This window comes from Mustela nivalis (assembly GCF_964662115.1).
Source record: "Mustela nivalis genome assembly, chromosome: 15".
Classification (NCBI taxonomy): Eukaryota; Metazoa; Chordata; class Mammalia; order Carnivora; family Mustelidae; genus Mustela; species Mustela nivalis.
This window is the reverse complement of record NC_139034.1, coordinates 77,961,725-78,083,620: the sequence shown is the minus strand read 5'-3', so window position 1 is coordinate 78,083,620 and position 121,896 is coordinate 77,961,725. Positions and strand designations below refer to the sequence as shown.

The window sequence follows — 121,896 nt, the reverse complement described above, 5'->3', positions numbered from 1 at the left end:
CAGAGAGCCCGATGTGGGGCTCGATCCCAGAACCATGGAATCATGACCTGAGCCGAAGGCAGAGGCTTTAACCCACTGCGCCACTCAGGCGCCCCTCCTTTGATAGCTTTATTTTTCTAATTGCCTGACCATTATTTAAATGTAAATGTGCTTACTGACAGGGGCGCCTGGGTGGCTCAGTGGGTTAAGCAGCTGCCTTCGGCTCAGGTCATGATCTCGGGGTCCTGGGATCGAGTCCCACATCGGGCTCTCTGCTCAGCAGGGAGCCTGCTTCCCTCTCTCTCTCTCTCTCTGCCTGCCTCTCCATCTATTTGTGATTTCTCTCTGTCAAATAAATAAATAAAATCTTAAAAAAAAAATGTGCTTACTGAGAAGTATAAAGAAAACTGGAATTTCTATAAAAAAAAAAAATTCGAGGGGCGCCTCGAATGGGTGGCTCAGTCAGTTGAGCGAATGCCTTTGGTTCAGGTCATGATCCCAGAGTTCTGGAATTGAGTCCTGCATCGGGCTCCCTGCTTGGTGGGGAGTCTGCTTCTCCCACTGACCTCTCTCCTCTCATGGTCTCTCTCTCAAATAAATAAAATCTTAGAAAAAAATTCTATCAAAACAGGAAGCTGACTGCTTTAGTCACTAAGCTGTTTACAGAAGGAAACAAAATTTAAACTTACCTCTAATCAACAAAACTAGTCTACCTCTGAATCCAACTTTTTATAAAACCTTTTGTTTAGTCAAGCAGCTTACCTCAACTGTACTTTAATAGTATTATATATAAAAAATTAAATATACTTCAACAGATGTAGAAAATACATTTGAAAGGAACTTCTCTGTCTTAATCTCTGTGTGAGAAGTTAAAAATAACTAGAGCTCCTTCACACTTCAAAACAAACAGGTTAGTTTTTTAAAAAAGGAAATCAACAGAATAATTGGGTAAGAGCCCAGCAAACTCACTATTCTATTTGTTCTCTCCTAAGCAGCAAGCACTGAGTCCCTAAAATACAAGATGAACATTCTTATAGGTATAAACAGACTAACGTTTCTGAAATCATCCCAAACTTCTCTTCACATATAAATGGACTTCAATTAGATGAATATGAAAGAGAAATAGCTATCTTTTCTTTAAAAGATCTTTTTTTTATTTAACTAGAGCATATTATGCTAAGTGAAATAAGTCAGAGAAAGACAATTATCACATGATCTCACTAGTATGTGGAATTTGAGAAACAAAACAGAGGATCATAGGGGTAGAGAGGAAAATATGAAACAAGATGAAACGAGAGAGGGAGACAAATCATAGGAGACTCTTAATCTCAGGAAACAAACTGAGGGTTGCTGGACTGGAGCAGGGTGGGAGGGAGGGGGTGGCGGGGTGATGGGCACTGGGGAGGGTATGTGCTATGGGGAGTGCTGTGAATTGTGTAAGACTGATGATTCACAGACCTGTACCCCTGAAACAAATAATACATGTTAATAAAAATTAATTTTAAAAATTGAGGCAATTCCCCATGACCAATTTGCTAATGAACTGTGGTTTCAAATTAAAAAAAAAAAAAAAGATTCACTTATTAGAGAGAGAGAAAGCACGAGTGGGAGAGAGGGGCAGATGGAGAAGTGGGCTCCCCGCTGAGCAGGGAGCCTGACATGGGGCTTGATCCCAGGACCCCGAGCCAAACCCAGCCGCTTAACTGAGCCACTCAGGCACCCCAGAAAGCTATTTAACTTTTAAGAAATAAAACTGTGAAATCCAAGCGAAGACAATGTAATCATAAAGAGGGAGATTTGCTAGTCATTGTTAATGTATAAACAAATACTGACTTAAAAAAATTAAAAATGGGGTGCCCAGATGACTCAGTCCATTGGGCATCCGACTCTTGATTTCAGCTCAGGTCATGATCTCAGGGTTGTGAGACTGAGTCTTGTGCCAGGATCCCCACTGAGCCTGAAGCCTGCTTAAAATTCACTCTCTCTCTCCCTCTCCTTCTGCCTCTCTCCCACTCCCTGCTCATGCTCTCTCTTTAAAATATTAATAAAGTAAACAAAATGATTGAGATTTTTATTAAAAAATAAATGAAAAATACTGTTTTGAAAAACAGGTAAAAATATAAATTCCTTAATGAAATGTAGCGAGGCCCATATTAACTGCTAGACTTACATCATTTATCTGGCCAGATACGCAAAACTAAAATTTCTATTACTGCCTAAGAGTGAAAAGTCTGATTTGTCACAAAGCCCAAGAGACTGGAATTTCCTTTAGATCAAGCAAGAAAGTGTTGCATGAACAGAAATCAGTAAGATTTGATAAAACAGTATAAACCATTTTAAAATAACACTGGTAAATAGATTGCTGTTTATAGGCTCTCCTTGAATATACAATAGGTAATGATGCAATGAAGACGTTTTTACAATATTTATTAAGATAACAAATTTATAAATTGAAAGACTCAGAGGCACATAGTTTAAAAGGCCAATACCATGGGAATAATGAAGTCAACACAGAAAAGAAGATATGAACAGTTACAACCAATACAAGATTTTTTTAAAAGCCACATCCCCCCAATAAACACATCATATGAATCATCCTTCAAAATTACCATGATAAAAAGTTATTTCCTTCAAAGAAAAATAATTCTTTCCACCTACCGAGCCTAGAAAATCCTATTTACAATGAGCTGTCCTGCATTTCATCAGTACTGTTTCATATGGCCTCCTCTATTCTGCCATTAGAAGTATTGAAAAATTTATAGCTATTGTATTTACAAATGCACATAATATTTAAATTTGCTCTTCACTGAGAACAACTGAATATATACTTAATCAAATCACGATACAAATGTTTTAGTGTTGAAAACACATTTTGTGGAGACAGGTGTATGGGAAGAAGTGTATTTAGAATTATGTTGTTTCTGAAGGATTACTAGGCCAATAAGTCTGATAAAACTCAAGGTAGTCACAAAAACAGGTCTTTGTTGATGAAGAATTTAATTTATTTCTGTTTTAACTGGACACACTGGCTTCTTCAGTCAACTTTCACCACACTGTATATTTTGGTAACAAACCAAAAGCATGCAAAGAAGCCAATTGTTCCTATAAAAGAAAAAAACAAAAATCAACACTTTTCCAGAGGAAAATTCATAATTTACACAAAAACACAGACTTAAAATGATTGATTCCTTACAAAAAGCCACAAAACTATAAACTATTACTTACCAGGCATAGATCCACAAGCTTTTTTGAAAAACATACAAGTAGTTCATATCAAATTTTTTACAGAATAGGACTTTTTAAACTTTAAGATTACCTAAGCTTTCTATAATATATTCTTCTCCTTATTACATGTAAGAAACCTGAAATTAAAAGATGAATAGGAAACCAATTTTCCTTTCCTATTTAAGAATATTTCATACAAAATGGAAAACTGCTATTAAAATTAATTCAAGGTATGATATGAACAGTTTAAAGGGATTATCAGATTTACAGAATAATTAAATGGGAATATTATCTAAACATAGTTATTGGGAATTGTCAGTTTCCAAAGAACTACAATAAAACTAAACTCAGAAAGTTTTTACGAAGTGTTAAAAGTGATAAATTAGAATAATAACAAAGATGCATCCCACTGTATAGGAGAGGTGGCCTGGCCTCAGAGAACAGAGCAGCTCTGTCAGCCCATTTCTTATTAAAACAGAGATAATTTGGGGGTGACTGGGTAGCTCAGTCAATTAAGTGTCTCCCTCGGCTCAGGTCATGATCTCAGCGTCCTGAGATTGAGCCCTGCATCGGCATTTCCTGCTCAGTGCGGAGCCTGCTTCTCCCTCTCTTTTTGCCCCTCCCCCTGCTTGTGCTCACTCTCTCTCAAATAAATAAAATATAATAAAACAGATAATTCGATCTGCCCTAGATAGAGTAAATGAGATGATTCATAAAAAAAAAATAATAAAATACATGTTTTGGTTTTCAAGTATCTTCCTCAGTCTAGATTCCAAAATATTTGAATTCTAGACAGATGACAAAAATGACACTCAGTTAAGTAAATGTCTAATGGGTACATGGCTGGCCGGTCAGCAGGATCAGAATGCAAACTCACTTTCTCTGACTTCAAGTATAGTGCCATTTTAAACCTCACCATACTTAGATTTGCTAAACATATATTCAGAGACTCTGTTTTGCAAAGAGTATTTACTTAATTGTGAACTGCCTACCGTATTTTCAAAAGCCAGAATTTTTCTCCCAGAATTACCCTCTGAGAATAATAAGTCTAAGTGCTGAAGAACACAGAAGGGGCTATACATATCCTTGCGTAAGCTTTACATTTAAAGTTCCAATGTGTTCACCGTTGTTTTAAATGTAATACAAAGAAAAAGTATAAGAGGACATTTTCTAAGTCAAGAGACTATATATGGGACATTAGTAAGGGATATTAAAAAATTATTGTACTCATTCATATAACTCATGTCCCTACAATGTGCCCGTCACTATGTCTGTTTTAGAAGACATAAAAATACATCTTTTGGATATTCAAAAGATCATTATTAAGGTTTGATAAGAGGCTGGGGCTAATTTTAGAAAAGCAATAGTGAAAACATAAATGTATTTAAACAACCTTATGCTTAGCAAGAACTTCTTCCCTTAGGTTCGGTTCCTTCAGCTTTGGTGTTACTGACAGACACCTCGCAGCAGGGCCTACCAAGCAACACTTAGCTGCACGGAGGGCTAAATACAGGAGTGCTGAGTAGCAGAAGCCTTCATTGATTTTATAAAAGGAAAATATAAATAAAATGCCTACCAACTTATTGACTAAAACTAATCATCTTAGGTCTTACCTGTAAAAAGAAAGAAGATCAAAACCATTATCATGGTATAGCCAAAGTACAGAATTGTACTTGCTGTTCCTGTGATCTGCAGTTTTGAGAAGAAGTAGTGCACTGCATATATTAAGAAATACACTGCAGTAAAGCCACTGGTAAGGAACGAACGCCACTGCCAGTGATAATCCTAGGTGGAGGAGAAAAAAAGAATAAGAATTAGTTTCCAATTAATAGACAATATGGAGCTGAGCAGAGTTACAAAGCAAACACAGCTAAGGGAAACAGCCCCCAAATCTAATTTCTGCTAACATTTCCAATCTTTTTCCCCTACTGAATTTTGCCCATTTTACTCCTCACTAAAGATGCTAAGAACCATCCCCTACTTTTGGAGGTGCTACTGGCTAAAAACATGCTGAAAACTCTTTTTTTTTTTTTTTTTTAAAGATTTTATTTATTGGACAGAGAGAGAGAGCAAGCAATACAAGTAAGGGGAGGCAGGCAGTGGGAAAGGGAGAAGCAAGCTCCCTGCCAAACAGAGAGCCTGATGAGGGGCTCAATCCCAGCACTCTGGGATAATGACCCGAGCTGAAGACAGAAGATTTTTTCTTTTTTGAAAGATTTTATTTATTTATTTGACAGAGAGAGACAAAGTGGGAGAGGGAACAAAAGCAGGGGAATGGGAGAGGGAGATGCAGGCTTCCCACCGAGCGGGATGCAGGGCTCAATCCCAGCACCCTGGGATCACGACCTGAGCCAAAGGCAGACGCTTAACCTACTGAGCCACTGAGGGGCCCCTGAGAAATCTTAAACGTACTTAAATGTACTTAAAGTACTTAACTGTACTTAAAATGTACTCTTCCCCCAAAAAAGCAATGTATAAGAGCTTACTTACATAGCTCAAAATGAATATTACTTATCTTACAATCTGGTCAGCTCTATATTAGGAAAATTATCCTATCAAGGCCTGGTTGAAATCTACTTTCAGTTACTACTAACAAAATTTAAACAAGGTCGATTTTTAAAACAGGTCTTCTTACTTTGACATAAAGTAGCTGGTAGCTTAGCAGGAGATCTTAAAAAAAAAAATTCACTTTTTCCTTACCCCTTGAAATATGTGAAAAATAAATATACTTAAAAAGTATACCAGCACAAATGAGAAAATCTTAAGGAATCCACACACAGAAACTATTATAGCAAATAAATTCAGCAAAGTTAAAGGGTCCGAGACTGAAATGAAAATCAGCTGTGTTTTTATATACTAACAATGGGCACTATGAAAAGGAAATTTAGAAAATAATTTCATGGGGTGCCTGGGTGCCTCGGTTGGTTAGGCAGCTGCCTTTGGCTAGGGTTGTGATCCCAGGATCCTGGGATCAAGCCCCGCATCAGGCCCTTGCTCAGTGGGAAGCCTGCTTCTCCCTCTCTCTCTGTCTGCCTCTCTGCCTACTTGTGATCTCTTTTTCTCTCTGTCAAGTAAATAAATAAAATCTTTAAAAATAATAATAGTAACAATAATAATTTCATTTACAACAGCATCCAAAAAGATACAACATCTAGTAAGAAATTCAACCAAGGATGTGAAAGACTTATATACTGAAAACTATAAAATAGGTTAAAAAAATAAATAAACAAAGACAACTGAAATCAATGAAAGACAGCCCATGTTCATGGACTGGCCGAGTCAATACTGTTAAGACGGCAATGCCCCCTAAAAATCTCAGAGTCAATGCCACTCTTATCGGAATTCCAATGACCTTTTTTGCAAAAAAGGAAAAGCTGATCCCAAATTCATATGAAATTTCAAAGGGTCCTAAATAGTCAAAATAATCTTCACAAAGGAACAAAGTTGGACGATTTACCCTTTCCAATTCCAGAATTTACTACAAAACTATGGTAATCAAAACAGTGTGGTACTAGCATAAGGACAGCAATATATACCACTGGAATAGAATTGTGAATCCAGATACAAATCCCCATATCTATGGGCAATGGGTTTTCCACAGGGTTACAAGACCACTCAATGAAGAAAGAATAGTCTCTTTAACAAATGGTACTGGAGGAGTGCCTGGGTGGCTTAGTCGTTAAGCATCTGCCTTTGGGTCATGATCCTATGGTCCTGGGATTGAGCCCCGCATTGGGCTCCCCATTCCCCCTGCTAGTGTTCCTGCTCTCGCTATCTCTCTCTCTGTCAAATAAATAAATAAAATCTTCAAAAAAGCAAAACAAAACAAAAAAAAAAGCAAGTGGTACTGGAAAAACTATATATACACATGCAAAGGCATGAGGAATTCCTAATTACCATAATCAAAAAAATTAACTCAAAGTGGATCGATGACCCAAATATATAAGCTAAAACTAGACACTCAGGAAAAAACAAAGAGGTAAATTTTCATTGCCTTGGATTTAGCAATTAGTTCTTAGATATGACAACAAAAGAAAAGAAAAGATAAATCAGACTTTATCAAAATTAAAAACTTTTGTGTTAAGGCCATTATCCAGTAAAAAGACAACCTAAAGAATGAGGGAGAAATATCTGCAAAAATATTCTTTCATTTATCTGACAAAGGTCTAGTATTTGTATTCGGAATATATACAGAACTCTTCTTGTTCAACAAAAAGATAAACTACCCAGTTTATAAATGGGCAAAGGATCTGAACAAACATTTCTCTGAACAAGATACACAGATGGTCAACAAGCACAAAAAAAGGATGCTCAACATCATTAGTCACTGGGAAATGAAAATCACAATCATAGTAAGATACCACTTCACACCTACTAGGATGGCTAGAGCTTTTTTTTTAAATAAAAAAGGGGGGGGGCAGCAACTGTAGGACGGGATGTGGAGAATGAGAACCCTTGTGCATTGCTGGTAAGAACGCAAAACAGTACAGCCACTGTGAAAAACAGTTTGGTGGTTCTGCAAAAAATTAAACGAAGAATTATCTATCATATGACTCAGCGATTCTGCTCCTATATACATACCCAAAAGAACTGAAAACTGGTACTCAAAACAAATATTTGTAAATGAATGGTCACAGCAGCACTATTCACAATAGCTGAAAGGTGGAAATAAACGTAATTTACATCAACAGGTCAATGGAAATAAGGAAATTGGGATACATCCATATAATGGGGTATTATTCGGCTATAAAAAGGAACAAAGTACTGAATCTTGAAAAGATTCTCCTAAAGCGAAAGAAACCAGACGTGAAAGGCCACATATTGTAGGATTCCATTCATATGAAATGCCCAGAATAGATAAATCTGTAGACAGAAAGCAGATTGGTGACTGCCAGGTCTTACATGGGGAGGAGGGTGGGAAATAACTGCTTAACAGGTATGAGGTTTTACTTAAGGGTGATGAAAATATTTTGGAACTAGAAAGAGGTGGTAGTTACACAACACTGTAAATGAATGTAGTAACTAGCACCCTGAATTGTTCACTTTTTAAAATGGTTAATTTTAAGTTAAGTGAATTTAACCTTAACTTTAAAAGAAAAGCATCTCAAGTTTAACAAAGTTAGATTTAATCTGCTGTATAGAAAACAATGATAAAAGAATAATTTAATACAACCCAGACCTTTAAAAATTAATTCTACATAAGAATGCCACCACATTGCCATGGATATAATTCATTATAATGTAATGTTATAGTTATAGTTATAACTATAACTAAATGTTTTAGTGAATTTTCCCACAAAGATGTTTACTAAATTTCCAGTCTAGAAATATCTATGCTTCATAAAGAGTATTAATTTTTAATTTAGATATTAAAAACTCAAAAATGAAAATTCAGCATAATGTGGTATTCTCAGAAAATTAACATTTGTAACCTGTAGCTCTAAATAAATATACTGAACTGAGATACTAAATCTTAATCCATTCCTAAAGAGGGCTACATCTGATTCAGAAATACAGGTTAATTTCTACCTTAATAAACACATATTTACAGAAATTATTTCAATTAATAGTTCAAAGTCACTTTATGCCAAAATTATAAATACTGTCTACAAATTAATGTAAAGTGGACATTGCCGACACATACCTCCGCACATAGGTGGAAATAGCAAAGCAGTATAGTTGCTTCTGAACATGTAATCACCAAAATGATAAACACCAGAAACAGGAAGCCAAACATGTAATACATCTGGTGTGACCTATAACAAACACATCAAGATTAAACTATAAACATTTTCTCTTTGATACAATAAATGACACAATCTCATGTTCCCTGAACTGGGAAATGTTTGCCTTTTATCCCAACTAGTCCAAGACAACAGATTCCCAGAGGTGTAGACAGTGACGGAGTAGGGGTTGGGCAGGGAGAGGAAAGGAAGCGGCCGTGTCATGAGATCACGCCTTCTCACGCCGGCAGAACCTGAAACTCTTACTCAAATACGCTTAGTCTAATTGTCTACCAGTGAGTCAGAGAAATTCAATAAAAAAATTACTGGACAGGCAGAGCCAAAGTAAAAAAGGGTTCCACTTGGTATATACTATTTCTTACTGTGTATGACAGAATCAGCTGAACTGTGAAAATGCTGTGACGATGGGGAAGGAAATGTGTTCTAATCGCCAAAAAGCTCAAATTCAGTTCTGACTTTCTGCTACTGCAAACCCTGGCATCTGCTGTAATGTGGCAACGCGATCAAATGATGAGGCAATACCACAGTGCACACCCCCTAATAACAGATTGGCTCCAAATGAGCACTACGAGTTCCTCCATGTAAATAAGAAACCATAGAATGAAAGAATCGGGGGTGAGTAAGACCTCCGAAGGTCATCTACCTCCACCCTTCTCCCAAGGCTTGCTCGACTCCCCTTCATCATGGGCTCAGAGTAGTCTCCCTCTGAAGCAGTACCGATTACTACCAAAGAACACAGGTTTGGAAAGACAGATCAATTTTCCATTACATGGTAGCTGTGTGACACCGACAGATCACTTAACATCCAAAGCTTCACCTCTCTTTCTCTAAAATGGAGATAACACCTACCTCACAGAGATCCAAGAATTCATAAGCACTCAATTAATAATAGGTGTTAACACTATTATTCCTTTTCTCACATGGAAAAGGTAACCTTTCGGCTCGTAAGATTTTTGATTACTAGAGAACAGTTCACATTTATAAGATACAAAGAGTCATCCAGAGAAAGAAAAGGAGAAAGCTAATACTACATATAATGGTCATGGGAATAAGAAGACTTCTTCCCGGCTTACCAGATACTGTTCAGGATAAAGAACAGTTGTATGAAGATGCAGCCGAAGGGCAGAATCCCTCCCATGATGATGCCCGGCAGTGGCTTGGTGTAGAAGGACTGCTCCGGAATCTGACGTGGGATCTGATTGGTTCGAACTGGGTGTTCAATGGCCTTTAGTAAAATGAAGAAAGCATTCACAGTTATGTGTCTGTTTTAAAAATTCTTCTCTATGTTAGTATTTGCCTGCTTTTTTTCTCAGCTTCCAATCTGACACTATCGCCAATACAAGTCTACTTAAGATCATCAAACTGAAATGTGTATTGAGAAGCAATGACCCAAACACGATCAGTACGATATTCAGTCTGTCCGCTGAAGCAAGCCACCACTGTTCCAGTAGCTATCCACAAATGGTTTTAGATGAAACAAATACACAGAAGGAGATAATAGAGTAAAAATAATACTTAAAACAAAGGTAGAGTTAGGTTTTCCTTTTTAATTACATACTTGGAAGGAATCAGCTAGTTCTCAAACTATTGTCCAGGTATACCTATTTGGCAATGTCATCTTTATCAAAATAGCTGAATTCTACTAAGACTTCAGAACATAAAGGCAAAAATGAACGGCTACATGAAGCTTTATGACCATAAGCTATTGAAAATACTCTCCCTTTCCTAACACCTGACACGGCAGTATAAAAATAAGTGAAACCTAAAGTACCTAAAACATAGCTGGGGGGAAAAAACGAGTACATAGGTAGAAATGAATTTTCTTGCAAAAACTGCAAAAACACACTTCCATAGTTTTTGTGACGATACAGGAAAAACTTAAAACTTGGTATTCTCACTGAGCTCACACTTCTGTGGACCAAATGATCTTCTAGCTATTCATGTGTACAGGTAGGGAATCAGCATGTCCTCCTCCTTCAGTGTTTGTATTTTTAACAGGCATATTTGCAGAATTTCAAGTACTTATTTATCCATGTAATCAAAAAAATTTTAAATCATGGTAGGTTACTATTTATGCTATAGAGATTTAAAGTAATAAATTAAATAAAATGCCAAAGAATTGAAAAATCTTAGAGAAGGCTGGCACGGTAGGTGCAGTGGAGACAATGAAGCCCTGACAGTTTCTTCCAGGCTGTTCTGGGCCCCCTTTACGAAGTGCACGAGAGTAATACATTATGATCCTTTTAACCTTGTGGACCAGATGAGTAAGGACAGTGAAGTGAGAAGGACAGTGACGACTAAATTCTCATTTTCCTGTTAGCCTGAGGGCAGAAGAGGGCAGCAGAGGCAGAGAAAGACTAGGGGGAAGGGTGGGGCGGAGCTCTGATGAGAATCTTCCATAAAATCAAGCACTAGCAGGAAAGCCATATAAAATTTATTGCAAAGCTACATGTTTAAAAAATGGCTACCGTCTCTTTCCAGTCACTTTCCCACAGCTTTCCTCCTAACCCATATTCTTGGTTTACTTCATTTTAAGTAATATAGAAACACCTAATGCTAAAGAAAAAATGCCATACTTTTAGGTTAGAAAAAAAAGTAATACAATTATTTTTAATGTTAAAAAGTTAAAGTTTTCATCAGTTTTAATTAGCATTTCATTTCCTATTGATCTACAGTTTACATTTACTTAGAAAAATTTGAAATCTAAGTTTACATATGTGACTTCTCCACCACAGCCCCAAAATACTATTTTAAGAATGACTGCAAGTCAGGGGAAAGGGGTAGGGAAGAGAGGTTGGTTGGGTTATGGATGTTGGGGAAGGTATGTGCAATGGTGAGTGCTGTGAAGTATGTAAATCTGGTGATTCACAGACCTGTACCCCTGGGGCTAATAATACATTATATGTTAATAAAAAAATAATAATTAAAAAAAAAAGAATGCAATCAAACTAAGAGGTCATCTATTTTCTATAAAATCCAGATCACACAGGATAAGTTCATATCTTTTAGATGCCTTTTTTTAAAGACACTTTTCTATCTTTTAAGGTGGGATATGCTAATTTCCATAGCTGAAATTTGTTTGAATAAATTAACACCTATAAACTTACATTCTTCTTAAAACCGAAGTATGCACCGATAAACGTTAGAGGCACAGATATGCAGAACCAAAGAGCCAAAATGGCAACCAGCGTTCCAAAAGGAATAGCTGCTGAAGATCCTTCTCCCCAGAGAATCAGATTCATTATAAAGAAGTCAGCAAATACAATCCTAAAAGACACAATAGGCTTTTGGGTAAAACCTGAGTCAGAAGCAAATGATACAATCCCAATCATATGTAATTAATATTATAATTTCTGTGTTATACACAAAGAAAATGAAATTGCTCAGTAATGGGGTATATGAATTTAAAACTTCACTAGAAATTGCCAAATTGCTTTACAGATTTTTCCGCCTGACTTAAACTCCCACTGGCAGTTTATGAAAGTTACCTCTTTACATATTTCATCATGCTTTGGATTGTCAATTTATTGTTTTCATTTGCATTTCCTGTTGACAACAGCCACTCGTGCTAATTGGCTTTATAGATATTATTTCTGTGACTTGCCAGTTACATCTATTGCTCATTTTTCATTTGGGTTGTACATCTTTTCCAAAGTTATAGATGTGAGTTATTATATATTCAAGCTACTAGTAATTCCTTGTTAAATATCTTATTCTCCAGTTTATAGCTTTTCTATGAACCCAAACCAGTGAACACATGTACTCAATTTTCGTTCAGTCTTTCTTCTGTGAGTACCTTTTATTTTTATTTATTTTTTAAAAAAGATTTTATTTATTTATTTGACAGACATAGATCACAAGTAGGCAGAGAGGCAGGCAGAGAGAGAATGAGAGAGAGAGGCAGAAGCAGGCTCCACGCCGAGCAGAAAGCCTGATGCGGGGCTCGATCCCAGGACCCTGGGATCAGACCCGAGCCGAAGGCAGGGGCTTTAACCCACTGAGCCACCCATGCGCACCTGTGAGTACCTTTAAAAAAACATGTCTGTAACATATCGTAATTGTTACTACACTCCCCACACAGAGTTTTTTTTTTTTTAAAGATTTTATTTATTTATTTGACAGAGAAATCACAAGTAGACGGAGAGGCAGGTAAAGAGAGAGGAAGGGAAGCAGGCTCCCTGCTGAGCAGAGAGCCCGATGCGGGACTCGATCCCAGGACCCTGAGATCATGACCTGAGCCGAAGGCAGCGGCTTAACCCACTGAGCCACCCAGGCGCCCCCCACACAGAGTTTTTAATGTGATTAGTCATCAACTTTTCCCTTTATCTTTGTGTACTTTAAGACAATCCTTCCTAACCTAGGATCATGATGATAACCTCTATATTTTCTTCTAATCATAATTTAGATTGTACCTGAACTGATCTTGTGTGTGACTAGTAACAGAGTTTCTCCCTTCATAGAGACAATTTTATCGGCATCATCTAATACTTCCTCTGGTTTGTGATGCCACAACCAGCATGCTTCCATGAATATCTGGTCTGTTTCCATGTTTCCTGTGCTAGCAGCCACAGCACATTGCCAACCCCCCCCTCCACTTGGTCTTCTCAGCAAGTAACATAGTGAATTTGTATCTCCTACTAGTTAATTAGTTTTGTAAGCCTGTCACCTGGATGGTCATGTTTTGACAAGTTTTTTCAGATACTGTGAAGGTTTTCTGTGACTAATACTCCTGTGAGTACAGTCCTCTTCCCAAACAACTACAACTACCAATAAAACAGTTAATTTGCGGGGAGGGTATGTGCTTTGGTGAGTGCTGTGACGTGTGTTCACAGACCTGTACCCCTGGGGATAAAAATATATGTTTATAAAAAATAAAAAAATAAAAATTAAAAAAAAAAAAACAGTTAATTTGCTATTGGTAGTGTTCAGTATCTTGGAATATCAGCGACATCTAGCCATACTGCCAAACCCAGCCATACCGTCAACCACTTATTAATTCTCTGCTTTTTGGCTGAAATTTGTTAATGTTCTCTGTATATAAATTACATCACAAATAAACTGAGATTTTTATTAATATAAGGAAGCATTTCTTTCCCCATTAACTTCTTTTCAAATATGAAAACAATGTTTACTAACTTCAAATGTCATTTTGTATCTACTGTAATAATTATATGCAGGTGTTTACATAAAATTATATAAAAAGTGGTACTTTTTAAAATTAAATATTTACTTTTGAGAGAGAGTGAGCGAGCGAGGGAGAGGGAGAACAGAAGCAGCAGGGGAATGGCAGAGGGAGAAGCAGACTCCCCACTGAGCAGGGAAAATGATGTAGGACTTAATCCCAGGATGCTGAGATCATGACCTGAGCCGACTGAGCCACCCAGGCAGCCCATTAAATGGTACGTCTTTTCCTAGGCGAACACCAATTCTCCCTGCCCCCTTGGGTTCTTAGTGCACTCCTGTGTGCTTTTCCTCTCTCTCCCTCTCGCACTACCTCACCATCCTTCTGATGAACACCTACTTCTAAGGGTGGGATGAAGAAGATAAATCAAGGAAGGGCTGATGAGATTTAAATGAATTGGCTTAGGATAACTTGTATAAAGCCAAAAATGATGGGTGTTTCAAAAAGAAAGTATCCCAATATTAGATAATGCAGAGACACAGAGTGAAGAGAAGAAAATGATTTCTAGATTTAAAAATGGGAATGTTGTTAGTAACCCTTAAAAAAAGTTTTCATTAAGGTGATGAGGAAGACAGACAGATGACATGGCTTTACAAGAAAAAAGGAATGCAGAACATTTTTTCAAGGCAGTTTGGTGGGAACATAAAAGAAATGATAGTAGAGGGAAAGATGCTTATGAGAAAAAGCTCTTTTTAGGATCTGGGAGGCCTTAGTATATTTGTAGGAGAGGAGATGAAACACACAAACAGAACACAGGGAAGGGGAGAAATAGAAGATGCCAGAGATTAAGAGGAATGTCTGAAAGGCAAGATTCTGAAGGAAATCACAGCTGACTTGTCCTGGAAAGAGACACTTCTTTAGTTGACAGGATGCAGTTTGAGAAAAGCATCGAAAAATCTGAATACAACATGAATGGCTGAGAAGCGCCATTCTTCACTGGAGGTAATTACCAAAAGAATCTTTATCCCAAACACGTAAAGCAATGCAACTGTGGTCACTCTTTCATTTCTGGCCTGCAAACGGAAGTACAGGTTTCTAAATTTAACCTTTGGCTTTCTTTGTTGCTGCTGATTGCTCAGAGGCTGGTTCCTGCCCACCAGAAATCGAGAGATGGGAAGATGGTAGGTTCTATTTCTAGGACCAGACATCAATCAGATTCTCTATATCAAAAGCTATCCTCCAAAGGGTCACAGTTATTGCTTGTTTTTTTACGTGATTGTTGGTTTTTTTAAATGCTTCCTACATATTACTCTACTTAATGGAATACATTCTAAATAAAGTGGTAATAGCTTCCAACATTTTCTTATCCTTGAATTATAGTTGACATGCTATATTAATTTCAGGTGTACAACAGTGATTTGACAATGTCTATCCATTGCTCAGTGCTCACCACGATAAAGTCACGATCTGTTATCATATAATGTTAGCACAACATTACTATGTTCCTTATGCTGTACTTTTCACCTCTGTTGCTTATTTATTTTACAACTGGATGTTTGTACCTCTTAATCCTCTTCCCCTATTTTGCCCATCCCCCTTCCCTCTCCGTTCCAGCAATCATCAATTTGTCCTCTGTATTTATGAGTCTACTTCTGTTTTGCTTGTTTATTTTCAGGTTCCACATATAAGTGAAATCTTATGGTATCTGACTTTCTCTGACTTATTTCACTTAGCATACTACCCTCTAGGCCCATCCATGTTGTCACTGATGGCGAGATCCCATTTTTTTTTTAAATGGGTAATTTTTTAAAAATTTGAGTAATATTCCATTGTGTGTACATGTGTGTATATATATTCATACACACACCACATCTTCTTTACCCCATTCATCTATCGATGAACACTTAGGTGGCTTAAAGGTGGCAATACTTTTGATAGAAATCTGAAAATGTTCACTTGTCTAAATTATGTTTAGGTGAAAACCTCTTTTTGTGACTTACATGGGCTATGAAACAGACTTTTAAGAAAAGGAATGTAACAGGGGTGCCTGGGTGTCTCAGTGGGTTAGGCCTCTGCCTTTGGCTCAGGTCATGATCTCAGTGTCCTGGGATCGAGTCCCGTGTTGGATTCTCTGCTCAGCAGGGAGCCTACTTCCCTCTCTCTCTTTGCCTGCCTCTCTGCCTACTTGTGATCGCTCTCTGTCAAATAAATAAATAAATAAAATCTTCAAAAAAAGAGAAAGAAACAAAGAAAGAAAAAAAAATGTAACAATTTCTCATATCCAAAGATACTTTTTCCAGGGATGCCTGGGTGGCTCAGTCAGTTAAGCGTCTGTCTTTGGCTCAGATCATGATCCCAGGGTCCTGGGACCAAGTTCCACATCAGCCTCCTTCCTAGGCAGGGAACCTGCTTCTCCCCCTGCTTGTGCACGCTCTCTCTGACCAATAAATTAAATCTTTAAAGAGAGAAAGAGAGATACTTTTTCCAGATATGGCAATGTACTAGTCCATGTGCAAATGTTTATCAAATATTCAATTTTTATCCCTTTCTAAAAAATTAAATTCATTTTCTAGGGTACGTGGTTTAGAGACAGAGAAGATTTAAGACTTAAGAGATCAAAAATTTGGGAACTAAATTTTATGACTATGTAAGAAAGTAAGCATTGAAAAGTTACTATTACTTACCCAGGACAAAGAAATGATGTCAATAAAACATTTGTTTTCCACTTCTCACCTCCAAAGGCTGTAGAAGAAAACACACAGACTTATCTTCAAAGCAAACCAAATGGCCATATATGTCTAGCATTAAACAAATTTTCAGACAGCACTGGGCACCCACTCGTAGAAAATCCCACTAGCAGATGACACACTAGCCCCTCCTCAGGTGATCTGATCAGAGATGCGTGTCACAGCACTGCCCTGGCTAAGCCCTGCTCTCAACATGTCTGCTTCAGCATCATAAATCTAACATTCAAAGGAAGGTTGTCAAGACCAGTTCTCTTTTAATTTTTTTTTTTTTTTTTTAATTTCAAAATAAGACAAACCTTTAAGCTCTAGGCCAGTTTCAATCCATGGGACTAGGTAGAGAAAGGACATACTGGGGATTCTCATTGACCTTGCAGCCAGTTTCAGAACTGGTTATGAAACTAGGAACCCTCTCTTAAACAAAGAAACAAACAAACAAACAAAAGAAATGCATTAAAACTAGGAACCCTCAGGCCTAAAGCGCAGTGCATTTAAATTTCTACAGCAGGTCTACATCTTTAGGAATCCTCTTGCACTGCACCTCCTGGTAGGCAGGCGTGGGAGATCAGTGGGTCAGATCAGGTGACTAAGAAGAGTGGAAGGGTTTTGGCCACTTCATAGAATTTGCTTATGCACTTTTTAATCTTTGTTCCTAATTTCGTTTCCCCACTTAAAATTTTTTTAAAAAAGTATATAGAGTAAAAAAAAAAAAGAAAGTACTCCTCCTTCTTCCAGTCTAAAAGTTCAAGATGAAAATAAATAAATAAATAAATAAATAAATAAATAAATAAATAAATAAATGTTGGAGATGAAACTGGCTGAGATATGACAACAGCTTTGATTTTTTAAGAAAAGTTTTAATAGTTTATAAGCAAGTGTAAGTACCACTTCCCCTACAATGAAATGACAAATTATATATGATTTGAATTCACAGCATTACCTACTGATAAACTACTGTGAAAGTATTAATTCTGGGTTTAACACAATTCCAATAAAAAGTCAAATAATATTTATTGAAACATAAGAAATGATGCTATAAAATGTAGTATTTTGCGACTGGGGCCACATGACAGCACCTCTCGGCAGGTTCTGCCTGACTCCTGTGCAGCTGGGAGATCTGAAAGACGGGGAGGAGTTAAAGAGGGCCGCGTCTGGGCCGAGCAGGAGAATAAGCTAGAACTCCCAGCACAGGGAAGAGCATGGGGTGAGGTCCTCAGTCAGATGTGAAGGTACACAGTCTGATGGAGGAACTGAAAAAAAGCCAGCAGAGTTGAGAGAGAGAGTGCTGCACAGGAGGCAGGGGTCCAATTGTATCTCATATGCGTTAAAACACACGTTGACACCTCCAATTCTCTGTCCTTTAGTGACAGATGAAAAGAAAGAAGAAAAAAAAACCACTGACAAATCCACCAAGAGTAAAACACAGACACACATACGTATAGGACTTCATGTTTTCAGGAGAGCATTATATCTGGCAAGTCTAACTAATACTTCTATTTGGGGTTGGGTTTAGCCAACATCACTTTAAGGATGTTTATGTAACCCAACCGTGTTCTATCTCAAACCTTATTCACGTCAACCTTAGCTCTGTCTCATCTTCCATCTTTTTTTTTTTTTGGTGAGTACTTTCTCCCCCTCCAGTTTATTATTGAAGTATAGTTAACCTAGTGTTTCATTCGTTCCAGGTGTAGAACATACTGATTCCACAATTCTACACATTACTCAGTGTTCACCATTATATAGTCACTGTCCCCCTACAACAGTATTACCAGCTACATTTCAGATGCTGTACTTTTCACCTCCATGACTTATTTTACAACTGAAAGTCTGTACATCTTAATTCATCTATTTTGCCCAAATCCCACCCACCTCCTAACAATAACCAGTTTGTTCTCTGTATTTAAGAGTCTACTTTTCTCCTCTGCTTTTTAGATTCCACATATAAATGAAATCATATAAAATATTTGTCATTTACTCTGCAAAGGGACAATACTATTTATTTTGGTGTAGTTCCAATTGTTTATTTTCGCTTTTGTGTGCCTTGCCTGAGGAAACATATACATAAATATGCCACTAAGGCTGATGTAAAAGAAGATTACACACGTTTTCTCTCTCCTAGGGGTTTACAGTTTCAGATCTCACATTCAGGCCTTTAATCCATTTTAAATTTATATTTGCATATGACTTAAGACAGTGGCCCTGTTTTCCCAGCACCATTTTAAAGACACTATCTTTTCCCCACTGAATACGCTTGCCTCCTTTGTCATAGATAAATTAACCATATAAATGTAAGTTTCTGGGCTTTCTATTCCGTTCTACAGATCTAGGTCTACTTTTGTGACAGTATCGCATTGTTTTAATTACTACAGTTTTGTAGCATTATCTGAAATCCTGGATTGTGATACTTTCAGTTTTGCTTGTTCTCCAGATTGCTTTGGCTATTCAGGGTCTTTTTTGACTCCATATACTTTAGGTGTCTTTGTTCTAGTTCTGTGAAAAATACTATCAGTATTTTGATAAGGACTGCACTGAATCAGTAGACTGCTTTGGGTCATATGGACATTTTAATGATATTAATTCTTCTAATCCATGAGTATGGTATATATCTTTCCATTTGTTTGTGTCTTCAATTTCTTTCATTAATGTCTTACAGTTTTCAGAGCATGAGTTTTTTACCTCCTCTCTGTCATTTTAAATTACAGATTACCTAGGAGATCATCTCAACAGACTCAGGATTCCATGGCAAATGCTGGCATTCACTGACCCTGGCAAAATTGCTTTCCAAGTCATCTAGTTATATCCCATCCTTACCCTGTGGTCCTGATGCTTTTTCCATTGAACTTTATTTTACGTTTAGAAAGCAAGAATACAAGAGGTTGCAACTAATTATAAAAGCAAATTAAATTATGTCAGGGTTCTTTAGCATGACCTCTCTTAAGAAAGTTATTACTATATACATTACTTATTTTAGCTAATAAACCAGTGATACTCTGCAAAGGGACAATACTATTTATTTTGGTGTAGTTCCAATGGTTTATTTTCGCTTTTGTGTGCCTTGCCTGAGGAAACATATACATAAATATGCCACTAAGGCTGTGGCCCTGTTTTCCCAGCACCATTTTAAAGACACTATCTTTTCCCCACTGAATACGCTTGCCTCCTTTGTCATAGATAAATTAACCATATAAATGTAAGTTTCTGGGCTTTCTATTCCGTTCTACTGATCTAGGTCTACTTTTGCCTAGTAAGTATATTATCTTCCTTTATTAGTCTATATACATTTCTATGTATGTAGCAAATCTAAGTTGTTCAAACGTCTTTATGTCAAAACTTAAACGTAAAAGAACAGAAGAGATGATGGATAAGCAGCGCCTAAATTTGCTTACCTCATTGTATAAACATTTTTTAACAAATAAAATCTAGGGATGGTCATCCATACCACAAGCTTCTTTTACATAAAGATATGTACCTATAATACATATTATTTTAAGAAAATCACCTACTGGACACCTAGGCTCAGGTATAGTGACGGCACAGGTAAGATTCCTGACCCAACAGTCAGGGTGGCTCTTACTTACACTTATAAAATCTGGCAGCGACATAGCCTGCAGGAGTGCCCAGAAGCACCCACAGGACCACAGCACAAGTCATCAGTGCTCCTCTGTTGGCAGGTGACAAAAATCCCAGGCAAGCAAAAACTGAAAAATAAGTGATTTTAAGTTATGCATTTTATTACTGTTTCCTTTCTGAAGTGATAGGAGACCCCTTTCTTTTTTAAACAAGAAACCAAATACAATTTCATGAATACACTGTCTTACCATATGGCCACACTAAAGTGTAGCAATATTTTAAGGTACTTTATTAACGGGATAATAAAGAAAGCAAACTCTACTTTGGATATTTCTTGTTAAGGTCCGTAAGACCCCAACTTTCCTATTATCAGGGAAGGCTGACTGGATACCCATGAGTGCTTTCAGCTCTTCCGAGTCAAGTATAGCTTGCTTTTTTTTTTTTAAGATTTATTTTTTTAGAGAGAGAGAGAAGGGGTGGGGGGAGAGAGCATGAGTTAGGGAGGGCCAGAAGGAGATGAGGGGAGAGAAGCTGGGGGTGGGGGAGAGTCTCAAGCAGACCCCGTGCTGAGCAGAGTTGATCTGGGGCTCGATTCCATTACCCTGAGATCATGCCCTGAGTTGAAACCAGGAGTTGGATGCCTAACCCAACTGAGTTACCCAAGTGCCCTGTCAAATATAGCTTTTAAAAATTGATATGAATAAAGATGGTCTCACCATGAAATAGTCCCAATTTGTTCCCTTTAAAATAATACTGGGAGTGTCAGTGCCTGGGTAGCTCAGTTGGTTAAGTGTCTGCCTTTGGCTCAGATCCTGGAGTCCCAGGATCAAGCCCCAAATATGGCTCCCTACTCAGCAAGGAGTCTGCTTCTCCCTCTCCCTCTGCTTGAGCTCGCTCTCTCGCTCACTCTCTCAAATAAATAAAATCTAAAATAATAATACTGGGTCCTCTGGGGTGAAAAATACCTTGTAACATTCAGACACAAAAGACCGAATCTAATCAATGAATAAAACAAGAGAACAAAGATTTCATAGTACCATTAGCTTTCTGAACACAAGTTAATAAAGGACTTGGTCAATGATCTGGGGGAAATTCTGGTTTCTACCTTTCTTTAGTTGGTTGGTTTTATTTGTTCTTCCTTATATAACCCACCTGACTAATAAGAATAAAAATGCTATCTTATTATTTGTAGTGATTCCTGGCTTTAAGCTGGGATTCAGAAGTTATGACTTTGCTCAGAAAGAAATCTAAGTGGCATTCTAATCCCAGGACCAAGGAAGTTCCCAGTGTTTCCGAGGTGTACACAATCAAGCACATACCCACGCACACCTGATCGGCACCAACTGAGGGGCGAGAAAGAACCTCAGAAGTAGGAAACCAACCAGGGTAACTTTAGAAGACCTATCAGAATTTCAACCAAACTGTATCCCTTTATTCTCCCCAGAACTGAGAACTGGACTGCACTGAAGGAGAAAGTTCATATTTGAGCATTTAGAGAAAATGATCCCTAGGCTCTCTGAAACCTTCCTTCCTCATGAATTCACTTTCTAGCAGACCCCAACAAGAACCAGATGATGACAGAAGGCAGCTCCCAACAAAATCTTCAAGCAGAATTTCATCCTGAAGCATCCACTCTGCTCCAGCTCTACCCGGGTCTCTGGGGATCTAATGCCTTCATGCCATCCTCCTGCTGTGTCCAAACCTCTGTCATGATGCCTTCTCCCAGCCTACCTGGTTCCGCATAATACTTAAGAATTCTAGGCCTACTCACCACAGCTGCATCTTCCTACCTAAGCAGATAAAGATACATATTCCAGTTAATTGTCAGATTAGTCTTTAAAGTAAGCCTAGAAGTGTAACTCAGTGGTTCTCAAACTTATTCAGGTGCCGAACATTTGGAAGTGAGAAGCCTCTTTATAAAGCATTTATATAGTTCCATCATAAAAATGTGGAAAATTTTACTAATGTAAAATGACTTTAGTATTACATATTTAATATGCAATCAAACATAAGAACAAATGTTCATTAAAAAATTATTAAAGGGTCAGGGATTTCTGAATTCTTCCAGCAATAATTCATTCATTACTGTTCATCAGAAGGCACCAACTAAGGAAACATAAGAAAAATCAAAGCAAATTTCAGAAAACCCTATTCATAAACCTTTTTTTCTCTTACAATTAGGAAAACTGCAGAAATAGTGTATTCCCATACAGCAGCCTCAGAACCACCCCTGTGGCTGATCTATAACTCTAAGGGCGGAGGAGGGGCTATTAAAAAAAAGTTGTCTTAACTGACAAAAATTTAATTAACAGCATTTCTGAAGATTTTCAGGGGGCACAGAGAGGAGAGGTGTGTGTGTGGCGCGCACATGTGTGTGTGTGGGAAGATCTCTCCTGACCCCTGTGTGTGTGTGTAGGAAGATCTCTCCTGACCCTTGCTAGTGAAAGAAAGGTCTTGCTTCCTAAATCCTTCCATGATGAGGAAGGTCTACAAAAAGCTTCCTGTCCCATTCCCTCTTCTCCTTTTTTTCTCAGTGGAAGCCAAAAACACCTTGGAATTCTAATCATACTGCTCCTGGTGGGGTGGCAGAGTCAACCTGCATGAGCTTGGTTGCAAGCCACCCAGACTCAGACCCAGATGGCCTTCAGGTACCTCATCATCTTTGGCTCCAAATCCATGATAAAGGCTTGGTCTCTATGTAGCCGTAAGGGTGATATGAAGTCCGTTTACTGGCACAGCCAACCCTGCCTCCAAGTAACGTATAGCCAAAGCACTCTTAAAAGTGCTTTAAAAGCCAAAAGGACTCTTAGAAACAATCTGGCCTAGTTATACTTAGGAAAACTGGCTTCTGTGTTTTTTGTTTTTTTAAGATTTTACCTATTTATTTTAGAGAGAGAATGCTTGAGTGCGCAAGCAGGGGGAGGGACAGAGGGAGACCATGACCTGAGCTGAAATCAAGAGTTGGATGCTTAACCAAATGAGTCACCCAGGTGTCCCAGAAAACTGGTTCTCAAATATTATTTAGAAAAAGTATTTTCTACTTTTTAATTCTCACTGAATACTTACATAGAGTCACAAAAGTCATAATTAAAATCTGTGTTCCCGATCCAAGAAAGACTGAGAGCAGCATCCCTTTCCTTGGAGGACGGAATATATCACCATGAACTAGTTTCCAGCCAAATTCTTCCTGGGCATCCTCCTAAAAAGGGAATGAAGTTGTTTAATTGACATGTGGTATCACCAGGACAGCTAGACAGTTTGTTCACTGGTGAATATGGTGATACAGAATTTTTTTAAAAACTTAACAAATGTTAGTATTGATTCCAAATCCAAAGTTTTATGAAGTTTGCCTCCTAGAGGTATAGTATAGTTTTTCTGAATTGCTTTTAAAAAAATGTTGTATGTTAAGGTCTATAAGAATATATCGAGAAACCTCAAAAAGATAAACAAAACCATGTGATACTTAGTTCTAGTCAAGTTTTATGATCCAACTCGACTTAATTTTTACTCATACCCTACCCTTCTTAGTCTACATTTACTAATCTCCAAAATGAGTGAACGGTATTAGGTTTCACAGCTACTTTGCTGGGTAGAGTAGACTTAGCTATGAGCATATGAGTAAGTCTGCCACCAGCCCTAACTGCTCCCCGGATCTCTAGACACACATACACAATTCCATCTGGTTGTGTAATAAGCATCCCGAACTGAATTATCCACAACTAAATGGATTCCATCTCCCTACCTATACTCCTTCTGCAGCAACAGCCCCTACCCCTGGTCACCTAGTGGTAAAAGCTCCATCTTGCCAGCCCTTCGGTTCCCCAAACCTTGGAATCCTGCTTCATTCCTTCCTTTTTTTCACACCTTGAATATAGTCCTTAAACAAATCTTCAGCTCTGCCTCCAAAATATTTCAGCAAAACCCAACACTAGCCCTCGGTTCAGGTCATCACCTCTTAGCTGGCTACTGCAATATATGCCACACTGACCTCTTGAGTTCCTGCCCTTGCTTCTATTCAGCTACTTCTCAATACGGCATCCAGCAGGATCCCTTAACCAACTGGGTGTTTTGGACCAAAACACTGGGTCATTTGTTCTCTTTCCCTCTTCCACCTTCTCCACAGTCAACCAGGCCATCAGTATTTCATCCCACCTTCTAAACTACCCACTGTATCTGTCTGTCCAGCTCCTTTTTTCTTTCCTGCCACCATCCTATCTCTGGGAATCCCATAACCACCTCTGGACTGGTTTCTGTACCTTCAATCTTGCCCCGCTCTGAATGATTTTCACATAACATTCAAAGTGATTTTCTACATCACAAACGTGGCTATGCGGTGCTGTTTCAAATTCTTTAGGAGTTTCCCTGTGACCTTCAAATGCTGCTTACAAGTCCTTCAAACTCTGGGCCCTGTTACTTTTTCAGCCTCATTTCTCAACATTTCCTCAGGATGCATCTCTACCCCAAGTTCCCAAACTTCTATCTTTGTGAGCAGCAGACAATGCTATTGATAATGTATTTTTTAGTAAATATAAATCAACTGAAATTTGAAACATGGAAACTTTTATACAGGTACTTATCCTGTTCTTACAATGGTAATATAAGACAACAGTAAAAATCAAAATACTTCCATATACACCAGAGAATTATACTCTACTTGGTCATTTTTGAGGAATGTACAAAATTGAAATTTTATTTAAAGTTTTTTTTTTTTTAATTTATCAGAGCGGGTGGGGGGAGAGCGAGCACAGGCAGACAGAATGGCAGGCAGAGGCAGAGGGAGAAGCAGGCTCCCTGCTGCGCAAGAAGCCCGATGTGGGACTCGATCCCAGGACGCTGGGATCATGACCTGAGCCGAAGGCAGCTGCTTAACCAACTGAGCCACCCAGGTGTCCCAAAATTGAAATTTTATTAAAAGTACATGGGTTCTCCTCTTACACTGTTGGTGGGAATGCAAGTTGGTACAGCCACTTTGGAGAACGGTGTGGAGATTCCTCAAGAAATTAAAAATAGAGCTTCCCTATGACCCTGCAATTGCATTACTGGGTATTTACCCCAAAGATACAGATGTAATGAAAAGAAGGGCCAACTGTACCCCAATGTTTATAGCAGCAATGGCCACGGTCGCCAAACTGTGGAAAGAACCAAGATGCCCTTCAATGGACGAATGGATAAGGAAGATGTGGTCCATATACACTACGGAGTATTATGCCTCCATCAGAAAAGATGAATACTCAACTTTTGTAGTAACATGGACGGGACTGGAAGAGATTATGCGGAGTGAAATAAGTCAAGCAGGGAGAGTCAATTATCATATGGTTTCACTTATTTGTGGAGCATAATAAATAGCATGGAGGACATGGGGAGATGGAGAGGAGAATGGAGTTGAGGGAAATTGGAAGGGGAGGTGAACCATAAGAGACTATGGACTCTGAAAAACAATCTGAGGATTTTGAAGGGGTTGGAGGGTGGGAGGTTGGGGGAACGAGGTGGTGCGTATTAGAAAGGGCACGGATTGCATGGAGCACTGGGTGTGGTGCAAAAATAATGAATACTGTTACGCTGAAAAGGAATTAAAAAAAAAAAAAAGTACATGGGTTCTGAGGGGCTTGGGTGGCTCAGCTGGTTAAGTGACTGCCTTCAGCTCAGGTCATGATCCCAGGGTCCTGGGATCAAACCCTGCATCGGGCTCCCTGCTCAGTGGGAAGCATGCTTCTCCCTCTCCCACTCCTCTGCTTGTGTTCCCTCTCTTGCTATATCTCTCTGTCAAATAAATAAAATCTTAAAAAAAAAAAAAGTACATGGGCTCTAAATGGATAAAATAAAATTATATTAGGGCCTGGCTTCAAAATAAGTGAAAGAGAGGAGCTGGTGGGATTCTAAAAAAGACTAAACATGAGCTGAGAACTGTTTGATCACAGTGATAGGTATACTAATCTCTGTGCTTCTGTGAATGTTTACATAAAAAGTATGAGGGGGAAAAAGTACATTCACCTCTTCTTTTAGGTGGCATAGTATTACAGACGAGAGACATTTCTGATTACTTTTTTTTTTTTTTTTTTTACTGAAAAAGCAGTAAAAATTTCAGAGTTAAGTGAAAACCAAGTTTCCCATAAAGGGCCAAGTCCCCCTTCTTTGGAGAAAACAAATGTGACTAGTTTCTTATTATCCTTGCAGAGATACTCTACTTATACATAAGGAAATGCATGAACACCTTTTCTCATTTTGCATGAATGGTAGCATATTATATGCATTATTTCACACCTTGCTGTTTTAGTCTAATAGTATCATGGAACTGCTTCCACTTTTGTCGATATAGAATTACCTCATTCTTTTTAATGATTACACAGTATTCTACTGCAAGGACATTCTATAATTGATAAAATCAGTCCCCTATTAATGAGTATTTGTGTTTCTTTAAAATCTTTAGTTATTATAAGGAATAATATCGTTTTAAAATAAAAAATAGCAATAGTAATAAAAACCTTTGCATCCAAGTTAGTTTCTAAGAATTGAATTGTTGGGTCAAACTATTTATATTGTAAATGAATACTCCCAAAGTGGCTTTCCTAAGTTACACCAATTTACGTTCTCATAAACTATGTATCAAAGTGCTCATGTCCTCAATCCCCAACACATGATCAAACATTTTAATTTCTGCCAGGGTGCCAGAGGAGCAAACGACCTTGCACTGCAGTTTTATTTTGCATTTCTCTTATTATGAATGATGCTACATCTTTTCCTATGTTTAAGAACCATCTGTGTGGTGTTTCTTTGTTTTTTTTTTTTTTTTTTTGAAGATTTTATTTATTTGTCAGAGAGAGTGAGAGAGAGAGCACAGGTGCACACAAGAGGCAGAGCTGCAGGAAGAGGGAAAAGCAGGCCCCCCGCCAAGCAAGCAGCCTGATGCGGGACTCGATCCTGGATCCCAAGACCCTGAGATCATGACCTGAGAAAAAGGCAGATGCTTAACTGTCTGAGCCACCCAGGTGTCCCTTGTGTTTACTTTTAATGGACTCTCTTTTCATGTGCCATGCCTCGCTTCTTACGGGGCTGCTGATTGTTTTCATGATTTTAGACTTCTTTATTTATGAGGAATTAACTTTTTGTCTGTGACATGTGTTAAGTATTTTCCTATTTGACTTTTTAATGGTATTTCTTCCTATTCAAATTTTTTAAACATGTAATCCTAGAGCAATCATTTCTTTTATAACTTCTGGCTCTCTGTGGTACTTAAAAAATTCTAGCCTTCTCCAAGATTTAAAAATAACTTCTCATGTGTTCCAGTATTTTATAGTTTTACATTTTCATTTAACATAAGGAATAAGGTTGGAATCTACTTTATTTTTTAACCAGATGGCCACCCACTTCATCCAATACTATACATCAAATTTGTTTTTTCTCTGCTGACACACTTTCGCTGTCTCCAAATTTAGACTATTATTATAAACAGAAAATGTTTACTTGGAATCTTTTTGTTCACCCATCTTGCTAAGTATCTCTTTAGGATTGGTTTTTATTTATTTATTTTCTGCTGAAGTACTTCTATAAAAATTTCTTCAGGTCTGATCGATCAATGGATTGACTGATTCGCTGCTCACGTTTACTTCTACGGCTATTCCTTCAGTAATGGTCTGTGGTGCACTACTTCTGTGCACCTGAAAAAGGTCTTTCACCCTTATTCTTGAAAGATACCTTCTCTGGGTACATGATTCCATGTAAACAGTTAGTACCTCTGACTGATTAAAGATGTTTTATCTCTGAGCTTCCATTTCCAATTTAATTGCTTTTCTTTTAATTGTTTCCCCCTGCCTCTGGCTGATTCTAAGATCTTTTTTCCTCTGGTGTTCTATGGTTTTGTCACGGTTGATTTAGATGTGGATTTCTTTTTATTTCTTCTGCTTGGGGCATACTGTGTTTCCTTTGTCTAAATATTTCTCTTATTTTTTCAAACACTTTATACTCATTTATACTCTGTAGTTAAGAGTTGGTAGTATCTGAAATCTTCGGGCTGGGGGGTTCTAAACTTGTTGTTTAATGTAGATTTTTGTGCATTTCTAATAGATCACTTTTTAAGATTGATTTATTTATTATAGAGAAGGGGGGTGGTTTGAGGGAAGAGGAAGAAACAGACTTGGGAAAGCAGACTCCCCGCCAAGCACAGAGCCCAACATGAGGCTCGACCTCATGACCCTGAGATCATGACCCGAACCAAAATCAAGAGTCAGATGCTCAACCGACTGGGCCACCCAGGCGCCAACTGGGGGAATTCTACAAACCTAAATTTGGGAGACTTTACCTCAAAGGATTTTCTACTTGATTCTGACAAGAATCAGAAGGCACTTACTAACCTAGAATCATTTTTCTCCCCTTCAAGAATCCATGCTTAAGGGCGCCTGGGTGGCTCAGTGGGTTAAGCCGCTGCCTTTGGCTCAGGTCATGATCTCAGGGTCCTGGGATCGAGTCCCGCATCGGGCTCTCTGCTCAGCAGGAAGCCTGCTTCCTCCTCTCCTCTCTCTGCCTGCCTCTCTGCCTACTTGTGATCTCTCTCTGTCAAATAAATAAATAAATAATCTTAAAAAAAAAAAAAAAAGAATCCATGCTTAATACAGGAGGAGACAGGTTAATTCCCTTGTACTGACCCAAGGTTTAGTCTCCCCGTTGGTTAGACACTTTATGTAAGGACTGACTCAAAGGAAAACTCCATCCTCTTGTGCCTGCATTGCTTCCTGCTCTGGTCTCAGCTCACTTTTGCAGGGAGTAGGTTAGAGTTGGAAGATAATCCTTGGATACCTTTATACCTATCATGAGCCCGGCAATGCATCAAGGAGACTAGTACATCAAAGAATGACTCATCCACCCATTCATTCAACAAACATTTACTGAGCACCAACTATAAAGGCATAGCACTGTTTAAAACACCAGAGATACTATAGTGAGTAAAACAGAAAAATCCCTCTTGAATATGTATTCATACTGGGAAGCCAGATAATTAACGAAATAAGTAAGTAAAATAGAGAGTACATTAGACGATGGTAAGTGCTCCAGAGAAAACTTAGAAGGTATAAATGTGTATGGGGCCATGGAGGTGTAATTTTAATCTGATGGTCAGGAGGGTCTCACTGGGAAGATCCTATTTTAGTAATGACTGAGGAGGTCAGGGAGCCACGTAAATACATGAGGGAGTAAGTAACATGTGAGGTGGAGAAAAGCAAGTGTAAAGGCCGGAGGTGTGAGAACATGCCTGACACGTCTGAGGAACAGCAAGGAGGCCAGTATGGCTGGAGCAGAGCTCCAAGGGGGCACTACAGGGCCTACAGATCATTGTAAAAATGCTGGCTTTCGGGCACCTGGGTTGCTCAGTCGTTGAGTGTCTGCCTTCCGCCCAGGTCATGATCCCAGGGTCCTGGCATCGAGTCCCACATCAGGCTCCCAGCTCAGTGAGAGCCTGCTTCTCCCTCTGCCTCTCTCTCTCTCTTTCTGTCTCTCATGAAAAAATAAATAAAATCTTAAAAAAAAGACTCTGGTTTTCACTCTGAATGAAATGGGAAGCCACTAGAGGCTGTGGTCAGGAGTCAATGACCTAAATTATGCCTGAACCGACTTGCTCGAACCACCACGGTCAGGGAAGGAAAAAGAATGGGAGCAAGAGAGGAAGCAGGGGTGCCACGGCCTCTCAGCTCCCACAGCACCTTGGTACAAATAAAGGAGAAAATACCACTATCTCATCGATCATTTGAAATTGCCAATTATGAAGAGTATTTTGAAATTATTTTAATAAAATATTTAATAAAATAATCAGTAAAAATAATGGAAAAGAGACTGCAGCATAAAATGCTTAACAGCTTATAAACATAAATATATTCTTTTTCTAATTAGGATAGAAAAATTATGGGGAAAAGGCTAAGAAGTTGGGGAAAAGAAAGCAATGAAATCTGAGTGTTTTGTATCCATTACAAGTCACTAGGAATTCTTGTGGAATTTTATTAAAGAGCTGCTACACAATAAAAAAATATGAAAGGTATATAACATTATGTAAGAAATGTTTTGAGAATAAATGAGATTGGGTCATTAAATTACTTTGAATATATCAAAAGGTTGAAATCATAAAATTCAGTGAAAATTAATTTAAAAAACGTTAAACACACACAAAAATTGCTTGGGAGTTATTCCACTCAACTTTGCTGTTTCACAAGCTGGGTGCAGGCTGGGAATGGAAAATCTGAGAGTTGACAGCACGTATGTGAGAACAGGGACAGACCTGGAGCTGTGTGCCTACACCCACTCTGCCCCAGTCCACCAACACAGACGGGGCCGTCAGCAGTGCAGCTCTGAGTGCTGGAGCGCGACACTGCTAGAGAACACCAATTCTTAAGGATCATTTTCTTATTTGAAAAGGTGAATTCAAGGTAACTTTTTAGAAGAAAGATTCCGTCTAAAGCCATTATTTCAACTTTTTCCAAAGAACAAAATAAAGACTATCCTTAGCAGACCAAAGAACAGGTCAAATGTTTCACTCACTGTAGAATCCATCTGATTATATCTGGCAATATCTTTATGCAGTGTCCGTAGCATAATCATAGCCACCATTCCAGACAAGAAGAGGACAATGACCAGGGAATTCATGATGCTGCAGAAATAAACATTTCAGGATTAATCTGTAGCTTTATTTCCTTTTAAAAATATTTATTCAGTAACATTAAAACAGTATTGATCACAATCTAAATTTGATCTAAAATCCAACAGATTCAATGAGCTTTGTTCTGTGTCCTTCTAGTGGATACAGAACTTTATATACTTATCATAATAATCTTACCATAATCTGTTGAGGACTAGAATTTGTCTGTGTTCCACATGATTAATTAAGTACTATGCCCAAATAAATACACTGCAAGCCACAGGGACCAACAAAGGTCGGTGTCGTCAAGAAATTTATGACACAGACATTTACTCTGTTAAGTTACTGAGTGTCAAAAGGTAGTCAACAAAGCAGAAAAAGGAGAGTGACGGCACATGAACAACTCTCCAGATAAAAATTTTGAGTCATGCTTTGTTGATGATGATGATGATGATGATGATAATAATAATAATAATAAAATAGTCATAACATGAGCAGTGGCTTCTTCCATTTCAGGTAAGGTGCTCAAATGTTCTGTTTCACTCATTCTCCTTCTATCCACAGGGACAGTCTCTCATGAGGCAGGAACTTCCAGAAAAAGAAACAGACTCTGAATAAATGGGTGCCCTGGCCTAATTCGCAGAGACCTGGCCAGGACTGAACACAAGTCTATCCAATTCAAAAGTCCAGACTTCCGGAGAACTAGAGAGAATTAGAGAATGAAGGATATGTTCAAAGGGACAAAACATAGAGTAAGCCAGAGCATGAAGTGGATTAACTCTGTGTTCTTACCTAAACCACTGAATGTGGGTATGAGGCATAGATTCCAGAATATAGTCCCATCTAGATGCCCATCTGATGTTTTTATCTTCCTAAGGAGATAAAACAAAACTCTTTAAATAAGCATTTGCTGACAAAGTATATTAAGAATCCAAACACTTCCACTCATAGCTTGACCTTCCATTCAGTTAACAAATATAATTTCTCATTATCATAATTTGGATTAGTCATGAGTTTCAGAGTTTAGCTCTAACTCAAGTCTTTGGAAAATCAAAATGAGATTCAGCAATAACAAATAATAAAAGTTCCTTGGGGCGCCTGGGTGGCTCAGTGGGTTAAGCCGCTGTCTTCGGCTCAGGTCATGATCTCAGGGTCCTGGGATCGAGTCCCGCGTCGGGCTCTCTGCTCAGCAGGGAGCCTGCTTCCTCCTCTCTCTCTCTGCCTGCCTCTCTGTCTACTTGTGATCTCTCTCTGTCAAATAAATAAATAAAATCTTAAAAAAAAATAATAATAATAATAAAAGTTCCTAAAAGTACCTAGTTACCTGTATTTTTTTAAAAGTCTTGCTTTAAATTTTAACTAACAAAAGTTTATTTTAGATATTAAAACTCAGAGCTGTACTTTTTAATTTTCTTTCAGAAGACTGAGTGGTAGAATTCCTGTTTTATTCTCTTTGATGCCATCTATTGATACTTATGAGACACCAGAGTCGCCCTGAGCATCTGGCAGCTGTCACCTGCAATGAGCTCTTACTACCTAGAAAGAAATTTTATAGTGTTCATTGCACTAGGTTTGCAAAATGACTATATGGGGAGAGTAAACATCACAACTATACTTTACCACCAAAACAGTTTATTAGAAATAGAGGTGGAGGGGCACCTGGCTGGTGCAGCTGGCTAAACATCTGACTCCTGGTTGTGATCTCAGGGTGGCGAGACTGAGCCCTGAGTCGGGCTCCGCACTCAGTGTGGAGTCACCTTAAGACTCTCCCTCTATCTACCTCCCTCCCACACACACGTGTGCTCTCTCCCCCTCAAATAATCTTTTTTTTTTAAGATTATTTATTTATTTATTTATTTGACAGAGAGAGAGAGAGATCACAAGTAGGCAGAGAGGCAGGCAGAGAGAGAGGAGGAAGCAGGCTCCCTGCCGAGCAGAGAGCCTGATGTGGGACTTGATCCCAGGACCCTGAGATCATGACCTGAGCCGAAGGCAGCGGCTTAACCCACTGAGCCACCCAGGCGCCCTATCTTTTTGGTTTTTTTAAAGATTTTATTTATTTATTTGACAGACAGAGATCACAAGTAGGCAGAGAGGCAGGCAGAGAGAGAGGAAGGGAAGCAGGCTCCCTGCTGAGCTGAGAGCCCGACGTGGGGCTCGATCCCAGGACCCTGGGATCATGACCCGAGCCGAAGGCAGAGGCTTTAACCCACTAAGCCACTCAGGTGTCCCTCCCCCTCAAATAATCTTAAAAAAAAAAAAATAATAATGTAGAGGTAAAACATTGCCTCAGATTCTCATAAAGTGAACTTTTACTTTCCTCCTAAGAAACTTCTCAATTAATGAAAACACTCCCTTTAATTCCCTAAGAACCTATATAAATCATCCACTAACAGGAAATTCTCCATTGAAGTTTATACTAATCCGGACTTTAAAATAGTGTTGCTTTTCCAAATGCTTGCTACATAAGTCTTTGACATTTTCATACCATTCTCTATGCCTATTTTCTACCTTTAATCTTTTTTTTTTTTCTACCTTTAATCTTTTATGTATCTCTTCTGACTTAACATTTAATCAGGTTCAATTCTCCAATTTACTCTACTTCTCATTTAAATGGAGACTTAGTTTTGAGTGCGATTATGTTGCCTGGTGCACTGACAAACTATTCCAAATCAGCTCATTAAAAGCTTGTCTATGTGGCAAGGTTAATCATTAATATTTTTAATTAGTTTAAGTAGTATGAATTTAAAATCAATTTCTTGAGTTATACTAGAGATACAAACAAACTCACCTGGAAGCTAACAGAGTAAGTATAGGCAATTTTGATCTCTCCAGAAGCCTTGTTACTTATATCCATGGGGGGTCCAGAGCAGTCTGGTTTATCTATATGGGTATGCTTGAAGCTGCGGGAAGAAACATTTTGGCAAGATGTTGATAAAGTACAGTTTTAAAAAATGAAGTTAAAGACTACAGATTCTGTACATATTTTACCATGCTACTATAGTCAAAGGCAAAATTACTCATGTCACATTTAATGGCATATTTATTTATATGAGTAAGGAACTTAGTTACAAGTATGTGTAAGAAATTTTTCAAAATTTGAAACAAACTTTTAAAAGCACTATACCTGAAGAGCATTAAATATCTTTAAAAAGGGGGCACCTGGGTGGCACCCAACTCTTGATTTCGGCTCAAATTATGATGTTAGGGTCCTGGGATCAAATCCCGCATATGGCCCCCTACTCAGCGTGGACTCTATTTCCCTCTCCCTCTGTCCCCTTCCCCATTTCACACAAGTGGGCTCTCTCTGAAATAAATCTTCATAAATAAATAAATATCTTAAAAAACAAACAAACAAAAATAAACACTGAGGGAGTTTAAATTAACTGCCCTCTTATAATGGAATGCATTTTTTTCTGAGAGACCACATGTTAGATAGGGGAAGGGCAGCGAGAGACCGAGAGAATTTTTTTTTTTTTTGAGAAAAAAAAATTTTTTTAAAGATTTTATTTATTTTATTTTAAGAGAGAGAGAGAGTGTGTGTGCTGTGAGAGCAGGAGGAGGGGGAGAGGGAGAGAGGGAATCTTAAGCTGAAGACTCAGCGCTGAGCATGGAGCCCCACGCAGAGCTGGATCCCATGACCCTGAGACCATGACTTGAGCTGAAATCAGGAGTACCAGGCTCAACCAGCTGAAGCACGCAGGCACCGAGGCATGCATTTCTTTCCCAGCAGTGGCATGGGAAAAGTGTTAGTTCAGTGGCAGGGCTGGGGTGCCGAGGGGAGAACATTTTAAAAAAAATGGAATAATCAAAAAAAGATCTCACAAATAACTGACAGGTCCTTTCATACTAAAAATACTGACAACCTGAAGAGACCCAATTTCAATGACTTGTCACACAAAGGCATCTAACAGTGCGTGGAGATTTTAGAAACGATAGCATTCATCATCTCATTCGAGGAGGCGCCTGGCTGGCTCAGTCAGTAGATTGTGGGACTCTTGACCTCAGGGTTGTAAGTTCGAGCCCCACACTGAGTGCAGAGATTACTTAAAAAAAAATAGAATCACCTCATTTGGGCCTCCGATGAGAGGTCAAGTTGCAAATATTAGAGGCAATGCTTTTCTACTATAAAATAAACACTCTCCCAACCACTTACAGTCTCTACTCCCAAGTTGACACAGAAAAGCTGTCAAAACTTCCTGACTAAAAAACAAAAGAAAAAGGCACTTAGGTTTGGCCACTTACCATAACAGGAAAAAAAGTATCTGTATGATTTCTCTGGACAACCCACAACTCAATAACAAATCACACTAAAGAGAATTTTAGTAAAATCAATCCTGAAATGCCAGATTATATGTCAGAATACTGATAAAAGAAAAATGTTAACTGGGCCCCAATATTTATTCTTTGGAAATAATTTCACTGACGTTTACTTACTTTTTAATTTCTTTTTATTTAATTTAATTTTTTAAGTAAGCTGTATTCCCAAAATGGGGGTTGAACGCATGACCCTGAGATCAAGAGTTCCATGCTCCAAGGTGCCAGCCATATGCCCTCCTTTAAGTAACTTCTGAACCCAGTGTGGGGCTCAAACTCCCAACCTCAAGATCAAGAGCCACATGCTCTTCCGACTGAACCGGATAGGCACGCCTACAGTTTTTAAGTTTTTGACCTATTTGCATAGTTACCTTTTTGGTTCAAGTTTGGCAGCCACTAATCTTGCTCCCATGGACCCAGTTTCAACAACATGATAGTATATTTTGATGTCAACGTGGTTGAAGATGTAAAATGTATCTCTTTCATGGAATTCTGACTGTGGAACAGAACTTAAAGGTAGAAAACTGGCTATACAAGAGTCAAAACAAAACTTTAAAATGAGGCACAACAAGTAGGAAATTTTGAGCTTAAAGTTTTAATCCTTCCCCATAAAAACGTTTAAGATTTAAGCTTAGACTCTATAAATCAAAAATAACTGGCAGAGTACAAATTATGTTTCTTTAATACTTTAATTCTTACATAAATGTAGGTACCTGTTAAAAAGAACACATCTAATATTTTCTATTTCTCCACTTATAATAAAAGAAAATAAATTTTAAAATATTACATGTTATGAGCATGCTAAATCTTATACATTTCAACACTCTTCCTCCTTGCAAGTTTTATAACTTCAGACTAAACCAATAAATGATTCAAGTGTTTCTGGTCAATTTTCCCAAAAGCATTAGCCAATGTAACCAGTTTCATGATCAAGCTTATGCTAACTTCTGCCATCAAGTCATATTAAGAGATTAAATCTGACTGACCTGATTACACATTTAATATATACTCCCAATAATTTTAATACTTTCTGTATTAACATCCTCACTTTCCTACTATTTTTTAAATATAAAAGAAGGGTCATAAAGGCATTTACCTTTTAAAAAGTTATAATACCAGACTTTTGAAATATAATGTTTTTATAATGTTTTATGGACTTAAATTTATCATATAAATTTCATGAACTTATAATGAAGTCTTTCTGGTACTCCACTAATCTACTTATTAAAAAATATATGTAAGATTTATGAGTGTGACTTTGAATAGCATCAGGACATACAAAGTCCCAGCCCTTAGCATACAACAGACACTCTCAGTGAATACCGAACTAAATCTCAATTAGTTTGGTTCTAGAATTAAATTTATACACTGTTAATGGGGTCGAGCTTTAAGATCTAAGTAGCTGTGCTTCAGAACATCTGAACTGTATTCATCCAATGAATATAACAAATTTTGTCCAGGTAAAGACTGAATCCTTAAAAAAAAATTTTTTTTTTAAATAGCATAGAGTTTTTCACGAACTTACATTAATAACACAGGCATCTTTTGCATGGCCTTTATCTGTAATATAACAGCCAATGGGAAATCCAGGATTGCAGAACCTCTGACCATCTTCAACATCATAACACCATGTTACAGGCATATTATCCACAATCCTATGCACAAAGTAAGTTAGAAATCATCAAACATGACTAAGAAATAGTGCCCGAAATTGTTACCAGCTCATAAAATTTAAATGTCTCTAAATGCCTTAAGATGTCAAAATTACAATAAGAGTTTTGATAAGATGTAGTGTATTTCATAACTACAGCATTATGTCAATATTTGATACACTACAGTGAAGAAAAAAACTTTATAGCTTCTCTGAAACTATAAATGTATGTAGAAAAGGGAATTTAATAAATTAGTCTACTGCAGTTGCTCATTTAACAATATCATTACCTAGATACAGAGTATCTTTACCTTTAACTTTAGCAAATTTACCTTTAGCAAAATACTCAAAGCTCTAAGTTGGGTGCAAAGCAATGTATCGCGTTCCTTGGGACCAATTTGATGGAACAGTATAGAAGCAAATGTCCTTTCATTACTTGGTAATTCAATAAAAAGGAGAAGAATATAACTGTAAGATGGGAAAATATTCACCTTAAAGGCCAGGTAAAAAAGTGAAAATTATAGTATTATCTATTAAAGCTGTGTAAGTCCAAATTATGTATAAAAGAAATGCTGCTATAAAACCAGAGAAACAAAATTTAAAAGTTCTATAGTGAAAAAGAACTTTAAAAAAGGGGAGAAAAATAAAGTAAAGAATAAGGTTCCGTGGCATTGTCTAGCTATATTAAAGTCCAAGCATGTGGTCCCCTATGCCAAGAGCACACTACACGATACAAATTTTAAAAAATCACTAAAAATATACTAGCTATATTACCGTCATAAGATGACACTCCAGGGCATGTTTTATTTGTTAATTAATGTATGCCTTAGGAAGTAAAATTATGATTCTATATGCACCCAAGGTGTACATTAATGACCTAATAAAACATGTCTCTTAACATTTAAATGCTATTTAATAGTACCCAATATACCAAATTTTAGAATCACCTACACTATTAAGTTGCTTATTATTATAACCAGCAGGCTAGTAGCTCCCATGAAAAAGGCTATAAAACATTAGGAGCATAAAAGCAATGCTATGTAAAATAAATCAGATTTTTTTGGAGGTTTAAACAATCACTCTAATTGCTTTAATTTTTTAAATAGAGAATGAAGTTCAATCAATGAATAGATGCTAGCAATATATTAATTATATTATCTTTAAGTTATCATAGTAGAGAAAGTACTCCATAAAAATTATAGGGTTAGTTACAAAATGAGAAATTAAGGAGTAATTTAGACTTTTTAAAAGCAAGCATTCTAAGCTTATCATTTATATAATGCCTTGACACAATAACCTTCTCCTTGTAATAGGAAGATTTTTTTAAAAACTTGGAAATAAATGTAAGAAAATTTAAAGAACATAATTTTCTATTACTGCACTGCTAATAAGTCAGGGAGTAATTAAAAATTGTATTCTTTAAATTCTGACAGTAAGTGAGCAGTAGTAGTTATTTTAATTTGTAACACCAAAAATACGAAAAATCTTATTTTCTATCTGATACAGTGGGGGGAAAAGGACTCAAAGGATAAAGGTTAAATGACCGCCCCCCCCCCCTTTTTAAACCATCAAGGACTCCTTTCCATTTTTCTCTATCTTCTATGGACCGCATCTGAAACACTTCTATTAATGAAACCTCATCTATTAACAACTCATTTCCCCAATAAACTCCCAGAGTTTCTGATTAGAATGGAATAATCCATGTCACCACAATGCATTCAGGAAATTGTAGCCAAAAGCAAGGAAACGTGGCATTTAAATTACTCTCTGTAGTTTTAACAAGAGTACATTTACACTGTTAGGATTTTGGATTTTTGAAAACAGCATATCATTCCCCTCCCCTGCTAGCTTGCTAGGATCCAGGACTGGAACTCACTAAAGTATCTTCAAAGACCCCTTTCTGAATATGAACCTAAAAAATTTAAATACTGTGATAACTAGCTTTATAATGATTCTTTTATAAATAAAATGTCACGAACATCTACAAACTTAGGCAAGATGTATAATTACAAACCATGCAGAGTATAGTTGAAGAGAATTCAAGATTCTGGTGCTAAGATCAAAACATTAGTCAGTCTCGAAAATCAAGAAACAGCTTAGGTTATTGACAGAGTAAGCTAAGAAGATCCTCAAATTGTGTTCTAACATCCCAAATAAGAATTTGAAGTATTCATTAATTTAGATAAGAAATTAACTTCTACTGTTCTCTATAATGGGTTGGTGTATCAGCTAATACTCGGTCATTCTAATCATTTCAAAGGTAATATGATTTAAACTGTCATGGCGAAAACCCTACCAAGTTTTAGGTTTTTTAGGTAGAATGTAGTTTAAGTTTGCAACTGACATAGCCATCACAAATTATTGAGTCAATTTCACTATCAAATGCTTTCTAACTTCAGAAACTATTTTAAATGATTTATTCCTGTTATTATATGCATTCTGGCATCAAAACAGTACCTATGTTAACTGTATCATCAATCAGTTAAAAATATTTCTAAGTATTTTACTGTGAGGAAGCTACTGAAGAAGAGGTGCTTCTGTTACCTTTAGGAGCGAGTCTCTCCGCAGTATCCCAAGAACATAGGGTAGAATAGCTAAAAATAAGTAAAATATCAATTGCTTAGATTACCGTAATATTTGGTACTTCTTTTGGGATAGACCTGGTACACACAGCACTTCTCTTTTTCATAAGTAGTTAACAAAAGCATACTTATGCTTTAAGCAAAGGACCTGGATCAATCACCTAGAAAAGTGCTGTTATTTTATACTTGTAGGCCATGGAAAAGATCACAGGAAAACAAACTTAAACTATGTTTGATGTTTGATAAATAGCATCTACTTCAAGTAGAACACTTACATTTTGAGTAACCTGTTTTTTATTTTATACCCATGGTGTTACATTAACTAGGTCTTTACCAGTTTGTGTTGTAATCAAAAAGCATTTAAACATATTTTATTTTTGCTTCTAAAGTAGTACTGACTCAAAAAAATAAAAGTAGTATTGAGTCATTATACAGAATTCAAATGTAGACTATTTAGAAAAGGGTCTAAAGAGCCAGCTTGTCAAGCATAATCATTATTATTCTTCCAGACATTATTATTCTTCCAGAACAAAGACAAATCCCTTTATTATATGTGGGGCCCTAATTTACATATGTTTTGCTTCTTCTAAAAAGTATAAGGTGCTGGAGGTAGTGATCAGAAAGACTGTCTTCATGTACTTCCTCTGGTTAGGAACCACTGATCTCAGACTGACATGTCCAGATCCTATGGTTCAAAACTATGCTTGGAGCCTGTCATTCTGTCCCTTCTCCTTTTCATGTACACTGAACAAAAAAGTCCCAAGGAGAGGCAACCTTGGGTCACTTTCCCCTCCATGAACTAGTCTGTGATTGGGGGATTCACCCTGATTGGCCAGATGGATAGAATCTGGTTCAGTCTTCTAAACCATATAGGAACAAGGTTTTCATAGCAGGGCACCATTAGAATAAGGAAGGAAACTGGCCTGATTACGCTTGTGTCAGCTTCTTCCTCATATGACCCTCAGTGCCAATAGGAACTTGAAATCTTTCATTTCTTTGGTTTCTAGTAAGCCAAGAGCTTTTTCTTCTAAGCTACTGTGTGAATACTATGTAACTGCTGAATGAGTGTAACATACAGACTGCGGAGACTCGCTCCTGAAGGTAACAGAAGCACCTCTTCTTCAGTAGCTTCCTCACAGTAAAATACTTAGAAATATTTTTAACTGATTGATGATACAGTTAACATAGGTATTGTTTTGATGCCAGAATGCATATAATAACAGGAATAAATCATTTAAAATAGTTTCTGAAGTTAGAAAGCATTTGATAGTGAAATTGACTCAATAATTTGTGATGGCTATGTCAGTTGCAAACTTAAACTACATTCTACCTAAAAAACCTAAAACTTGGTAGGGTTTTCGCCATGACAGTTTAAATCACATTACCTTTGAAATGATTAGAATGACCGAGTATTAGCTGATACACCAACCCATTATAGAGAACAGTTAATTAAGAAGTTAATTTCTTATCTAAATTAATGAATACTTCAAATTCTTATTTGGGATGTTAGAACACAATTTGAGGATCTTCTTAGCTTACTCTGTCAATAACCTAAGCTGTTTCTTGATTTTCGAGACTGACTAATGCTTTGATCTTAGCACCAGATTCTTGAATTTCCTTCAACTCTTCTTTGCATAGTTTGTAATTATACGTCTTGCCTAAGTTTCTAGATGTTTATGACATTTTATTTATAAAAGAATCATTATAAACCTAGTTATCACAGTATTTCAGGTGATACAGTAAGCCATCAACCTTAGTAATCCTTGGCAAGTAAGTCATACTTCATGTTATTACTAGTGACAAAAAAGGGAAATCAATTGACTTTCTATATTTTATAGAGTTAATGAAGTAATTTATACATTCAATGAAACAGAGGTGCCATCTAGGAAAGGAAAATAACACAAGTCCAAAATTCCACGTCTTACCAGTGATGCTGATAATTCAGTAACATGCTTTTTTTCAAGAATTCTAACTTTTGTTTGTCTTCAGCTTTCTCTGTATGGTATGTTTTTGTACAGACAAGCTTGCAGGTCTCCTCCTTATTAAATGTAAACTGTATTAAAATAAAGTGAAAAGCAAATTAAAAAATATCTAGATCCTTCACACCTATGCCATGAGTAGGAATACTACTCTCATTAAATTACTTCAGTGCATTAATAATGATAATAAATACTTTTAAATTTCTCATTGTTCAATCACATTTAAATTTTAATCATACTGTTTCTCTAAAAATTTCAATTTTTCTTTTGATAAATAATAATTTTTATTTTTATTTTTGATAATTTCAATCCACCCACCTTTTATTTTATTTATTTACTTATTTTTAAGATTTTATTTATTTGACAGACAGAGATCACAAGTAGGCAGAGAGGCAGTCAGAGAGAGGGGAAGGGAAATAGACCCCCTGCTGAGCAGAGAGCCCGATGAGGGGCTCGATCCCAGGACCCTGAGATCATGACCTGAGCGGAGGACAGAGGCTTTAACCCACTGAGCCACCCAGGTGCCCCCACCCACCTTTTAAATGTAACTGAATCCTAGAAGGGGAAAAAAACTACACATAGAACAAAACAGAACAGTTTTTCTAGTAATAAAGAGACATGTTTTCAGTCCATACAGTCATTTGATGGATATTTGTTAAGCGCCCTATGTGCCAGGTAAGAGAGACTCAGCAGTGAGTAATAGACTGTAATGATACAAGAAAAAGTCAGGCTTGGATGCCTAAAAATCAGGGTAAACATGATTCTTTTTACTCACACTTGAAAAGGCTGTCAATTTTCAGGATCTTATTTAACAATAAAATTGAAGCAAAATGTAAGGCTTAAAAAATTGATAATTTAAAAGTTAAAGAATAAAGGATTCCTCCAATTTTGGAGTCTAGGACTTATTTCATGTGTGTAAAAATAATGGTTTTCATAACACAAGTTTATTTCATCAGGATCCATTTATGGCTTCGTTTAAAAAATACATTTCCTAGTTTTCTAAAGGCTGTAATTTACTTTATAAACTACTACAGTCCATAATTGTATGGATTCAATATGCTCAACTTTATTACAGGTGGTTAAAAAAAACTTGTGTATGTTTCACTCTAAAGTAGTCCATTGTTTTGTACATTATTAAAACACCTAAACCAGTTTCTGTGCATCAGCTGACAAGCAAATGCTTCAAGTATAGCCCACTGCTGCCACCTGTCAGCCAAGAGTTCAGTTTTGGCTGCATTGCTACTTCTGTAAATGTAGCAATATTTGTTCAATTAATTTAATATTCTTTTTTTTTTTTCAAAGATTTTATTTATTTATTTGACAGACAGATCACAAGTCGGCCGAGAGGCAGGCAGAGAGAGAGGGGGAAGCAGGCTCCCCGCTGAGCAGAGAGCCTGATGTGGGGCTCGTTCCCAGGACCCTGAGATCATGACCTGAGCCAAAGGCATAGGCCTATCCCACTGAGCCACCCAGGAGCCCTAATTTAATTTTCTTAACCTTATATGCATCTGGTAGGTACCTTGGAAAATGAAAGAAAAAGTACACATACTAAGGAATCAGAAGGATAGGTATCCAAATTTAAATTAAGCAGAGATAGACATTACTAGTTACAAGAAAAGTGGCAAATCAATCCAATGCTTCTGGGTTTAGGCGAGTAAACAGTGTGTTCAACTGCAAAGGAAACAGCAAAACTAGTGAGGATGTTTAATCATAATAATAAATATTTATTAAGTCATGTAATCCTCCCAACTTTGAGAGAGTCTCCATTGCTGAATCCTCATCTTGTGACCTAGTAACACCAAGTGCCCCAAGGCTCAATCCTTGGAATCCTTCTCTCTATTATCTATATCCACTCTCCCCTTGGGGATCTCCTCAATTCCTGGCTTAAATACCTTTTCTACACTGATGATGATTCTCAAATGTATGTACCTAGCCTGAACCCCTCCTCCAAATTCCAGACACATATATTCAAGTGTTTACTTCACATGCTTAATTAGATGCCTAATTTCCCATTCCCCTCAAACCTGCTCTTCCCAGAGACTGTCCCATTCTGGAAAACAAAGTCCACACCCCACACCCCACCCCTCAGCAAATTCTGCTGCACTGACACCAACTTCAAAACGTAACCAGTTTTGGAGATTCTGACCACTTCACAACACCCACCTGTCTACCCCATGTTTTGAGCTACTATCAGGTCATACATATCTCAATGATTTCGAGAGCCTCCTAACCAGTCTCCCCTCTTCTTTCCTTGCTCTCCCTCCCATGGTCCATCCTCAACAAAGTAGCCCTAATTAGAGAGCCTATCAAAATCTAAGCCTACTCAACACGCTTCAGTGCTAGCCATCTTGTTCAGATATACAGGCCGAAGTCTTTACGGTGGCCTATGAGATACTGTGTGATGTGGTCCCACTGCTTCTTTGCCCTCATTCCCTGCTATTCTCGATTTTGTTCACTGGCTCAAGTTACACCAACTTTTTTCTGTACCTTGAGCACACCAGGCAAGCAGACACCTTAGGACCACTGCATTTGCGGCTTTCTCTGGAGAACATTTTCCCAGATATTCATGTGGCTCACCACCTTACTTGCTTCAGGTCTTCTGCTCAAATGTCACCTTCACAGCAAGACCTTCGCTGGCTCATCTAAAACTGCCAATTCTCCATCCACCTTCCTGGATTTATTTTTTGATAGTTTTCCCATCATCAACTGATACTCTACATATTTTAGTAAATTCATGTGTTTCCTTCTCCTCGTCAGAATACAAGATCCATAAGGGCAGAGACTTTTGTCTCTGGTCTCTGCTATAGGCCACACCTACCACGATACCTGCAACAAACGTGTAAACTGAGTAAATGAGTGAGTATGATTGGTTAGACTTGAGACAAGATTCTACAACCCTGGGAATGAGTATGTTTAAGATTTGGGATAAAATGTGGCTCCAGCTTCACACAACACATACAACCTGGCACTGCTCTTTTTCTGACCTCAACAGAATTCATAAATAAAAGACAGCAAAGTGGATTTGGTGAGTTTTTTTGTTTCAGGTTGTTATTATTTTTTTTTTACTGCAGATCTCAAATAAAGCAAAATTCTGTGAAAATAAAGGACAAAGAATCAATACTGAAAAATATGGGTCAATACATTTATGGTTGGCTTAGACAAAAATCTAATGTCTCTCAGGGGCGCCTGGGTGGCTCAGTGGGTTAAAGCCTCTGCCTTCGGCTCAGGTCATGATCCCAGGGTCCTGGGACTGAGGCCCACATCTGGCTCTCTGCTCAGTGGGGAGCCTGCTTCCTCCTCTCTCTCTCTCTGCCTGCCTCTCTGCCTACTTGTGATCTCTGTCTGTCAGATAAATAGATAAAATCTTAAAAAAAAAAAATCTAATGTCTCAGCCTCATACTTCTGTTTACCTATGCCTTGGTCTTAAGAAATGCCTGTTCTGTCACTTTAAGCTTGGGGACTAAAAGATTCTGTTTTCAATCCTAAAAAATTCTAGGACACTCATAGAAAATGTGAGATGTACACCTTTCCTCATTTTGAAGCACTCCTGTTCTATTTTACCTCAACTCCTGATTCAAAATTAAATCTGCACAGCAGCAGGCCTAAAAGAAGGATCCTTTGCATAAGCAAGGCTGTCTTTCCCCGTAAATAAATATACCCTGGATGGAAGTAATTTGTCTTTAAATTCCACCCCAAAGGGACAAAACTTCTCCAGGACTCTGAGTATTTTATTGGCCTTCCCTCTGTTTATCGGCCATCTGTTATGGGCTGTTTACTGCAAGAAACTCCTGCTGTCCCTCAAGCTCACTGAAGATGTTACTGATACTCTTCCCTTCTATCATTTCACAAGGCAAAGGCATTACTGAACAGAATGATGGGGCTGAGACACCACAGGAATATCTTAAGTTGATTGTATAATTTAATAAATCTGCCTGAAAATCACCCTTTGCTATAAAAGCAACATAATAACTTCCAAAGTAATCTTTAAAAATATCACATCAGGGAGTGATACATAATTAAGTTGTTAGATAATTAATATGTTTGCCCTGTTCAGTAATACCCATGTATATACACTTTGGGCACCTTTTCCCCCCAATAATTTCACTCCATATGCCTTCCATTCTGTCCTTGAAAATTAAAAAAAAATTTTTTTGAAGACTTCATTTATTTGAGAGAGAGTGTGAGAGCAAGAGAGCACAAGCAGGGTGAGGGGCACAGGGAGAAGCAGACTCCCCACTGAGCAGGGGGCCCCATGCGGGGTCATGACCTGAGCCCAAGGCCAATGCTTAGCTGACGGAGCCACCCAGGTGCCCCTATCTTTGAAAAAATTTTAAATTACTGGCATCTTTAGGGTACAAAATTTTAAATTGCAATATTTTAAGAGGACTTATGGTTGAAAACTATAAACTTGTACAATTATGTGGATTTGACTTGCAAACTCTGTCTTTTCCCAGTGCTTCACCATGCAGTACAGTGCTAGAGGGACTAAGATGGGTAGTGGAACCACTCTAGGTGTGCGGATTTGTTGGACAGATGCTCAGTGCAAAGAAGCGCCAAGAAAAATAGATGGCAGTGTTTAGTGAGAAAGCAGAGAAGGGAGCTGACCGTGGGATCTAAGTCACAGAAGACAAGGACGAGACTGAGAGAGGGATCAGGCTGGGAGATAAAATTTGGGAGTCAAGTTACAGCGATTAAAACAAATGTGTTCATGCAGACAGAAGCCCGAAGTAGAGTTAAAGGAAAAATGTACAGTACAGAGTATGTTAAACCATAAATTAGTAAATCTAATTGTATTTATATATGCTTGTAAGTACATAGAAAATGTCAGGGAAGATTAACAAAAAATTGTGATGTGAAACCAGGGGTAAGACAGCCTTATTTTTCACCTTATATTATTCTGTCCCATTTAAGTTTTTATATGGCGATATACTGTTATTATGAACAAGTTTAATTTTTGTAAATGAGAATATTATTCTTCATATAGCAGGAGAGCAGATATAAAATAAACAAGGGACCATGCAATGTGGAAGGAAAACAGGCATAAGTGTTAAGAGATTTAAAAGGCAGAATAATTCTGGGTGATGATGAAGTTGAAGTACAATCTTACATTGTACTTAGTTTGGTTTAACTGATGTCTTAAAAATGTACTGAGAACATTCCAAACATAATTTCAATGGTCAAAAGAGAGAGGCTAGCGCCCCAAAACCCAGTGGGGGAGCCCAAGTAGTCCTGTACTTGTTCAGACGCTATACGTATGTATAATATGTACGAATCCTGTTTGAAAAGGGGGGAAGGAAAAGAGGAGCTGCTGGGGCCACTTTTCATGACTTTCTGGTCCCTCTGAAGGTAAGGCAGGGGGTCAGAGTACTCATTTATAAGACTGGTATTGATGTGCGTTAAGACAAAGTTATCCATGACATATCATGAGAAGGATCCTTCCAAAATGTTGAGTTTAAAAAATTATTTCCAGGGGCGCCTGGGTGGCTCAGTGGGTTAAAGCCTTTGCTTTGGGCTTAGGTCATGATTCCAGGGTCCTGGGATCCAGCCCCGCCTCCGGCTCTCTGCTCAGCAGGAAGCCTGCTTCCTCTCCTCTCTCTGCCTACTTGTGATCTCTGTCTGTCAAATAAATAAATAAAATCTTAAAAAAAAAAATTATTTCCAGAGGTAAAAGAGAAATGAAATCCTCCTTAGCCATGACAGTTATCTCAGGCTTTTCTGTAAGAAAAAAATAAGGAAAAGAAGAAAAGAAAAGACAAAATAAAGGAACGAGAGAGAAAGCAGCAACTAAATAACTTCTATATAACACTGAATACAAACCTTATATGGCGAAGGTTCAATTCTTTCCCCGAATAATACCTGACCAAGATTTTCAGATGGGCGTTTTCCTTCTGATGCTTGGCAAAAATCAAACCTGGAGGGGAGGTGGAGAGAGTATTTAAGCTACTATACATAAAAGGAAACAATGAAGAGTCAAACTCCTAGCCAATCTAGAGGAAAGATTAAGCACTAATCATTCCAGTAGCTCTAGTCAATGAATGAGAAATATAGTTACACTCCAAGTTCCATGTACCTTTCCCCAAAGCAAAAACCAAAAATATTAGAAAATTAGGCCCAAGAATAGTTTGATGTCTATCTTTTTGAAGATGTAAATTACAGAATTTTAAAAACTGACACATTATTTTTATTCATTTCAGTAACAAAATTATTTACAGTCTTATTTCAAGTGAATTTCACTAACTTATCTCCTTTTGTTGTAACTTCCTAATCCAAAGTGTTACATAATAAGGACATTTCAGGAAGATGTGCTGAAGTTGCCTGGGTTTCTGCCTCATCCCCATATACTGGCCAACACATCCCAACATGGGAAGCATGGCAAGACAGACCCTAGAGAACACGAAATTGTGCAGAAGCCATCTTCAGTCAGCTGCAAGCTTCTCTGTAATTCCCTAGTATTATTAACCAGATTTTAATAAAGTTTTCTTTAAATATTACAGCCAAATTTCAGCTTTGCTATAGAGGATTAAAGGATAGTTCTGTGTTCATTTTAGAATGGTGTGGGAGTACTTGGGACCCATGCAGTAATGGCTACAGATGAGATTCCCAAGAGAAAGATGAATCTCACATAATAAAAAACTGGTGCTGGGAAACGCTCAAATGAAGACTTTTCATGTACTGGCTGTAAGAGATCACTGAGTTTTCCCAAGAATATCCACAAAGATTTAAGGAGATACACTTATTTAACAAAACAAAAGAAACAAAAACTGGAACATTTAAGTCTCTAATAGTTACTTAATGGATGGTCCATCCATTCACGAATGTTATACTCTCTTCTTACAGATGTTTAGCCGTATGGATTCTTACAGCACTGTCTTACTTTTTGGCATGTGCTTTTCTCTACAGTAAACACCTATTTTCTTTTGAAACTTCTAGATACCACAGAAATTTAGAAGCCAACTAAAATGTAAGAACTATGCTTTATACTCAACATGATATATAGCGGTCAAAGCATATTTATGCAGCATTTTTTATAGTATCAAAAAATGAAAATAATCAAACGTTCACAGACAAAGACTTAGTGAAACAAACCATACACGACTCTATATAATCTCTACAAAGAAATAATAAACAGGAGCACCTTGCTGGCTCAGCTGGTAGAGCCTGTGACTCTTGGTCTCTCCTCAGGGTCATGAGTTCAAGCCACACTGGGTGACAGCTTACTTTAAGAAAAACAAAAAAGAAAGAAAACAAAAACAAGGGGCACCAGGGTAGCGCAGTTGGTTAATTGTCTGACTCTTGGTTTTGGCACAGGTCATGGTCTCAGGGTTGTGGGATCAAGCCCCAAGTCAGGCTCTGCGCTCAGCCCAAAGTCTGCTTGGGACTCTCTCTCCTTCTCCCTCTGCCCCTCATGCTCCTGCTCCTGCTCATGCTCTCTCTGAAAGAAATAAATCAATCTTAAGAAAAAGAATAAACAGCTACAAAAAGGACTATGGTAACTGTAGCTGCGTATTAACATGGAAAGATACCTATAATAGATTCAGTGAGAAAAAGATGCAAAACCACTTTTTGTTTAAAACAAAAATGTATAGAAGTGGTTACATACATTAGAATATGCAGAGAAAAAATGTGGAGGAGCAGAAAACAAAGGAATTGTTTCTGGGGATTATGTGGGATATAAGAATTTTGTTTGCAACTGTGTGGGGCTTTTTATAATTAAAAAATGTAAAGAAAACACAATGCCTTTTTGTCCATTCAAAAAAAAAAACATCCATTGTTTAGTTGATGCTTCTACTGTACTGAAAAAGATCATATTTCAAATTTTAACTCTACCTTGGAAATAAAGACTATCCCTTAAAAAACGTTTTCAGGTCCTGTACATACTTAAAATATGTATGAATTCGTCTGTAACTGTAAAGAAAATAAATTGTTAAAATTACAAAATTCTGAGGAGTCAATAAAATTTTATATAAAAACTAAGCTGAAAAACTTACGCCGTATACTCATAAGGAAGAACAGATTCCACTGAATCAAGCCTGTTCACGAATAGTTCTATTTCAGCCTGAAAATGAAGGAACACAGAATTAGAACGTAAATAAACAGAGATCAAAACTTAAGTCATGCTTAGAACTGAAAAAGAATTTGACATGTTTGAAAGGTAGAATTTTATAATATTTAAACATTTCTCCTATAAATCCATTCACTGAGTAGACTTATATGCAATTAAATTACAACAAAATATTTTTAATAGTTGCAGTAATGGCTTTAAAGATTTATTTATTTGAGAGAGAGAGAGAGAGAGAGAGAAAGGAGGAGCACGTGTGCGAGCGGGGCGGGGCCGAAGGACAGGCTCCTGAAGCAGACTCCTCCCGGAGTGCAAAGCCCCATGCAGGGCTCATCTCACAACCCACAGGATCATTACCTGAGCTGAAACCAAGATTCAGAAACAACTGACTGAGCCACCCAGGAGCCCCTCTTTTTGTTTCCCCCCAATTTTTATTTATTCATTTATTTACTTATTATTTTGGAGAGAGAAAGAAAAGTATATGAGGATTAAATGAGTTAACTTCAGTGACTAAAACAAGAAGTGCTAATATATTTATTAAATGAATAAAGGCAAATGAATTTAATGATATTCAGAATAGGTAATGCCTAAACTACACTGCTCATCTGCTAAAATAAATCCTCACCCAATACTGCTGATATACAGTGGAAGATAAGACACTAGCCTCTATACACAGCAGTAATAACAGTACAACCCCTAAAACTGTAAGCAAATGAAATTACTCAATGGCAATCCTATCTCAAACATATACAAAAATTAAACTGTGTCTCCTTATATAACATATTCGTTGTCATGAGTTATTTTAGCTAAAAAGATAATGGGACACAACATTTAGACATTACAGAATCCTTGAATAATAAACACAAATTAAGTAACTGTTGTGAAGGCAAAATTCCCAGTTGATGGCTTACTCTGCCAAAATAATTTTCACTAATTATAAGGGGTCAATACTATTATGAACACACTTCAGAATCTAAACCCCCTATTTAATATTTCTTCTTGAAGACTGAAGGGTCCCTAAAAAGCTAAACCAGTTCACATCTCTAGATTTCTTTCTAGGAAGAAACACAGCTATTATATTCTATGGAACTGTCTAGGTTTTGAGTTTCAAAATCTGTAAGTGCCACATTTTCATCACAGAAGTTAAATCCCTTGTGCCACGATTAAAACTATCCTTCCTCTCAACCTCAAAGTGATCAAGAACAAGGACTTTTAAAAAAAAGATTTGATTTTTTTATTTGACACACAGAGAGAGATCACAAGTCGGGAGAGAGGCAGGCGGTGGGGGGGGGGGGGTTGCAGGCTCCCTGCTGAGCAGGGAACCGGATGCGGGACTCCATCTCAGGACCCTGAGATCATGACCTGAGCCAAAGGCAGAGGCTTAACCCACTGAGCCACCCAGGTGCCCCAAGAACAAAGACTTTGAAGCTAGGTTGCCTGAGTTTAAATCCTGACTATGACATTTACTAGCTGTTTGATCCTAGGTAAGTTTCTTCATGCAGTTTTTCCTTTGTAGAATGGAATAATAACCCCTGCTTTGAGTAGTTTTGAGAAGTTTCAAGAGCAGTGCTTGGTACAAAGCACTAAGTATTTACTGTTATGCAACAATGAAGCAATGATGGACATATTCTTATCTGCACTGTCAAATACTCATGTGGCCATTTGTCATTTAAGATGTGGTTAGAGCTAGGGGCTCTGGGGTGACTCAGTCAGCTCAGTGTCCAACTCTTGATTTTGGCTCAAGCCATGATCTTAGGGTTTGGGGTCAAGCACCATGTGGGGCTCCACGCTCAGTAGAGTCTGCTTCTCCCCCCACCCCCTGACCCTCCCCCTACTCAACTTTCCCTCTCCCCTTTAATATAAAATTCCCATTAAATTTACCTTATCTGTCCACTTTTCCTAATCTGGTGAAGTAGCTTTACATTTTACTCCTAACAACAAAGGTGTTAACAAGCATATGTTTTAGCCTTGCTTTGTGATCTATAAGGATGTCTATATCATCAGGGGCTGCCCACAAATTTTTCCAAAACAGCTAACTCCAAAGAACAATTCTTGCAAATCTTTCACCTAAAAACAAAATTAATTTTTACACACAACACATAAACAAGTAAGGAACATAACTTCAGTCTGGAGGCAGCATAGCACCAGACTGCTTAATTTGTTTCAAATCCTAAATTTACTCTTAATAAAATGTGCTTTTGATCAAGTAGCAATTTTGAATGTGAGAAATATATGAGGTGATAATAAAACAGTTAAGAATATAGAAGCTGGTCTATAGTTGGTACACAACAACTATAAGGTAAACGATTAAATAAATACTGCTACTATTACTATCTCAGAGAAGACAGACATTTCTGAATCTGAGTATTTACCAGCGTAAGGATAACCTTGAGGGCCTCTCCACTCCCATAAAAGGACATTAAGACAACAGTCTTCTGATCTATTGTTTATGCCTATTCATTACTCTTTCCTAGCTATTAGTCTAGGGAAGAGGAAGATGGTAATTATCAAGCACAATTCTCATAATAACCCTAAGAGCTAGGGATTCTTGCTCTAAGACAAGGAAGTAAGTTCAAAAGCTAGACTGCTAACTCAAAAAAAAAAAAAGAGAGGAAACTCAAGTGCCACTACCATCGCTTTCAATATCTGCTGCTCTCGGTCCTCTACTTCTCTTCCTTCTTGTCTCTTCTGTCATTTTTCCACACTTACCTTTTACAAAAAAGTCAGTCCATCAAAAATATCACCACTAAGTTATGGACCTATATTTACTAGTCAGTGAACTAATCAAAACACACTTTGGATATTCAATTCATCCTATTTTTGTAGCACTTTCATTCCTCCTTTAAATTGTGAAAATCTGAAAATTTAAGAATTATTGTCTCACAACATGCTAAGGAATGCAAATTACAACTAACGATATCTTTAACAAAGAAGAGAACAATTTACAATGTATTTGTAAATATGCTACATTTATAATACTCTATATTTTAAATGTCAACTCTTACACTGAAACAAGGAAATTTCAATGATATTTTAAGAACGAGATCCTTGTATGGACACCTGAGTGGCTCTGTTAAGCGTCTGACTCTTGGTTTCAGCTCGGGTCATGATCTCAGGGTTGTGTGATTGTGAAGGCTGCTTGAGATTCTCTCTCCCTCTCCTGCACCTTCTCCACTCACTTGCATACATGCACGCGCGCGCTCGCTCTCTCTCTCTCAAATAAATAAATAAATAAATAGAGATCTACATCTGATCTCTGCTTTGGTCACAGCTACACTTTGTGTTACTGCTTTAAGCCATGTGTACCATGCCACATGGCTGCATTTTCCCCCTATTTCCTTGTTCCTTTGTTTTTGCTTTTATTCCACTTTACCTGCCATCACATTGGTTCCAACCACAACCGGTTTTCGAGTAGGAAGAAACAGAGAAGAAGTGTGACTTTGAACAAGAATCAAAGCAAGTGACAAAAGGCTATAAAGAACAAGATCCTTGTAATATGGCAGTAGAGAAAATGTTGAAAATTGGAAGGAGAAAGGAAATGAGACCACTAGTGAGTTTATGTAATTTAATGAAAGGCAAAAGTATGCTACAGACATCATGACATTCATCCCTAAAAATATAAACACATATGCAGATAAAGCATATAGGAAAAATATAATCAATTAGTTGGCTCTAGAGGTCTAGATGGATATACAGGTGATCATTATACTATTTTGTCAACTTTACTGAATTTTGAAGACCATCATAATTAAAAGTTGGAAAAAGAAAGGGCTTTAAAAAACAACAGAAGCCAAATCAAAGCAATACAAAATAAAGACAAAAGAGTAAAATTTAGTGGGGAAAGCTGTTCTAGAGTAGGAAAGGTAACTGCAAATTAAGTATTAAGTAGGAGGAAACAATATGCAATGTACATAAAAACTGAAAAACATTCCCAAAGAACAAAAAATCCTGAACAACCATGAGAAAATCATTCACTCTACACATTTATTTAATGGCCACAATACTAGACATTATGAAGTGATATAATAATACAAAAGACATGAACACTTGCCTTTGAAGAATTTCTAATCCAGATGGAGAGACAAGACATACATTCAAGAAAGTAAAAGAAGTGACAAAGCTATTTATAAATTCTTGGGTAGTTACTAAATCCCAAGGGATTTGGTTTTTTTTTTTTTTTTAATAATTAAAATAGCAATGTGCTATAAAAGGACATATTTGTTTTTACGGTCACTTTCCACCAAATATCTTTATTTCCCATCCAAAAATTAATTAAGTACATCTCCTTCTGGAAATCTGCCTTAAATAGAGTCAGCCAACTCCAAAATATCACTGACATAACTAAAAAGAGCTTTAAAGGTTACTTACTTCACATTCCTGCTTTCAAAGTATCCCAAACTGAGTTATTACAAGCATGGAAAGTTGTTAGCCACATTAAGCTTTTTAAGGAAGTTACAGATAAATCCTAAAGCAAGACTGGAAATTCTAAAGCAAGATTTACACAAAGGAAGACTAATTAAATCCCACCCTAAGAAATTTTTTTACGGAAATGGTTTATTTAATTTAGAGTGTTATGGTCTCCCGTCAAATCCGTCTCCTCCCAGATGTACAACTTTTTTTCTGGTCCTAACCTACCCATTCTACATCTGATCTCTGCTTTGGTCACAGCTACACTTTGTGTTACTGCTTTAAGCCATGTGTACCATGCCACATGGCTGCATTTTCCCCCTATTTCCTTGTTCCTTTGTTTTTGCTTTTATTCCACTTTACCTGCCATCACATTGGTTCCAACCACAACCACAACTGGTTTTCGAGTAGAAAGAAACAGAGAAGAAAGGTGACTCTGAACAAGAATCAAAGCAAGTGACAAAAGGCTCTGAGATACTAAGACACAGCCATAGAAAAGGAAAACTATGGACATTTCAACTGGTTAATACTAGAGAAGTCTACTGTGGGAAAAATTCCGAAGAAGGAAATCTTAACCCAGACACAATAAAACAATCCCAATGGAAATGCTGGGAACTCATAAATGTATGTTCATGAACTCTAAGTTATCCCCTTCTATCCCCATCTCACTGAAAAACAAAATTTCAACTTTAGATTGTATCAAAGAAAGGAATAAATATAAAATCTGACTACTTATTGGGGAAAGTATGTGCTATGGTGAGTGCATACAGGGTACAGCCCTGTACCCCTGGAGCAAGTAATACATTGTATGTTAATTAAAAAAAAAATCTGACTACTTAAAAATTGGTTACAAAGGTTAAAACTGCACCAATTGTGGACGTGAAGGATCACCAGCAGCCAGCGACCGCCAGGGTGAGGCAGGAGAGGCAGAGAGTATGCGCAATAGAAGACACAGCAGTACCCCAACAGGGTATGACAAGCTCAGCCTTCAGAATCAGGTGCTTTGGAACCTGCATCTCTGCGTCACCACTTACCGGTACACACACTTGAGAGAGTGACTATGTCTCATTCAGCTTCAGTTTCCCAACTGACACATCAGAGGATTGTTCTGAGGCTTAGCGAAGGCATCCACAAGGTACATAAACTGTAGTCTTTATTATTATCATTATTAGCATAGGAGATAAATAGGTTTGAAAGTTGAGAATAAGGGCAAAGAAAATATATTTCGAAAGGTTCCTCCAAAGCCTTTCATCAATACTTAGTTAATTTTAATGGCAACAGAGGAAGACCTTATAACCGCATAGAGCACATCTGAAGTAACTATGATTCACTACGACACTTACTAAGCAGACACTGATTTAAAAAGTACAAAGATGAGTAAGAATTAAGAGCTTCAAGAACTGGGCTCTAAGGTCCACAAAGCACAGAACAGTCTCTAGAATTTATGTGTGTGTGGGGGGGCATAAAGCACATGTCTGTGGCTCCGTTTCAGATGTTCAAAAATACACCTTTGGAAGGGCTTCCCTTTGTGGACAGCCAACAGCAGCAGGACAGTATTTTATCCATACTGACCTTGCTTGCTTTCCCAATCCCAGCTCTCAGATCCACTATCATGAACAATCTCATTTTAAAAATAATTTTATTCAAAAAATTTCATTTCTGAAAGCGAACTTTCTAAGCTCCACATACTTCTTTTCACAGCAAAGTAAAACAATTGTTGGAATGTGAATTTATCATCATTAAAGTCATTCCAATGCCAGATTTCATATTTGAAACATTATCAGTAACCCACACACACTAATTAGTTTCCAGAAGCTAAGACTCAATCTCTTATTCCAGAGAAAACTCTGGTACTGTGAAACTAAACACCACTTAAGTAAATATATGTCAATTCTACCAATAAGTTCAAATATAATTGTATTTTTGTACATATTTCAAAATCTTCACACTATATCTATGGTCAAATTAAAACAAGTAAAATACACTGTTCAAAGCAATATTTAGAAATGGGTTTTCTTAAATTTTACTTTTTCCATATTTAGAGGCAACTGCTCCCAAAACAACAGACACATAATTTATTAAACATTTCTAAACATAATTACCAAGAAAGAACATTTAAAAGTACTACTTTGGTAAAACTGTCACTGTAATGGATGATGATACTATACCTAAAGCCTTATGGACTCCACCAAAATACTATTAGAAATAATAAATGAATTCAGTAAAGTTGCAAGACACAATATACAGAAATCTGTCACATTTCTATTCACTAATAACAAAGTAGCAGAAAGAAAATTAAGAAAACAATGCCATTTACAAATTACACCCCTAAGAATAAACTACCTAGAAATAATCTTAACAAAGGATGTGAAAGACTTACACTCTGAAAACTATGGAGCGCTGATAAAAGAAACCGAAGAGGAAACAAACAAAAGGTAGTGATATATCATGCTCATGGATTAGAAGAATATTGTTAAAAAGTCCGTATCACCTAAAGCAACCTATAGATTCAACATAACACCTACCAAAAAACCATTAGTAATTTTTACAGAACTAGAACAGAAAAACCTTAACTTCATATGGAACCATAAAAGACCCTGATGAGCCAAAGTAATCTGGAGAAAGCACAAAGCTGAAGGATTCAACAATCCCAGATTTCAAGATATACTACAAAGCTATAGTAATCAAAACAGTATGATCCTGGGACAAAAACAGACACACAGATCAATGCAATAGGATGGAGACCTCAGAAATTAACCCACACCTATATGGTGAATTAATCTACAACAAAGGAGGCAGGAATTTACAACGGGGAAAAGACAGTCTCTTCAATAAATGGTGCTTGGAAAACTGGACCACTTTCTTGTACCATACATAAAAAGAAACTCAAAATAGATTAAAGATTTAAATGTGAGATCTGAAACCACAAAACTAGAAGAAAACACAGGCAGTGATCTCTCTGACATCAACCTTAGCAATATATATACAGATATGTTTCCTCAGGCAAGGGAAACAAAAGCAAAAAAACCCTAATGGGACTACACTGAACCAAAAAACTTTTGCACAGCAAAAGGAACCATCAACAAAATGAAAAGAAAACCTACTGAACGGGAGAAGACAGATCTGATAAAGGGTTAATATTCAAAATATATAAAGACTCATAGGGTGCATGGGTGCCTCAATCATTAATCATCTGCCTTCGGCTGAAGTCATGATCCCAGGGTCCTGGATCGAGTCCCCATCAAGCTCCCTGCTCAGCAGGGAGTGTGCTTCTCCCTGTCTAACCCCCCATCGCCCCGGCTCACGCTTGCATTTGCTCTTTCTCTCAAAAATAAATATTTTTAAAAAGAAAAAAAGACATCATACAACGTAATACTAAAAAACAAAATAACCCCATTAAAAAAATGGCCAGAGGACCTGAATAGACATTTTCCCAAAGATATCCAGATGGCCAACAGACACACGAAAAGATGCTCAACATCACTCAGCATCAGGGAAATGCAATCAAAACCACAATGAGATACCACCTCACACCTGTCGGAATGGCTAAAATCAAGAAGACAAGAAACAAGTGTTGGCAAGGATGTGGAGAAAGAGGAACGCTTGTGCACTGCTGCGGGAATATAAACTGGTGCAGCCACTGTGGAAAACAGGAGAGAGGTTCCTCCAAAAATGAAAATATCATACAATCCAGTAATTCCACTACTGGGCATTTACCCAAAGAAAATGAAAATGCTAACTGGAAAATACATATGCACTCTATGTGTATTGTAGCATTATTTACAATAGCCAAGATATGGAAGCAACCTAAGTGTCCACTGACAGATGGACAAAGAGAATGTGGTAAACACAGGCGCACACACACAAACAGAAATACTACTCAGCCATAAGAAAAGAGTAAGAGCTTGCCATCTGCAACACTATAGACGAACCTAGAGGGTATGATACTAAGAAGGTAAGTGAAGTAACTCAGACAAAGATAAACATTGCATGATTTCATTCATATGTGTAATCTAAAAAGCAAAACAAAGGAATAAACAACAACAAAAAGTGCAGAAACAGATCCATAAATAAAAAGAACAAATTGGTGGTTGCCAGAGGGGAAGGGGATGTGGTGTTGGACAAAATGGATGAAGGGGAGTGGAAGACACAGGCATTCAGTTATGGAATGCATAAGTTACAGGGATGAAAAGTACAACATAGAGAATATAGTCAATACCTCTGTAATAGTGTTGTATGAGAGTTGTAAAGCTGTCCAATTACTATGTTGCACACCTAAAACTAATGTAACATTGTGTGTCAACTATACAATTTTTTAAAAAGTATGATTCTGATTAAGTTTCCTTTTTATTAAAAAATTGTTATACATTCATTTAAACATTTTTTTAAACACCAGGGGGTATATCTTGTCATTTTTCCTTATGGGACAGGAAAGAATTTTTTTTTTTTAAGATTCCATTTTATTTATTTGACAGAGAGAGACAGCGAGGAGAGGGAACACAAGCAGGGGGAGTAGGAGAGGGAGAAGCAGGATTCCCACTGAGCAGGGAGTCTCATGCAGGTTTGATCCCAGGATCCCGGGATCATGACCTGAGCGTAAGACAGACGCCCAATGACTGAGCCACCCAGGCGCCCCCGTAAAGAAATTCTTAATCTTTCATCCAAGAACACAATCTATACACCAAACAGTAAAAAAGTGGCGGATGTTCTGGAGAGTTTAGTTGTTCGATCTGAATTCATGATGACAAGCCAACAATTAACTGAAAGTTAAAGGCAGCAACGGTAAACGCACTCATCAGCTATTTGCCACCACAACGCCACTCAGCACACTGCAGACCAGTCTAAAGCTAACAGCATTCAGCCACTAACTGAAACGATCAAAACTCTTACGAGGTAGATCAGAACTGCACATTTTACTCTGTGAAGACCTATTAACTTCTAATCAGGGCTTTATTCTATTTATTGCAATCAACATACTGTCCCTTGATTTTAAGGAAGTTAAATGGATTCTAGAGGAAAACACCACCACTGTTCAATCCTTTTGTTACTATGGTTTCAAAAACTAGTAATACAAGATAGATAACAGAAAAAAATTAAAAGAGAAACCTTAATAGCAACAAAAATAATAAACTGTTAATGTTTCCCATACCACCACACAGCTATTACAACAATAAACATTATAAAATACTGTGGAGACACAGGGTATCATATAGCTTAAGGCATTATAAATCAAGCCTAGCTTTTTTTTCCCCCCCAAACCTATCTTTTTTGAAAGAAGCTTGGCAATATTAAATAGAGCTATAAAATTGCTTCTTGCCTCTGACCTAGCAATTTTATATTTGGGAATATGTAAGTAATTCCTGCTAAATACATTCTAGCAAAATTATTCATAACAGAAAAAAACTGGGACCAATCTCAATGCCCTACAGGCAAGAAACTGCCTATATGCGGTTAAACAAACCACAGTACAGTAAATAGAATAAAATATTATTATGGCCAATAAAAACCAGTAAGAATGTGCACTATGTTAATATTCAAAAGCATGTGCCTGTAGTGATAGTAAGTTTAAGAAAAAAAGGAACCCACAGAAGACAGTCACAGTATTTACAAAGGCTAATATAAATATCATAAATCAGAAGTTAGAGCAATATAAATAGTATTTTATGTTCAATGGACTCCTTTTTCTCTGCCAATAATTTGGACATAAAATAATTTTGAAAGGAGAAAATGGCCAAATCCTCAGGGTTCTTTTGATTGTCTTTCAATATACATAGTGAGCTAAATGCAGGACACTGTACATGTAATGCCTACATTATAAAAATTACAATGCTGATGACATACTTTTTTATCTCTATACTAATAAATGTTTTATAATATCACAACTGACAAATATTGTGCTTCTTCGCTAATAAATGCAAAAAACACTTTTCAAGGGGAGTAAATAATAAGCAAATAGGATTATCCCTATCTTACAGATGGAAAAACTGATGGAAACAGTATCAGTATCCTACCCAATTCATCCAACTCCTGATTTCTTATGCTAACAGTAGCTTCTGGAAATTTTTCCCATTCGTAACATTTTACTTTTCATTATTTAGTTTAAAAATAATTCCCTTCAGCTCTTCTGAACAGTATATACATGACTGTCCTCCTTAAATATGAAATATGAGGAAAAAATTAACACCCTGACTGAAGTAATGAAAATTCTATTTACTGTTTTTCTTCTCTGAAAGGCAACAAGATACACTAAAGTTTACTTTAAATTTTCTATCCCAGTTAGTCAAATTGTAGGGGAAAAATGCTAAAGGTACAGCTTTCTGCTCTTCTAAGAGTTGTTTCCATTGACCAAGAGGTGAGAGCAGCTAGTAACAAAGATGAAATCCAAACATTTCAGAAAAAAACGTTTTGCCTTGTTGTTTTATCTCTATAGCTTTGAAAATTAAAAATCCCAAAAGACTCCCCCAAATTAACCGCAAGTTAACTCAGAAATAGCTACTTAAAGGCCCTGTTGAGAAACCAAAAATCATCTAAGAGGCAGATCACCTGTGAATTTCACTCATATTCATCTTCCAAAGTCCATTCCAAATGGACTTCCTTTCTGCAGCTTTCCCCTAAAGACTCCAATCCACAGATGTTTCCTCATTTGTGTTTTAAAGCACTTTGGACATACATCTTTTATAACGTATCAGATTTCAGTAATCTGTTCATAAACTTATGTCCTTTACTCTGAGGTCCCTCAGAAGACAGGAATATTTTTTTTTTTGTCTCTAAGGCACCAGGAATACAATACAAGGTTGTCGTTAAATTTAAATTTAAAGATGAAACACTAGGTTTTAAAGGTTGGTTACTGAAATATTTAACAGAAAAACCAGTGTGCTTTCAAGATCAGCTTGTAAGCACTATATATTCTTTCAATCATAACTCTCAAAGAGTGAAAGCTTCTTGCACTGCAGGGCACAAGAGTTACAGTATGCAAGTGGTAACTGCTGACTTGAGTAAACTTTAAAGATCCTTAGACATTTTGAGAGATCCAAGATTTTAAAACAAACTGTAAAATGCTATGAAAAATTTAATAGCTTATTTAATGCCCTAAAATAAGCTTGAAATTCATAGCTACAGTAAAGCTAGCAGTAATAAAATAAACACCAGCTTTTAAAAATAAATCAAACTTAGTAAATAAACCTATTTATAGACTGTAAAAGTTTGCCGAACGATTATTTGAATTGTTAAAATTATTAAAGGTTTCAAAGAGATCCTCACGCCCCAATGCTAAGTGTTAGCAACTTAAAATAATTATGTAAATCGTGATGCTCTGTATCGAATAACCTAAAAGTAAGTGACTTATGACTCTTCACTAGCAGTTAAACTGAAAACCTTGCGTGTAAAAATTGTAAGAGATCAAAGTTTTCAAAATATGCCCTAGGAAGAAAACGCGTTTCTCCTGTCATCTGCTCTTTTTAAGTGTTTAAAACACTCTCTGAAAAACTAACCGGTGGGCTCTTGTGCATTTTTTGCATGTTAAAAAAAACTTAAAAGATAGAAATTAACGGTCTCAACTATTACAGCAATCTTTCTTTCTTTCTTTCTTTCTTTCTTTTTTTAAACCAATGCAGTTTATGCGGTTCCGGGTGTTATAATTCACAAATAAGGAACGAACTGCTAAGCGTTAAGCTACAATACCAATGTCCCAGAAAGAAACAAGCTCTCAAAACCAACCAGGAGTTCCAAGAAAGTAGAATAGGACGGGAAGCAATTAAATAAAAAGTAACTAGAAGACCTGGTCGTCCACTTCTCGGAGTGCGTGACACAGGGCTGTGAGCGAACACGCACCCGTGGAATGCTTGCTGACCTGCATGCACCCAACTCCAACAGAGCGCCATACACACCAAGTCCCTGTTTCCAGGCAAACTAAATACAGCTGCTCGTGCTACCCGGACCTCTAGACGGGAGGCGAGCCTGAGGCCCACCGAGTCCCGCAGAATCTACCCTCAAAGGCCGTTCCAGAACCTCCGACTCACGGCCGGGCCGAACCCAAGCACTTCTCGGGACACCAGACCTATCCCAGCTACGCCCCCTTCCTCTCGGACCTCAGCTCCCTGGTAAAGGAAGGCTCCCCTTCGGTTAGAGCACTCAAGGTCCGCCAGGCCTCACCCACCTTACACTCGTCACTCTTTTTTTCTTCTTCGCAGAAGTTGACGGGCGCCAGGCCGGGGAGGTAGAAGGCGGCGCCCGGACGCGGGCCTGGGGCCGCCTCCAGCAGGAGCAGCACCAGTAGCAGCGGCCCCGGCCACCGAGGTTGCGACAACGCCGGCAGCCTCGCGCTCATGACTGCTGTTTCGGGGGAAGGGCAGCCGAGCCGAGGGGCTGAAGAGGGAAGGAGGGACGGGCAGCCTTGGAGACGACTACAAGACCGCGGCAGCTGAGGAAGGACGGCTCCGCCACGGACAGTTCCGGTTGCGCTAGGAGACACCGCGGGTCCCGCAACAGAAACCGAAGCGGAGCTCGACAGAGCATGCGCAAAGCCGCCTGCACATGCTCAGTGAGAGGGGCTGCTAGCCCCGGGAGGAGTTTCCGGGAGGGAGCGTGGAGGAAATCCACTTTCCAGGTTTTCGGCCGGCCGACTAGATGGTTGCCTGCTTCCGTGTTCGCGGTCCGGTTCCAAATTCGATCTGGAGTTCCCTGGGGGCGTCGGGGAGCATCCCACCGCCGGGCTGGCGTCCCCAGCTTGTCTCTTTGGTTCAGGTTTCCATAACAACCGTGAGGTTTCCTCCCCACACTGCCCGCAGCACTTCGACCCTTGTTACAGAGTTGGTGTTCCACAAAGTACCTGCTGATGGAAGCGGCGTCGGCGACGGGAAGTTCGGGAGACACCTGGTTGGGATCAGGATACGGAAAAAAAGGGGAAAGAACTAGCCAGAAAGTATCAAATACTCACGTGTTTTCACGGATGGGTTCCAAGTATTGGATACCATGGGACATTCTTGAGCGACACGATGATTGCACAGAATAACAAGATCTTTTCAAGGATGAGTGAAAGTGAGGTGGAGAGAAAAACGGGAGTAGGCGAGCGGAAATATAATGTTGACATTTCTTTGCAAAGGAAGACAGGCAAGGGTTCGGTGAGGAAGTAGTTCTCGTGAAATACCAATCTGGTATGGTCCCCTTTGAGCAAGTTTCTGACACTTTCCTTATTGAAATGACTCGATTACCGTGTTTTTACCTGCACTTAGGCATTTGTATTTGTGTTGGTGTGAGTAAATTCTCTTGAGTGCTTTTCAAGGAGTAACTTGCTTTTGATGGCATAAAGTCAATTCAGTGGAGCTTTAGAAAGAATACTTTGTGAGAATGCATCCACTTGGACTATACAGCAAGGAATCAAACCCTGGCAGTACTTCCTGCTCAAGAATGGGCAAATTGGCTAAACGAGTAATTCAGGAAAAGTGGAGCCCCAGGCAATTCTATCTAAATTCTTGGGGGTGTTTGCACGTTTCCTCCCCTGGAGTTTACAACGCTCATTGAATTTTCAAAGGGATCTATGACTCTACAAAAAAGGTTAAGAACCACTCTTCCCTACTGTGGAGTAATCAGAACAATGAAGGGTAAAATACTTGAAACTACTATCTAGTTAATGTGACCTCGAGCAAATTAATCAATCGAGTCCGCGGTAGTAGAACTAGAAAGAAGAGGGGAAAGAATGTCCGTCTTCTTAAGGTTGTGAAAATTAAATTAAAAAAAAAAGTATGTTAAGTGCTCAGCACACTGCTTGGCACAGAGAAATCGCAACCATTTTTACAACAAAAGCCAAGCTAGAAGGGGCATGAGTGTGGCCATTCAGAGAGTGTGGTTCAGAGAGTGAACTTCTTCCTCCAGCAATTTAATTAACATATCTGTTGAACATCCACTTTGACCTAGGGAGAAGGATTTATTCTGTACTTGAAGTTACGGAAATTTCCAACATAAGAGGAAGCAGATGGTCTCCATTTAGAAATGAGAGGGAAGGAAAAATAACATTTTTGTTAACTATCTTTTATTTTTCCTTGGCCTTCACTATCTCACTGCCCACCGCCAACCCTTCTTTGCCCAGTGTTCCCCATCTCAGGAAATGGCACTGCTGCCCCTTGCTCAAGAACCCAAGCCTGGAAGATAATCTTAATGTCTCCTTCGCCCCCTCTCAACCTACAGTCCAACAAGTTCTGCTCGCTGGGCGCTGAACAAGACTAACTCCTTTCCAGCCGCACTCTAGTCCAAGCCAAAATCTTAGATCTCCGGAACTACTTACTGCCTTTCAATTTCCACTCTTGCCAAGAGCGATCTTTATTAAAATCTTTAAGTCCCTCAAAACCATTCTGCTTAAACCAGACACCGCACGCTGCTTGTCACTACCTGGAATTAATGTGGTTATGTTTACAGTCTCACTCCCGGTTTTTATGTAACCTCTGTGGGAGTAAAGACTTTGCCTCTGCATCCTACATCTCAACATCCCCAGAGCCTAGAGTAGCGTGTGGCCCATAAAGGAGATCAGAGGAGCAAGTAACTGGAAAGCACTACAGGACTAGAACTGGCCGACCACAGAAATTCTAAATCTGAATTTACAATCGCAGACTTTCAGAGCTGAAATAAACCTAAGTTTTTCCAGATACATTTAACCTTTTATAGAACAAAGGGGGCTGACTGCCCACAGCCAAACAGCTACTCATTGAGGCTGAGACCTCAGTAGTCTGGGGGTTCAAGGTCCCCAACCTCTCTTGCTCCAAACCCCGCCGCCTCTTTAACCCCCGTAGCTCAGCATCACCAAAAACCCGGAGAAGTGGAGTCGTCCTTGATATATAGTCTCCGGACTCCAGTTGCAAAACTGTCTGACCAGAGCGCGGACGGCGCATGCGCAAATCCGGCACGCGGTTCCTCCCCTCCTACCTCGGCGACCTCCTCCCTGCTTCCGCCTCCAGAGTTCAGACACGTCATCCCTCGCGGCCCGGCCCTGTGGGAGGATAGGGGGCGGGGCCCGGCCGCGGGGAGGAGCGGACCCCTTATTTCCGGCTCCGGCCTCTCCCGGAAACGCCTTTACCCGGGGTTCCCTTGGTTACCTGCCTCGGGTGTCAGCGCGGTGCTCGGGGCGTGGCTTAGGGAGACCGCCCCACCCTCTCGTCTGGGCTGCAGAATGGAGTACCTCCTTTCAGGGTAACTCTTCCTTGGACTCTATCGTGCAGAAATTCTGGGGATTCCAGTTCCAAACTAAAAAATTATTAAGTTTTCCTTTCATCATCCCTGTGTGACGCTTCCTTTCTCGAAGTACTGGTACTTCACACTAAGCTGTAAACCTTGAAGCCTATGATTTTCTCCTTTCCTCTGAGACGGATAGGATTTGATGACCCGTTTCAGGCTCTTAAAAATCTGACATTTGGTTTTTCCACTCCTCTCTGCCAAAGTAATTTAGATAGCCTGTTCTGCGTTTCCTACGGCTTCTATGCACATTTACTCGCAAATAAAAGTACGGGATGCCTAGTTAAATTTTCACTTCAGATTAACAATGAACAGGTTTTTTTTAGTGCATGTACATCCCAGATATTACGTGGGACATGCATCATTTTATCTGGCGATCCCATGTCTGTCAAGTTGCAGGAAAGACAGCTGTAGTCTGCTGATCGTATGCCTGTAAAAGAATGGCTTTCCAGGATTTTCTAGAAGATAAAAAATAACCCTCTTGTTCTTTAATGTCTCATGTAAAACTGTGGTAGTCCAAGAGACAAAAGAAACCATCCATGGTCCCCTTCCCCGGTCTAAATACAGCAACTAGGAAATAGAACTGGCCCTAAATCATAGGCTCTAAAGGCAGTTCGTAGTAGTTCAGAGCCAAGATGTAAGAAATCCTAAATTTTAAGATGAACGAATGGTTCCCAGGACAAGACTTTATTTATAAGCTAAAAGAGGAGTTGCATCCAGAAGACGGATTATTCAGCCAGAATTCAGCCATATTCCCAGAACCTGGGAAAATGAAACCCACAGAGGCAAACACCACCAACTCTGGGAACTCTGGGAAGACGATAATGGCCTGGCCCAAAGCCTCCACATCTACAACATGGGTGGTAGTGATACACAGACGCATATTCTAATTATGTAGCTAATTCTGTTTTGAATTTATGCCCAGCAACTAACTTTCCACTTACAATGTAGCTTGCCATGTAGTTTGCTTACAGAGAGAGAATGTTTGCTGGATTCAAGTAGCTGTTCTATGAAATTACTGTTGTCTTCTTTTAACAACTTTATTGAGGTGTAATTTACCTACCATGTAATTCACTCAGTTTAAGTGTACAATTAAATAATTTTTAGCAAATTTACTGCATCATGCCATCATCACCATAATACAGATTTAGACCACCCCCCAGCAAGATGACCTTTAAATTTAATCTCCCTTTCCACACACAGCTATAGGCAATCACAGTTCTATCTCTATAAATTTGTCTTTTCTGTCCTCTCTGGGTTTTAAAAAAAATAATAATAATTTTATTTACCTATCCATTTCTGTGTCTGTGGCTAATGTAAATTCACTCCGGAGATAGGTATGTTTTTAGTGTCCCAACAAGTACCTGTCTCAGGGTGCTAGGTTGTCCTGAAATCCCCAGTGTCAATGCCCTCCATCCAAAGGCCATCAGGAACACACCAGTGGTTGGATTCATTACTAGTCAGACTTATTATTCAATGCAGGGAGGGAAGATGCACATCATGGAGAACCATGGGACAACTCAGTAGGAGAGTATTAGAAAGGGACTCCTTGTAGGACAGGAGCTTGTGTTGGGTGACTTGGAGGAGTGTTTACAGAAGTGGAGTTTTGCTCTAGATTGGTTGTTGCCACGAAGCAGGGGTAATTCTTAAGGCTGGATATCTTAGTGAGCCCTATCTAGAAGGTTAGCAGGCTAGACTGAGGCTAAAGCTGTAATTGGTAAAGAAACAGCGGTCACTATTCTTAGCCAGAGTACAGGGAATGTTTGGTCATTTTGTGGTTTGGCTAATGTTCAGATTTTATCTGTTCTTTAGACATAATTACAGAGGGGTTGTGTTTTGTCTTGATGATAATCAAAGTGGCCTTGTCTGATGTTCATGTTCTGTGAAACTGTTTATACTCAAGGCCTAGCTGTAAGTACCAGGCCAGATTCTCATGTCAGGGGCTGTTCTTGTCACCAAAATAATGCCATCCACTTGTCTGGGTAACTAACTAGCTGTTCACTCCTCTGTATCACTAGATATTCTTGCTTTTTTCTTGAAATTTCTGCAAAAATATTAGACGCTGGTTAAGCTCCAAACCTCCAACTCAGATTGTAATCATTTTTGTAGATTTTTAAATGGCTCATCCTTCATTTTACAAGTGAACAACAATATTAGTACTTTATATGTATTTGCCTTCTTTCAGGAACCTGCATCTTTCAAATACAGTTTAGCAATGTTTGCTGTGCATAAAACCAACAAAGCATTCCTATCCACAATACAAGAATTCTTATAAATCAGTTTTTCAAAGACAACTAAGTAGAAAAACGGACAAGAAAAAGGAACGTCTTAAGAGTAGATAGTCGGGACGCCTGGGTAGCTCAGTTGGTTAAGCAGCTGCCTTTGGCTCAGGTCATGATCCCAGGATCCTGGGATCGAGCCCCGCATCAGGCTCTCTGCTCAGTAGGAAGCCTGCTTCCTCCCCTCTCTCTCTGCCTGCCTCTCAGCCTACTTGTGATCTCTACCTGTCAAATAAATAAGTAAAATCTTAAAAAAAAAAAAGAGGTAGAGATTAGTAGGGCATGTACTGAGGACTACTCCAATGCTGATAATATTCTGTATCTTTTTTTTTTTTTAATGTTCTGTATCTTTAATCTGTGTGGTAGTTACCTGGATTCAGTGACTTTGTAATAATTCAGAGAGCTGTACACCTGTGATCTATATACTTTTATGTATGTATTTTGTGCTTCCAAAAAAGTTAATTAAAATATATGTCATTGTGAAAAAGTTGGTAATCATTGAAGTTGGGCATTGGATCCAGGAGGGTGAGTATACCATCCATTTTCTCCACTTTTATGCATTTGAAATTTTCCACAATAAAGGGTTTAAATATACACACACACACACACACACACACACACACACACACATTTGCGAATATGTGTACATATATATTCATGTATGTATATTTTTGTATGTATATTTATTTATAAATGTTTGAGTTATACATGGACTAGCCAATCTATTCAAAAGTGAACATGATTTCCCAGAGACCCCAGCAACATGAATAGAGTCATGTCATTCCTTTATAATATGTTGAGTAGGAAATTAGCACATAAAGAGAAAATTCATGTGCTTAGGTGGTATTATCCAACAAAAGCAATGTACCTAATATGTAAAAGAACAATCTGAGTGAACCTTTATATATGTGTGTGTGTATGTGTATATATATATATATGTTATATGTATATATATTCATAGAAATATATTGGATATTATATGTATGTTACAGAAATAATATGGAAGAAAATGCAGACAATATGACAGAACCTTTTTTTAAAAAAAGATTTTATTTATTTGACGGAGATGACAAGCAGGTAGAGAGGCAGGCAGAGAGAGAGAGGAGGAAGCAGGCTCCCTTCTGATCAGAGAGTCCGATTCAGGGCTCGATCCCAGGATCCTGGGATCACAACCTGAGCCGAAGGCAAAGACTTTAACCCACTGAGCCACCCAGGTGCCCTGACAGAACCTTTTATTACAAACCAAATCCTATTCAAAATGAACTTAGGCTAGGATTACACATTTTTTATTTCTTGGGAATGTTTCAAATATGCTAGAAATACATTAGATTTGAATGTCATTCATGAATTGTTTCTGAAAAATGAATATATCTTTCTATATATTTTTGCTTTGGACTCTTGGCTAATGATTGGTTTGAAACTTCGGCGTATCAGTAGATATATTTCACTAAAATAAAATGTTGGGCAAAGTTTTTAGAAAAACATCCATAAAAAGAAATAAAGACAAAGGGTGCCTAAAACAGCACATGATTGCATAACAGGCATTGTAAGGCCCATCACCATGATTACGCTTAAGCAGCTGCTGAATGGGCCAAAATATACATGTTCCCCCAGAAGAAAAATATTTGAGTAATTTGGGGTCAGAATGTTTATTGAACATACAATTTGGACTAAGGGAGTTGGGGAGCATGGACCGAAGGGTGACTGTATAAAAATAATTCGATGGAGTCACAGCCTGGTCATGTTTTCCTTGAGAGCTAAATTTAGAGCATAATGCTCATGTGAGATGAAATTCGCTACTATATCTGAATTACAGCCACCAATAAATACTTGTTAAACATTTTAGAAACTGATATAAACCAGAAAAACCTTGTAGGCAAACAGGAACACTTAAACTTCTTCACCTTTTTCCTCTCATACCTATTTACACAGAGTGAAGTGGTTTGAATGACCAGATATCTGCCTAGGGACTTTCCTACAGTTCTAAGAGGATCTTAACTTCACTGAGCAAAAGAATTACCATATAAGGGGGGCTCCTGGGTCGCTTAATCAGTTAAGTCCAACTCTTGGTTTAGGCTCAGGTCGTGATCTCAGAGTCGTGAGATGGGGCCCGGTGTTGGGCTCCCATGCTCACTGCTGAGATTCTCTCTCTCCCTCTCCCCCTGCCCCTTCCCCCAACTCTAAAAAAAAAGATAAATAAATGAATTACTATATAAGATAGAACACAGAACTTCATAGGGGCTGATCTTAGAAAGCTTCTTAAAGGACTTTTATTTTATTATTATTATTTTTTAAAGATTTTATTTATTTGACAGAGAGAGAGAAACAGTGAGAGGGAACACAAGCAGGGGGAGTGGCAGAGGGAGAAGCAGGCTTCCTGCTGAGCAGGCAGCCCGATGTGGGACTCGATCCCAGGGCCCTGGGATCATGACCTGAGCTGAAGGCAGATGCCTAACCTACTGAGCCACTCAGGTGCCCCTTTAAAGGACTTTTAAAGGCACTTTTGGCCTTTAAATTTTCAGTTTTCACTGAATGTGCTGAGTTTGGAACCGAACAGCCAATTCAGCCATACCACCCCGCAGATGTGATCCTGGGTGGGTTGCCAGATAAGATACAGGATACCCAGTTACATTTACATTTCAGATAAACAAAGAATAATATTTTCAAGCATAATTATCAAAAACCATTTGTTGTTTGTTTGTTTATTAAGTAAGTTTCACACCCAGCATATAGCCAGCCCAAGGTGGGGCTTGAACCACAACCCTGAGATCAAGACCTAAGGTCAAGAGTCAGACGCTTAGGGGACACCTAGGTGGCTCAGTTGGTTAAGCATCTGCCTTCAGCTCAGGTTCTGCTCTTAGGATCCTGGGACAGAGTTCCACATGGGGCTCCTGCTCAGTGAGGAGTCTGCTTCTCCCTCCCTCTCTCTCCCTTTTTGCAAGCTTTCTCTCTCTTAACTAAATAAAATCTTAAAAAATAAAATAAAATCTTAAAGTAAATCTTTAAAAAAAAATAAAATCTTTAAAAAATCTTGAATAAAATCTTAAAAAATAAAATAAAATCTTAAAAAAAAAAAGTCAGATGCTTAACCAACTGAGCCACACAGGCACCCCTACTATTTTTATTTGCAAAATCTGGCAACCCTCACACTAGTAGATCCTTCACTTACAAAGATTCACATGAGGCCTCAAGAGGGGCCCACACCAAGGGGTGCCTGGGTGGCTCAGTGGATTAAAGCCTTTGCCTTAGGCTCAGGTCATGATCCCAGGGTCCTGGGATCGACCCCCACCTCGGGCTCCCTGCTCGACAGGAAGCCTGCTTCCCCCTCTCTCTCTGCCTGCTTCTCTGTCTACTTGTGATCTGTCTGTCAATAAATAAATCAAATCTAAAAAAAAGGGCGGGGGGGCGCACCATTAAGGAAGATTGAAATGAAATGCTGGGAGAAAACATTTGCAATAAATAGTTATTATAGAATAATAAGAAAAAGATGAAACTCTACTATATAAAAACACACAAAGATCTTTAAAACAGAAACAAGGAAGGTGCTCAAAAATACACAAAGGGCACAAAGAGATAATTCACAAACACACACACAAATATGCAAATGGAAAAAAGGCACTTAAATAAATATTCAGCCCTATTTGTAATGAAATAATGACATTTTTTTAAAAGATTAATTATTTTTAGAGAGAGAGAGAGAGAGCAGGATCAGGAAAGGCAAAGGGAGAGGAAGAGAAAAATCAGAAACCGAGCCCACACTGAGCATGGAGTCTGCCATTGGGCTTGATCTCACCACCCCAAGATCAGGACCCAAGCAGAAACCAAGGGTCAGACACTTAACTAACTGCACAACCCAGGTGCCCCAAGAAGGTATATTTTAAAAAATCAATGAGATATTTTTTTAAAACTACCTAGGAAGCACATTTAAAAAGCAACAATAGTACCCAGTGTTATTTCATACCCTGATGATTTGACTTAAATAGCCTTTCTGGAGAACAGTTTGGCATTTTGTATTTTTTTTTTTTTTAAGTCTTGAAAATGTGGATAATCTGAAAAAACAATTCCACTTCTCAAGATCCGGTCCTAGGAAAATATTTAGAATGTTTGAAAAGATTTATCTCCAAGGATGTTTTTAACAGTAAAAAATAGAAAACAACATCAGTGTTCAACAGATGAGTTTGTTAAATATATTATGATTCTATATCCACACAAGGGAGGAGTCGGCAGCCATTGGAATTATGCTAAGAACTAATCACATGGAAAAATGTCTAAGATACATTGCTAAATGAAAGAGATACATTATAAAATAACATGCTTTTTCTAATTTCAGTTTTGTTTTTAAAACATGGATACCCATTGTTACAAGAATGCAAAGATAGACTAAGGGTGGGAAGAAAGTATTTGTAAATTAGCCCACAAAGGACTTGATTTCAATATATAAAGAACTCTCAAAACTCAACAGTAAGAAAAAAATTTTTTTTAATGGTGAAAGACGTGAACAGACACTATCTAAGAGGATATGCAGATAGCAAATGAAGACAGTATGTTTAACATCATCAGGCAATAAGACAACGCAAACTAAGGCCATGCTGAGATACCATTATGTCCCATTATGGTGTCTAAGATTGAATGCAGCGACAGTAACAAATGCTGGCCAGGATATAGGGCACCTGGCAGGCTCAGGTACTGCTGTTGAGAATGTAACAAGGTACAATGTAACAAACTGGAGAACAGTTTGGCAGTTTCTTACAAAGTAAACATACAGTTATCATAAGACCCAGCAACTTTGCTCCTAGGCACTTAAGCTCTAGAAAAATGAAAGCTTGGGCTCACATAAACATTTGTATACAAATATTTATAGCAGCTCCACTCACAATGACCAGAATGGGAGACAGCCCAAGTGCCTTTTCACCTGTAAATGTATAAACAAACCATGATACATTTGTACAGTGGAATATTCCACAATAAAAAGTAATGAACTATTGATACACACCATACCTTGGATGAATTTCATACACACTGATGGAAAAAAAGTCAATCTCAAAAGATTATACACTCTCTGATTCCATGTATATGAAATTTAAAAAACCCAAATCCATGGAGACGGGGAAGTGTTTGCTAGTGCCGGGGAGTAGGGGTAAAATAATATATGATCACAAAGGGATAGCAAGAGGAATTTGAGGATGGTGACAGAACTGTTGTATACCCTGATTTTGGTGGGTGTAACATAAATCTGTATGTGTGTTAAAACTCATAGAAAGAAGTGCTTAAAAATGGAATATATATATATAAACATAGAAAAAAGAATGAAAGGACACACATACAATTTTTGGGGGGTAACTATATTTTTTATTGGGTCTTAATTTTATTTTTTAAATTTAATTTATTTACATTCAGTTAATTAACATATAGTGTATTATTAGTTTCGGAGGTAGAGTTCAGTGATTCATCATTTGTAAATAATACCCAGTGCTCATTATATCATGTGCCCTCCTTAATGCCCATCACTGGTTACCCCATCCCCCGACTCCTTCCCTCAGTAACCCATAGTTTCCTATGTTTAAGAGTCTCTTTTGGTTTGTCTCCCTCTCTGATTTCATCTTGTCTTATTTTTTCTCTCCTTTCCTCTATGCTCCTGTTTTGTTTCTTAAATTCCACATATGAATGAAATTATAGGATAATTGTCTTTCTCTGATTGGCTTGTTTCGCTTAGCATAATACCCTCTAGTTCTAGCCACATTGTTGCAAATGTAAGATTTTTCTTTTTGATGGTTGGGTAATATTCCTGTGTGTGTGTGTGTGTGTGTGTGTGTGTGTATGTGTGTACACATCTTCTTTATTGATTCATCTGTTGATGGACATCTGGGCTCTTTCCATAGTTTGGCTATTGTGGACATTGCTGCTACAAACTTTGGGGTGCAGGTACCCCTTCAGATCACTACATTTATATCTCTGGGGTAATTACCTAGTAGTGTAATTGCTGGGTAACAGCGTAGCTCCAGTTTTAACATCTTTGAGGAACCTCCATATTGTTTTCCAGAGTGGCTGCACCAGCTTGCATTCCCACCAGTGCATAAGACGGTTCTCCTTTCTCCGCATCCTTGCCAACATTTGTTATTTCCTGATCTGTTAATTTTGGCCATTCTGACCGGTGTGAGGTATATCTCATTGTGGTTTTGACTGGTATTTTCCTGATGTTGAGTGATGTTGAGCATTTTTTCATGTGTCTATTGGCCATTTGTCATCTTTGGAGAAATATCTGTTAATGTCTTTTTCCCATTTCTTTTTTTTTTTTAAAGATTTTATTTATTTATTTGACAGACAGAGATCACAAGTAGGCAGAGAGGCAGGCAGAGAGAGAGAGAGAAGGAAGCAGGATCCCCGCAGAGCAGAGAACCTGATGTGGGGCTCGATCCCAGGACCCTGGGATTATGACCTGAGCCAAAGGCAGAGGTTTTAACCCACTGAGCCATCCAGGCGCCCCCTTTTTCTCATTTCTTGACTAGATTATTATTCTTTGGGTGTTGAGTTTGATAAGTTCCTTATAGATTTTTGACACTAACGCTTTAACTGATAAAACATTTGCAAATATCTTCCCCCTTCTGTAGGTTATCGTTGGTTTTATTGACTCTTTCCTTTGCTGTGCAGAAGCTTTTTATCTTGTTGAAGTCCCAATAACTCATTTTCGCCTTTGTTCCTCTTGTCTTTAGGGACACGTTTAGCCAGAACACCGCAGCCTGTGTTGCACAGAGGCACAGAGGTTGCTGCCTGTGTTCTGTTCTAGGATTTTGATGGATTCCTGTCTCACATTTGGGTCTTTCATCCATTTTGAGTTTATGTTTGCATATGGTGTAAGAAAATGGTCCAGTTTCGTTCTTCTGCATGTGGCTGTCCAATTTTCCCAACACCATGTGTTGAAGTGGGACTGTCTTTTCTCCATTGGATATTATTTCCTGCTTTGTTGAAGATTTGTTGACCATAGGGTCCATTTCTGGTTTCTTTATTCTGCTCCATTGATCTACACACACACAAATGTTACCATGGTTTATTTCCATGCAGGCAAACACAGGTGATTTCCTCCCTCTTGATTATGGCATATTTCCAGTTTTAAAAGGAATGAACAGATGTTTCACTTATGAAGAGATTTTCTTTAAATAGGTAATATATATGTAAATAAATCTTGTTATAGGAAAACTTGAGTGATGCTGGCCATTATTTCCTATTGGTTCAGCTTTTGGAGGGCAAAGAAACTTCACTGAGTTATTGGGGAAAATATCTTTTGGATAAGATGTATCTTTTACTTATGAGAGAACTGGCAGTGCTGTCTTCATTCCACAAATCTTATGCTTTGCCATGGGCCACAGCACAAGGTGTCCTGGCCTTCTGCTGTACCATTAGGTCTCCCATTAGCATCCATTAACCAACAGATTCCACTTTGTGGCATGTAGCCAGACTTTCTTGTGAAATGGAAAATGTAGGGGTAATGATGCAATACCACAGATCAAGTATTTGCTTCTTGTTCTCATCATTTTGGTTGGTCTTATAAACAGATCAGATTTTTTTTTTTTTTTTTACCAACTTAGAAGCATCAGGAAACCATGTTGTTCCAACAGCACTTGGCTTATATGATTTTACTTTATGACACTAACCAAAGTTACGCTAGGTAAAATTTTCCAGTGGCTTTATCCAAAAATCTAGAGCGAAAAACTTACACGAAGTTCCAGGTAGGCATCTGGCCTACTTACCCATTATTTGCCCCCTCCATGACAGACCTGAGATCCCGACAGGAGAACCGGCTCTGAGAGCAGACCCCTAGTGGATTGTGGCAACCAACACTTCCAACCACTCCCTGGGGGGCCCAGCCTCCCTCATCTCTGTCCGCCCAGCTACCAGCGGGAAGTGATTTTGTTTGCACGCATCCTCCAGGACAACTTGTTTCTTGAAAATCCACAGTGACTATCAAGCACTGTGCTTTTGCTTGGCAGTTTGATGGTGAGCAACCGGCTGCCTTGAGTGCTATACCACACGGGGCACGGATATTACAAAAGGCTAGAACAGACATGTTGTAATTTCTTAAGGGTTTGGCCTTGACTTCCATGAATAGTTCTGCAACTCAAACAAAACCAAAAATGTTATGTATTTCCACAGCTGCCCAAACATATGTGTACATGCATAGGAAATATCTTGAAGGCTTCATGCCAGCCTGATAAGCAATAGTGAAGACTGGAAGTAGGGCACTTTAAATTTGTCTGGAGCTATTGAAATGTTTACATACTATATTATCTGTATACTTTAAAATTAAATCTTAGGATCCTTTTGGGGGGGGAAGAAAGATGGATAAATTCACTGTTTTGTCATTTTATGAGAGCAGATGTTCTAAAGGAGTTAAAGACAGATGAATTTGAGAGGAATGAGGGTTGTCTTCCATTCTTTCCTTAACTATGGAAGTCCAGAGGACTATATGAAACATCAAAAGAAGGAACCAGGATTCGAACAGCACTGAACAGGGGAAGTAGTTTCATAGCTGGGAAAAGAAGCTTAGAGCGTTTATACGATAGGATTTGATGGTCTAGTAATACTCAGTTCTCCGATTGGGTTATTTCTGTTTTTACTGTTGAGTGAATGTGAAGTGTTAGAATATCCAGAAACAGGGATGCCTGGGTGGCTCAGTCGGTGAAGCATCTGCCCTTAGCTTGGGTCATGATCTTGGGTTCCTGGGATCGGTTCCTGCGTCGGGCCCCCTGCTCTGTGGGGAGCCTGCTTGTCTCTATCCCTCTGCCCTCCCCCTCCCACCCCTCGGCTCATACTCTCTCTCTCATCTGCCTCTCAAATAAATAAAAAAAAATTAAAAAAAAAAAAAAAAAGAATACCCAGGAACCAAGTAACTACGTGACAGAAGAAAGGAGATGAGATCTAGAAGCACAGCTTAGGGAGACAGGAGAGCAAGCTGGGGACGAGGGTAGAAGGAACAGGTTCTGAGTCATCCAGAACCCCATGAGTGTCTAGAGCTCGTCTAACGGGTGATGAGACGCCAGGTGAGGCCTTTTGAGGGCTAACTGAACCCATGTGTCCGCTCAAGAGGAAGGTGGCAACATTTTCTTGGATAGAAAATGAAAAGAAAGGTGGGCTTCATCAACTCCCCACTGAGGGTGGAGTTCAAAGGTTCCTGTTCCTGAGGGGCTTCCTGTTCAATGAGGAAGCCAGACAAAAGGATGGTGATAATTCAGGGTGACAAATTACTCATTACTGAGGAGCTGAGAGGAGGTTGTAACCAGAGTAGCTGGGGAAGGTTTTTGGAGGGTTCCTGTGACTGAGGCACAGGGGACACAGTCTGAGGAGGAGAAGCAGGACTACCAGGACCAGAAACTCAGAGCTGGGGAGTCGAGGAGGTTTTAGAGGATCAGCATAATGGCGAATGGTCCACGGCCTGCCTGGAGGGACATCACAGAGGAAAAAGAGATGTTGTATATGATATTAACAACTCCCACAGGAAAGAGAAGACTGAATGAAAGAGTAAATCTTAAGAAAAAGCTGAAAGGGCAACCGCACCGGGAAGATAGTCAATGGTATTGTAATAGCGTTATATGGTGACAGATGGCAGCTACGTTTGTGGTGAGCTCGTGGTGGGACAATCTCTACCGTGGTTGAGTCACTGTTTGCACAACCGAAACTAATGTAACGCTGTGTGTCAACCATACTTCAATAATAATTACAAAAACCCCAGATACTGCAACAGATTGAATGCAGAAACAGATAATTGAGTTTTCCATTAAACCAGACACAGAAGAGACCTACACAAAGTATTTTTAAAAAGAATAAGAAAAAGCTAGAGTGGAGTCACTGTTTAGTTTTTTGAGACACTCACTTCTGAATCTGGTTCAGTGATCACTAACAGCCGAAAGGAAGCAGGAGGCTCTTTCTTCCCTTCCTCCCTCTCTTCACCCTTCCCTCCCTCCTTCCTTCTCACCATCACTAAGGAATTCTTCTGCAGGAGAATCAAGAATGAGGATGTTTCAGGGCGCCTGGGTGGCTCAGTGGGTTAGGCTTCTGCCTTCGGCTCAGGTCATGATCTTGGGGTCCTGGGATCAAGTCCCACATCAGGCTCTCTGCTCAGCAGGGAGCCTGCTTCCCTCTCTCTCTCTCTGCCTGCCTCTCTGCCTGCTTGTGATCTCTGTCTGTCAAATAAATAAATAAAATCTTTTAAAAAATTTTTTAAAAATGAGGATGTTTCAAGGGGACCATAACAGATAATATAATGACCTTTTATTAGGAAATTACAGTATGTGCTTTAGTACAAGAAAATGAGTCACCATATTAGTTCAAAAGCAACCAAAGTTCACAGAAGTTACAGGGACAAATGTTCTATCAGGGAGGGAACAAGCCACTAAAATAAAATACCACAGTTATCAAATATATCCCTCTTTTAAGTATTCAGAATTTCTAAGTAGGAAAATTAGACTCCTGGGGCGCCTGGGTGGCTCAGTGGGTTAATCTTCTGCCTTCAGCTCAGGTCATGGTCTCAGGGTCCTGGGATCGAGCCCCACATTGGGCTCTCTGCTCAGCGGGGAGCCTACTTCCCCCTCTCTCTGCCTGCCTCTATGCTTACTTGTAATCTCTCTGTCAAATAAATAAATAAAATCTTTTAAAAAAATTAGACTCCTTGATGATTGCCCTTAAACTCTATTATTTTTTTATTCTGCATATAGTCTTACATGTTTTAATAAGAAAATAAGTAATAGAATAATTAATGTGACCCTCTTTTATATGTACACAATTGTACATTTCCCTTTATTAAAAACTTAAGATATTGTTGTCCAAGATATTACTTAAATCACATGTATACTCAGTGTCTCTCAAAACACAGAATTCCAAAAATGGTCATAGGTCATTCAATATTTGAAAAACATGGTTTGTAGAGAAAATGTTCTTTCCTAATGGATTTATTCATTTAATTAATTCATTCTTTCAGGTTCTTTGCATGGTGCTCATTAGTAATAAACTAAAGGAAATTTACATGAAGATGAAGATTTTTTTGCTGGTTGTGTTGGTATAATAAAGCTGAATAAGCACTTGGAGCCTCAGTGGAGCTGCGGGCACAGAGTTTAAGAGAGAGATTGTATGGTGGACTAACAGAAGAGGACAAAGCCAGCTCAGAAGAATCACTTCCCTACAATTCCCCAAAGTGAGTCTCTCCAGCTCCCTGCACCACTTTCTGTCCAATTTTAAAGGTTTCCATTCTGCTGAATGGAAAACATGAATTGAGTGAGGAGCTCTACAGGAAACCAAATAGGATAGTCAATGTCTTTTAGGGGCTCATGATAAAAGGAGGAAAGAGACATCTAATTAAGACTATAATTGGAGGGGCACCTGGGTGGCTCAGTTGGTTGAGTGTCTGACACTTGGTTTTCGCTCAGGTCGTGATGTTAGGGTCATGAGATCAAGACTTGCGTAGGGCTCAGCACTGGGTGTGGAGGCTGCTTGAGATTCTCTTTCTCCCTCTGCTCCTCTCCCCTGCTCACACACACACTCTCTCTTTCTCTCTCTCTCAAAAAAAAAAAAAAAAAAAAGACTATCATTACAAACAAGACATGGGAAGTATAGTAATTAGGGACACATAGTATAATGGTCATTGAAGATGAGGTGATACATTCTGAACAGAAGACCTAGGAGGTCAGTGACAGTAGAATGTCAACAGTGGTTAAGACGTTGACTGCTGAGGTACTGGGAGAAAAAGGAAAGAGATTCCCACACTGGACCAGGCACAGGAGTTCAAGAACACTGGATGTATTGAAATATGGCTTGTCCAGTATGCCCAGCCTTGGGTGCAAGATGCTGTGAAAGGGAGGAACATGTAGTAGATGGTAGTGCTAAGAAAACCAATAGGAACCGTATTACAAAGTGTGTTGAACTCTCTTTGGCTTTTATTATTTATAATATTAGGAAGCCATTGGAGGTTTCCAAGGAATGAAGCAGAATGTCATTACATGTTCATCAGAAAGCTAAATCTAGCAGTGGGATAGAGAACAAATTGGCATGATAGGGTAATTTCTTACACCATGTCAGGGGCACCATTCACAGCTCAGTAGAATGCAGTATGAATGGTGCCTTCTGGAGGTGTGCATGCAGAGGCCTTGAGAGTGGAGATGGGAGAGGCAGAGTGGTAGCAAGTAAGATGCTTTGATGGCAAGCAGGAGAAGCTGATTCTAACTTAAGGAAGAAAGGGTGAATTTATCAGAAGGATGGAGGCATCTCAAAGAATTGAAAGAAAATACTGATAGAAATCAGAACTATTTCATGCATCTAATGGAGAATCTTTTGAGGACGTTGTTTGAATCTCTTTCTGTCAGTTCCAGTCTTCCTGATACTCTACTCAAGAGTCAAGTTACAGGAAGAGAGGAAGTGATTGACCTATCTTAGATCAGGTATTTACTCTTTGGCCAAGAGAACATAGAGGCATCCTGACTGGGAGTTCTGCCAGGACTTCGGGCAATGGGGGAGGGAGAACTGAGGTGCTGTCACCAAAGGAAGGGGTACAGATGCTGAACCAGAGTCAAAGCCAAGGGCGTGAGCTATACTAGCCATGGCAGAGATGACTACTTGCCCAGCAAATAACCAGTTGATTTCTCTTCTGTATCCAGGTGACACTATACCTAGTAAAAGGATTTATTTCCTAAGCTTCTTTATAGCTAGGGGTGGCCATGTGACTAAATTTGCCCTGAGTCCCAAAGTTGGATGGGAACTCAACAAACAAAACCTCCCTAAAAGGAGGAAGCTACAGCAGATACGCTTTTTCTTCCCTCAGTCCTTCCTCTTATCTTCCTGAAAAGTAGACATGATGCCTAGAGCACTGTCAGCAGTTCTGGGATTGCAGAGCAGACAGACAGAAGCTTGGATCCTTGAGGACATTTGGAGGGCCATATTGTACTGGTTCTACTCCCACTGGACTTCATTTATAAGAGAGAGAAAAACACTTCTATGTTTTGAAGTCTCTTTTATTTCCAGCCTTTGTTACTATTGGCTTATTTCTCTCAGGAGCCTAGCATAATCATAAATAAGCCCATGACTGTGAGGAAAACTGAAATTGAAGGGGTACGTGGACAAAAGGTGAGGAGAAACAGGAAAAGCCCAAGCAATAGCAAACCAGGAGAGGACACAATTATAGAAGCCAGGGGAAATGAGAATTTCAAGAGTTTGAGGAGAACAAAAGCCAGAAATAGACAGTGGTTTGAATGATTTATACCCCTTGGAAAAATAAATTTGGTACTTGATTACTGACAAGAAACAAAGGATTAGGAAACAGAGATGGCATGTGTACCTCTAGAATCCCATTCCCAGCTAAACTATCAAGTACGAAAATAAACAATGACCTTTAGGGCTTCAAAATTTTTAGCACTTGCGCACCTTTTCTTAAGAAGCTCCTGGAACGTGTCCTGTATAAAATGAGGGAGTAAGCCAGGAAAGAAAAAAGATATGAAAGTAGGACACGTGATACAGACTAACAGGGAAACGACTTCTCAGAACAATCAAAACAACAGGAAGCACTGTGCAGTAAGCACAAAGAGCCATCTTTCATCCCAGATTGGAACAAGAGGACAAAGGAATTTTAAAAGAAGAAGAAACCTAGGTAGGGGAGGGGCTACATGGGTGATGGGCATTAAGGAAGGCATTTGTGGTGAGCACTGGGTACTAGAAGTAACTGATGAATCACTGAATTCTACTCCTGAATTCTACTGTATGTATATGTAATTAAAATATACATACAGTATATGTTAATTATAATTTAATAAAAATTTGGAAAAAAATAAAAAGTTAGAGAAAAAGAAACCCAAATGATTTCTATGTGTATGACTATTGGAGTTTGGAAGAAAAATTAACATAGGGACATAGAAAACTAAGCAGATGGAGAGAGAATTTAGTTGTTAATTTGAGAACAATCAGTTTTGTAGTAAAGGAATTTATTACAATGCTCATGTGGTTCAACAGAAGGAAAACTTATATTGTCCTAATGTAAAGTCCTTATATTAATTTAAGCAATGCAAACTGTTATCCTGGGAGGATTGTAAAGTGTATGTGTTTGTAATGATATAAGAAAGAATAATACTGATTGATCATGATAGAAGCCAATTGATATCATCTCATTAGAAAAAAAGAGTTAATTTATCATAAGCATATTGTTTAGAAATTTGGGCATAAATACAAATTCAATAAATAAAAATAATAATTAGGAAAGTTGAAAATGGCTGCCTCTGGGAGTTTGGAAGACAGTGGTAACCAAGCGAGACAGAGTTCTTGCCCTTATGGAGAATGGAAGTTAGTGGGAATAACACACAACTACAGAAAATGTTAATAATGTTTTAAGAGAATGTATAGGAAGTATAGGAAGCAAATGGGCCAGATGGGATACAATGGATCTGTTTTATTGGGTTTTATGTTAAACTGGGCTTTACCAAAAACTGTACTTTTTTCTATCGTTACTGCTGGAAAACTTTACCAAAAGAATCTGTTGCTGTTCAACATCTTGACTGTGGGTGGGTACATGAACACACACAGGTGATAAAATTGTGAACTAAATACCCACAGGAGCATAAGTAAAACAAAATTGAAGAAGATGGGTGGATTGTGCCTATGCCAAATACGGGTGGGGATATTACACTCTAGTTTTGCTACATACTACCACTGAACCTGGTAGAGTAGATATTGGATCTCTCTGTTACTTCTAACATGTGAATCGATCACTATCTCAATAAAAATTTCAGTTAAAAAACGTAGTATTGGTTTTATGGTTTCAAGTTCTTCCAGGTTGCAAGGAACAAGGGCACATTCAAAGTAGCTCAGGTAATAGCACAGAGTGAGTGCAAGTGTTTCCATATCAAATATAGCTGGCTTCAAAGGAAATTAAAACAGTACTCAAGTCATCGGATAGTAACTCGGAAGACATGAAAATTTGAGAGTCTGTAGTCCCCTAGGTTAGGGCCCCATTCTTGTGGATAATTATCAATGTCTCCACATCTAATGTTCCTGCTATGACTGCTCAGTCAACTCATTGAACCTTCATTCCCTAAGAGAAGACCAAAGTGATTTATCCCTCACTGTCCATGAGAGGATGCTTATTATGGTCAGAATTCTTGGTCACATGTCATAAACTCTGTAAATTTTCCAGTGGTCCTGTTACAATCATTACAAACTGGGTTGCTTAAATAACAGAAATTTATTATCTCGTAGTTACAGAGTCTAGAAGTCCTAGATCAAGATGGCGACAAGGTTGGTTCTTTCTGAAGGCTACCAAGAAAGGGTTGGTTCCAGGCTGTTCTCCTTGGCTTGTCATTGGCTGTCTTCATGTTCACACGGTGTTCACTCTATAAATTCAGTCTGTGACTGAATTTTTATAAGGACACCAGTTGTATTTGATTAGGGCCCGTCCTGTCCTAATGATGTCATCTTAACTAATTATATCTGCAAGGACCCTATTTCCAAATAAGACCACGTTCTGAAGTTCCAGGGCTTTGGGCTTCACCATGTGAATTTTGGGTGGACATGATTCAGCTGATAACACAAACCCAGATCAAAAGAGTTTAAAAGGGGATATTATTGTACATATGCAGGACACACAGGGGTCTCAGGAACAGTGGGAATCGGCTCCTGGAAGATCACCTTGACTCTGTCCTCTACTTCTACATGACAGCTCTACTTTCTTTCACAGAGTTTACTGGCACGGGGCAGGGAACATGATGATGGACGTCTCCAGAGATCTGTGTTACTATCTTCAGAGAGAAAATGAATCTTAGACTCACAATTCTAAATTAAAATATTTCAGGACAAAGCTTGTGATTGGTCCAACATCGTTTTGGACCCCCCGCTCCCTGCCAAGACTAATTGCTGTGGTCACAATTCTTGTTAAATATGAGCCACATGGTCTGAAGCCATGTTTTTTATTGTTTTTTTGTTTCTTTGTTTGTTTGTTTTTTGTTTTTTTCAGAAGAAGGGAGTATTTTTTTGTAGGCCAAACAAAAGATACCCATTACCTTGTCCCTGCTAAGTCAAGGCATTTCCAAAGCTACCTCCTGCTGTTGGACCAGGCCCTTCATAATGGTCTAACCAGTGTGGCCAGAGTCCCAGTGTGTTGTGACATCACATGGTACCAAGCATGGCATAATGTAGGAAGCTCTTTAGCAGAGCTTTGTGGTCAAGGTAAGCATTCAAGGTTTTCTCAAAACTGGACAGTATAGTTAGAAGGCCCATTAAATAGATGTAGATACAGATCCAGATATAATGGCAAGTATAAACGGCAACAATCCCAGGATAACATATAAGCTGTGGGGTTTTTATAAAACAAGTTTCTAATAGCTTGTTTCCTTATATATTTGTTCTCTCTAAAGTCAAATACAGAGGAGAATAGCCGAGTTAATTGGGCATTGTGTATGTTACATTCTCCATTTCATTAAGGGTCCTTATTCTGCAAGTTTGTAGATGACTTAAGACTGTATACTGGGTAGAAAACCAAACCAAACACCACATTTCCAGAAAACTTTTGCCCACACAAACACCTGCATGCGAATGTCAATGGTAGATTTATTCTGAGTTGTCAAAATTTAGAAATGGCTAGAATGTCCTACAATAGGTGAACAGAGAAATAAACTGTCATACATTCAGACTATGTAATGATAAAAAGAAATGAGCCATCAAGCCATGAAAAGACATGGAGGAAACTCAAACGTGGCTAAGTGAAAGAAGCCAATCTCAAAAGTCTCCATCCTGTATGATTCCAACTACAGGACATTCTAGAAAAAGCGAAACTTTAAAGACAGTAAAAAGATCAGCCATATCAAAGATGAGCAAGGCTGGGCACTAGCTCTAGCAGTAAGGGCAGATTTTGAACAATTGCAATGGGGAAGTGAAACTAGAGTGGACTGAACTCAACCTTAATCTGTACAGAGGCGGCTGGCATTTTAGGGAGAGGAGGAGGGGGTGGGAAAGGAGAGTACGAAGTGAAAAATTACAAAAAACGAGAATGGGGGAGTTAATCCATATAAAACCCATCTGCGTTTGCCAACTGGAGTTTGTGGAAGGTAGGCGCCCACCCTCCCACAGAGGACAGGGGCCAGCAGCCCTATCTTCAGGTGTTGGCTCAAATAGTCAATTCTTTGGGGAGCCTTGAATTTTCTCAGGCAGGTACTGTAAGGGGGGCTAGGGTCATCCTAGGATAGGGTCATGAGCTGTTAGTGACTACAGTAGTGTTGGTTCCAGTCTTCATAGCCAAGAAAGAGCTCAGAGGAGCCTGGTGAGGGTTTAGACAGAATTATTGGCAGCGGTTCCCACGTCTTTCTTTGGTGGGGAGGGAGAGAGGGACCAACAGGTGGAAGACAGGGGACTTTTAGGGCAGTGAAACAATTCTGTTTCATGCCATCATGGGAGGAACCTGTCATACATTTGTTAAAACCCGCCGAGTGTGTAATACCAAGAGTGGAACTAATGTGAACTACAGACTTCAGCTAATCATAATGTATCAGCGCCAGCTCATCCACGGTAAGAAATGGACCACACCGATACAGGGTGTTCTTAACAGGGAAGGGGTGTATGGGGAGGTGGGGGGTATGCAAGGACGCTGGGTACTTGTGGTTCATTTTTCCTTCACCCTAAAACTGCTCTAAAAATGAATCAATGGATTAAAAAAGGGATTTTTCAGATGAAAAATTTTCATTATTTTTTCAGTATTTTCAAAAACATTTTTCAAAAATTTTCAGTATTTTTTCATTAGGTTTGAGATGAATCACTGAACGTGCAGTGAGTTCTACCGTTCTACTTAATACAATACGTTCTAGACTCGAACCACTTTAGCACACTACGTGTAAAGGAAAAGTTATTACTGAAGAGTGGATTGCTTCAGATCTAATGCATGATGTTAAAAACGTCTAAAGCAGAAGGTGGGGGGGCACCTCCGTGGCTGAGTATGTCCTGCGACCAACTCTGAGTTTCCTCTGGGATCTGATCGGGGGATAGTGAGATAGAGTCTGTGCAGGGGTGAATGCGGTGCTGGGCGGGGAGTTTGCTTGGGTTTCTCTCTCCCTCCGCCCCCACCCCCGCCATGCTCGCGCTCTCGAATATGTAAATAAATCTTTAAAAAAATAATAAAGTAGAAGGTAGCCTTCTGCACCCCCCAGCCCCTCTCCTGCTCCGCACGCCCCCCAAACTGAACTGCCCTTCTTAATTTGGTCCTCACAAAAACTTTGTGATAGCATGTGATAAAAAAGCAGGGAAGCTTTAATACTGCCTGCTCAGGGAGCCAGTGCTGTGCAGCCTCTGGGGACAGCTCTGAGGACAGTTTTCCGTATTTGATTTGGCCGAATTTCCATGGGAAACAACCCAAAAGGCAACCTATTCAACGCCTGGCACCGAGGAGGCCCTGAAGGAAAGATACTGTTCCTCTATTTCCCATAAGGAGTATTTGGAAACAGACATATTTATTTAAGATAAAGCATTTTTAAATGCGTTCAAACAAAAAGATGAAAGATTCTGTAAGGGAGGAAAAAAGTGTTCTTCCAGAAACTGAGAGTAGTTGCTGAGGAGATAGCTGACTTCCCTCCTTACTTCCAGGGACTAACTTTATTAAGACATTAGCAAACCCAGTCCCAGGAAAACAGCCTTTGAATGAAAACCCCCAGTACTTGGTGAACGTTAAGTAGGGCGCCCTATTTGGGTAATGACTCCGATTCGATATCCAGCTGTCAGTAATGTTAGTGTTTGTTCGGTTTCATGAAATCTTTTGTTGACTTATGCATTCTGGTTCAGATTTTTGTTCATGTTTGGTTTTATTTGATTTTTTTCCGTTCTCCACCACCTATTTGTGGGTCAGTTTTTGTGGCTGGTGTGGGATTCTTTATTTTACACATTTACTGGTAGTTCATGCTTGAAATTTGATGAAGGGAGTTGAGCTGTGCTATCCCCTGCCTCCCAAGCGGGAAAACCTAGGTAAATGTGTGTGTGACAAACCAGGACCAGCAGAAGGACTGGGGAAACAAGATGGGGAAAGAGAGGTAATTATCTAAAATTAGATCAAGTAAAAACCGCTCTGTTAGGTAAATCCTGTTGCTAAATTACCCACAGCAAGCTAAGCATGGGATAATACTGTGGTCCATTAAAAAAAAAGAATTTGAAAGCCTTAGCAACAAGAAGTGTTTGTATACCTAATGTTATCAAGCCCTCTCTTATTCTTCTTTATTACTTTGCCAGCTTGAAAACAAGACAGGGGAAAGTATAGAGACCATTGATTTAGGGTATGAAAAAGAGCCCATTTAAAAAAAAAATGTTCTCATAAGCACATAAATGAATCACTCTGAGATCAAGAGATGTTTCTGAGAAATTAGTGATCTTTTTCTAGAACTTAATGGACAGGCTATGTTTTCAAGACCAACCATTTGTTCTAGCTGTCCTCCTTTAATTGTAGTGTTAGTGCTTTCACAAACAGCTTTGGGGTGTCATGGGGATTGGGTTCCCCAAGACAAGGCCCATAAAACAAGTAATGCAGAACCAAAGGACCGGGGATCTTGGCAAAGTTGTAATTACAGCTGTTTGTGAAATTCTACAGGAATTTCTCCTCCAGGGCTAGAAGTTGAACCCAGTAGAATTGTGAACCATACGCTTTGTCTAGCTATCAGGCACCTGTTGTGGAAATCTGCAGGCAGCAGAAAGTCCCAATAAATGCGGAGAGAGGACACTATATTGTCTTTCTTTCTTTTCTCTCTCTCTTCTCCCAGCACCTACCACGCATAATTTTTATAGACAAGATATCTGGCTTAAATCGAAGGAGGATCTAACAAATCATTACAATAGGAATTTTGAAGACCAATTTGGCAAAATGCCTCTGATGTAATGCGACTCAAAAGAAGCAAGACACAAAAATGAACCTGGCTGGGATTACAAATGTGTCGTAATTGTGGGTATGTACAAACAAGGTCTCCTGGATAGCAGGTAAAAATATATGTGCTGCCGAAGCGAGCACAGCAGGTAAAAATAAAAACATCTACTCTCTAGGGAGATCGAAAGAAATCTTTTAGGTGGATTTGTCTTAATCTTGCTGTGGTGGGTGCAAATGAAAAAGAAAAGAAAAAGAAAGGCAGGAATGACATCCAAAATATGAAGCAACCAGTATCACATCCCGTGGAGGCCGGTCCACCAAGCAGCCGCCATCATTACGGAGTGTGCCAGATGGCCACAGGTAGACACAGCCTCGGGAAGCCCAGTCGGCAATGGTCATTTTCTCATGGGTCGTTTACAAATGGGGTGGGGGCTGCTTTCCCCCAGCAGGATGCTGGTGGTAGTTGCTGGGGCAGCCCCTCCGGATGCCTTTCCTGGGGGCCAAAGTGGTGGATGGGGGGAGGAACTTGGTGCTTGTTACTAACCAGTTCTGTAGTATTTCCATGTTTTAGCAACTGGTGCAACTGTGACAGCTGACAGGAATCCTGATTAAGAACCACCCTGGGGGGCACCTGGGGGGGCTCAGTCAGTTAAGCATCTGCCTTTGGCCCAGGTCATGAGCCCAGGGACCTGGGATCGAGCCCCTGGTTGGGTTCCCTGTTTAGTGGGGAGCCTGCTTTTCTCTCTCGCTCTGCAGCTCCCCCTGCTTGTGCTCGCTCACTCTCTCTCTCAAATAAATAAGTAAAATCAAGAGAGAGAGAGAGAGAACTATCCTGAGAGAGGGGCGCCTGGGTGGCTCAGTGGGTTAAGCATCAGACTCTTGGTTTCTGCTCAGATCATGATCTCACAGTTGTGAGAGGGAACCCTGCACTGGTCTCCATGCTCAACGTGGCGTCTGCTTCAGATTCCTTCTCCCTCTGTCCCTCCTCACTAGTGCACACGTTCCCTCTCTTTCTCTCTCTCAAATAAATAAATAAGACCTTTTAAAAAAGAACTATCCTGAAAGAGCAGAGATGAGATAACGTTTGTAAAGGCTTTCATCATAATGCCAGTGCTTGGTACATACTCCATAGTTGTTGGGTTTTGTAATCATGTAGCATTCCTGATTATACTTTTATTCTTATTAATAAGCAAAACACACACACACACACACACACACACACACACACACACACACACACGGGAAGTGAGATTAAGATCCAGTATCTCTTCCTCTTCTTATAAAGGTGAAAATTCCATCCTGAGGATCCTGCCTTCTTGAGTTAACCTAAACCCAATTACCTCCAAAGGTGCCATCTCCAAACACAATTGGAGGTTAGGGCTTCAACATATGAATTTTGAGATATACAAACATTCAGCCCGCAATACAGATCCCAGGCAGGAATCTTAGAGGGATAGCCACATAGATCAAAGTGGGCTCTAACATCCACTGGCCCATAAAGTCATTTATTTACACACATATCCATCCTTCCTGCGTCCACACATGCATCCATCCATATAATAAACATTTGCTGATCATCTATCCTATCTCAGAAGAACTCACTGTCTAATAGGGAAAATAAGTGATACCCTATGTATTCTAAATGCTACAACAGAACATTCTCAATGCTAAACAAGATCTATGGGAACTCAATGAGAAAGAAGACTCATATTGATTGAGAATGACATCAACTTCCTTACCAATTTATCTGCCTTTGTCCACACTAAGAAATACATTTCTAGTTCCAAAGTGAAATTAGAATCAGATTATTTTTCCTCCAAAGTGCCTCTCATCCTTCTAAGATGTAGTGGGAAAGAAGGGGTAAAATTCATCCGGAGCCGAAGAAGGCAATAAAGGTTCCATCTTCTAACCATCAGTGCACGTTGAGAACGGGGAGAGACCATTTCTTCAGGAGACCTGCTTCCGTCCTTCTCTGGTTAGTGGAGGAATGTTGCACTCAACAGTGAACATCATCAGGTTCAAGTAGCAACACAGATGCCCTTGGGGGGTCCTGCTGAGATGGACTTTGGATCTTCCCTCTTAAGGGTCAGCTGGGAGGAGCCCTGGGTCTTATGAGGAGTCCTCCATGAGGCACTCTGGCTGGCATTATGAATCCATAGAGAATAAGCAGGCAATTAGAGGCTGTCCAGAAAAAACATGCAACCAGTTCCTTAAACCATTCAGCTAAAAGCTAATCACATATTTATATTTTAAAAAGTATGACTTCCAAATCTAAAAGCTTTATTATAATCAAGTTGTAACATCAAACCTTCTACCTAGAGACTTCAAATAATTTGAGGATACTCTAGTAACCAGAGGAAAAACAGCTCATCACAAACAGGTATCTGTTTTGTGGACATAAGGATGCTATCCTTGGAAACCCTCACTAAGACACTGTTCTATGAGAGAAGTATGATTAGTCCCGTATCATAAATAAAGGAAATAAGGCTCAGAAAGTAATTTGCTCAGTGGACACCCTTCTCTGGAATAAGCCTGTTTTGATCCTCTCTCTCTCTAAAATTTTTATTTATGAAAAATCTCAAATTATACATAGATTGGGAGAAAGTACAAGAAATTTCCATGTACGTATCACCTAGCTTCATCAGTCACCAACTAGTGGTCTCTCTTGTTTCATAAAGTACTAACCATCCAAATGAAAGAGTATATTATGTCTCTTATTGACTCTCCATTGCTTAACAAAATCTGGGAATATTGACATGATTCTTCAGCCTGTTCCTCGGAGATGAATTTTCCAAATGTCTGAGCATTTCTGGAACTCTATTTGATCTTAGGGGCAGATACAGAAGTGCCATATGGGGCCCACAGCCAAGCTCTTTGGGAGGGCAGAATGCCAGCTACGGGAAGGCAAGGACCTCAGCTCCCTTTGATGACCTCTCCTGGTGCAGTTATGATGGGCCACGTGACCCCAGTCATAATTCTAAATGGGGATTTCAGGCACATTTAATGGATACTTCCTTCTTCACTCTTTAGTAGGAACATTAAAACAGTGAGGAAGAATAATTTTTAGACAGATTTCTCAGAGGAATTTAGCAAATATTATCCAAACTCTTTTCTCTTTCTTTTTAAAAAGATTTTATTTATTTATCTGAGAGAGAGAGAGCACGAGAGGGGGAAAGGTCAGAGGGAGAAGCAGACTCCCCACTGATCAGGGAGCCCAATGAGGGACTTGATCCTGGGACTCCAGGATCATGACCTGAGCCAAAGACAGTCGCTTAACCAACTGAGCCACCCAGGGACCCCTCCAATCTCTTTTCTTATTGCAATATGTAAAATTTGTCTTCTGAATAAGATATGTAACTGTGACTTAATACCAGTATACAATAGTCACAATTTCTTTATCCTATTTTTTTTTTACAAGGAAAAACAAAATCATTAACTATATTCAATTTATGAGACTTCAAAGGAGCATTTGACCAAGAATCTGAATTTCGGAGTGTAAGCTTTGGGATGCCTGGTGGCTCAGTCAGTTAAATGTCTGCCTTCAGCTCAGGTCATGCTCCCAGGGTCCTAGGATCGAGTTCTGAGTTGGGCTCCTTGCTCAGCAGGGAGTCTGCTTCTCCCTCTGACTGCTCCTCCCCCTGCTTGTGCTCTCTCTCTGACAAATAAATGAAAAAAAAAAAAAAAAAAAAAAAAGAACATAAGCTTCATCCAGCAAGCAAATGGTTACAGACACAATCAGAAACTAAGGCCTGCCTGTCTCTATGTTAATCAGCTTTGCTGCAGTAAAAAAGGGCTCTTCTAGAGGAATAAAACCTTTTCCTCTGTGTTCTGCACCCAAAGTCTGTGAACTAAACTGACAAAAAGCCAGGTTAATGGAGGAAAACCCCAGTTTATTTGCACATGTAACACACACACACACACGTGAGGACCTGGCATTGAGTAACACAAAGGGAGGGTTCGAATTCAGGCTTATATACCACCTTACTAGGTGAAAGAGTGGAAGAGAAATGCTCTTAGAGAAAAACAAATGACCTTTGGGAAAGGTAAGTGGATTTTCAGGGGAGCAAAGAGCAGTTCAGAAAATCCGTAATAGTGTTCGTCTACAGAGCGATGAGGGGTCTGTGTCCTTCAGAGCCAGAGATCTCCCCTGGAGAAGGGATCTGGGATAGGTTTTATTTCTGTTCTCCCTTCTTGGAAGAGATCTGCCCTAAAGGCAAGCCGATGGCAGCCCTATTTCCCAGAAGTTGCCACTTCTGGTTTAGCTTCTTGTAACGATCTTATAATAATGTTGTTAGCTCCTTATAATAATTATACCTGCTCTGGGCTTCTGAGTTGATTCCCACACCCCAAAGTCTCAGTGGCTTCTGAGAGCAAAGATTCGCTTCTCCACCATGTCGCACCTCGGCTGTATATCGCTAACCACTCTCTTCCGTATGTCTTCTCCACTCCAGAATCCAAGCTGATGGAGCAGCCTCTATGGGGAGCACGCCACTTTCCCGGGGCAGAAGGAAGACACGAGTCGCTGACCCTCAGAAGGGTCTCTGAGAGCTTCTGTTTGGATGTGGCACTTGTCACTTCTGCTCAAGTCCATTAGCCAAGGCAAGCCACAGGGCTGCACTGGCCATCGGGAAGGCAGGGAAATCACACCCCTGCCATGGGGAGGTCACTGCAAGTCACAGAGCAGCCAAGAAGGGACCATTACTGGTAAAGGGAGTGACTGACTGGAAAATACTATTAATGCAGTGGCTCAGAGTCTACAAAGAGATACTCTAAGGTTCTGAGAATCATCTGTAAAGGTTTCAGGATCACCTTAAAGAATAATCGAAAGTTCACATTCTGCTTCAGAACTAGTCAAGGGGACTCAATTATAAAAATAGTTCTACTTCCCTGAGAATCTCCAAAAAAAATTGACCCCCCTACCCAGCAAGCAGCACTGTGTTTAGGCACACCTGTGCTCAGACGCATGCTCTCTAGCACCAGACCCAGCATCCCAGCGGGGAAGGATGGCTCCTCCCCCTTCCCTCCAGCTTTAAACCTTCTCGAACAAAATTTCAGGGAAAGGAAATGCTATAACTTCTTGTGGCCTACAGTTCCTGTAGGACTGATTAATTTATCTTATTAGCTATGTTGTTTAGAGCCTTCATTTCTTCAGTGATTTTTGTCTATTTGATCAGTTGTCCATTAAAAATGAAGGATGAGGGGAACCTGGCTGGCTCAGTCGAGGAGCATGTCACTCTTGATCTCAGGGTCATGAGTTCAAGCCCCACATTGGGTACAGAGATTAGTTACATAAATAAAACTTTAAAAAAAATGAAGGATTAAACTTTACAAATACAACTTTATTTCTCCAGATCTAGATCTCCCTACCTTCGCCTACGTATGTTGTCACTTCTACCTGGAACGCGTGTGCGTGGTGCCCTCTGCTCGACCCCCTTGCCTCCCAAAGCAGTTCTTGCTGATCTTTAAAGCCAAGTTACCACCTTATCAGGAAACTTTCCTGATCTTCGTCGTTAATGATCTCCTCCTGGGAATGACCTCTGTGCTTTCCATACACCTTTCTTTGGAGAAAAGAGAACTTAGGGTCACAGAAATTTGAGTGTTATCCAAAGGAGGGGAAGGATGGAGAGATGGCAGCGGATGAGGGGGGAAAGGAGAGAGAGAGAGAGAGTTTAAAGAATGAGCTGAAGGTCAAGGGGAATTCTCCAGCAGAAAAAGGCCAAGAAAAATACTAGAGCTCACAAGAGTAGGATCCTGCAGTCGTGGAAACAGTCCTCTACCTAGTCCCATGAGCAGCTTGACAGTTCATTTCTCAAACCAACTTCCTGCGGGGCGTCTGAGTGGTTCAGTGGGTTAAAGCCTCTACCTTTGGCTCAGATCATGGTCCTAGGGTCCTGGGATCGAGCCCCACATCAGGCTCTTGGCTCAGCAGGGAGCCTGCTTCCTCCTCTCTCTCTCTCTGCCTGCCTCTCTGCCTACTTGTGATCTCTATATGTCAAGTAAATAAAATCTTTAAAACAAAAAACCAAAAACCAACTTCCTAAGAACTCTGGCACTGTAACCAATCCATACTGTAGTTCAGTCTAGCTCAGGAAAACTGAGCTGACTTGGCATGGTCATGTTTCCATCTCTACCAGTTGCTCAGTGCGTTGCCCAGCCCTGGTTCTGTGCCCACCACTGGGACTGAGGATGAGGGCATCATTCCCAAGGCCCCCGATTTCCCTGGTGATATAACTCTGATAAACCCACGGTGTCCTTTTGTCCAGTTTGCACCTCATCAAATGTTCAGACGAGGAATACTGAGTCATTCATTCAACAAACACTAAGTGCTTACCAGATGCCTGCCACTGTCCTAGGGTTGACAATATGCCAGTGAAAAAGATGAAGTCCCTGTCCCAGGGAGCCCACATTCTAGAGACCCTTGCTCTGATCCTTCAGTCCTCTAGTGATCAGTCATGGGGATGGTCCTGAAATCCTGACGTTGAACAAATAGATTTGGTTTCTGAGAAACAGGCATAGATGTTCGATTTTCCTTGCCCTCTAGGGCTCTCTTGTTTGTCAAAGCTTGCCTCTTTTGGGTCAAATTCTACTAAAGACCTCAAGGAGTATCCAAGACATGACATCCTTCCTCAAGTCCTCTACAGCTCCAGTCACAGAAGATCCATGGACAGAATTCTAGGACACAGGGGCATCTGCATCGCCAGGGAGTTTGTAACCACTTTGTAGGAAACTCGAACTTCCCCGTGAAAAATGGGAGCTTCTCTTTCCTTCCCTTGGCTCACTGAAGACTCTGTCTCTTGCATCAACACGCTCAGAGGTATTTGTTTTGGCTTCTCTGAGTATAAGCCATAGAACACGACCTTGGTGAACTAAAGTAAATATGGGTATATTCAAAGCAAATGGCATAGCTTGCAGAGTCAAAGGAGAAGCCAGTATTCCGCTTGGTGTGCAGATAAATAAATAAATATATATAAATACAAATGTATAAATACATATAAAATATGTATAAATATATATATTAATAGAACACCCAGACTTTTGTTAGCACAAAAGGCAAGTCACAACATTTAGCCAAAACATGTAATATCATGAAAACGACATAGGAGCAGAAATAAAGGATCGGTGGGGAGCACATCAAACTGTGAGAGTTGCTAAAGCTATAGCAAAAAGACAATGGGAATTGGTGGTGACAGCAGTGGGGGAGGACTTCATTTTCTACTCCACATACTTTTGGGGTGTTTGAATCTTTTATGAACAGAATATAGTCATGCATTACTTGGCATAATTAAGTCAAAACGCCTAAGATTCAAGTAAAGCAATACCAATTTGTTTTAGAATATTTGTAAAATTCAGGGGAAAAAAGTACTATCTGAAAAGATAATAAAACTCACCAGTAGTGTCATTACTTTCTAGGGGCAAAATCACTTGAAAGATTGATCATACACAGGATTTTCTCATTTTGTTAAACATTCTGAAAATAGACACCCATAAGGTAACATTTTATGAAACCAACCTCCAAATAGCTTTAAGCAGTTGACTTAATTTCGTTAGCAACTAACAAAGTTCAACCTCAAAATACTTAGAATGACCACAACTGATTACAAAAGGATTGAGGGGGAAATTGTGACAGACAGAATACTGAGCTTCTAAAAGGTGTCTAATGCAAAAGAAGTTTCTGGATTGGTTTTTGAAAGAGAGTTTGACTAAACCCCATGACTATGTGCCCTACTTCAACCAATCCCATGTGGTACTGCTGCCAAGTTTATTACCTGCTCCAATCAAATCAATATTCTTGGGTATATAAGGCACGCTTCAGTGGTTTCAATTTTCTTTTGTCATCAGGACAGAATAAGAGCTGAAGTAACTAATGGAGATTCCTTTCATTCTTCCTCAAGCTGAGGTAGAGGTTTCCTGGAGCCAGATTTTCTAGCAACCATATAAATCATTAAATGTCTCACACCCAGAAAGCCAGGCACTGCCATTTTCTTCCCCGATGCGCTTTTCCTTGTGCCCTGTGCTGTATTCTCTTCATTAACACTGTTACATTATTCATTCTAAAAGTCCCATCCATTTGATAAAGTGTCCTGGGGCTAGGATGCTTTTCCCATCCATTTTTGTTTGGATGACTATCCCATTACCGTATTTATGCATCATAGTGCCAAGAAATCGTCCCTAATGGCACTGTGGAACGAATGTAATAATATTAGCTTTTGCGTTGTTATGTACTCCTGTGATCTTTGGAGAACACCCAACACCGCCCACATGAGGACAGTGCAGCCTGGGGAGATTAGGTGACTTGTCCAGCTTATAGCCATCCATGTCTGATAGATTTCTAACAGCAAAGTTGTTTTGCCCAGCACCACCTGGATTCTGATTCAGGGACAGCAAGGGGCCTGGGAAGCAGATAGACAAAGGATGAAGTCAGGCTCTGAATCCCTCTCCCTGAAGGCAGTGTTAAGTCTCTTGTGGCATTTTTTTAAAAAACAGCTTTATTGAAGTATAATTTACATGTCATAAAATTCATTTGCTTTGACTATATGGTTCAGTGATTTTTACTAAATTTACAGAGTTGTGCAGACATCACCACAGTCCAATTTGAGAATGCTTCCATCACTGCAAAAGAACCTTGGAGTCCATTTGCTGTCACTTCCTAGTTCCACCCTCCGGCCCCAGGTGAACGTAAATCTGCCTTTGCTTTCTAGAGATTTTCCTTTTCTGGGCATCTCCTGTAAATGGACTCATTCGATATGTGGCCATCTCTCTGCCTGTTTTTGTCTTTCTGACCACAAGTTCAGATCATCAGTTGACACAGTAATGTATTCCATTCTGCCAGGTGTTCCCAACTTGCCTTGATGAGACTTACGGCACCATTTCATCCCCGCTGTAGGGTAGTTGTTCAGTGACCTGCCTATACCTCCTTGTTCAAATGCTTTCAGGCACATCAGTCCAACTTCAAACTGCCAGAACCTCCTTTTCTTCTGTTTTAGTGGTGGGCTGTCTCTGGCTCTATTCGTGGCAGGGGCAGGGAATTAATGCCCCATCCTCCAAGAGCAGCCTCAGCCAATGGCAGAGAGAAGAGGTATAAATACCCCAGGTCTCTGATTTCTCAGGAGACCTGAAAATTATGTGCTCTGTACTGACTCAGAGCTTCTGTGCAGGGCCCAAGCTCTCCTTGTCCGTGGTAGTTCCTGGCTTGATTGCTGACCACACACACTCATTGCTCTGCCTTCTGGCCTCACTTCCCTGCTCTGCTTACAGTGTTTTCTTTACCTCCAAAATAATCTGCTTGCCCTGGAATCCTTGTCTCAGTGTCTAATTCTGAAGAAACACAAATTAACTCACTCTCCACCATGGGTTCAGTACATGATGAACCTAATGTAAATATCCGTTCCACCCCAACCTTCTTTTGGCATGTTTGGCTGCTAAAGGATGGCTATCATAAAAAAGACAAGTAATTACTAGTGGTGGCAAGGATGTGAGAAATTGCAACACCCATACTCTGGTAGGAATTTCAAAAATTTCACTGTGGAAAACAGTCCGGCAGTGCCTGAAAAGGTTCAACATCGAACTGATATATGACCCAATGATTCCAATCCTAGATATATACCCAAGATGAATGAAAACACATATCTACATGTTCTAAAACGTCTAAATGCATGTTCACAGCAGCATATACATACTAGTCAAAAGGTGGAAACAATCCAATATCTATTAGTTGTTAAATGAATAAATGAAATGTATTATAGACATATATACTGACACATGCTACAATAAGAATAAACCTTGAAAACCATAAGCCAAGTGAAAGAAGTCAGTCATGAAATGGTATACTTCCATTTACACGAAATTTCTGCAATAGGCAAATCTATATTGACAGAGTAAATGAATAGTTGCCTCAGTCGAGGGATTGCAGATACAGGATTTGGAAGGTGCTGGCTATAGGCTACAGTCTTTCTTTGTGGGATGATGACAATGTTCTAAAATTGATATGGTGATGGTTGCACAACTATGTGAACACACTGAATTTATACTGAATTGTAAACTTTGAGTGGACAAAACTTAGAGTATGTGAATTATATCTAAATAATGCTTTAATTAGGAAAACAAACAAAACAGTTGCTAAATAGTGTGGTTATTTAGAAAATCGCCCAGGCCATCCTTTGCTTCTATTAACAAATATGTCTTTGTATCTTGGTTTTCAGATTTCTGAGCTATAACCCCAAACTTCAAGGCATATGGGTGGCAAATATGTGCAAGAGAAAAATAGACAGAAGTTTGCAAACATGTAAACCTCCTGTATACCTGAGAGAGATGTGGGGGGAAATGAATAACTCCCAGAGGTGGCTTAGAACTCAGGCTTAAACACTATCTTCAGCTAAAGATAAAAGAAAGAAAGGTGTAGGAAGAACAGTTATGGGGAGGTGCCCAGGAAAAGCAAAATAAACATGAATGAGATTTTTTATGTAGATTTCAGTTGATACCTTCTTCATTGATAAGGATTTAAAGTTGTCTTAGAGATTAACCTTTGTCCTTCCTGGTAAGAAGGGAGGAGTGACAACTTTATAAGTTTATGTCCTCCTATTAGGCAAATAAGAAAAGGCAGAGAGCTTTTTTAGTATCTGTTTCTTCTCTCTCGTCTTCAGTTCGAAAGGATCCTTAAGCCAAAGTGGCATATTTTGGCATGGTGTATTCTGCACTCTTCAATAGCTAGCAATCATTAAGTATCGACAAAGTGCTGAGCAGTGCTGAGGGCATGACATAGAGTAAATGGTCTTGAAAGCAGAAATTTACTTTTTGTTGAATTGTTACACAATAGCTGCTATCAGAGCTTTGGGAAAAAATAAAAGTAGTTAGTTGTTCTTACAAAAACATTGGGGACTTCTGCCAGACAGCACTGGGTATGATCTAACACGTCATTGAGGACAGCAAAAATGGTTCACTTAAAGCCAAAATTTAAACATTTCCTACTCACTAAAGGACAAGAAAAGCAACAAGTCCAAGATCCTTAACTTGGGAGCTGGTGATCCTACATTTATTGCAGCAGATTGGATTACTTCCTCCCCCCAATATTTATTTATTTTTAAAGATTTAATTTACTTACTTGACAGAGAGAGAGAGACAAGTAGGGGGAGTGAGAGAGATAGAAGCAGGCTTTCCACTGAGCAGGGAGGCCAATGTGGGGCTCCATCCCAGGACCCTGGAGTCATGACCTGAGCCAAAGGCAGATGTGTAACAACTGAGCCACCCAGGCACCCACCCCCACCCAAAATTTAAAATTTCTAAAACTATTTGAAATTTTTGAAGCATTCAGCAAAGTTGAAAGAGTTTTATAGTGAACACCTATATACTTACCCCCTAGATTCTACAATTAACATTTTACTATACTTTATCAATATCTATCCCTCTACACTTCTCTCTGCTAGGCCATCACCCACCCAATTTTTTATTTTTTGGATAAAGTAAATTGTGAACATCAGTACATCTGCTCTGAAATATTTAATTAATCAGAATTTGATATCTGCTTAGTTTTTTCCTTTAGTGTAAAATTTACTTTCAATGAAATGCAAATCTTGAATGTATAATTGCTATTATGAAAATGTACATAAACCTGCAAGAGCCTGGATTCATAAACCCTGAGGGGCCTGATTTGCCTTTGCCTGGGCTAGGTTGGACCGGGACTCATCTTCGGGGTCCTGCATGTACAGGGTTGGATCTTCTTTTCGCTTACAGTTTTCATATTTTGTGTATCATGGATTTTTGCATTGATTTTGATTTTTTTAAAATGTGTTATATTAAAATATTATGTATCTTAATAATGGATTTTTTTTTTTTTTTGGCACCTGGTAATCCTTAAATTTTGCAGTAAGAACAAATGCCTCCCTTGCCTCACCCTGGTCCCAGCCCTGCTAAGTTGGAAGTCCATTGGAGCAGAGAAAGACTGAATGCAACTGAACCTACTTGCTAATTCACTTTCAACACAGAAGCCAGGTAGTTCAATCAATATAAATCATGATTCCGGGTCACTTCCTTTGTGCAGTTAATTACTAACCTACTAACCTGGAGTGATGAGCAAGGTATCTGCCAAAAGCAACTGTAGACCAAGGGCCCACCCACCGGCAACATGAAGGAACCACATTAGGACCAATATTCTCCTGAACTCAGGAGTGGAGCTGGGAGGGTCCCAAATTGGGGTGCATGGCCTTCTGGGAGCTTCAACAATTGGAGAAGTTGGGGGAAAGAATTTGTTGGGGCACCTGGCTGGCTCAGTGGGTTAAGCCTCTGCCTTTGGCTCAGGTCATGATCCCAGGGTCCTGGGATTGAGCCCCACATCGGGCTCTCTTCTCAGTGGGGAGCCTGCTTCCCCCTCTCTCTCTCTTCCTACTTGTGATCTCTGTCTGTCAAATAAATAAATAAAATCTTTAAAAAAAAAAAAAAAAGAAAAGAATTTGTGTTGTATTAGTCAGCAGACCACCAGGGCTTAAAAATGGGGGTTAGTGGTGAGCTCTCCTGGGCAGAGAGCTTTACCTGAGCAACCTGCTGGATGGAAAATTGACTAGGAGACCACCAAGCTGGTCAGTCTCCCTCCGGGCGCCCTGACATGCAGCCCACCTGCCCCGGCTGCAGTCTGGGGGTGAGAGGTCAGCTGTGGGGCCAGGAGAACTGTGCTCGTGCTGCTGGCACTTTCTCTATAGCGATGCATTGGTTCCTGGCAAACAGCTAAGAGCATGTTGCTTTGTCCTAGGACCCAGGTGCTTGGTTTTTGGTAATTTCACAACAGACTTGGGTGGAAGCAGGAGAGTAGCTGTGTGATCTAACTGCAGGAAGTAGGAAGTAATAAAGGAGCCATCATAGCCACATTCTACCCCGTGCAGTGGTAGAAGAGAGTTTCCCAATGGAAAACTAGGCACACTCTTCACCTTATTTGATTCCGATGTTTCCCCCTTCTGATTCTGAGCTATTTTACAACTCTGTGACTGTAGATAAGTGGTTTCCATGTGAATTCTGTCCGTCTAGGGGAATCCTAGCTGACTCTCCTCCCCAAATTAAGGAAAAAACCAGTTTTGCCTCCTTTCAATTCATTTCAACATTTCCTTTACTCCATATAAATTTTTGCTTTTTTTAAAAAAAAAGATTTTATTTATTTATTTGAGAGAGAGAGAGAGAGAGAGCACAAGCAGGGGGAGGGGCAGAGGGAGAGGCAGACACCCCACTGAGCCAGAGCCCGATGTGGGGCTTGATCCCGGGACCCTGAGATCATGACCTGAGCTGAAAGAAGGCAGATGCTCAACTAACTGAGCCACCCAGGCATCCCAAATTTTTGCTTCTTGACTTCTTTATTGAACTAGTGTTATAAAATCTGTCTGATTCCTGAATTGGATCAAGGTGCTAAGTAAGACCTTTAACATGTGGCCATTCTTCCATTTGAATGAGAGTCAGGATTTTCTCTTTCCCTCCCTTCTTGCCTCTTTCTAAGTCTCTTAGGATCATGAAGTAACATGCCAACTTGGTCTCTAGCTTTTCCAAGGGAGGAAGAAGCATGTGTTTGGGGGGAGCAGGAAGGAATGGGCGTTCACACTGGTGGACACTGCCACTTAACAAATGAAACTGAATCCAATTTGCATAACAACCCCATGAAACAGTGACTGCTACCCCATTCTATGGAGGAGACAACTCACATTCAGAGATAATTTCAGAGATGAGCATTGTTCTGAGAGAAGTACTAATGGAGAGAAATATGTGGGGTTTTCAGAGCTAACTACTCATTACTCAGAGATAATGTTCAAAGGTAAGTCATTTGACCGACGTCACTTACTATGTACAGTTAGAATCTGAAGTCATATTTGTTTAAACCCAAAATTGTGTTATACCATTGCCCTACGATGCAAGGAGGGGGCCCTGCCCTGTGTAAAGATGGGTCACAGAGATACACAGAGTATCCTCCAGGAATGCTTAGGGGACCGCTGTTGAGTTGTTAATCACAGGGCTTACTGATGACAAAGGAAGAAAGAGGTGCGTACCTGCTACAGTCCCTCCCTCCTCTCGTCCGGGTCCATCAGAAAAGGAAGGAAGACAGCTGTCTGTGAGGTTTGCTGGCATGAAGAGCAAAGAGTTGGGGGTTGGACCTGGCAGCAAGAGAAGGACAAAGTTGTCCTGCCTTCAGACTGGCCTCCCCGTCAAAACGATCGTGTCAAATAAGAAACTGAATAGCCCAGAGCCCAGTTCATTCAGATAATTTAACAAATATCAAAGCGATCAGACCCTCTGAGAAAAAGCATTCTGAAGGTGTTTCTTTCACTAAGAAAAAAAGGACTATGTTACTACGCACTAGGAAGCCTTTAGATAATGTTCCAGTTGGGTCAGGCAAAGACTTAGCAGGCCCTTTCAAACCCTTATCACTACGGCTCACATTATTAGGTGTTTTGTGTATATTTGTAACATGGTCAGGCCTTTATTTTTCTCTCTCTCTTTCTTTTCTTTCTTTCTTCTTTCTTTTTTTTACGTAGTTCTACGCCCATTGTGGGACTCAAACTCACAACCCTAAGATCAAGGGTTGTGGGCTCTATTGAATGAGCCAGCCAGACTTTTTTTTTTTTTTTTTTGGTGGGGAGGGGTGGGGAGACACGGAGGGAGAGGGAGAGAGAGAGAATGCTTTTTGTGTTTTTTAAAAAGATTTTATTTATTTTAGAGAGAGAGAGAGAGAGAGAACACGCAAACAGGGAGGAGCAGGGGGAGAGGGACAAGCAGATTCTGTGCTGAACACAGAACCCGAAATGGGCATCAATCTCCCGACCTGAAATCATGATCTATGACCTGAGCAGAAATCAGAGTGGGATGCTTAAATGACTGAGTCACCCAGGTACCCCAGGCTATTCTTTATATTAATTTCCATTTTATGTTCATTGCTTACTTCCACATAGGATATAGAAATTACAAAGTAGTTCCAGCTATGGGATACTGTTTAAAAATAACTTCTGTACCAACTGTTCATTTAAGCATGTATAAAATGGTATGGAAATTTTAAGAATCAACAATGGTATGGAAATAGGATAGAAAGCCTGGAAATATTTCCATATTCTGATCACAGTGCATACATTATTAGCAGTCTAAAAATAATATGAATTTAAAGGAGATTTCTGTTTCTGCAGTGGAGGAAAATACAGTAAAATAGGCAGCATGAATGTATAGGAAGCTTTGCGTAGGTGCTCTAGTGCCCTCTGCTGGAAGTATTTGAGTACTGCATCTCAGGCTGACACCACCCGCCCCCCGCGCCCCCAGCGCCATGGAGTCTTTGGTATTCTGGTGAAGCCCTCCCCAAATAATGGCTTAAAATAGAATAAAAAAGAATAATAAAGAAAATAATTACATTTAAATACAGTTAGAGGACTATCTTAAACATAATCTTAAAACAAATGTATAAGTTATTTCTTACCCCATTAAATAAAAAGATACAGCTTTGGGCCTAATGATGGTAATTTCAAAGTAGTAATGCACTTAAACAACATTTTGAGATATTGTGACAATGATAATTTTGCATGAAACTACCTGTGATTTCTATCGGTGATGAAATTTAAGGTAGTTCGTTTCCTGCGGCTGCCATTATCCATAATGCCACAAGCTGAGGGTCCAACAGAAACTTACTGTCTCACCTTCTGGAGGCTAGACGTCCAAGATCCCGGTGTCGGCAGAACCATGCTCCCTATGAAGCCTTAGAAGAGGATCCTTCAGCTCGCGGTGGCCCGGGTCCTCCCCCAGCAGGCAGCAGCATCTCAACCCCTGCCTTGCATATCTGGGAATTACCTCGGTAAGAGGTAGTTAACGACTCCGTTGTTCGAAAAAGACTGAACACAACAGGCAATGTCCATTAACACACCAGGCTGGGACACCTGGGTGGCTCAGGAGGTTAAGTGTCTGACTCCTGATCTCAGCTCTGGTCTTGATCTCAGGGTCGTGAGTTCAAGCCCCATGTGGGGCTCCAGGCCCAGCTCCCCTTAGAAAAGACAAGACCAAGTTAAATAACTTACGACACATCTCTACCGTGAGACACTAAACCATTGCAAAAGAAAGACAAATGACAGAGCTCCTTAAAAACCCCTATGGAATGATTTCCAAGATACAGTCAAATGAAGAAAAAAAAAAAAAAAAGCGATCAGGCACACACACGTCTGCTGGTAGAAGCGTGAACTTCCCGCAGGGCTCTGCACCACGCAGGGAGCCCTCGAGGCCTCCGCAGCCTCTTTCTGCGCCTTCTCGGTCTCCAGCTCGGCGGGCGCGCGGCCCACGCAGTAAGCAAGACTACAATTTGGAAACATTTTCAAACTCCGAGCGTCGATGTTAACTTCCTTGATTCGTGTACACACGCGGCCAGTAGCCGTGCGGCAGGCACGGAAGCGTGGCGGGAAGTCGCGGTGCTGTCCCCGCATCTCGGAGCCGGGCAGGTGCCCCTGGGAAAGCCTCCTCGGACACGCACTGCGCGGTCCCCCGGGAGCTCCGCTGCCGGCGGTCTCCTCCGTGTGTCTCTCTCCGTCTCTGTCTATCTCTGTCTCTCGCGCCTTCATAGGTCCCTTCCCTGGGAGGCCAGGCAGGGCCGGGGCGCTGGTGCGCAGGGCTGTCCCAGCCCCGTCCCGTGACGCCACAGTAAGGACTTTGGGTCCGGGTAGGGGCCGAGGGGCCGACATGCGTGGGGTCTGGGCTGATCTGCCTTTCGCAGGAGGGCCCGCTGGTGGACAGAGAAGGCCGGCGACCCGGTAGGTGCCTCCTGCAATCGTCCCGAGCTGCTGCTGGTGAGTGGAAAGCAAGCACGGGTAGTAAAACGTGCCCCAGGCATTCTCGCAGGTTCTCTTAATACGCATTCCTGCACAGCCGTGACACATGGTAGCTGCCTCCCCCACAGGGGCCACAGCACCTGGAAGACATTCACCCACCCGAGCCGAAACACAGCCGCGGGACTCCTAGGGACCGCAGGGCCGTGATTGCGCCTCCTGCCTCCAGGCCTGCTCCAATCAGCCGAGTCAGGCGGGCGGTGGGCTGGGTTCTCCCCACGCCCCCGGCCACCCGGAGCTCGTGGGCTGCAGCCGGCCTTCACGGGCTTGGCGCTGACAGGTCTCAGCCCCAGCAAGAGATTCTTGTCTCCTGCTGGGATCTGGGGATAGCGAGTACACGATCCCCCACGCTCCGGGCCCCGGAACCTGTAAACGCCACCCTATTTGGAGAAATAATTCTTGCAGATTGAGCTCAGACGATCATCCCAGATTACCCAGGCGGGCCCTAAATGACTGCCCAAGTGTCCTTATAAGAAGGAGGCAGAGGGGCCTCTTTTTCGTGGCGCCTCGGAGGCGTTAGGCTGCTTCAGGATGAAGCTGAACATCTCTTTCCCAGCTACTGGCTGCCAGAAACTCATTGAAGTGGACGATGAACGCAAACTTCGAACCTTTTATGAGAAGCGTATGGCCACAGAGGTTGCTGCGGACGCCCTCGGTGAAGAATGGAAGGGTTATGTGGTCCGAATCAGTGGTGGCAATGACAAACAAGGCTTCCCCATGAAGCAGGGTGTCTTGACCCATGGCCGTGTCCGCCTGCTGCTGAGTAAGGGGCATTCCTGCTACAGACCAAGGAGGACGGGAGAGAGAAAGCGCAAATCTGTTCGGGGTTGCATCGTGGATGCTAATCTCAGTGTTCTCAACTTGGTCATTGTAAAGAAAGGAGAGAAGGATATTCCTGGACTCACTGATACTACTGTGCCTCGACGCCTGGGGCCCAAAAGAGCCAGCAGAATCCGCAAACTCTTCAATCTCTCTAAAGAAGATGATGTCCGCCAGTATGTTGTGAGAAAGCCCTTAAACAAAGAAGGTAAGAAACCTAGAACCAAAGCGCCCAAGATACAGCGCCTTGTTACTCCACGTGTCCTCCAACACAAACGTCGGCGTATTGCTCTGAAGAAACAGCGCACTAAGAAAAACAAGGAAGAGGCTGCAGAATATGCTAAACTTTTGGCCAAGAGAATGAAGGAGGCCAAAGAAAAACGCCAGGAACAGATTGCCAAGAGACGGAGGCTGTCCTCTCTGAGAGCTTCTACCTCTAAGTCTGAGTCCAGTCAAAAATGAGATTTTCTAAGAGTGACAAATAAATAAGATCAGACATTAAATCCAAAAAAAAAAAAAAAAAAAAAAGAAGGAGGCAGAGGGGGAACTTGGACCCACAGAGCAGCGAGGAGAAAGTAATATGAAGGAGGTGGGGACGGGGGGCGGCTCTGAGCCCAGAAAATGCCCAGAAACTGGAGAGGGCAGGGTGTGGGTTCTTCCCTGGGGCCCTCAGAAGGAGCGAGGCACTTGGATTTGGGCCCAGTGAAACGGATTCCGGACTTCTGGTGTCTAGAAGGGCGAGAGAATTAACGTCTGTGGTGTTAAGGTGCCAAGTCTGTGCTAATTCGGTGTGACCCCCCATCAGACCCCAGGGTCACCGCCCCCTTCCACCAGTGCGGGGCGAGCATGGGAGGACAGCTGTCCCCCAGCTCCCTCGGGCAAGGGACAACCTGACATCAAGTCTACACGCTCTGCAGAGGGTTCTAGTGGGCACCTGGGCAGTGCGGCTGGTGTGGCTCTCCTGTGTCCCTTCCCTGTCCCTCGCTCCTGCCTCCTGGGATCACCTCCCAGTCACCAGGTTAACTGTGGCCCAGGCTTTGTCTCAGTTCTGCCTTGAGGGGACTCTGCCCAAGGCAGGTCAAGATTCAGATTCAAATTAAATCCAGGGAAAGACTGACAAATTAAAAACAAACAAACAAACAAAAATTAAAGAGCCAGCTACTTAGGAACTGTTGTTTTTTTTTTTTAAGATTTTATGTATTGGGGTGCCTGGGTGGCTCTGTCAGTGAGGCATATGCGTTTGGCTCATGTTGTGACCCCAGAGTCCTGGGATCGAGCCCTGAGTCGCAGAGGAGAGAAACTTAAGCAGGCTTCCCGCTGAGTGCAGAGCCCCACACAGGGCTTGAACTAAAAATCCCTGAGATCATGGCCTGGGTCAGAACCGGGTTGGACACTTAACTGATTGGGCCACCCAGGCGTCCCTACTCAGGAACTGTTAAAGGGACCCCATGGCACCAACTATTTTATTCTTTCCCCTATTCTCAACCAGCATTTCCTAGCCTGGGGTGTCTTAAAATTGGTTGACAGAGTGGAGGGAGGAAGGTGGTGCTTTGCCCACACACCCCTTGAGAATTAAATTTCACTATGTTTTCATTTTGGGGGTCACGGTCATCTGGAAAAATGGATCGGTTTATTCTGGACCAACTAAGATGACAGCAGCACTCGGGACCACCTGTGGTTACTGGGGTCTACTTCCAATGAGGTTTCTCAAGAGTCTCCATTTTCTTTGGTTCGTAAGAAAGTATTTTCTTGTAAAGGGACTGCACATGACTCACTCCTGTTGGAGAAGCACTGTGGTGGCGATGGTGTGTAGTGGGGCTTGGTGCGGTGGGACATGGTCAAGGGCCCGGGTTGTGCCTGGGGTTAGGGCTCTTTTCCTAAGAGGTGCGTGACGCTGGGCAAGTTACCCAACCTCTCTGAGCTTAGCTTCCTCCTCTAGAAATGGCAGTGCTCACAGTGGTCCTCCGCAGTGTGTGGAGTGCTGACTTAGCACCGTGCCTGGCTATGGGGCGAAGACTGTCCTCCTGAATAATAGCCATCAGCCAGTCGGGGTAACAACAACAGTGATCGTAATAATAGTGATAAACCCGGGGTCACTGACATGGAGTCAAAGGAACATTTTCAGGGCGCACCAGGCCCCCTGCCGTTCTCCGTTTCCACCACAAGGGGGCGGGGCAGCGCTCCAAATACCTTAGGAGCCCGCCGCTCCGCAGGCCCGCGGGGCGCAGCCTGGTTTACAGAGGCAGAGCTGGGGTCCAGGTGTCTTAGGTCCCCCCTACCCCCAAGGTCTCCGTCTTTGTTCCTATTCCCCTCGAAAGGCCAGACTCTCACCCGAAATAACAATTAAAATCATAATAGCTGTCACTGCGTACCTGCGTGGCACTGCGTGAAACTATGTGTGTGTACGTGTGTCTACGCACACACACATTTAAATACATTCTAGGAATTGAGCATATTTCAGCGTGAAGGGTCGAGTTTAAATACTATGAAGAAAAGTTGTAGAGAGAAGCAGATATTCTCACAATCCCGATATTTTTTTAAAAAGTTACCGCTAACCACGAAGAGATTGTGTGAGGCTGGATTTGGAGCGTTTTCTTCTTTGAGTCCTTTATGCACACACACACACACACGTTACACACACGTACAAACACACACGCCTCCCTTGTGTATCTGAAGGGTAGTTGGGCCCCTTAGCACAGAGGTGGAAGGGGCACAATTATTAAGGGGGGATGTCAGGACTTGAAAGGCTCCCAAGGGGCGCCTGGGTGACTCAGTGGGTTAAGCTCCTGCCTTCGGCTCAGGTCATGGTCTCAGGGTCCTGGGATGGAGCCCTGCATCAGGCTTTCTGCTCAGCAGGGAGCCTGCTTCCCACCCCCCCCACGCCCCTGCCTCTCTGCCTACTTGTGGTCTCTGTCTGTTGAATAAATAAATAAAATCTTAAAAAAAAAAAAAAAATGAAAGGCTCCCAGGTTGGGAAGCAAAGCCGTGATCACTGTGTGTGAACTGCTCACTGAAGCCAGGTGAAGGTTCTATTTAGGCATTTGTTGCAGAATTGCGGACTCTGCCCCAACATCAGGAGAGGTGTAGGACAGTCCTGCTGAACTCCACAGATCTCTCACTCCTGAGCCCAAGATTCCCTATGTTATTATTTCCTAAAAAAGCTTTGGATCTGATTAAGTTGCCCAGACTTGCAAAAACCCACCTGACCTCCTGGCTGAGTGCCCAGGTCTACTTTGACCAAGCAAGGAATTGGTGGCCATTAGCCAGGATCACAGACCGCTTCTGTGAACCTTTGGTCGGGGGAAGGGGTCTGGCGTGGGGGACTGGTTGCCAGGTTCTCCTGAACCAGAATAAAACCAAGATGTTTGTGTTTCTTCACCTAAATAACAGAGCACAGAACAAGCTCTCAGGCAGCCTGGAAAAATCCTTTCTTTCCTTTCCTTCCCCTTCCCTTTCTTTTCTTAGAAGCTGGACAGTTTTTATACTAAGAGCCCTGGGGCAAAGCCCCTGGAAGGCTCCAGCCCCTGAGTAAAACCGAGGTGAGTACGCAGAGAAGAAGGCTTGGAAAGAAAGATCATAACATTAACCAGCAATGACCTCTGGGGGTTGGAGTTGGCTAGGATATTTCTTTTTCTTTTTTATTCTTGTAAACACAGTCCGACTGAATCCAAGGAACATGAGTTACTTTTTTCAGAAAAAAAGTTGTTTTAAAGTTCACATTCCTTTTTTTTTTTTTTTTTTTTTAGATTTTATTTATTTTTTGAGAGAAAACATGAGTAGGGGACAGAGGCAGAGGGAGAAGCAGACTCCTCGCTGAGCAGGGAGCCTGATACGGGGCTCGATTCCAGGACCCTGGGATCATGACCTGAGCTGAAGGCAGACGCTTAACTGACTGAGCCACCCCGGTGCCCCAATCCCTTGTATTCTGGAAATTGACAGTCACTTGAGTTCTCAGGAGGTAGAGTCACTTGAGATCTTGGTCTTACTAAACTGGGGCCCAGCTGGGGGCCCTTACTTGCTGGGCAATTTGTAGCCCCAGGAGTGAGAGACGGGCCGCATTTCCAGAGTCTTCTGAGGTCTTTCCTGGTAATCAATGAAATGCACTTAAAGTTTAAAAGACTGGCTGCCACGTACCCTTATGAAACTTCAAAGTTGGACTTATTGTTTGTCCTGTAAAGTCAGGCACATTTCTAATAAACCTGGCAAAAGACTTAGGGATGGCATGAGGGTTTTTTGTTTGTTTATTTGACAGACAGAGATCACAAGTAGGCAGAGAGGCAGGCAGAGAGAGAGAGGAGGAAGCAGGCTCCCTGCTGAGCAGAGAGCCCGACATGAGGCTTGATCCCAGGATCCTGGGACCATGACCTGAGCCAAAGGCAGAGGCTTTAACCCACTGAGCCAGCAAGGTGCCCCGAGATTTTTTTTTTTTAACGTCAAAACCTACTAATCTCCATACACATATGAGCCACTTAACCTGACTCAGGGGCCTGTGGTTATCCTTCTCCATGTGCAAAGTTGACATTAGCAAATATCAGTGTCTCTCAGGCGTGGGTCCTCTGACATCAGGGAGGAGGAGCTCATGCTTCTGGGAAAGTTGAGCTCTGAAACCCTGTTTTTCTTACTGAGTAGGCCTGAAGGTCACCAAATAACCAAATAACCATTCCTTGAGTCAAAAGGCCTTTCTGACCTATGAGTCTCCGAAGGGCATTTCTGTTTATTTCTCCTTTGTGGTGACAGAAAGTGTGGGTGTGATCTCTGGGACCTCATTGAATAAATTCATGAAGTGAAATGACTTGTATTCATTTTTTAGGGTTGGGGTAACAAAGCACCACAGGCTGGGGGCCTCAAGCAATAGAAATGTGTTTCCTCACGGTTCTGGAGGCTGAAAGTCTGAGCCCGGGAGGGTTGATGTCCCCAGGTCTCTGTCCTGGGCTTGTCCCCAGGTTGTCTTCTCTCTGTGACTTTGCATAGTCTTCTGGGTGTGCGTTTGTTAAAAGAATACCAGTCTTCTTCCTCTGCCTTTTTTTTTTTTTTCCCTTAAGATTTTATTTATTTATTTGACAGAGAGAGAGCACAAGCAGGGGAAGCAGCAGGCAGAGGGAAAGGGAGAAGCAGGCTCCCCACTGAGCAGGGAGCCCGATGCGGGTTCGAGCCCAGCCCCCTGGGATCATGACCAAAGCTGAAGGTAGACGCTTAGCGACTGAGCCCCCCAGATGCCCCACGGGTCTTCTTTAACAGACACCAATCCTATTGGATTAGGACCTCCCTAAATACCTCATTTTAACGTAATTACCTCTTTAAAGAGGTAATTTAAAGCCCCATTTCCAAGCACAGTCACCTTCTCAGCCGTTGAGGGCTACTGCTTCAGCAGTTGAATTTGGGGCTTCAAAGTCAGCCCCTAACATGACCAGAGGGAGCCGCGAGCGGGTAGAAACGCTCAGGGACAGGCCCAAGGCAGGCCCCGCGGAAAGGCCACCTTCCTCCCCCACCGCGAAGTCGAGGGTGGAGATGCTCCCAGCCCGCTGCCGGCACTAACGGGGGACCTCATCCTGCCAGCGGGGACTGTGCCCCGAGGAAAGGGATCCCGTGACAGCAGCCTGCAGTCCCAGAAGAGGGCGGCGACGCTGTGCACCTGAGCAGTCCAGGTGTTGGGGGCTCCACCTGCTCGATGATGCGGGGCGGAACCCGCAGGAGCTTCGGTGGAGGTCATCCTGGGTCCGCTGGCGCGCAGGGCAGCGATGTGATCTGGAGACACGAATGTTAGACAGACGGGCTGCGTCATGGGCTGCCCCCCGGCAGCTGTGGAAGGATGTGGCTTTATCTGTTCCCCCGCGCTCCACAGGGGTGTGCGGGGCCCAGGTCCACGCTGCGCACAGGTGCCCGGGATGCGGGAGCTCGTGAGCTCCCCAAGTTTCCATTCCAGCCAGGAAGCGGGGCCAGAGGCAGCCCCAACTCAGAGGGGCTTCCTGTGAAAATGTGCGCTCCATCCCAGCACACCGGGGACTCCCGTCCTCCTCCTGCTGAGGGTTTCTGGGTGGTTTCCTGTTTCACCCCCACAACCAGGGGAAATTTCTGCTTTTTACTCCTCTGAACTATAAGCCAAGATTCACACATGCTCGAGAAGGGATTTTTCTGGCTAAAGGAAAATCTTATGTCCCTAGGCACACTTCTTAATATATCCTGAAAATTTCAGTTTAAATGTCACTTCCCGTGAGAAACCTTGTCTGATGTCCCCCCCACCCCCACCCCCAGACCCTCTTCTGAGCTCTCAGAGCATGAATCACTGTTTGCAGCTGTGCGTCTGGCTCAGCTGTGCCTCTCCCCAGCCCCTGATTGCCTCCAGACAGGTCGACCTTGTCACCCTGTACTTGCCCCGGGCCACCAGGGTCCGGCACAGAGAATATGCCAGGGGTGGGGGGGACCCGAATACGCATAAAGAACACTTCCCCCGCCTTCGGGCTGGTCCTCGGGGTCCAGCACTACCCCCCTCTGATGCTCCTGGGTCTACAACCAGTGATTTTGAGTAGCAACAAATGGAGACAATAGTACCAGCAACTACTCAAGTGGGGTGTGAAAATCTCTGCGATTTTTCCAGGTGAGGCTAAAAATGAAGCAGTTGTTGCTTATGCTCCTAATAGAAGGAAATGCTCAATTTCAGTTAGAAATTAGGAAAAATAAAGAGGTAACCTCTTCCATTTAAATTCATAGACCTGGGGCGCTTGGCTGGCCCAGTCAGTAGAGCATGTGACCCTTGAGCTCAGGGTCATGAGTTCAAGTCCCACATGGGGCATAGAGATTACTTTTAAAAAAAAATTATTAAAAACACTTCTTTAAAAAACAAATTTATGGACCTCTTAAGTTCTATTCACAGACCTCTTGAAGGACCCACCTATACTTGGTGAAGAGCCTCTAGACTAAAGCTTTCTTTTTGCAAGTTGTACTGAGTTCTGGTACCATGAAACCCAAAGTCAGCTCGAGGACCTTGCAGCTCGAGGTGGTCTAAAATCAGGTGCATTCAGGGGCATTCAGCTCTTGCCTTCTACGTGGACAGTGTCCTCCAGCCAGAGAGAACTTGGCCCCCAGTGCACCAGTAGCATCTGCAGCAGGGAATTCCAGCAAATATCCCCTGTGCCCAGTAGACTAGCCCTTCTCTCATTGGCCCTTCTTGGCTGCCCAATGCCAGGCTTTGCTTCCTTTTCTTCTTCTCCTCTCTCGCAGGCACCTCTCCGTTTCGCCAGCTTCCCCTTCTTCCTCCACGTCTTCTCCTTTTCATTGCATAGAGAAGCCAGCTCTGCCACAGTCCTGCCCATCCCAGCAGTCTGAGCTCTTGGACGAACACAGGTTCTCATTACGTAGGCAGCTCAACAGTCGCAAGCTATTCACTCGTGTTTCTTCCAAACACATCCAGAACTCTCCTCATGATTAACTTTTTTTTTTTTAAAGATTTTTTATTTATTTATTTGACAGAGAGAAATCACAAGTAGATGGAGAGGCAGGCAGAGAGAGAGAGGAAAGCAGGCTCTCTGCTGAGCAGAGAGCCCGATGCGGGACTCGATCCCAGGACTCTGAGATCATGACCTGAGCCGAAGGCAGCAGCTTAATCCACTGAGCCACCCAGGCGCCCTCCTCATGATTAACTTTGATGTCCCAAATCTTCTTCATCCTGTTAGAGCAAGTCAGGTCTTCGAAAAAACCCTGCTCCTTTGGGGCACCCATGTGGCTCCGTCGGTTAAGGACCTGACTCTTGATCTCAGCTCAGGTTTTGACCTCAGGGTCATGAGTTCAAGTCCTGCATTGGGCTTGACACTGGGCATGGAGCCTACTTTGAAGAAAAAAAAAAAAAAGAAAGAAACGAAGAAACCTTGTTCCTTTGGGATTTTCCCCCACTCATGTGCCCTTCTTGGGGCAAGGACACCACCCATATCCATCACTACCACTTCTCTTTCCTTAACCTTTGGATTCGTAATCTAATGTAGTCTAGGGACCCTACACCAAGTACAAATACTGTATGACAGGAGGTTTATCTAACTAATAAACAAATAACGATAACAAGAATGGGTTTTCGTGGGGGGATCTATCAGTGTGGTTCACTACATTGAGCCATACAGTTATCTCCATTGACTTTCAAAAAAACTTTTGACAAAGCTGAATATTGTCCAAAAAACTCTTAGAAATCCAGTCATGGAAGGCCACCTTCCTAACCCTAACCAGGACGTCCACTGGAAACTTGCACAAATCATGATGACATGTAATTGTGCGACACTAGAAAGAAGGGATACCTGTGATCACCCCTTCTCTTCACCCTTGTCCTGTGGGTTCTTGACAGTAAAATAAGAAAATGGGGCCAGAGTCTAATGTAGGAAAAAAAATATATTGTTGCTATTTCAGGTGTTGTGTTGAACTACCTGGAAAATCCAAGACACCAAAGTAACTTCTAGAGAAGTTACTAGAATTGGGTAAGGCAGTGGAATACAAGATCAGCATATGCAAATAAGTGGCTTTCACTTTCATTAGGATGGCTATTAAAAATATATATATAAGTGTTGGCAAAGATGTGGAGAAATTGGAACCCTGGTGCATTGCTGGTGGGAATGTAAAATGGTGCAGCCGCTGTGGAAAATAGCACAGCAAGTCCTCAAAAAAAAAATTACACATAGAATTTCTGCATGATCCAGAAATTCCATTTTGGGAAATACATCTAAAGAAGTAAAAGCAAGGACTCGAACAGATATTCGTGGGCGGGATTTTCATCATGTTCCCAGTAGCATTACAACCAATAGCCGGAAAGTTGAAGCAACCCAAGTGTCCATCACCAGACGAATGCATGAACACAGGGTGACGTACATGTACAATGGGATATTGAATCATATAAAGAAATGGAGTACAGATCCACGCTACAACACGGGTGAACCTTGAAGACATCACTCGAGGTGAAAGAAGCCCATCACAAAGGACCAATATTCCATGGGATTCCCAGAATGGTCAAACTCATGAAGACCCCAAGTAGAATGGTGGTTGCCAGTGGTGGGGGTAGGGTGGGATGGGGGGTTACTGTCTAATGGGTACGGAGTCTACTTGGGAAGATGAAGAAGTTCTGGAGATGGTTGGTGAGGTTGGTTGCACAAAGATGGGAATGTACTTCGTGCCCCAGAACCAGCCACACAAACATGGTTAAAATGGTAAATTTTGTGTGTATTATCACAATATAAAAATCAATGGTTTTCTTAATCCCTAATGGTAACCAACTAGAAAATGTAACGGGGAATGGAACCGACTCGGGAGAGCAACAGAATCTATAATGTAACCAAGGATGAAACCACTGATGATGGTGTCATCGACACCATAACACTCCAGGCCCGGGAACAGGCAAAATAAACAGAACTGAATGGAGACTCCAGAATTCCCATTTATTCCATGGCTAAGCATTTGCCTTATAAACAGAAAAGTGGGCACACCTGAGCGGCTCAGTCTGTTAAGCATCTGCCTTCGGCTCAGGTCATGATCTCAGGGTCCTGGGGTCGAGTCCTACATTGGGCTCCCTGCTCCAGAGGGAGCTTGTGTCTCCCTCTCCCTCTGCCTGCTGTTCCCCCTGATTGTGCTCTCTATCTCTGACAAATAAATAAATAAAATCTTTAAAAAAAAAAAACCAGAAAAGTGGATATGTGCACAAAGGTATAGATGCAAGGAGGCTCACAGAAATGACAGTTGTCAGAGCGAACAAAGCCAACAATGTGTTCTCGTGAATGAAGGACAGTTGAATGAGGAATGTCACCTCACCTTTTGAGGCTGGTGCAGAAAAGGAGCACAGATATGAGTTCTGGCATGAAATCAATTTGGTGATCTCTAGAGAAGCTCATTTTCACAGAATTCCTCAGGCACTGGGCATAATCCCATTTGTTTATGAACTAAATAAAAAACTATAGATTAGTATGTTTACCTATGGAATTAAATGCATTAAAAAATGTCTAGAAGTACACATATCACACTGTGGTGGTGATTGGGTGGGGGGGGCATTTTCTTTATGCATTTTCCATGAGAAAGTATTCATGCTGTACTGGCGTAGTGTTTTCTCTTTACTAGAACAGGAAGAATGGGCCTTCTCGTCCTGGGACAAGCTGGCAGTGCCTGTCCCCAGCAGGGGAGGTGTGGATGGGGGCTCGGGTCCTCTGCGGGTTCAGGATTAAGGCATCTGTGCAGCAGGGGAGGCTCCCTCCTCCCAGAAGAGGAGGTGTGTGTGGGGCTGTTGGGGAGAGACTGGGATTCTACCCCTTGGAAAGGAGGGCCAGGACCCTACCTCCTTATATAGTCGAGTTGGTTATTTTGGGTGCCTAATAATCTTTTAGCGCAGTTGTCCTTGACTTTGACCTTGGCTGTGCACTAGAATCACACAACTCCTGATGTCTAATCTGAGCCAGGGGATTCTCATTGTTTTGGTCCAGGGATGGACCTGGCATTGGGCTGGGCTGATGAGTGGCCCTGAGGCCACGCCTCTGAATTCAGGGCCCTTCTGTTCTCCCCTTAGAGCTCCCCTCTCCCCCGCCAAAGTGCACTCTGGCACTTACACACTTGGTATTTGAAGAGGTTTTTTTGGCATTTGCCCTACCTGGCTTCTGCTTGTCACTCCCTCCCCTTGAGATCTTTTTGTCCCTTTTCCATCCCGTGTACGCTTTCCATGTCTCCGTGGTCATGACAGGACGTTCTCTGTCTGCCAGGCCTCGAAGACTTGCTCTGGCCAATCTCCCCGGAGTTGGGTTCTTGAAGGGAGGAATGGTTTCTGTGTTACTGAAATTATCTTTCTCATTTGTTGGTAAGAAACGGAGGCCAGGGAATACTATTCAGCAACCAAAAGAAACGAACCGCTGGTAGGGGCATTCTATAACGTGAACCTCAAGAACTTTACGCTCTGTGAAAGGAAACCACATGCCAAAGACCACATACTGTGTGATTCTATCCATAAGAAACATCCAGAAAAGGCACGTCTACTTCTCGAGAGAGGAGATTAGAACTTGGCCGGGTGTGGGGTGGCAGGAGGAGTCATTCCCATGGACACAAGGGATCTTTTTGGGGTGACGGGGATATCCTAGACTTGGATTGGGTGATGGCTGTACAACTCTTTTTCTTTTTAAAGATTTTATTTACTTTTTGCGACAGAGAGCGAGCAAGCAAGCACAAGCAGGAGAAGAAGCCGCGGGGGAAAAGGGAGAGGGAGAAGCGGCTCCCTGCTGAGCGGGGCTCCATCCCAGGCCCCTGGGATCCTGACCTGAGCCGAAGGCAGACGCTTAACGGCTTAACCGACTGAGCCACCCCAGGCGCCCCGTAGGACTGTGAAATTGGCTCCTTCCACCCGCAGGGTATCCGTCACTGTCACCGTCACCGTCTCTAGCAGGGACAGTGCCTGAAGGTGCGCCTAGGACTGTCTTCAGAGTTCACAGTTCACTGGGGGAGAGAGAGAATAACCTAATCATAACACAGACCGAAACCTGACTTGCAACACGTAAGATGTTTGAAGGAAGGGCCCGTGTCGCAACAGGGGCTCTAACTTGGAAGGGTCCTGGAAGCCCACCTGGCCAACCAAAGTCGTACTGAGGGGGAGGCTTCAAAGGCAAGAGAGGCTCCATGTGAGAAGTAGGTAGGGTCGCGGTGGGGGGAGGCCCAGGTGGTGGCTTTGTACCCGGGAGGACCAGCTGGAGGTCAGTGAGTGGGTGGGGGACTAGGAGGAGGAGTCTGGCCCCTCCCCCAACATGCCCTTGGCCTTTTTGCCTCCTCCAGTCAAAGCCAGCCCCCAAGGAAGGGAACATGTCATTAGAAAGCAAGGAAGGCATCTCTGAGTTTTAACTAGGGTGAGACATAACTGATTTTTGTGACGTGGCTGTAGCTGGTGAGGGGCTAATGCCCTGCGAGGCCTCTGGAACGAAATGACCCAGGGGAACTCAGGCCCAAGGTGGGATGGGTCCTCTTCCTCCCCGGGGCTGTCTCGGGCAGACTCGAGGTGGGTTCTGGCTGGAGCTGGGCCGTGGAGATCAGGCCAGAGCACCTGATGCCAGCTCCGGGTTTGACGGGCTAAGGAGGGGGCAGGGATGGGGTGTAGGGAAGGGCCCCCCACCCCGAAAAGCCCCACCAGGGGCTGGATATGCAGACAAGCAGGTGTTCTGAGCCCACTTCCTCCTCCCCTACCTCCTCCCCCAGGGCTCCTTCTATTTATAGCGCTTCCTCTCCAGAGCTCCTCACTTGAAAAGTGCCTTTAACACAAACACACAAGAAAAAATTTCTGAAAAATGTCAAACCACAGGTCCTTTCCCCATCTTCTTTTAAGTTTCTAGGTTTGTAGTGTTCCTGGTTGACCCTACAGCAGACAGGGTCACACGGGTGCCCTGGGTTTGAACAGGCTCGGGAGGTGCTGGGGTTGGGTCCTGGCTTCTCCTGCAACCTGTTGGGAAGCAACTCCAGGGTCAGAGAATGGGAGGTCCTTTCTCACCAGTAATACCGGAGGCCGTTAAGATGTGGCCTCTCAGTAACCGGCATGTCTGCCGAGATCAGCAAGGACCATCTCTGGAGGTAAGAGGAGCCAGAAAATGCACGGAATTGGAAGCCAAGACACCAGCTTCAAGTTGTTTAGAAACATTACCCCTGTCTCTGATGATGCCACTCTGCAAATTAAGAGTTACGTGAAAGCCCTGTTTTGTAGTTTTGACCCAGAGCACACACAACTGTAACAGAAGTTCCACAAAATACTATTTACGGTCACTGTGATGCGTTTTCTTATCTACCTGTGTTTGTATTGCTTCTCATTTAAAAAAAATTCTCATCATGAGCCACTAAAATAATTACAAAAACCCACGAGAAATAGTTAAAATGGTAGATTTGTTATGCGTGTTTCATCACAATTTTAAAAAAAAACGATCATTTTAAACCCCTTTGTAAATTTCAACTGAATGGTTGAAAAATACCGCACTGCGCAAGTATCTAACTTCTCCTCCGAGCACTATTCTAAAAACCCCATTGTGGCATCACAGACGAAAAGTTTCTCTTTGACACAACGTTGAGTTTGAATTTTATTCGGAAAATTAAAATTTTTGCTTCCCTTGCTCTCTTTTTCTCTTTTAACATCGAAAAGGCATGGTATGGACTAAAGCGAAACACACACGAACCCGGTGGCCCAGAAAGCCCCCACGCTGGGCATTTACCCCTGGGAACGAGCGCGTGTGTTCCCCAAAGATATGCTCAAGAATGTTCGCAGCAACCACACATGGTCATAGGCTCCTGGGTATAGCTCAGATGCTCATCAACGGGAAAATGAATAAAGAAGCTCGTGGTACATTCAGCGAAGGAACGTATACAGCAATGGCCATGAATGAGCTACAACTGCGAAGAATAGGGAAGAAACACACCAGAATAATGCTGAGCAAAAGGAGTTGAGAGCACATAGCACGCGATTCTATCTCTATAAAGTTCAAAACCAGGCAAAATGAATCTAGGGCACGGTGCTGACCTTGGGAGGTAGTGACCGGAAGGAGCTTCTGGGCTGCCTAGAATGTTCGGATCTTTTAATCATGGTGCTAGCACATGGGTGTGTTTGCTGTACGGAAAACTTGTTGATTTGTGCCCTTTTCTGTAAGTATGTTATATTTCATTTTTCAAAGAGATTATAGTTCTTTATTTGACAGAGAGAGACACAGCGAGAGAGGGAACACAAGCAGGAGGAGTAGGAGAGGAAGAGGCAGGTTCCCCACAGAGCAGGGATCCCGATGTGGGGCTTGATCCCAGGGCGCTGGGATCGTGACAGGGGCCAAAGGCAGACGCTTAACCGATGAGCCACCCCAGGCGTCCAGTATGTTATATTTCAATAGAAAAGCTTTAGTAAAAGAACAATGAACGGCTTAGGAGACACTCCTTTCAGGTTCAAGTTCTGCAGTAGGAAAACTAGAGAGGAGAAGGAATGCGTTCCTCTGCATGGATTCTCGGGGTCGAACTTGGGCGCCGGCAGGTCCCGGGGAGGACGGCATCCCCATCCTCCTTGGGAGAGTGTGCGTCTGGGAGAAAGCCCAACACCGCAATTACAGTTTTTAACCTCCGTTAGTTGTGTCTGTGCTTTTTAGTTAATAAGTTCATTCCCCGAGTCAGACAGCGCAGTATGGCCACGGGCTGGGGAGGATCGGGGCTGGGAATTGAGTCGGGCCCAGGGATCTTCCTGGAGCTGCTTCTCTGACTCAATATCTCCTTGGGACATTTTCCTGTGAAGTTTTTTGCAAACTGTCTTCCTTGCCTGAACCACCCCGTTGGCATTTCCCTTGTGTTCCTGGTTACTGTGCGTGCACAACGGCCCTGTCCCTCCCGCTCAGAAAGCAGATGGGTTTTTCTCTCGAATCTTCCAATTATGTGTGCTTTGAGCATAAGGGGGCTTAAAGGGAGAAAAAAGAGAGAACTCCACGACACTGCAACCTCTTGAAGAAAGAGTACGGGCAAGAGAAAACACAGTGCTTTCGAAAGAACGGAGGGTTGGCTTGCATTCTCAGGGCGTGTTGTGTGCAGTGGGAGGTGCCCGTACTCTTCTTAAAGAGCCTCTGTTGGGGAAGCCACAGACTGGTTTAGGCTTTGGTGTGGCTGGCAGCAGCTCCCTGTGTGACTGCAGACGACCTGTGACACGGCCTGGGTCTCTCTTCCAGGTCTGGCACGTAGGGAAGACGGGACGGGAAATTCTGTTGAGGTCCTCTGCCGGGTGAGGCAAAGGAAGGCAGACGGGGTGTCTCCCCATCCCGGGCTGTCACCCCCCTGTCCAACACCGCACGGTTCCCAGGGACCTGCCACCAACTCCACTTGCCACTCAAACCGAGAGCTCCCTGGGGGTGGCTGGGTCTGGACTGTGCGCCCCCGGGGCCGGCTCAGGGTAAGCTCAAGGAATCCTTGCAGGAAGAAAGCTCTGGAGGAGGTGGGAAGACGAGCCAGTAGGAGCTGCTGCAGACTTGGGATACCATACCCGCCCCCCACCAGCCTATTGCAATCACCTACCAAGCAGTGTTTCCGTGCCACGCACTGTGCCAGACCCAGGAGGGACCAAGATGCAGGAGAGCTCGCTTGCCTCAGTGACTCACAATCTGACAGAGGGTCGACATTTACCGTGTACACTAACATAGGGATGTGTCGGGTGCCAGGGGGTGTCACAACAGGAGCATCTATGTTAGGTAGGGGCGTGAGGGCAGTCACGGTAGACAGCCTGGAGGAGATGGCGCCAGAGCTCGCCAGGAGGAGTTAGTTAAGCAGAGTAACCAGGACGCGTGGGAGAGGGAAAATGAATTCCCGCAGAGAGACTCGCAAAGGCCAGGTCATGGAATTAGGACTGTGTCCTGTAGAAAAGCCGGGTGGGAGCGCCTGGCTGGCTCAGTTGGTAGAGTGTGACTCTTGATCTCAGGGTCGTGAGTTCAAGCCCCGTGCTGGACATAGAGCTTATTTAAAAGAAACGAATAAGTAGGAAAAGTAGGGCCGTTGTGCATCTTAGCCAACTCAGTCTGACAGTGGGATTGAGACTCTGGAGTGGACTGTGTCAGGATCGAGAGCCAAGACAAGGAAACAAGAGGCTGTGGCAGCCTTCCTGGAGAGGCGTGGCAAGGCTGGGCTCCAGTGACTGCCTTGGGCTGTCCTGGAGGAAACTTGGGTTGGATGGCATGGAGGGAGTGGGAGGGAGGTTTGCAAGGTGGCCTTGGGCCTGTGCCTCATGGAGACGGGCCAATCCAAGGAGGCGCAGTGGGTCTGAGGGGTTCAACAGGAGCTAGTTCTGGAAATTCCGCATCACGTAGACATTCACTGTGGGTGAGCTGTCGGGAAGCAGGAATGCCTGTTCCCGCAAAGGTCCTTCTAGCTGGACCAAGAAAGGAATTGACGTGAGACAGAGTGAAAAGTACACTGAGAAGTGTACGGACGAGGAGTCTGCACAGCCATGGAAACCCAAAGACAGGAAAGATGGGGTCCGTATGTCATTCTCAACTAAGGAGACGGGGGTCGGGGTCTGGGATGTCAAAGGAACGGAATGCACTTTACAGAGTGAAAAGAAGAGCGGATGTTTGGTAATTAGATGTTTGCCTGCTGTACCGATGGGTCACTCAGATGAAATTTATCTCTGCTAATAACCTTTATTCTGGGAAAGATCCCCAATGGAGATGGCTCCGTGCGGTGAAGGGACAACAAAACTTTCTCTTGGACTGGCAGGATCTCAAGTGCCTTCAGCTCAAAATCATCCACATGCCAAAGTGGGTGTCCTGTCCTGAACCCCTATAAGTGGATGAATATGTTATTTAAGTGTCCAGAAGTGAGATCAATAACTAAATGGATAAAAGGAGGAGGAAACAAATACATCTGTACCAATCTGTTTCCTCCTCACTGTTAAAAAAAAAAAAAGGAAAAAAGGCATTGGTATTACAGATGACACCCCCACCCCACCCCAGACAGCGGGTCAACTGTCCCCCTCCCATGGTGGCTGTACCTGAAACTAACCCCCACCGTGCCTCTCTGCTTGTGCCCGGGGTTAAAGATGGTCCCGGAGCTCGATGTGCAAGCCACGGAGATGACATAGGGGTACCCTCTCTGCTTTGCTTGAGCAGCACAGACCGTGTCAGAAATCAGTGCCTGGAGAAACTGCTTTAAAAATAACCATACCCAGGCTGGTCCCCAAGTTCAGACATCACCAGCCCCAGGAATAGCCACGCCAACTCCTCACATCCCTCAGATCTGGGTGACCCTATCTCTTGGCCACCTCCCTACCTCCAGCCCCAGCCACAACCTCCTTGTAACGGAACCTACCAGAAACACCGGCATCTTCGATGTGAGTGGTCAGGGGGCCTTGACGAATTACTTAATATCTTTGACCCTCCCTCTTCTCAACTATAAAATGGGGAAAATAATGCCTCTTTGTGGACAAAGCGAG

General features: G+C 40.9%; 2 protein-coding genes across 2 annotated transcripts; one reads left to right on the top strand and one right to left on the bottom strand.

Annotated features, from left to right (window-relative positions):
* Positions 1–2,389: 2,389 nt before the first annotated feature.
* Positions 2,390–63,912, bottom strand: TM9SF2 (transmembrane 9 superfamily member 2). The gene is made up of 17 exons (XM_082700822.1): positions 62,150–63,912; positions 49,517–49,584; positions 47,346–47,439; positions 41,475–41,602; positions 36,842–36,971; positions 35,688–35,812; positions 33,791–33,902; positions 31,792–31,871; positions 30,903–31,011; positions 23,451–23,583; positions 20,393–20,512; positions 16,755–16,812; positions 12,056–12,215; positions 10,022–10,173; positions 8,849–8,960; positions 4,818–4,989; positions 2,390–3,081 (listed from the first exon to the last, which is right to left on the bottom strand). The coding sequence occupies exons 1-17, from the start codon at positions 62,318–62,320 to the stop codon at positions 3,014–3,016; spliced, it is 1,992 nt and encodes a 663-aa protein (XP_082556948.1). The 5' UTR covers positions 62,321–63,912; the 3' UTR covers positions 2,390–3,013.
* A 40,729-nt stretch (positions 63,913–104,641) lies between these two features.
* On the top strand, positions 104,642–105,509 carry LOC309848817 (small ribosomal subunit protein eS6). The gene has a single exon (XM_082700836.1). The coding sequence runs from the start codon at positions 104,694–104,696 to the stop codon at positions 105,441–105,443; it is 750 nt and encodes a 249-aa protein (XP_082556962.1). The 5' UTR covers positions 104,642–104,693; the 3' UTR covers positions 105,444–105,509.
* Positions 105,510–121,896: the final 16,387 nt, after the last annotated feature.

Bases quoted from the DNA above. Each gene is read 5' to 3' on its own strand.
- TM9SF2 (XM_082700822.1), bottom strand. From the start codon at position 62,320: ATGAGCGCGAGGCTGCCGGCGTTGTCGCAACCTCGGTGGCCGGGGCCG. The intron at 47,440-49,516 runs GTAAGTTTTTCA...CCTCCCCTCCAG, and splicing joins CTTCCTTATGAGTATACGGC to GTTTGATTTTTGCCAAGCAT. The intron at 8,961-10,021 runs GTAAGCCGGGAA...TGTTTGTTATAG, and splicing joins TTTATCCTGAACAGTATCTG to GTCACACCAGATGTATTACA.
- LOC309848817 (XM_082700836.1), top strand. From the start codon at position 104,694: ATGAAGCTGAACATCTCTTTCCCAGCTACTGGCTGCCAGAAACTCATT.